The 144,179-nt window shown below is 42.9% G+C and overlaps 3 protein-coding genes across 6 annotated transcripts; 2 read left to right on the forward strand and 1 right to left on the reverse strand.

Annotated features, from left to right (window-relative positions):
• The first annotated feature begins 9,329 nt into the window (after nt 1-9,329).
• LOC139530654 (tyrosine-protein kinase receptor-like) lies at nt 9,330-85,247 on the forward strand. Of its 2 annotated transcripts, none has more exons than XM_071327239.1 (29): nt 9,330-9,952; nt 41,522-41,611; nt 47,575-47,724; nt 47,983-48,211; nt 50,533-50,672; nt 50,764-50,904; nt 55,734-55,883; nt 58,179-58,279; nt 58,614-58,774; nt 59,046-59,140; nt 62,334-62,432; nt 64,253-64,427; nt 65,495-65,645; nt 65,860-65,979; nt 66,212-66,368; nt 66,858-67,040; nt 70,022-70,120; nt 70,724-70,876; nt 71,070-71,180; nt 73,444-73,630; nt 73,799-73,889; nt 79,763-79,827; nt 81,251-81,380; nt 81,532-81,629; nt 81,722-81,814; nt 82,062-82,163; nt 82,309-82,443; nt 82,581-82,671; nt 82,758-85,247. In XM_071327239.1, exons 1-29 carry the CDS (start codon nt 9,898-9,900, stop codon nt 83,796-83,798), a joined length of 4,593 nt encoding a protein of 1,530 aa, XP_071183340.1. In that variant the 5' UTR covers nt 9,330-9,897; the 3' UTR covers nt 83,799-85,247. The 2 variants fall into 2 exon arrangements, with proteins under 2 accessions (XP_071183340.1, XP_071183339.1); XM_071327238.1 differs by having other exon boundaries at nt 9,331-9,952; nt 71,067-71,180.
• A 171-nt stretch (nt 85,248-85,418) lies between these two features.
• Nucleotides 85,419-106,745, reverse strand: LOC139530655 (inositol-trisphosphate 3-kinase A-like). Of its 3 annotated transcripts, none has more exons than XM_071327242.1 (7): nt 106,000-106,745; nt 97,029-97,128; nt 91,470-91,683; nt 90,563-90,767; nt 90,269-90,370; nt 89,808-89,879; nt 85,419-86,509 (listed from the first exon to the last, which is right to left on the reverse strand). In XM_071327242.1, the coding sequence occupies exons 1-7, from the start codon at nt 106,420-106,422 to the stop codon at nt 86,489-86,491; spliced, it is 1,137 nt and encodes a 378-aa protein (XP_071183343.1). In that variant the 5' UTR covers nt 106,423-106,745; the 3' UTR covers nt 85,419-86,488. The 3 variants fall into 3 exon arrangements, with proteins under 3 accessions (XP_071183343.1, XP_071183341.1, XP_071183342.1); XM_071327240.1 differs by having other exon boundaries at nt 85,419-86,492; nt 106,000-106,744; XM_071327241.1 differs by lacking the exon at nt 89,808-89,879 and having other exon boundaries at nt 85,419-86,492.
• Nucleotides 106,746-140,617: 33,872 nt separating this feature from the next.
• LOC139584075 (gap junction alpha-4 protein-like) lies at nt 140,618-142,470 on the forward strand. The gene is made up of 2 exons (XM_071415592.1): nt 140,618-142,120; nt 142,432-142,470. Exons 1-2 carry the CDS (start codon nt 140,618-140,620, stop codon nt 142,468-142,470), a joined length of 1,542 nt encoding a protein of 513 aa, XP_071271693.1.
• Nucleotides 142,471-144,179: the final 1,709 nt, after the last annotated feature.

A 144,179-nucleotide genomic window follows, 5' to 3' on the forward strand; every position in this document is an offset into this window, starting at 1 on the left:
CAAAACTATAGTTTGTTAACAAGAAATTTGTGGAGTGGTTGAAAAATGAGTTTTAATGACTCCAACCTAAGTGTATTTTTAACTTACGAATTGAACTCTATAAGCTGGAAGTAGAAGGCTAAGTGTTATTGTTTATTAGTTTACTCCAATTAGGGTAGGGGTTGGAGGGTTTGCGGGGAATAATAAGGAAAATGTATTTTAAAAAGATGTGTATATCAGTGGAGGCTGGTGACTTGAAAAATTGAGGAGGATGGGGGACACGGTATAGGCGCGGAACGCACGGAGACCACAAAGTGTGTTTCAAAAATCATGAAAGACTAATTATTTGAACCTAAAGCATTTAATAAAGACATTTATAGTACAATAGTAAGGGGAAAGGGAATGAGAGGGCTCAAAAGGTGCAAATTAAAAGCGAGGGTCCGACCTCTACTTGAGATCAGTTTCATTAAAGAAGGATGAAAAGGTGAGGACATTCTTTTCTGATATTTTCAGTGGTAATGTTAACAAACACGCCCCCATAAAGAAAATGAGAATTAAAGCCCCTGATTCGACCGTGATCTTGCAGAGTTACTCCACCTCAAGAATTACATTTGGGGAAAGGCTCAGCTGACTGGATATCGTTCAGGCAAATGAGAAATAAGTGCACTCAGGCTATCCGGAAGGCCAAAGTTAGTTACTTTAAGGAGCAGTTCTCTCTCTGTGGGTCTAACCCCAAGAAGTTCTGGAAAACGGTTAAAGACCTGGAGAATAAACCCTCCTCCTCACAGCTGCCCATGTCCCTTAATGTTGATGATGTGGTTGTTACTGACAAGAAGCACATGGCTAAGCTCTTTAATCACCACTTCATTAAGTCAGGATTCCTATTTGACTCAGCCATGCTTCCTTGCCTGTGAAACATTTCCTCATCTCCCACCCCTTCTAATAAGACAATCCCTGATGCTTCTCCCTCTTTTTCCCCTGCCCTGCTACAAAATTTCTCTCTGGAGAGAGTCACTCAGTCTGAGGTGCTAAAGGAGCTCCTTAAACTTGACCACAAAAAAACATCTGGGTCAGATGGTTTAGACCCTTTGTTCTTTAAGGCTGCTGCCCCTATCATCGCCACGCCTATCTACAACCTTTTTAACCTGTCTCTCCTTTCTGGGGAGGTTCCCATTGCTTGGAAGGCAGCCACAGTTCATCCTTTGTTTAAAGGGGGAGATCAAGCTGATCCTAACTGTTATAGGCCTATTTCTATTTTGCCCTGTTTATCAAAAGTGTAAACAACTGACTGGCTTTCTTGATGTCTATAGTATTCTCTCGGATATGCAATCTGGTTTCCGCTCAGGTTATGGATGTGTCACGGCAACCTTAAAAGTCCTCAATGATGTCGCCTTTGCCCTTGATTCTAAGCAATATTGTGCTGCTATTTTTATTGACTTGGCCAAAGCTTTTGATACGGTAGACCATTCCATTCTTGTGGGCCGGCTAAGGAGTATTGGTGTCTCTGAGGGGTCTTTGGCCTGGTTTGCTAACTACCTCTCTCAAAGAGTGCAGTGTATCAAGTCAGACATTCTGCTATCTCAGCCACCGCCTGTCACCAAGGGAGTAGCCCAAGGCTCAATCCTAGGCCCCACGCTCTTCTCAATTTACATCAACAACATAGCTCAGGCAGTAAGAAGCTCTATCATCCATTTATATGCAGATAATACAGTCTTCTACTCAGCTGGCCCCTCCCCGGAGTTTGTCTTAAATGCTCTACAACAAAGCTTTCTTAGTGTCCAACAAGCTTTCTCTACCCTTAACCTTGTTCTGAACACCTCCAAAACAAAGGTCATGTGGTTTGGTAAGAAGAATGCCCCTCTTCCCACAGGTGTTATTACCACCTCTGAGGGTTTAGAGCTTGAGGTAGTCACCTCATACAAGTACTTGGGAGTGTGGCTAGACGGTACACTGTCCTCTCAGCACATATCAAAGCTGCAGGCTAAAGTTAAATCTAGACTTGGTTTCCTCTATCGTAATTGCTCCTCTTTCAACCCAGCTGCCAAACTAACCCTGATTCAGATGACCATCCTAGCCATGCTAGATTACAGAGACATCATTTATAGATCGGCAGGTAAGTGTGCTCTCGAGCGGCTAGATGTTATTTACCATTCGGCCATCAGATTTGCCATCAATGCTCCTTATAGGACACATCACTGCACTCTATACTCATCTGTAAACTGGTTATCTCTGTATATCCGTCGCAAGACCCACTGGTTGATGCTTATTTATAAAACCCTCTTAGGCCTCACTCCCCCCTATCTGAGATATCTACTGCAGCCGTCATCATCCACATACAACACCCGTTCTGCCAGTTACATTCTGTTAAAAGGTCCCCAAAGCACACACATTTGTGGGTCGCTCCTCTTCAGTTCGCTGCAGCTAGCTACTGGAACGAGCTGCAACAAACACTCAAACTGGACAGTTTTATCTCAATCTCTTCATTCAAAGACTCAATCATGGACACTCTTACTGACAACTTTGACTGCTTTGAGTGATGTATTGTTGTCTCTACCTTCTTGACCTTTGTGCTTTTGAGTGTGCCCAATAATGTTTGTACAATGTTTTGTGCTACTTACATTGTGTTGCTACCATGTTGTTATGTTGTGTTACTACCATGCTGTGTTGTCATATGTTGCTGCCTTGCTGTGTTGTTGTCTTAGGTCTCTCTTTATGTAGTGTTGTGTTGTCTCTCTTGTTGTGATGTGTGTTTTGTCCTATATTTATATTGTATTTATTTTTTTGTTTTTAATCCCAGGCCCCCATCCCCGCAGGAGGCCTTTTGCCTTTTGGTAGTCCGTCATTGTAAATAAGAATTTGATCTTAATTAACGGACTTTCCTAGTTAAATAAAGGTTCAATAAAATAGAATAAATAAATAAACACATCGAACCCCCATAATGCTCTGTGGCAAAATCCCAATACAACACACTAGGTTCATTCTCTGATCATACATCTATGATTGGATGGACAACATGTCAGTTCTTACTGCAAAAGCTTTGATTGGTTGGAGGACGTCCGCCGGAAGTGGTCATAATTACAATGTACAGTTGAGTCGGAAGTTAAAAATACACTTAGGTTGGAGTCATTAAAACTAGTTTTTTAACCACACCACAAATTTCTTCTAAACAAACTATAGTTTTGGCATATCGGTTAGGACATCTACGTTGTGCATAACACAAGTCATTTTTCCAACAATTGTTTACAGACAGATTATTTCACTTATAGCACAATTATTTCACTGTAGCACAATTCCAGTGGGTCAGAAGTTTATATACACTAAGTTGACTGTGCCTTTAAACAGCTTGGAAAATTCCAGAAAATTATGTCATGGCTTTAGAAGCTTCTGATAGGCTTGTGGAAGGCCACCCGAAACGTTTGACCCAAGTTAAACAATTTAAAGGCAATGCTACTGTCGTGTCTTTGGCATCATTAAACTGATGACTGTTAGTTTATCAATTCAATCCTCTGTAATTATTATTACGTGATTAACTAATCACGTAAATGTAATTAACTAGTAAGTCGGGGCACCAAGGAAAATATTCAGATTACAAAGTTATAATTTTCCTAATTTAACTTTCAGATATTTTAATATCTGATCAATTAGTCTTCAAATTAATTAATTATTCTTTACCTCACGTTAGTCTCATTCCAAACATCGTCAATTGTTGGTTATCTGCACGAACCCATTCTTCACAATGATTCATCCATCATTGAATCATCCATCAATCTATCAATTGTCTCAATCATTTATTTATTTATTAACTAACTAAATAATCACAGAAATGCATAAACAATCAACAAAGTAAAGATGGTTACAAGGAAATGATAGGGGATGTGCCCTAGTGGGCTAAACCGGTATCGCGGCTTGGTAGACAAAGGGACTGAGAAGGGCGCGAAAGATGATAATTCTAAAAATGGAAATGTTAGTCCTTTGCACATGAACGCTCACTCATTCGGGAGTAATTGCAATTAATATATATATTTACGCTCAGTGTGTCATCGTGATCTCTGTTGGAAGTTCATCCGCCCCTCTCTCTGCGTCCCTGGAGTCTTTGGTTAGAAAGGCTACTTCAGAGTAACATTCAGAAATGTTCTTATAGAATAGATGTTTCGGCGGTTGTCGGCCTTCGCATTCAATGGTATAGGATTCCTAGCTGCAGACTAGTAATTAGTATCAAAGATTTGCTCTTATTCTGTTGGTATCGATAGTCTCCGAGTTTCAACAACCATTACAACCTTACAACAGGTTTATGGTCTCTACTCAAACCTTAGCCGTCTCGGTATTCGAGGTAAGCTGGTCTGACTAGGAAATTCCTCCCGGTGGGGGTTATATTCGTAACAGTAGAAAGGGGCTGTCCCATGATGCCAGATCCATGTCTGTGCTCATGGGGCGGACCTATGACTTAGTTAAACTCCAAAGGGAATTGGAGTTTCCTTCATTAACTTCTCTGATCTACGGATACCGGATGCGGGTTTAAATCCGACAACATACGGTGAACGCCACAAATAGTCATATTAAACATTCCTGAAAATACAAGTGTCTCACATGCTTCAAAAGCCTAGAATCTTGCTAATCCAACTGCGTTGTCAGATTTAAAAAAGGATTTACTGCGAAAGAATACGATGCGATTATCTGAGCACAGAGCCCCATACCAAAATACTTTTTCAACCAGCACAGGCGTAACAAAATCACAGATTGCAATGAAATAAATCGTTTACCTTTGAAGATCTTGCTCTGTTTGCAATCCCAAGGCTCATTGTTACACAATGAATGGTCTTTTGTTCGGTTAAATCCATTTTTATAGCCTAACACGAAACATTTTGTGAACGCTTATCTCGTTGAATTTCGTGTCATTCAATTTTCGACGAAACATTCGACGTAAATACACAGACTAAACCTGACTTTATCCAGTCATGTTTGGTTTCCTTGCAATCAACTGTTTGTTTGTAACACAACCAAACTTGATGGGTCATTTCGCGGGACGTATTGACCCAAAGAAACCGATTGGAAGACAACGACCTCATTGTGCACCAATTATATGGCCGCTGTTTCGTTGATTGACTGTATTTTAACCCAATGACCACTGATCGTCTTGAAATCTAGCTGGGTAGATAGCCAATGAGCAGAGGTAAACGGCAATATGTAATGTTTGTGTTTTGGAAGACCAACCCATGTAGTAAACTCCGACGTAAAGACCGTCATCCGCCATTGAAGATTCATACTGGAAGGAGCCAAACTCATTACGCACAGCACTGTTTCGGTAACAAGCATCTTCAGATGTTTATATATCGAACATCATGGCGAATAAGTCAGGGAAAGCTAAATCTAAGACTAGATATACGAATGTAGACAAAATTATAGAGGAAATTGATCGTGAAAGTGAAACATATGCTTTTGGAAGACGACTCAGATAGCGACCATGACTCAAATGGAAGCATATTTTTTGAATGGAGAGGACATTGTTTTGGACTGGTAAGTTCTTCTCATGCTAATGCCGTTGTTTGAAATTAATAATATAAAATATTATTTGTGATTGTTTTTACATTTTATTTGCAATATATAAAAATGTAATGAAATGTGTAAAGTACACATTGGCTATACTTCCTCCAGCGGCATGCTTAATCAACTCAGTCTACATATTATGGATTAGAGGGAGCATGGTCGAGATGCGTGTGTCTGCCGCCAACGTGTCCATCTCCAACGTGTCCATCCCCCTCTGAAGCTGGTTCATCCAGCTGGACCCCTGCTGTCTCTGGCTCCACACCTCCCGGGCCATCTAGAGGTACACTGTTCATATTTACTCTTGAGGGCTATATAAATAGATTTGATTTGATAGAGGACAGAGGGTCTTCCAAATATTGAAAGTGTGTAAATAGTTACCCATGTTATTTTGTAAATGTATATATTTTTTTTCTTCATATTTTTTTTTCAATATTTTTTTCCCCATTTTTTAAAATATATTTTTTCCTCCATTTTTTGGGGGGGTATGTTAGAATACCATTTTGGTATTTTGTATATAGTTATTTGTTTCAAAATGTATACTTTCACCAATTTGGCCACTTGGGTACATTTGGGCTACTTGTGTGGGACACCTGGGGGACTTCATGATAAATGTCATGTAGCACACTCATTTTGGAAGTTATCATTCTGAAACTTTGCACAAGTACTGTTGCCCTCTTATGTTTTTTACTGAAATTGTCCCCATATTCATATCTGAATGTTTGTTTTATCTTGTTCATTTTAAAGATGATGATACAACAATTACAAAGAAAAAACGTATGTTTTTTTCATTGTATTATCTAAACCAGATCTATTGTGTTATATTCTCCTACATTCAATTCACATTTACACAAACTTCAGAGTGTTTTCTTTCAAATGGTACCAAGAATATGCATATCCTTGCTCCTGGGCCTGAGCTAGAGGCAGTTAGATCTGGGTATGTCTTCAGGCAAGAAATTGAAAGAAGGGGGGGGGGGGGGGGGGGGGTGGTAGCTGTAAGATTAAACAGTTTAAATCACATTACATAATTTCACAAATAGTTTCATCTTTACTCATTCATTTTATACAACAATTAGATGCAAGCGTCCCAACTGACACTCTAGTATAAACAGAGTTATGGTAATGTGGCTGTATTGTCTCTCATGAGTTTCACAAACATTAAACGAAATGGACCGGTCGTAGCTGGATTCGCCCCCGACCATGTACACATTGTCCAAAACATGGACATTGTTCAGTTCTCAAGTTCTGTGATGTGGAAGAGGTTCCTTTGTTCTCCTGTGAAACTCACTCTCTCTATATTGTCTGGCCATGAAGAGAGAGACTCCTCTAGGAATTTATGACCTGCATAACAGAGCCTGGGTGTAGGGGGAAGAGAGAGAGGTGGTGAGAGAGAGAGGGGGATGGTGCAGAGAGAGGGGGATGGTACTCGCTATCCCCAAAGAGGGCCACGTCATGACAGTACCCAATACTAATTGAGTGTATGTAAACTTCTGACCCACTGGGAATGTGATGAAAGAAATAAAAGCTGAAATGAATCGTTCTCTCAACTATTATTCTGACATTTCACATTCATAAAATAAAGTGGTGATCCTAAATGACCTAAGAGAGGGAATTTTTACTAGGATTAAATGTCAGGAATTGTGAAAAACTGAGTTTAAATGTATTTGGCTAAGGTGTATGTAAACTTCCGACTTCAACTGTATGTCTATGGAAATGGTGAGGCCTACCAGCCTCCTAGATTTTGTATTGAAGTCAATGTAGCCAGAGGATGACGGAAGTTAACTGTCCTCCGGCTACACCACGGTGCTAATCCAGACAGTGCTGTTGAAGTTACTGTAGACCTTCAATGCAAACAGTGTATTTTAACCAATTATTTGGTGACATATGAATATATTTAGTTAAGTTTTATCTAAAAAGGATAACTTTTTTAACGTTTCACTATTTTTATTTTATGAAATTTCACTGAGGAGGATGGTCCTCCCCTTCCTCCTCTGAGGAGTCTCCACTGGTGTATATGTATAATATGTATGCGTATTTCTATGTATGTATATGTATGTGTATATGTATGCATGTTTATATTTATATATGTGGGTATGTTTATTTATTTATGCTGCAGTAGTTTATGTGTCGGGGGGCTAGGGTCAGTCTGTTATATCTGGAGTATTTCTACTGTCTTATCCGGTGTCCTGTGTGAATTTATGTATGCTCTCTCTAAATTCTCTCTTTCTCTCTCTCCTTCTTTCTCTTTCTCGGAGAACCTGTGCCCTAGGACCATGCCTCAGGACTACCTGGCATGATGACTCCTTGCTGTCCCCAGTCCACCTGGCCGTGCTGCTGCTCCAGTTTCAACTGTTCTGCCTGCGACGATGGAACCCTGACATGTTCACCGGACGTGCTACCTGTCCCAGAGCTGCTGGGACAGGCACACGTTAGGTCCCTTCATAACAATTGAGCAAGGTTTCCATGCCCGAAAAATTCAGGCCGTTATGGAGCCAAAGTGGGGTCCGACCCAGTACTACATGGGTTTACCTAATAAACTGGACACTGAGTGCATATATGCCTCAATTTCTAAAAAATATAGACCCTTAGCTTTTATTTGACACAAGACTTGACCAGCTTTTATGAACTTCCTTTTACAAACATTTTATTATGTGTTCATACAGTTTATGGCGAGCTATACGGACATCTATTGTTCCTAATCTTATACAATAGATCAAAAGCTCTGTGATGTGATTATTAATATACAATATATGCCCATTGCTTTAAAATAGTAATGCACAAACATCATTTGAAAAAATACAGATTAAGCATGCATCGTCTTTATCTCGTCGTTACACTCAGACACACCTTATTAGCGCTATGCTGAGATAGCTGTGGCCTTTGAACTTCACTGATCTTTGTAAACACATCAAAGCCAGGAAACCTCTATTAGCAGGTTATTACGAGGTGACAGGCGTAACCATATCCTGTATTAAAATCACATCAGACACGACACATGGACGCCCAACATAGTCAAGTTCTATGTTACAAGAAGAGGAGCACTGGTGAATGAAAAGGAATTAAATATGATACAGTAAGAAGAAGAATCCAATGGCATAATGGGGTCATGTAGAGGAATGGACTTTTGCACTTTGCAATAGAGACTTTTTCAGGTGTTCAGTAATTTGGTTTTGTGAGACCTAACAGATTACTTCCTATTTATTTGTCTCAAACTGAATCATAATTTGGATGTCTTTCAGTCCAAGAAGGGAAACAGTGAGTTCCTGTGCTTGTAACCTTTAATTTCATAACTAGTACCCACCTTTGGTAAAATTAATAGTTTCAAAGCCTCTCATGACTGAAAACTGCTCAATGAAGTACCCCAAATGCTACTCTAGGCTCATCCCTGGTTCCTCTTGATACTACAACTGGAATTCAATCACACAAGTACAGCTAGAAAGCTCTACTGTGGAAAAATCATATAGATTCTGTGAAACAGGCAGTGTTTTTCTCTTGCTTTAAGGAGTTCTCAATGCAAATCAACCTGGTCTCAGAGCATTTCGTATTATTATGTGCGTAAATCTTGGGGGTTCCATTTAGTATGATATGTTTGTGGATGTCCATCAATAATTTCATATGATATGTTACAAATGACAATTCTTACTATATGTTAAGAATTTGCAAAACATACTATATGTTAACTTGCTAATGTTAGCTAGGCTAGGTTTTCTGTTTTAGGGTTAAGTTTAGGAGTTAGGTTAAAAAGTTAATGTTAGCGTTAGGGTGAGCTAAAACGACTAAGGTTAGGGTTAGGGGAAGGGTTAGCTAACATGCTAAGTAGTTGCAACATGTCTAAAAAGTAGCAAGTAGTTAAAAGTTGCTAATTACAATAATGCTAAAGATGAGTTTCAAACTCGCAACCTTAGGGTTACCAAACTTTACATACCGTATCATACTAATTTAAGTATCCTGGATTTACATTTACTATGTTACGTCTATTGTATGAGACCAGGCTGTGCCAACAGTAAAACATGACCATACCAACCGCCATACACAAAGCCCTCTGCAAAGCAATAATATACAGCATGACACCACAGGCAGGCTTTAGGACCAAGTTTCTAAGTAGGCAGTGGTAACCAAAAAGAGAAGGAGCAGGCATTCATTCGGGAGTGAGTTTGAGTTGGTTCGCCAATTCAGACCGAAACGCTGCAGCATCAGCATCGCCACTATTACAGCAAGGTGAAGTAGAAACTACGCTCGCAAAAAGGCTGCACGTCCTTGGGACTTGGTGATCTAAAACGTGTTTTTGGTTGTTTATCATTTGTTAACATTAATAAATAAAAGTGGCAAAAGTGCAAAAAAGTGACAACTCTTTCCAGGATCCTTCCAAAAGGAGCCATGGATTGTATTAGAAGACACACTTTTATTAATATCGCTGTCAGCGTTTTGATAGGTAAGTAGACTATAGTAATTTATTTACATTTTTCTTGGCTATATTGCGGCACTGAGGAGTCAATTTCAGCAATGTAAAAAAAAAAATTCTCTTTAGTTTGGTCTAGATACGCGGAATATACTTCATTCGGAGTTTCAGTATCAGTTCCCCTCACGGTCATGATATGTTCTTCTTCTATGATAGGCATATTAATCAATTCATTTTATTGTGAGATTAATACACATTTCTGACCGAATCATTAGGGTTAACATACTTTTAGAGTCATTTAGAGTCATTCTTGCACCTGTAAAACTCAGAACGACACATGTCCATTTGTTAGGAAAGGTTGTGGCAGTCAACTTGTTTACTCAACGGATTTCTCTTGAGAAATATTGTTATTATTGTGTGATCATAGGTTTTAGGAATAATCGCCTGAGATGGTCAGATAAACATTTTGCGACCTATTGTAGCTTCAGATCAACTGTGATTATAAACATTACTGTCATTGAATAATTCTTTGCTATTTGACATTGTGATTCTTGGCACCCTGAATATTTGGAATGGTGCTGGATTATTTGAAAACAATATTCACATGGATAGTCCATGTTGTCAATATTTATTTGACTATGCCTCACTGTATTTCCTTAAAGAGTAAGCCTTCATTATCCTTACAGCCATATGCAAATTTTCGCGATCTTCATAATCCATGTCTCAATCAGAGAGTTCCTGAGGAACCTGCTTGAATATGTCTGTTTTAACTGCAGTTTACATTTCTGCATATACTGTACCTGTATATAGTGCTTATTTCGAAAATAAGCACACTAAATTTACACACGCCATCCCACTGATTTATGAGTAATTATGACTGCACTCCCAGACAAATTTATTACAAATAAAAAACTGAAATACCATTTTTTTTTAAATGTACTTAAAAGTAATTGTGGCACTAGAAGCTGATGTGTTCCTAATGCTAAATCATGCATTAGGAAAACACAATTTGTGTAAAATAAATATGACAGGAAAACACTCATGTAAGATTCATGAAGTTCAAATGTAAGTTCAATATGAATCATTTATATAATGTTGTTTTGGCTTGGTTTAAAACATGTTTACCTTGCATAAATCTCTCAACTTTTTTAATAGAAAAATGATATGAAAAACTGTCTTAATTAACAAATGATAGTAGGTCGTTTTGCTCTCCTTTATAGTGGCTTATTTATTTATGATTAATGTAATCGTTCTTGCTATATATCACGGCAGAATATTCCTTAGATGAGGAACATTGAAGTATTTGACATCAAATGTGTTAATTACATCAGAACAAATTAGTAATTACACTGCAATAAAGTGGTATCAGCGGAACCAGAACTATTTTCACAGACCTTTATTACTTTAAATAGTGCAGCTTCACAGATTCTATTATTTTGGTAGTCATCCATGTGCTCATTAAAACTGAAAGCATGTCTTGTAGATGAGACCGATCACCATAGTTTATCCAATACATCTTATTGTAATATATGCATTTATTTCCCAACTAAGTATTTCTTGTGATGAACTGTTAGTTTAGTCAAATAGAGGCAGGGAATTCCTAGCATGTATATACTATTTTGATAACAGGTTTATAATTTAATCGGGTCTGAAAACAACCAAAACAAATGCAGATTTGTAGTGTGCACATTTGTAGATAATCTAGCTTGCACTGTGCTGGCAGCTGCTACCATAGAACTACACAGATTTTCTCAATATTAAAACTTCAAATCACCAGCTTGTCCATTATATTAAGAAGTTTACCTATCTTGAAATGTTGTCTGTCTTGAATATTTTCAACCTGCAGTGGTATCTTAAAAATATCTTAAAATCAGGTTAAATATGTTCAATCCTTGACCTTGATGCAGTACCTTATAAGACAAAGGAGCTAATCGTGGACTACAGAAAAAGAAGGGCCAAGCACGCCCCCAAACACATTGACGGGGCTGTAGTGGAGCGTGTCGAGAGTTTCGAGTTACTTGGTGTTCACATCACTAAGGACCTATCATGGTCCAAACACACCAAGACAGTTGTGATAAGGGCACGACAACACCCCCTCAGGTGTCTGAAAAGATTTGGCATGGGTCTTCAGATCCTCAAAAAGTTCTATAGCTGCACCATCGAGAGCATCCTGACTGGTTCCATCACCGCTTGGTATAGCAACTATTCAGGCATTCCGACCGCAAGCCACTACAGAAGGTAGTGCTAACGGACCAGTACATCACTGGGGCCAAGCGTCCTATGCCACGCGGTGTCAGAGGAAGGCCCAAAATATTGTCAAAGACTCAAGCCACCCAAGTCATCAATCAATCAAATGTATTTATAAAGCCCTTTTTACATCAGCCGATGTCACAAAGTGCTGTACAGAAACCCAGCCTAAAACCCCAAACAGCAAGCAATGCAGATGTAGAAGCACATAGACTGTACTCTCTGCTACCACACGGCAGGTGGTACCAGAGCGCCAAGTCTGGGACCAAAAAGGGTCCTTAACAGATTCTACCCCCAAGCCATAAAACTGCTGAACAGTTACTCAAATGGCTACCCGGACTATTTACATTATCGGCTTATTTTATTCTTATTTATTCTTATTTCTTGAACAGGCTCAATGTACACTCACTGGATTCTAACCACACACTCACACATACAGTGCAATCGGAAAGTATTCAGACCCCTTCACTTTTTCACATTTTGTTATTAAAATATTTTTCCCTGATCAATCTACACACAATACCCCATAATGACAAAGCGAAAACAGGTTTTAAGAAATGTTAGCAAATTTATAAAAAAAAAAAAATGAAATACCTTATTTACTTAAGTATTCAGATCCTTTGCTACGAGACTCAAAATTGAGCTTAGGTGCATCCTGTTTCCATTTATCATCCTTGAGATGATCTTGATTGGAGTCCACCTGTGGTACATTCAATTGATTGGACATGATTTGGAAAGGCCCACACCTGTCTATATTAGGTCCCACAGTTGACAGTGCATGTCAGAGCAGCCGTGAGGTCGAAGGAATTGCCGTAGAGCTCCGAGACAGTATTGTGTCGAGGCACAGATCTGGGGAAGGCTGCAGCATTGAAGGTCCCCAAGAACACAGTGGCCTCCATCATTCTTAAATGGAACCACCAATACTCTTCCTAGAGCTGGCTGCCTGGCCAAACTGAGCAATCGGGGGAGAATCAGAGTTCCTCTGTGGAGATGGGAGAACCTTCCAGAAGGACAACCATCTCTGCAGCACTCCACCAATCAGGCCTCTATGGTAGTGCCCAGACAGAAGCCACTCCTCAGTAAACGGCACATGACAGCCCGCTTGGAATTTGCCAAAAGGCACCTAAAGACTCGCAGACCCTGAGAAACTAAATTCTCTGGTCTGATGAAACCAAGATTGAACTATTTGGCCTGAATGCCAATCGTCACGTCTGGAGGAAACCTGGCAACATCTTATAGTGAAGAATGGGGGTGGCAGCATCATGCTGTGGCGTTGTTTTTCAGCGGCAGGGACTGGGAGACTAGTCAGGTTTGAGAGAAAGATGAACGAAACAAAGTACAGAGAGATCCTTGATGAAAACCTGCTCCAGAGCGCTCAGGACCTCAGACTGGGGTGAAGGTTCATCTTCCAACAGGACAACAACCCTAAGCACACAGCCAAGACAAAGTGGCTTCGGGACAAGTCTCTGGATGTCCTTGAGTGGCCCAGCCAGAGCCCGGACTTGAACCCTATCTAACATCTCTGGAGAGACCTGAAAAGAGCTGTGCAGCGACGCTCCCCATCCAACCTGACAGAGCTTGAGAGGACACAATAAACAAGTCAATGACACAGTAGAAAAAAGAAAGTCTATATACAGTGTGTGCAAAAGGCATGAGGAGGTAGGCAATAAATAGGCCATAGGAGCGAATATTTACAATTTAGCAGATTAACACTGGAGTGATAAATGAGCAAATGATGATGTGCAAGTAGAGATACTGGTGTGCAAAAGAGCAGAAAAGTAAATCAAATAAAAACAGTATGGGGATGAAGTAGGTGGATTGGGTGGGCTATTTAAAGATGGACTATGTACAGCTGCAGCGATCGGTTAGCTGCTCAGATAGTTGATGTTTAAAGTTGGTGAGGGAAATAAAAGTCTCCAACTTCAGCGATTTTTGCAATTCGTTCCAGTCACTGGCAGCAGAGAACTGGAAGGAAAGGTGGCCAAATGAGGTGTTGGCTTTGGGGATGATCAGTGAGATATACCTGCTGGAACGTGTGCTACGGGTGGTGGTGTTATCGTGACCAGTGAACTGAGATAAGGCGGAGCTTTACCTAGCATAGACTTATAGATGACCTGGAGCCAGTGGGTCTGGCGACGAGTATGAACCGGGGCCAGCCGACTAGAGCATACAGGTCGCAGTGGTGGGTGGTATAAGGTGATTTGGTAACAAAACGGATGGCACTGAGATAGACTGCATCCAGTTTGCTGAGTAGAGTGTTGGAAGCTATTTTGTAGATGACATCGCCAAAGTCGAGGATCAGTAGGATAGTCAGTTTTACGAGGGTAAGTTTGGCGGCGTGAGTGAAGGAGGCTTTGTTGCGAAATAGAAAGCCGATTCTAGATTTGATTTTGGATTGGAGATGTTTAATATGAGTCTGGAAGGAGAGTTTACAGTCTAGCCAGACACCTAGGTATTTATAGTTGTCCACATATTCTAGGTCGGAACCGTCCAGGGTGGTGATGCTAGTTGGGCGGGTGCGGGCAGCGAACGGTTGAAAAGCATGCATTTGGTTTTACTAAGAGCGTTTAAGAGCAGTTGGAGGCCACGGAAGGAGTGTTGTATGGCATTGAAGCTCGTTTTGAGGTTAGTTAGCACAGTGTCCAAGGAAGGGCCAGAAGTATACAGAATGGTGTCGTCTGCGTAGAGGTGGATCAGGGAATCGCCCGTAGCAAGAGCGACATCATTGAAACATATATACAGAGAAAAGAGTCGGCCCGAGAATTGAACCCTGTGGTACCCCCATAGAGACTGCCAGAGGTCCGGACAACATGCCCTCCGATTTGACACACTGAACTCTGTCTGCAAAGTAGTTGGTGAACCAGGCGAGGCAGTCATTAGAAAAACCAAGGCTATTGAGTCTGCCGATAAGAATACGGGGATTGACAGAGTCGAAAGCCTTGGCCAGGTCGATGAAGACGGCTGCACAGTACTGTCTTTTATCGATGGCGGTTATGATATCGTTTAGTACCTTGAGCGTGGCTGAGGTGCACCCGTGACCGGCTCGGAAGCCGGATTGCACAGCGGAGAAGGTACGGTGGGATTTGAAATGGTCAGTGATCTGTTTATTAACTTGGCTTTCGAAGACTTTAGATAGGCAGGTCAGGATGGATATAGGTGTGTAACAGTTTGGGTCTAGGGTGTCACCCCCTTTGAAGAGGGGATCTCAGACGATGTGAAAGAGAGGTTGAACAGGCTGGTAATAGGGGTTGCAACAATGGCGGGGGATAGTTTTAGAAAGAGAGGGTCCAGATTGTCTAGCCCAGCTGATTTGTACGGGTCCAGGTTTTGCAGCTCTTTCAGAACATCAGCTATCTGGATTTGGGTGAAGGAGAAATGGGGGAGTCCTGGGCAAAATGCTGTGGGGGGTGCCGAGCTGGGTAGGTGTAGCCAGGTGGAAAGCATGTCCAGCCGTAGAAAAATGCTTATTGAAATTCTCAATTATCGTAGATTTATCGGCGGTGTTTGACAGTGTTTCCAAGCAGCTGGGAGGAGGTGCTCTTATTCTCCATGGACTTTACAGTGTCCCAGAACTTTTGGTAGTTTGTGCTACAGGATACAAATTTCTGTTTGAAAAAGCTAGCCACAGGATGGGCTATTCGATGCTAATGCAGTACGCCACAGGATGTTTTTGTGCTGGTCAAGGGCAGTCAGGTCTGGAGTGAACCAAGGGCTATATCTGTTCTTAGTTCTACATTTTTTAAATGGGGCATCCTTATTTAAGATGGTGAGGAAAGCACTTTTAAAGAATAACCAGGCATCCTCTACTGACGGAATGAGGTCAATATCCTTCTAGGATACCCGGGACAGGTCAATTAGAAAGGCCTGCTCGCAGAAGTGTTTTAGGGAGCGTTTGACAGTGATGAGGGTTGGTCGTTTGACCGCGGACCCATTACGGACGCAGGCAATGAGGCAGTGATCACTGAGATCCTGGTAGAGGTGTATTTAGATTGCAAGTTGGTCAGGATGATATCTATGAGGGTGCCCTTGTTTACGGATTTAGGGTGGTACCTGGTAGGTTCCATGATAATTTGTGTGAGATTGAGGGCATCTAGCTTAGATTGTAGGACGGCCAGGGTGTTAAGCATATCCCAGTTTAGGTCACCTAACAGTGCAAACTCTGAAGATAAATGGGGGGCAATTAATTCACATATGGTGTCTAGGGCACAGCTGGGGGCTGAGGGGGGTCTATAACAAGCGGAAACAGTGAGAGACTTATTTCTGGTAAGGTGGATTTTAAAAGTAGAAGCTCGAACTGTTTGGGCACAGACCTGGATAGCATGACAGAACTCTGCAGGCTATCTCTGCAGTAGATTGCAACTCCATCCCCTTTGGCCGTTCTATCTTGCCGGAAAATGTTGTAGTTGGGGATGGAAATTTCAGAATTTTTGGTGGCCTTCCTAAGCCAGGATTCAGACACAGCTAGGACATCAGGGTTGGCGGAGTGTGCTAAAGCAGTGAATAAAACAGTCTTAAGGAGGAGGCTTCTGATGTTAACATGCATAAAACCAAGGCTTTTATGGTTACAGAAGTCAACAAATGATAGCGCCTGGGGAATAGGAGTAGAACTAGGGGCTACAGGGCCTAACCTCTACATCACCAGAGGAACAGAGGAGGAGTAGGATAAGGGTACGGCTAAAGGCTATAAGAACTAGTCGTCAAGTGCGTTGGGGACAGAGAATAAAAGGAGCAGATTTCTGGGCGTGGTAGACTAGATTCAAGGCATAATGTACAGACAGAGTATGGTAAAATGTGAGTACAGTGGAGGTAAACCTAGGCGTTGAGTGACGATGAGAGAGGTTTCGTCTCTTGAGGGACAAGTTAAGCCAGGTGAGGTCTCCGCATGTGTGTGGGGTGGGACGAAAGAGCTATCTCAGGCATTTTTTAAATGGTAAAAACTAGCCAAGACAGCAGTAGACAAGGCATATTGACATTAGATTGATGCATAAAGCAATCACAGGTGTTGATCAGGAGAGCTAAGACAACAACGGGTAAATAGCGATGAATAGGCAGAACGGGTCAGTTATGTACATACTGAGTTCGAGGCTGGGGCCGACAGGTAAACAAAATGAGGTTCCGTGTTATTGAAACAGTCCAGGGGGCATCAGCTGTGTAGCAAGTGATCACAGGGTCAAAAGAGCAGCAATAGGTGAGTCAAGGTGCTGATCGGTAGTCACTACTACGCTAGGCGAGCAGGGGACACATCATTCAGAAAAGCTAGCGGGCCGAGGCTAGTAGTAGGTTCTTCATCGACATCGTAACAGAATAGCCTGTTGAGACCACATCGGGCGATCACGTCGGGAGTCCAGTCGTGATGGATCGGCGAGGCTCCATGTCAACCATAAAGGGTCCAGGCCAATTGGCAAAGGAGGTATTGTAGCCCTAGAATGCGATGATCCGGAGTAATGATTTGGTGTAATGATCCAAAGCGGCAGGAATCCGGTGATATGGTAGAGAGAAGCAGTCCGATATGCTCTGGGTTGATATCGCGCTGTGCAGACTGGCAGGTGTTTTCCGAGCTAAGGCTGGCTGATGACGGGGGAAAAAGGCGAGGAGGCTAACAAAGACTATTGGCTAGTTAACTGGTATCTCCTGATGGAAGTTCCAGTTATAAGGAATAAAAATACAGATCCGTACCACGTTGAGTGAGGCGGGTTGCAGGAAAGTATATTTAGTTCGTAGATAGAATGTGAGATTAAGATATATACAAAAAAGACCGGCTATTTACACAGGAAAAGACAAAAGACAAAGACAGAGACACATACACACGTCCTACTGCAGCGCCATCTTGGGAAAAATTAGGTCAGGGCACTGTGCAGGCCAGTCAAGTTCTTCCACACTGTTTTATACAAACCATTTCTGTATGGACCTCGCTTTTTACACGGGGGCATTGTCATTCTGAAATAGCAAAGGGCCTTCCCCAAACTGTTTCCACACAGTTGGAAGCACAGAATGTCATTGTATGCTGTCGTGTTAAGATTTCCCTTCACTGGAACTAAGGGGCCTAGCCCAAACAATGAAAAACAACCCCAGACCATTATTCCTCCTCCACCAAACTTTACAGTTGGCACTATGCAATGGGGCAAGGTAGCGTTCTCCTGGCATCCGCCAAACCCAGATTCTTCCGTCGGACTGCCAGATGGTGAAGTGTGTTTCATCACTCCAGAGAACGCGTTTCCACTGCTCCAGAGTCCAATGGCGGCGAGTTTTACACCACTCCAGCTGATGCTTGGCATTGCGCATGGTCATTTTAGGCTTGTGTGCGACTGCTCGGCCTTGGAAACCGATTTCTTGAAGCTCCTGACAAACACTTTTTGTGCTGATGTTGCTTCCAGAGGCAGTTTGGAACTCAAGCTACTCGCTTCGGCACTCGGCGGTCCCGTTCTCTGAGCTTGTGTGGTGTATATCATTTTGCGGCTGAGCCGTTGTTGCTCCTAGATGTTTCCACTTCACAGTAACAGCATGAGTGTGGCGGAAGTGGCCAAATTCACTAATTTGAAGGTGTGTCCACATACATTTGTATATATACAGTGAGGGAAAAAAGTATTTGATCCCCTGCTGATTTTGTACGTTTGCCCACTGACAAAGATATGATCAGTCTATAATTTTAATGGTAGGTTTATTTGAACAGTGAGAGACAGAATAACAACAAAAATATCCAGAAAAATGCATGTCAAAAATGTTATAAATTGATTTGCATTTTAATGAGGGAAATAAGTATTTGACCCCTTCTCAATCAAAAAGATTTCTGGCTCCCAGGTGTCTTTCATACAGGTAACGAACGGAGATTAGGAGCACACTCTTAAAGGGAGTGCTCCTAATCTCAGTTTCTTACCTGTATAAAAGATACCTGTCCACAGAAGCAATCAATCAATCAGATTCCAAACTCTCCACCATGGCCAAGACCAAAGAGCTCTCCAAGGATGTCAGGGACAAGATTGTAGACCTACACAAGGCTGGAATGGGCTACAAGACCATCGCCAAGCAGCTTGGTGAGAAGGTGACAACAGTTTCTGTGATTATTCGCAAATGGAAGAAACACAAAAGACCTGTCAATCTCCCTCAGCCTGGGGCTCCATGCAAGATCTCACCTCGTGAAGTTGCAATGATCATGAGAACGGTGAGGAATCAGCCCAGAACTACACAGGAGGATCTTGTCAATGATCTCAAGGCAGCTGGGACCATAGTCATCAAGAAAACAATTGGTAACACACTATGCCGTGAAGGACTGAAATCCTACAGCGCCCGCAAGGTCCCCCTGCTCAAGAAAGCACATATACATGCCCGTCTGAAGTTTGCCAATGAACATCTGAATGATTCAGAGGACAACTGGGTGAACGTGTTGTGGTCAGATGAGACCAAAATGGAGTTCTTTGGCTTCAACCCAACTTGCCGTGTTTGGAGGAGGAGGAATGCTGCCTATGACCCCAAGAAACCATCCCCACCGTCAAACATGGAGGTGGAAACATTATGCTTTGGGGGTGTTTTTCTGCTAAAGGGACAGGACAACTTCACCGCATCAAAGGGACGATGGACGGGGCCATGTACCGTCAAATCTTGGGTGAAAACCTCCTTCCCTCAGCCAGGGTATTGAAAATGGGTCGTGGATGGGTATTCCAGCATGACAATGACCCAAAACACACGGCCAAGGCAACAAAGGAGTGGCTCAAGAAGAAGCACATTAAGGTCCTGGAGTGGCCTAGCCAGTATCCAGACCTTAATCCCATAGAAAATCTGTGGAGGGAGCTGAAGGTTCGAGTTGCCAAACGTCAGCCTCAAAACCTTAATGACTTGAAGAAGATCTGCAAAGAGGAGTGGGACAAAATCCCTCCTGAGATGTGTGCAAACCTGGTGGCCAACTACAAGAAACGTCTGACCTCTGTGATTGCCAACAAGGGTTTTGCCACCAAGTACTAAGTCATGTTTTGCAGAGGGGTCAAATACTTATTTCCCTCATTAAAATGCAAATCAATTCATAACATTTTTGACATGCGTTTTTCTGGATTTTTTTGTTGATATTCTGTCTCTCACTGTTCAAATAAACCTACCATTAAAATTATAGACTGATCATTTCTTTGTCAGTGGGCAAACGTACAAAATCAGCAGGGGATCAAATACTTTTTTCCCTCACTGTAATGTATTACCTCAATTACCTCAACTAACCCGTACGCCTGCGCATTGACTCGGTACTGGTATCCATTGTATATAGCCTCGTTATTGTTCATTTATTGTGTTTCTGTTTTTACTTTAGTTTATTGAGCAAATCTTTCTTACTTACTCTGCATTGTTGGTTAAGTGATCGTAAGTAAGCATTTCACGGTAAGGTCTATTATACCTGTTGTGACAAATACAATTTGGATTGGTTTTATAAAGCAAGAGACATTAAAAGTGAAGCCATTCTTCTCTACTGATTTTATGTATTATTTCCTGGCATTGCTTAGATAGCTCACCAATGGCATTGGTTTTCTGGTGCATAGTTGATTCGCTGCCCTTATTATCCACATAACTGATTAGATAACCTATCCAATGGTCATCACAGTAAAATCACAAAAATATATCTTCCGTAAGGGAAAACAGGACACAGTTCTCACTCTGAATTAGCAAATATTGGTATCATTTTCACCTCTGTGGCACAATCAATTAGTTCTTCTTCTAGCATACTAATGAAAATAGACCATCTACAACTTAGTTTGCAGAACATGTTTGAGCATTTGTTGTTCTGCAAGATGACGAAAATATTTTCCAGTAAATTCCAGTTAACTATTACCAGAATTATGCCTCTTTGTCTCAGTCTAAATAGCCCTGTGCATTGTTTGGGTTTGACTTTTGCTTTTAGTATGATTGAAGAAGCAACTGCCAAAAGTAAGGAAGGAATCAAAACCTGATTTGAGGTTACTTATGAAAATATAATTGATTCATTAAAATAACCATGTATGACTCAGAGACACTCTCATTGGAATCATTGAGCTATAGTGGTATGTACTGTAGGGCTTTTTCTTCACTGTAGACTTTTCAATAACCAAGAAGAGAAAAGAGGCGACCTGCTTAACTTAATTTGTGTTTTAATAAGAAGAACCACAATTAACATCTGTTCCCTCCCTCCAGTAATGCTTAGTATTCTGTCTAGGTGAAATTAACACCAACAGCAGACAGCAAAGGGAATTTCTCTATATATTGCCTTTGAAATCTACTGTCCATACTTGCTGAAGCTTCACATTTATTTCAATTACTTGTACTCTAACTTAATTTGAATATTTTGAATTTATATACAAGCTGAATGAATTCAATGCAAGTGCCAGTTACCTTTTTCTTGGAACAGATCCAATCTATAAAATAATAAACTCATGTTGATGTGACTTCTAGCAGGCATGTTTCATGAGTAGAGTGGTACACTGGTTACGTATTTCCTACACGACATGTACTGGACGACATGTATTTTACTGGAGAAAATCTCAGTTGGGAGGGAGCTCCTTTAGTTAGGATACTGCTATTGTAAACAGTCTTTGTACAGAAATATGTACAGTACACCATATTATCGTAGATAGATGCAGTGTTTCCCCTAGGATTTATTTCAGCAGCGGTTGCAAAGTAAGTAGTGGGGGTCACTGCCTCCCGTGAGATTTTTTTTATAGAACGACTGTGATAAGGTCATTTCTGGTGATAAAAAAAATAAAATACATTCTACTCCCAAATGCATGAAAATGTAATTATGTTGACACCATCGGAAATATAACTGATGCGTGCCTATACACTGTATGGAGATGAGGAGGAGCAAGCAGTGGCTATGCACTCACGGCTCTAATTTGCACCACTGCTCAATCTGTTTGAACTTAAAGGGATGGTGCGAGATTTTGTCATCTAAGCCCTTTTTCTACATACCCAGAGTCAGAACTCATGTATAGCATTTTTATGTCTATGCGTGCAGTTTGCAGGGGCATGAGGCGTTGGAGAGCCATTGTCTTTACACTATACCACTCAGAGGGGTGTCCCACACTACTGTACATACCAAAGTGGCTTGGGAAAGATAGTTTTGAAGCTAGATCACTCTCTTTACACTACAAAACTATGTGTTGTGGAACTAGTATGTGTCGTCAAACTAGTGTAGTGTAACATTTGACCCAAGTTAAACAATTAAAGGCAATGCTACCAAATACTAATTGAGTGTATGTTAACTTCTGACCCACTGGGAATGTGATGAAAGAAATAAAAGCTGAAATATATCATTCTCTCAACTATTATTCTGACATTTCACATTCTTAAAATAAAGTGGTGATCCTAACTGACCTAAAACAGGGATTTTTACTCTGATTAAATGTCAGGAATTGTGAAAAACTGAGTTTAAATGTATTTGGCTAAGGTGTATGTAAACTTCCGACTTCAACTGTACTTAAGTATTCAGAGCCTTTACTCAGTACTTTGTTGAAGCGCCTTTGGCAGCGATTACAGACTCGAGTTTTCTTGGGTATGACGCTACAAGCTTGGCACACCTGTATTTGGGGAGTTTCTCCCATTCTTCTCTGCAGATCCTCTCAAGCTCTGTCAGGTTGGATGGGTAGTGACACTGAACAGCCATTTTCAGGTGTCTCAAGAGATGTTAGATCGGGTTCAAGTCCGGGCTCTGGCTGGTCACTCAAGGACATTCAGAGACCCGAAGCCACTCCTGCGTTGTCTTGGCCGTGTGCTTAGGGTTGTTGTCCTGTTGGACGATGAACCTTCGCGCCAGTCTGAGGTCCTGAGCACTCTGGAGCAGGTTTTCATCAAGGATCTCTCTGTACTTTTTTTTCGCTCATCTTCCCTCAAACCTGACTAGTCTCCCAGTCCCTGCCGCTGAAAACAACCCCACAGCATGATGCTGCCACCCCCATGCTTCACTATAAGATGTTGCCAGGTTTCCTCCAGACGTGACGCTTGGCTTTCAGGCCAAAGTGTTCAATCTTGGTTTCATCAGACCAGAGAACCTTGTTCCTCATAGTCTGTGAGTCCTTTCGGTGCCTTTTGGCAAACTCCAAGCGGGCTGTCATGTGCCTTTTACTGGTACCCTTCACCAGACATGTGCCTCAACACAATCCTGACTCGGAGTGCTGTGGAAAATTCCTTTGACCTCATTGCTTGGTTTTTGCTCTGACATGCACTGTCAACTGTGGGAAATTATATAGACAGGTGTGTTCCTTTCCAAATAATGTACAATCATTGAATTTACTACAGGTGGACTCCAATCAAGTTGTAGAAACATTTCAAGGATGATCAATGGAAACGGGATGCACCTTATCTCATAGAAAAGGGTCTGAATACTTTTGTAAATAAGGTATTCCTTTTCTTAATTTGTAATACATTTGCCAAAATGTATAAAAACCTGGATTTGCTTTGTCACTATGGGGTATTGTGTGTAGATTGATGTGGATTTAAAAATGTTTTAATCCATTTTAGAATAAGGCTGTAACGTAACAAAATGTGTAAAAGGTCAAGGGGTATGAATATTGTTCAATTACGCTGTGCTCTATAACCTCCAATACTTTGATTCTCACTTGAATCTGTTTATTATGATGGCATATCAATATATTTTTTTTTACTGTATGAATCGTCAATGTAATTGAACAGATGGGCTATTCATTTAAGTAAGCAGTTAATTGTGAATCTTGTCTCAATTAGCAATTAACGCGGTGTGTGAACATATTTGAATAAAGAGGAAGAATATGAAAACTCTTTAAGGCTCAAGGACATTTAGAAAACACAATAATATACTACAGATGGTGCCTTTGATGCAAATCATTTTGTAGCTTGTTGCTCCAGAAGCTCATTTAGAGGGAAATAATGAGTGATGGCATATTCAGACATATTCGAATTCTTAAGTAGTGAATGACAAAGTTTTACTATCTGATGTGCTTTACATCTGCTAAACACATGGCCCAATATTTTTTATCTTAACCTTTCACGAGCCTCTACCCCGGGTCCGGGATCACCCCCCACCCCCCCCACACACTGATTAGCATAGCTAGCATAGCTTCACAAGTAGATAGTAGCATCTAAATATCATTAAATCACAAGTCCAAGACACCAGATGAAAGATACACATCTTGTGAATAAAGCCACCATTTCAGATTTTTCAAATGTTTTACAGGGAAGACACAATATGTAAATCTATTAGCTAAACACGTTAGCAAAATACACCACTTTTCTAACTCCATCAGTTTCTTACTCCTTCAGGTGCTATCACCAATTCGGCTCAACTAAGATATTGATAGCCAATAACCTATAAAAAACCTCTTCAGATGACAGTCTGATAACATATTTATGGTATTGGATAGGTGTTGTTAGAAAAAAGTGCATATTTCAGGTAGAAATCACAGTTTACAATTGCACCGACCATCACAAATCCACTAGAATTACTAGATAGAGCAACGTGTATGACCAATTTACTCATCATAAAACATTTCATAAAAATAGACAAAGCATAGCAATGGAAAGACCCAGTTCTTGTGATTTCAGACCATATTTCAGATTTTCTAAGCGTTTTTCAGCGAAAACACAATAAATCGATAAGTTAGCATACTACATGTGCAAACGTTACCAGAGCATCGATTCCAGCCAAAGAGCGCTATAACGTAATCACCGCCAAAAGATATTAATTTTTTCACTAACCTTCTCAGAATTCTTCCGATGACACTCCTGTAACATCATTTTACAACATACATATACAGTTTGTTCGAAAAGGTGCATATTTAGCCATACAAAACCGTGGTTACACAATAAAAATACTAGGAAATCAAGCCTCAATATGTCTGACGTCATCTATCAGAGTGATCTAGTTTAATTGAAAGCTAATCATATACTTGACTAAAAAATACAGGGTTGACAGCAATCGAAAGACAAATTAGTTCTTAATGCAACCGCTGATTTACATTTTAAAAATTATCCTTACTTTTCAATACAGGGTTCGCCAAGTGAAGCTATACCAAACAAAATGGCGAAATATGCGTTTAAAATATTTCGACAGAAACACGATTTATCATATTAAATATTGCTTACTTTGAGCTGTTCTTCCATCATATTCTTGGGCAATGTATCCTTTCTATGTTATAAACGTCTTTTGGTCGATAGATGTCCTCTGTCCTTCGAAATGTCCACCACCAACGACCGACACCCCGAAACGTTTCCAAAGCTAAAAAGGGCACGACAAAGAAATTCCTCAAAATCGCACTAAACGGATATAAATTGCTATAAAACGGTTCAAATTAACTACATTATGATGTTTTTAACAACTATAACGACTGAAAACATGACCGGAGAAATATCACTCTCTAAAAAACGATTTGGAACGAGGCAAGTCCGATGGCCTTCACGCTTCAGGCGCACGACGAGAAAGGGCGGTCTCTATACATTTTGGTCTTTTATAATGGCTGTGAATGTCCCATCGATTTCATTCAAAACGTGATGACGTACAGACACCCAGAGGAAGACGTAGGCAGTGTCGGTTTCTTCATAGCATTCACTGTCGCCTTAAAAACAGACTCCAGATCAGAGGTAAAAATTTCTGAAATCTGAACCCTGTCATGAAAAGTGCTGTAGAAATTGTTCTGTACCACTCAGAGACAAAATTCCAACTTCTATAGAAACTAGAAGGTGTTTTCTATCCAATAATAACAATAATATGCATATTGTACGATCAAGAATTTAGCACGAGGCAGTTTAATTTGGAGACCCAAATATGCTAATGCGGAACAGCACCCCCTATAGTTGCAAGAAGTTAACTAGGCATGTCAGTTAGGAACAAAATCTTATTTTATAATGACGGCCTACCCCGGCCAAAACCTCCCCTAACCCAGATGACACTGGGCCAATTGTGCGCCGCCCTATGGGACTCCCGAACACGGCCAGTTGTGATACAGCCTGGGAACGAACCAGGGTCTGTAGTGATGCCTCTAGCACTGTGATGCAGTGCCTTAGACTGCTGTGCCACTCAGGAGGCCAGCTATATAACATCTTATTGTCCAGATGTAAGAAAGCAATAACAAGACACTGGCTATCACCTCAAATACCAACCATCCAGGACTAGACCAACATAACCAACGCAATCCAAGATATGGAACAAATAACAGCTAAAATCCACTTGAAACTGGACCCCTTTGTAAATACCTGGACCTAATGGACATCATGTATAAACCAAAAAACAACAAAACCCTTCTAAATATCAGACCAAAGAAGACCAGACTCCAAAACATAGAAGAACGAAAGACAAAACAAGAAGAAGGATAATGCACCAGAGTGAAGATGATGGAAATGTATTTATCTTAAACAAATATGTATTAAAGTTGTATTAAATTGTATTTTATTAAATAAAGTAGTGCTCCCAATAGGTAAGCCCTCATCTGATTTAGTGTACAAAACTGTCTATGGCATGGCACCTGCTCCTTCATAAGCCAGCGATGAGCCATTTCCAGGTGGATAATCAAAACCAGGCTGTGAAAATGTATTTACCCCCTTTAGATATTATTCTAAATGATAAAGACTTTCAACATGTTTTCAGTTAATCAATCCCTCAATTTATGTTAAGTGAATGATTGAAGCAGTTAGCACAGGCCTCCCTGAATGGAATACAGACTGACACGTCTATTAAATGATGATCTTCTGTACCGTAGATTGCATGACTCACTATGGAATTGTTGATTTTAATGCAGAATTGAAAGGTTCTCACCTTTTCTATGAAGATCATGCCATCTACACTATATATACAAAAGTATGTGGACAACCCTTCAAATTAGTCGATTCGGCTATTTCAGCCACACCCGTTGCTGACAGGTGTATACAATCGAGCATACAGCCATGCAATCACCATAGACAAACACTGGCAGTAGGATGGCCTTACTGAAGAGCTCAGTGACTTTCAACAAGGCACCGTCATAGGATGCCACCTTTCCAAGAAGTCAGTTTGTCAAATTTCTGCCCTGCTAGAGCTGCCCTGGTCAACTGTAAGTGCTGTTATTGTGAAGTGGAAACATCTAGGAGTGACAACAGCTCAGCCGCGAAGTGGTAAGACGCACAAGCTCAAGGAATGGGACCGCCGAGTGCTAAAGCGCTGTCCTCGGTTGCAACACTCACTAACAAGCGAATACGGCAGTGGCGTTGCGGTGACACATTTCCGACTCGTCCCCACATCCAAACTTATGCCCGAATTTGTCCAGATGTGTTTTTATCTATCTTGAATCTCTGATGTATGTCGTCATAGCATATAGATTTCAATGTGTTAATGGGAAAGCAAGGTTGTGGTGGTTGTGATTGCTCATATTTCCTTCCTGTCCCTCCCGAACAGTTCTTTAAAAATGGCCAATTTCCACTGACGGGCTAGAACTGAAGATTATATAAAACCTCACTTTTCAATGTATTAATGGGAAAGCGAGGTTGTGATGAGGTGAGTGGATGGATGGGGGATAGAGAGGATGTGTGGAGGGGCAGAATGTCTGGATGATGTGGGCTTTTAGTGTAAATGGAAGGACAGGGGTCTGAGGTCTGAGGAACCCCTGAATCTAATTCAAGCCTAGCTGCAACCAATTAAATTATAAATTGAATTATGGTGTAATTTTTGGGAAATGCCAAAAGCCTGATTCACTGCATATGAATAGGTCCTTAGAAGTGGGGAGGGAAAAGACCAGCATTTGGCTCCAACAACAGACCCTGTATTTTGTCGTGGTCTTGCGGTGCGGTAGCCATGTTTTTCCTAGTGGTCAAATAGTCTCTCTGGGTAGAAAAGGACGAGACAAGTTGCAGCACAGACCCTGTTCCCAGTTGTGTTTAGTTTGAAAAACAAAGAGGAACTTATTACAGCTGGAGGCCTGGATATTTCCATCCTGTCTGTGGTCTGTCCAGATCTAGGGTTCCTCCTGAACAAACGCCTTTGGAAATTGCCAATTTTCACTAGCATGAAAACACTGTCGTGGTATTTTGGCTGGCTAATTAACAGAGAGCAGATTCTGCTGAGTTTTACCTCTGGGCTGTTGAGTTTGTGCTCTTGAGGATATCTGTAATCACAAGAGCCCAGTCTCCTGTGTATTTGATTTTCTGCAGCACTGCTCTCCTCGATGTGTCAGTGGCGTGCGTCAGAGTTCTGGTGGACAGCCCCATACGATATGTCAGGAATGAGCAAGAAAATAAAACCTAAAACACAATTTCCTGTGGAATTCAATGTTCTGTTATCATAGGTTTGGTTCTCTATGCCTAAAAACCTGCTCTAACTTCCTATTAATAGGGCTTGAATTTGTCAGATTGACATCTTACTCATCTTTTACAACAATGAGTTTCAGAAAATACGTTTTTGGTTGACTCCAGAGTTACTTAAGTCTGTAACCACAATACATCTAGTACCAGTCACAGACTAACAGAGTAGACCTAATTAAAATAGGCTGACCAGTTAAGTTGCTGGACTTTGTCAGTCTCCCTGCTGTAGTGGAATAAATGAAAAGGGCAATATTCCTCCCTGAATGGATACCAGTCAGGAAGAGCCATGTTAACCTGTTTTCATTCCACTAATGTACAGTATAGTGTTTGAAGGAAGGTGACTGCAGGACATAATCCCTTGTTATATTTGATCATTATTAACTCTATACAGGGTAAGGAGCAGAACTGCTTCATCTCAGCTCTATATAATATGACAGGAATGCGAAAGCCTTCAGTTTAATGAGGAAAACATTCCTGTTGACAGGCTTGGTGAAGAGCGCTGTGCGGTTTCACTGTCCTGGAACCTAATGAATGTCAAGCACTTCTAATGAAGAGAACAGATGTGTTCAACAGATGTGCTTTCAACAGATGTGCTTTCAACAGATGTGCTGCTCTGTTTATCAGTGACTCCACTGTCTGTCTCCTCTTCTTCCAAGATACTCCTTAGCCTCTGGAGCTGGTTTGAAGTCAAGGTCAAACATCACTGCTTCACTTAGGAGGACACTAATGGCTCTGAGTCAGATCATACTGTAGATATTATATTGATGCTGAAGCTGTGTTGTACGAGTCCCTAAGTATGCATGGATACACAATATACAGTATCATAACATTTTAGAATAGAAAAGGATTACACTTGGAATCAAATCGTTAATCTATTTTTACAAGGGAGCCCAATGTCCAAGAGTTACTTCCTATTTTAAGCTCAAGGGAGACTAATCCCACCTCGTTTTCTTTAAATGGTGATAAAGTATACCCTGGTGGTTCAATGTGTTTGAAGGAAGTGTGTTGGATCAGCACCAAACTCATTTGTCAGGTTTAAATGTCCTGGCCACATCACTACAGAAACGTTCCTTTGTGAATAATGAAGATTCCATTTGGCAAGTCTTGTTCTGTTCATCAAAGCAGTAGTTATTGGCTAAATGAAGACTCCTACTTGGACCTTCAGCTAATTCAATCGAGTACAGGCTTAACTGAATGAACAACAATGACGGAATGCATTATGACATTTTAATAAATGGTTTGGGGAATGGTCTTGTCTCCAAGGGAAGATCCTCAGAGCCAGATGATGTGATGGCAGGTAGCACTATGCGGGTCTGCTGGTTTCCATCATTGGAACTCCTTTCCCCCGCTGATGACAGACCTTAAGGTTATTATAGCTGGTGGTGGTGAGGAGGTGGATGGTTGTCGAAAAGTGAGAAAGTGAGAGAACGAGCGTAGGTTGACATTTAAATACATCCCAAGATTTAAGCCCATTGGCTGAGGGAGAGGAAGGTGCTAATTGCAAGAGTAGGTTAAACAGCAAGCGTGATGAATGTGCATTATTGTGCCGTGCTTAAAGGCTATGAGGTAAATAGGTGAAAGACATTCCACACATGGCTAATAGGACAGAGAAGAAGAAACAAGACGATGATGATGATGATGATGATGATGATGATGATGATGATACATTTGTATTCATTCCCAATATGCCCGTAGAAAAGGAAACAAAGTGAATTATGTTAAGCCTACTGGATGAAGTTAAATGAGCATTCAGACCAGCCTTCCTGATTGAACTTTCGTAAACTAGATTAGAAAAAGGCAAGGCTGATGCTCAGAACATTGTGATATGATTTTGGGCTCTCTCTCTACCAGAGCTTTTTTTTTGTTGCCTTGATAGTAAATTGACTGTCTTGATAGTTTTTTTGTTATGCTGTTTTTAGTTTCCAGTTCCCACTGTTTCGAGTCAGTAAATAACGAATGAGTATAGCTTTGTTTGTGGCTTTTCTGGCGACTTAGGAAAGATGGTGACGATGAGTGAGTTGTATCACTGTGACAGGCATTCAATGGTCCATTGGAAGAATAGCACCATGGTTTTTAGCATTTTGCCTATGCACTGCCAAAGCTTTATTATTAGTCTATCCCTCTGGACATCCCCTCTCAGTGGGTACAGCACCAGCTCCTGTACATCCTGCAGAGCTTTTAACACCCACATGTGTGAGACATCTGATATGTTTAGGCGTTTCTGCATGAATAGACAGTGCATGACTTAAACAGGATGTAAACTGGTCAGTTGGGAATGATGCAGACCACTGATTCTAGTTGATGTCCCTCTACAACAAACCATGCCTTAGGATATGGATTTCATTAAAACAACATTGCAAATAAATTGCTCCCTTCTAAAGACCTTTTCTGTGAATGAGTTCAAGTATTATACGTTTTGGGCACCCTTTTGGTCAGAATACAATTTGGAAATATCTGAAATAGCTCAGTACTGATGTATTACCATATCATAATCCACTATGTACTGGAACCCTTGGAAAGAACAAAAGACTGAAAATATAATGAGCAAAACGCCCCGGTGTGAGAATGTACTGTAAGCAACAGTGTTCCCTGAACTAAATATCTTTCAAGTATCTTTCAAGTTTTGTGTGACAATATAAATGTTTCACTCTAGGTGTTTGTTCTGTTTCGCAGATTTCAGAGCATGAAAGGTGTGAGGTGAAATGGAACACATGCAAACAATTTAAATCGCTCAAACGTACACAAAAGGCTGTTATCAAGAGTAAACATTTCACATTTTTTACCAAGTGTGGGGTTTTTGTAGTGCGTGCCCGGTACACCAGGCGCTACCTTTGAAGTTGAACTAAATGTGGAGCACGGCAGGGAGGTTATGAACCCAGGTTTGTGTGATTGAGTTGAAATGCTGTGGGATACCATCTTTGTCTTCAGACCGTGGGGCGTTGTCATTGTCTCTTAGATCATGGGGCTATAGTGTAAGTTGACATTACTCTTCCCCAGAGGGGATAAAGCCTTTCGGAAGCAGGCGGATGCTTTTCCAGTGGATGACTCAGCAGGGAAAAGAGGATGTAAGAAGACGTTGTTCTGCTGCATGATGTTCTGAGAAGAGGAGTAGAGGAGAGACGGGTCTGCTTAGGAGCTTGTTGGCAGCGTGGAGCCGTGGAGCTGGTTGGCTAAGCAGGCCCAGCTGTCACTGTCAAATGTGCTCCGTCGCCTGTGCAGCTGGAGTAGCTTGCACACGACACAGCCTGCACCTCAATCACAGATTCTGCTCTGAGGCTGGGCCTGCACTAGCTAATGAGCCAGATCATCCATTCCTTGCATTTCTGAAGATGACCAGATATCCTGTGGTTGATGATTGAATATACTTTTCTTTTGTTACATTTTTAGAGCCAATCTTAGGGCGTCATCTCAGCTTTGAACCGCACATGTGACGTTAAACAGTCAAACAACCCCTTACTCTGGAAACATCTTTGCTTCATTTGATAGTCAGTAGCCAACACCCCCAAAGTAAACATCAATTTATGCATTTTAGTGTTTTCAATAACACATGCCAATTGTTAAATTGAACCAACAATTGCTTTATTTTGAAGCCAAATGGCAAATGGTGTCACTGGTATAGAGAGGAGTAGGCTGTCGCAGGTTTACTGAATTTATTTAAGCACCATAGATCAAAACCCAAACACTGTTGTGCTCAAAAATATATCTTCATAAACAAAAAGTCACAGGGCGAACCTGTCATGGATCCCTCTGGAACTTTCATTGTGCACACCTGGCCCCTATTCCAACTGATTGTATTTGTATATAAACTCAGCAAAAAAAGAAACGTCCCTTTTTCAGGACCCTGTCTTTCAAAGATAATTCGTAAAAATCCAAATAACTTCACAGATCTTCATTGTAAAGGGTTTAAACACAGTTTCCCATGCTTGTTCAATGAACCACAAACAATGAATGAACATGCACCTGTGGAACGGTCATTAAGACACTAACAGCTTACAGACAGTAGTCAATTAAGGTCACAGTTATAAAAACTTAGGACACTAAAGAGGCCTTTCTACGGACTCTGAAAAACAGTAAAAAAAGATACCCAGGGTTCCTGCTCATCTGCGTGAACGTGCCTTAGGCATGCTGCAACGAGGCATGAGGACTGCAGATGTGGCCAGGGCAATAAATTGCAATGTTCGTACTGTGAGACGCCTAAGCCAGTGCTACAGGGAGACAGGACGGGCAGCTGATCGCTATCGCAGTGGCAGACCACGTATAACAACACCTGCACAGGATCGGTACATCCGAACATCACACCTGCGGGACAGGTACAGGATGGCAACAACAACTGCCCGAGTTAGACCAGGAACACACAAACCCTCCATCAGTGCTCAGACTGTCCACAATAGGTTGAGAGAGGCTGGACTGAGGGCTTGAGGGCCTGTTGTAAGGCAGGTCCTTACCAGACATCACCGGCAACAATGTCGCCTATGGGCACAAACCCACCATCGCTGGGCCAGACAGGACTGGCATAAAGTGCTCTTCACTGACGAGTCGCGGTTTTGTCTCACCAGGGGTGATGGTCGGATTCGCGTTTCTCGCCCAAGGAATGAGCGTTACACCGAGGCCTGTACTTTGGAGCGGGATCGATTTGGAGGTGGAGGGTCCGTCATGGTCTGTGGCAGTGTGTCACAGCATCATCGGACTGAGCTTGTTGTCATTGCAGGCAATCTCAACACTGTGCGTTACAGGGAAGACATCCTCGCTCCCTCATGTGGTACCCTTCCTGCTGGCACATCCTGACATGACCCTCCAGCATGACAATGCCACCAGCCATACTGCTCGTTCTGTGCGTGATTTCCTGCAAGACAGGAATGTCAGTGTTCTGCCATGGCCAGCGAAGAGCCCGGATCTCAATCCCATTGAGCACGTATGGAACCTGTTGGATCGGAGGGTGAGGGCTAGGGCCATTCCCCCCAGAAATGTCTGGGAACTTGCAGGTGCCTTGGTAGAAGAGTGGGGTAATGCACTGCAGTACTTAATACAGCTGGTGGCCACACCAGATAGTGACTGTTACTTTTGATTTTGATCCCCCCTTTGTTCATGGACATATTTTTCCAGTTATGTTAGTCACATGTCTGTGGAACTTGTTCAGTTTATGTCTCAGTTGTTGAATCTTGTTATGTTCATACAAATATTTACACATGTTAAGTTTTCTGAAAAAAAACACAGTTGACAGTGGAGAGGACGTTTCTTTTTTGCTGAGTTTATGTGCCCTTTGTTCACCATGGTGCTGACGATTATTGTTACAATGTCCGTTGGTGCGTGTGAGTACCTGTGTTGTGTGTTTTAGGCTTTCGTGCCCTTGTGGATTGCGTAGATGATTACAGGTCTTGTCCCGTGAGATAATCATTGTACCCGTGTGTATTTACTTTATGGTACTCCTCGCTCTTTTGTTTGGGTTTCAACCCTGTGTTTTGTATAGTGTTTGTTTGGTCTTTGTCCCCGTGCCTTTACACGGCACACCATAATTTGAGCTAAATAAAAAAAACTATTACGTATTCCTGCGTCTGTCTCCCGATCCTTCATGCCAACGTGACAGAATAATCGACCATTAAGGGAGACAGCAGGAATGGCCCGTATGACGATGCTGCGACGGGGGTACTGCAGGAAGAGACTTAAACCCGGACGTCCCAGGCCAAGGTGGGCCACTAGTACTTGGTGGAGAGCCAGTCGATAGTATTGGCTATACCCAGGTGCCCCAAAAGTGCTGTGTGTGCCCAGGCGAGGAGACGGTCCCGCACATCAGACGGCATGTAGATACGCCCCTCGGGACAGTGGGCAGGTGAGGGCTCCTGTCACAGTGCTCGACGGATGTCCGTGTCCACATTCCACACGACAGGAGCCACAATGCAGGACAGGGGAATAATGGGTGTCACTTTTCCCTCCGATCCTCTGTGTCATGCACCCGGGACAATGCATCGGCCTTAACCTCTAACGAGTCACAAACCCGGATCCGGGATCCCCCCCATCAAAAAAGCTGACTAGCATAGCCTAGCCTAAAGCCACAGGGATATCATATAATAAAATGTTCATGAAATCACAAGTCCAAGACACCAAATGAAAGATACACATCTTGTGAATCCAGCCATCATTTCTGATTTTTAAAATGTTTTACAGGGAAGACACAATATGTATTTCTATTAGCTAACCACCATAGCAAAAGACACAACTTTTGTTTTCTCCACCATTTTTTTCCTGCACAGGTAGCTATCACAAATTCGACCAAATAAAGATATAAATAGTCACTAACCAAGAAACAACTTCATCAGATGACAGTCTGATAACATATTTATTGTATAGCATATGTTTTGTTAGAAAAATTTGCATATTTCAGGTATAAATCACAGTTCTACATTGCAGCTGCAATCTGAAATAGCGCCGAAGCAGCCAGAATAATTACAGAGACCAACGTCAAATACCTAAATACTCATCATAAAACATTTCTGAAAAATATATGGTGTACAGCAAATGAAAGACAAACATCTTGTGAATCCAGCCAATATTTCCGATTTTTTAAGTGTTTTACAGCGAAAACACAATATAGCATTATATTAGCTTACCACAATAGCCAGAAACACAAGCCATTTACCAGCAGCAAAGGTTAGCAATCGTAACAAACCAGCAAAAGATATAATTTTTGACTAACCTTCATAAACTTCATCAGATGACAGTCCTGTAACATCATATTACACAATGCATATAGGGTTTGTTCGAAAATGTGCATATGTAGCGGCACAAATCGTGGTTATACAATGTGATTAGTAGCCAAACTTCAAGCAATCTGTCCGGCGCCATCTTGGAGAGGCACCTAATCTAATCAATAGCTGGTCATAAACTTGACTAAAAAATACAGGTTGGACAGCAAATGAAAGACACATTAGTTCTTAATGCAACCGCTGTGTTAGATTTTTAAAATTACCGTTACTACGACATACAGCGTGCGTTAAAGCGAGACCGCACCGAAATTAATGGCGGAATAGTAGTTTTACATTTTTCAACAGAACAACGAATTAAAATCATAAATAGTTCTTACTTTTTGATAAGCTTCCATCAGAATCTTGGGCAAGTTGTCCTTTGTCCATTATAATCGTAGCTCGGCTGTAGAATGTTGTCTTCAACCGTGTAATTAGCAGCAAACATTAGCTATGTGGCCCAAACATGCCCAACTCTTCAAAACGCAGGACAAAGAAAATTCCGAAAATCGCAATATACTCATATAAACTGATATAACTCGGTTTAAAATAACTACGTTATGATGTTTCTAACACCTATATCGAATAAAATCAGAGCCGGATATATCTAACGCCGATAACGTGAGCTTCTCAGAATGCCATCCTGAGGTCTGTCTTGCGTCATGGCGAACGATGAAAAGGGTGCACCCCTCGTGCCAAGCCTATTTATACTGCCTCAGATCTACCTAGCAACCCCATTCCAATTCTCAACGCTTGCTGACATCTAGGGGAAATCGCATGCAGTGCTTGTCGACCAATAGAATAATTGCAAATTATTTAACTGACCCAGGAACAGAGTTCCCAATTTCAGATTTCTCACTTCCTGACAGGAAGATTGCTCCAACTCGAGTTCTGTTTTACTCACAGATATAATTCAAACGGTTTTAGAAACTAGAGAGTGTTTTCTATCCAATAGTAATAATAATATGCATATTGTACGAGCAAGAATTGAGTACGAGGCAGTTTAATTTGGGAACAAATTTTTTACAAAGTCGAAATGGCCCCCCCTATTGACAAGAAGTTTTAATGTTCTTTGATCCCAACCGGTAGGAGAGGGTAAAGTCAAACCTGGCAAAGAATAGGGCCCACCTGGCCTGACGCGGGTTCAGCCTCTTCGCTGCTCGAATGTACTTCAAGTTCTTCTGGTCCTTCCAGACAAAGAATGGGTGTTTAGCACCCTCCAGCCAGTGCCGCCATGTGTTCAGCGCCTTCTTGACGGCCTACAACTCACGATCCCCCACGTCGTAAATCCGCTCTGCGGGAGACTGCTTCCGTGAGTAGAAGGCTCATGGATGGAGTTTAGGTGGCGATTCAGTGCGTTGGGAGAGAACAGCCCCAACTCCAACCTCGGAGGCGTCCACCTCCACGATGAAGGGCAGAGACGGGTCAGGATGAGCCAGAATAGGTGCGTTAGTAAAACGTTCCTCGAGCGCATGGAAGGCTTCGTTGGCCTCCCTAGTCCAGCACAGCTGTCGAGGACCTCCCTTCAGGAGGGAGGTGAGAGGGGCCACCACTGTGCTGAAACCTCTAATGAAGCTCCTTAAATAGTTAGCAAAATCAAGGAAACGCTGCACTGCCTTGATGTTGGATGGAACAGGCCAGGACCGTACTGCACTGACCCTCTGCTCTTCCATCTCTACTCCCGCAGTGGATATCCGATAGCCCAGGAAAGAGATCCCCTGCTGAAAGAAAAAGCACTTCTCCGCCTTGGCGTACAGGTGATGCCCTCTCAGCCTCTCCAAAACGGACCTGACATGAGAGACTTGTTGCTCGCATGTAGTGGAGTACAACAAGATTTCGTCTATGTACACCACTACCCAGCGACCCAACATGTCTCTAAACACCTTGTTAATGAATGATTGAACCACTGAGGGTGCATTTGTCAGGCTGTAGGGCATTACCCTGTATTCGTAGTGCCCGGTGCTGGTGCGGAAGGCGGTCTTCCATTCATACCCCTCTCTTATGTGCACCAGGTTGTAGGCACTGTGTCAATCCAATCTAGTAAAGTACTTAGCACCGTGCATCTGTTCGATCACAGTGGGTATGAGAGGCAGGGGATAACTGAATTTAACAGTTGCTTTACTCAGTGTCCGGTAATCGATACAGGGGTGTAGACCTCCGTCCTTCTTCACACAAAAGAAGTTGGAGGCGGCCAGAGAGGTGGACGGATGAATGAATCCTTGGGCCAGCGCCTCTTGGACATAGGCCTCCATGGCTTCGGTCTTTGAATGCGAGAGAGGGTAGATGTGCCCCCGGGGGAGGTTAGAACCAGACAGTAGGTCGATAGTGCAGTCCCATGGGCAATCTGGGGGCAAGCACGTGGTACGAGTCTTTGAAAATGGCACCTGTAGGTCCCGGTACTCCATCGGGATAGGGACGTGGGTGGTTTCCACGGAGGCGGCACAGATTGACACAGAGACCCCTCCCCTGAAACCTAAAACTGCAGGGTGTGCAGGAGAGTTTAAGGTGGTTGTGAGTAACTGTGAGGGAAATGGGAATGGCGCACCAGTCCTGTTTCTATGGTACGGTTGTCTAGGGCAAGGACTGGGATAGGAGTTGAAAAGGGACTAGAGGAATGCGTAATGATAAGGCCATTGACCGGTCTAGGAAATTGCCTGCAGCACCTGAGTCCACTAGGGCAGGACTCAGTGGGGGGCCAGGATAGTCAGGGAAGGTGACAGGGAGAAGGACGGGCTGGGTAGACAGAGAGGAGCAAGGCACGTCCACGCCTACCTGTGAAGGTGCAGGAGTGCTCCTCTGCCTGTCGCTTAATCACCTGGTTCTCCTTCTGGGACAGGTGTTCCAGGGGTCGTCCGAATCCCCGCAGTAGGAGCAGAGACCCTGTTGACGTTGCTGTTGGCGTTCCTCAGGGGGAAGGTGCGTCGTGCCCACCTCCATGGGCTCAGTCTCGCTGGAGGTTCCTGGGAGAGACCCGAACCCCCGGGATGGACGGCGAAGGGCATGCAGGAGATTATCCAGGCGGATGGTCATGGCGATGAGCTGGTCCAGCGTGAGGTCCTCAACGCAACAGGCCAGCTCGGTCTGGATGTCCGCCTGTAGCCCGCTGCGGAAAACCGTCAACAGGTCCTGGTCGTTCCCGCTAGTGGACGCAGCCACCGTCCGGAAATCCAGAACGTACTCCGACGCTGTCCTGTACCCCTGGCGTATACGGAGGAGACGCTCACCTCCCTCTCGGCCCTCTGTAGGGTGGTTGAAGACGGCACAGAAGCGCTCATAGGACTGCACATCTGGTCCGTCCCTCTCCCAGACGATGTGCGCCCACTCCAGAGCCCGGCCTGTCAGCACCAAGATCACCAAGGCCACTTTGTCCCTCTCGGAGGCCACTCCGGCATGACGGGCCAGGTGGAGGTCACACTGCAGGAGAAACCCCCTACAATGAGCTTGGGTGCCGTCAAACCCCTCCGGGAGGGGCAGGTGGACGTTGCTCATTGGACTTGGTGATGGTGGTGGGGTGGCTGGAACGACCGCGGGGAGCTGGGAAGGTGGTGGTGTAGCCTGCAGTTGGCGTACAGCCCGAAGCACCTCGTCCATGGCAGTCCCGAGGCGCTCCAGGCACCAGTCATGGTGGTGGAGCTTTGCTCCTACAGCCGAGAGGTCGGGATGTCCTGCTGCGTCCTGTTTTCTTGGGTCAGGTATTCTGTCACTGGTGTAGAGAGGAGTAGGCAGGAGGCAGTCGCAGGTTTAGAACTACTGAATTTATTTAAGCACCATAGATCAAAGTGGGATGAAACCCAAACGTTGTTGTGCTCAAAATATATGTTCATATACAAAAAGGCACAGGGCGAACCCAAAGTGCAAAATATAAAGTACTCGGGAAATAGTAGGAGAGATTCCTCTCAGGAAAACAAGTAACATTTACAATGACCGACGAAGACAAATGGCAGAGGCAGTATATATACAGTGATAGATTGGGGATTGGAACCAGGTGTGTGTAATGATGACGAGACAAGTCCGGGGTTGATGAGTGAAGGGCGTTTGCCAGCAGTAGGTTCGGCAGCAGCTAGACGGCCCTCGACGCCTAACGCTTGAGCTGGACAGGAGGGGGAGCCAAAGCGAAGGCTGGTGTGACAAACGGCAAATAAGGCATCTAATGGCATCTAAGCTGAGAAAATATGTTGGTGTTTGCAGGGAAACATCTGTTTTTATACAATATTAAAAACGTCATCTTACCCAATATAGTTACAGCCTACTTCATTTAGTGAGCTGCTTTTTTATAATTCAATTTCACAAGCATGGCCATGTCTCGTATGTTTTTCTTCAGCATCTGGCAACATACAGACTGTCTATTGTCATGTGAGCTTTTCATACAGGCGTAAATCTTTAGAATGACGCGATACTAGTATTGGCTTATTTTTATTGTCTCTTTTGTCCAGTCTTGTGAGGTTGAGTTATGCTGACCCCCAGTGAAAACCCCTATTCCTGTTAGTGTGTGTTGATCCTAATTGGACCGTGGGGTGTGTCACATGATTTGTCCATTAACCCCCAGGGCTCTGATTGTTGGCGTTGTGTCCTGTTTCCAGCCCTCTACTCCATTGAGCTAAAACTGTCATGTCCAGTTTATTTTTGTGTGACTTTGTAGTTAAAATTCGCCAATCTTTGTTTTGAATTGGGCTTGTTGTCTATAATTAATCTGTTTATACACATTTGATTTGTTTCAATCACTTCGGCTGAGTTCCTGTTTGGCGAGTCAGAGACGTAAAGCGTGTCGGTAGCCTGGAGCCTCGAGTCAGAGGGATCAGGAAACTTGAGTAGGGCTTTATTCAGGTCTTTGTGTTAGAATTCTTAAGCCTCTAAGGGTTTACTGTAATGGTGCTGATGTTGCACCATGTTCAGAAATAACATGGTGCATTTATAATAGAGTGTTTGGGAGAGGAGTGTTTTCTGTGGGCTGTGTATGAGGCAACTCTAATGTTGTTTGCATAGATATTCTTGCTGGTATTCTGATTCTGCTGCCTCTCACTCTGTGGAACTACTGTAATGTAGGCCTACTCTATGTACCTTGGTAAAACAGAGCTCTCACACTTGCAATATTCTCTGCTGCCTGATCTTGTTTATGGCCCTTCTGTGAATAGTTTATTTATATATTTTTTCTTTTTAACACATTCTGAATACCTAGCTGCCTTGAGATCCCGGATTACCTTGTATGCTTCCTGTGGTAGAAGATTAAACGGCATTTAAATATGGTTTCCAGAATTCGTTTTTCCAAGTGTTTTATTTTAATGTAAATCTCACTGACCAGGATGTATAAATTCAAGCCTGATCCCCTCCACCCTCATTTAACTGAGTAAGTGTGGACAAGCCGTAGCCAAAGGGATTACTTGATCATTAAGTTCAGCTGATGTTATTGAAATCTAAGGACAGACAGATTCAGGGAGGAGGCATTCCTAACTAATACGATTAAGATGCATATCTTAATGTCCCGTCCTCTATAAACAAGTGGAGGTTTTATTGCCAAGATTAAAACCGTCCCTAAGACAGGGGTTGTGTTTAATCAAAGGTGGTGATAATAATGTATATAGCAATGCGAGGACTCAGTATACTGTATGGCAATCCAGAGAGAAGGTTCTGAGCTGTTCTGTAATGGTTACCTTGTATTGAACTTATTGTCCCGGTTTTTCATGAGAGCTAAATTGGGCTATTAAAAAAATGGGTTCTATAAAAATGACTTATTTCAAAACAGAGCTTAATGTAATAATACTAATAGTTGATCTACTTTGATACTACTATCCAAAGCAATGTGTGCCCATTTCAAACATGGCAAAGGAGTTTTTAATAACCCTTTTTGGTTATTGTGTAGAACTCAAGCCATGTTGTTAACAGATTGTTAACTTAAGCCCATGTAAACAAAAACAGATGTATTCTCAAGTAATGTTAGGTAATTGCGCTCAAGTCATAATACTATACTGTACCGCTTAAGTGTTGTATTTACAACCTGTTAATAATGCCTTATAAATGTTATGAACCTCGTGTTATTACAGTACAAACTCACCTTTTACAAACATCTTGTTCATATGCGTAGGCGACAACAACTCGTTGTGAACTCAAATGGATCCTTCCCAAGGTTATATGACAAGCAATTATCTTCTGTGGCCTTCAGATTCATTATTGAAAGTGTAGAACAACAAAAACATCAAGCATTTGGCCACATTCATCTGCTACATTATATTCAACATGTCAGAGTGCAATTTATATGTAAAGGCCTCGTCAGAGAACACTTGAGTAAGCCACCTATCCTCTGGTGTCGGGACACACAGTCCATAACAGCAATCATCTAACCACTTGTTTCTCTCTCTCTCTTTCTCTCTCTCAGTTAGCAGCTCCAGCCATGCTTTATTGGACAAGTCCCTGGAGGAGAACTTCATGTTCCCCCATCGCTTGAGGTCTGAGGACGAGAGCCAAAGTAAGACTATTCACTTAGACAGCAAGCTGTTTGTCATTAGCAGACCAGGAGAAGAATTCATTATTGACTTATTGACATTATTGACACAGTTACATAGAATACTCTCCCCTGTTGTTAGTGAAATATTCAAAGTGTGTATGGAACCCAACTTATTAAGTGTCATTAATGGTCATGTGTGTCAGGGACATTAAGGGTGTATGTCGTTATTCATTGTTTTGCCTTATAGGGCTGCCGTTTCTCTTAGGTAGTAAGTAGTATGTGTGGTCTGCAGAGAGTGAATTAAACCATTGAAAGCACTAATCTAATACAGTGTTTGTCACAGCTTTTACAACATTGTAATGTGTTCATTTTGATTTGCGACATCTTTAACTATAAAATGTGACACAGTCTGAAGTCAAAAGCATTGCGTTGTCAGTCTTGGTTGTTCATTAAATGAAGACCCTCTTGAAATTTAGTTTAACACAAAAAGCCTCATCTGCCTTGTTTATTCATGACAAAAGCATGCTTGTATTTATAGTAACCCATCAAACTGCATGCAATAAAAAAGAATGTATTACATTTTCCACCTACCCACTTCTATTAGGATATTTCCGCGTCCCAGAAGAGAGGGATGGCTTTCTTACTAATGGTTTCACTCCTTCAGGACCCTCACACATTCACTTGGTTAGATTCCCCATGCCAGTTATGGAGCCCCTAAAAATCCAGACTGACATTCCTTGGTCTTTTGCTGATAATGGAGTTGTTTCAATGTCTGATCGTTCACAAATGACTAGCTTCATCAGACACAACGCAGCGTTCTTAGTTTGAACTATAAAATGCTTTTGAATTGTTTTGTTGGTGTCTTATTGGAGAAATGCTAGATATCTCCTGCACTACACTTTAGGTAAGTTCAATGGAATGGAATTTGTCTGAAATGAACAATAACAGCTCCAAACACTAAGCAGGGTTTCCAAGGTAATTTTAGTACATTCTGATTGGTGAGAAGAAACTGTACTGACATGAGTAATTTGTGCATGATTGTGTGAGTGTAGCAGACTCCAGACACTAAATCAAATCAAATCAAATCAAATCAAATCAAATTTTATTAGTCACATACACATGGTTAGCAGATGTTAATGCGAGTGTAGCGAAATGCTTGTGCTTCTAGTTCCGACAATGCAGTAATAACCAACAAGTAATCTAACCTAACAATTCCACAACTACTACCTTACACACACACACAAGTGTAAAGGGATAAAGAATATGTACATAAAGATATATGAATGAGTGGTGGTACAGAACGGCATGGCAGATGCAGTAGATGGTATAGAGTACGGTATATACATATGAGATGAGTACTGTAGGGTATGTAAACATAAAGTGGCATAGTTTAAAGTGGCTAGTGGTACATGTATTACATAAAGATGGCAAGATGCAGTAGATGATATAGAGTACAGTATATACATATGAGATGGGTAATGTAGGGTATGTAAACATTATATTAAGTGGCATTGTTTAAAGTGGCTAGTGGTACATTTTTACATAATTTCCATCAATTCCCATTTTTAAAGTGGCTGGAGTTGAGTCAGTATGTTGGCAGCGGCCGCTAAATGTTAGTGGTGGCTGTTTAACAGTCTGATGGCCTTGAGATAGAAGCTGTTTTTCAGTCTCTCGGTCCCTGCTTTGATGCACCTGTACTGACCTCGCCTTCTGGATGATAGCGGGGTGAACAGGCAGTGGCTTGGGTGGTTGTTGTCCTTGATGATCTTTATGGCCTTCCTGTGACATCGGGTGGTGTAGGTGTCCTGGAGGGCAGGTAGTTTGCCCCCGGTGATGCGTTCTGCAGACCTCACTACCCTCTGGAGAGCCTTACGGTTGTGGGCGGAGCAGTTGCCGTACCAGGCGGTGATACAGCTCGACAGGATGCTCTCGATTGTGCATCTGTAGAAGTTTGTGAGTGCTTTTGGTGACAAGCCGAATTTCTTCAGCCTCCTGAGGTTGAAGAGGCGCTGCTGCGCCTTCTTCACAACGCTGTCTGTGTGGGTGGACCAATTCAGTTTGTCCGTGATGTGTACACCGAGGAACTTAAAACTTTCCACCTTCTCCACTACTGACCCGTCGATGTGGATAGGGGGGTGCTCCCTCTGCTGTTTCCTGAAGTCCACAATCATCTCCTTTGTTTTGTTGACGTTGAGTGTGAGGTTATTTTCCTGACACCACACTCCGAGGGCCCTCACCTCCTCCCTGTAGGCCGTCTCGTCGTTGTTGGTAATCAAGCCTACCACTGTAGTGTCATCCGCAAACTTGATGATTGAGTTGGAGGCGTGCATGGCCACGCAGTCGTGGGTGAACAGGGAGTACAGGAGAGGGCTCAGAACGCACCCTTGTGGGGCCCCAGTGTTGAGGATCAGCGGGGTGGAGATGTTGTTACCTACCCTCACCACCTGGGGGCGGCCCGTCAGGAAGTCCAGGACCCAGTTGCACAGGGCGGGGTCGAGACCCAGGGTCTCGAGCTTGATGACGAGTTTGGAGGGTACTATGGTGTTGAATGCTGAGCTGTAATCGATGAACAGCATTCTCACATGGGTATTCCTCTTGTCCAGATGGGTTAGGGCAGTGTGCAGTGTGGTTGCGATTGCGTCGTCTGTGGACCTATTGGGTCGGTAAGCAAATTGGAGTGGGTCTAGGGTGTCCGGTAGGGTGGAGGTGATATGGTCCTTGACTAGTCTCTCAAAGCACTTCATGATGACGGAAGTGAGTGCTACGGGGCGGTAGTCGTTTAGCTCAGTTACCTTAGCTTTCTTGGGAACAGGAACAATGGTGGCCCTCTTGAAGCATGTGGGAACAGCAGACTGGGATAAGGATTGATTGAATATGTCCGTAAACACACCAGCCAGCTGGTCTGCGCATGCTCTGAGGACGCGGCTGGGAATGCCGTCTGGGCCTGCAGCCTTGCGAGGGTTAACACGTTTAAATGTTTTACTCACCTCGGCTGCAGTGAAGGAGAGCCCGCAGGTTTTGGTAGGGGGCCGTGTCAGTGGCACTGTATTGTCCTCAAAGCGGGCAAAAAAGTTGTTTAGCCTGTCTGGGAGCAAGACATCCTGGTCCGCGACGGGGCTGGTTTTCTTTTTGTAATCCGTGATTGACTGTAGACCCTGCCACATACCTCTTGTGTCTGAGCTGTTGAATTGCGACTCGATTTTGTCTCTGTACTGGGACTTAGCCTGTTTGATTGCCTTGCGGAGAGAATAGCTACACTGTTTGTATTCGGTCATGCTTCCGGTCACCTTGCCCTGGTTTAAAGCAGTGGTTCGCGCTTTCAGTTTCACGCGAATGCTGCCGTCAATCCACGGTTTCTGGTTTGGGAATGTTTTAATCGTTGCTGTGGGTACGACATCGTCAATGCACTTCCTAATGAACTCGCTCTCCGAATCAGCATATTCGTCAATATTGTTGTTGGACGCGATGCGGAACATATTCCAATCCGCGTGATCGAAGCAGTCTTGAAGCGTGGATTCAGATTGGTCGGACCAGCGTTGAACAGACCTGAGCGCGGGAGCTTGTTGTTTGAGTTTCTGTTTGTAGGCTGGAATCAACAAAATGGAGTCGTGGTCAGCTTTTCCGAAAGGGGGGCGGGGGAGGGCCTTATATGCGTCGCGGAAATTAGTATAACAATAATCTAGGGTTTTTCCAGCCCTGGTAGCACAATCGATATGCTGATAGAATTTAGGGAGTTTTGTTTTTAGATTAGCCTTGTTAAAATCCCCAGCTACGATGAATGCAGCCTCAGGGTGTGTGGTTTCCAGTTTACAAAGAGTCAGATAAAGTTTGTTCAGGGCCATCGATGTGTCTGCTTGGGGGGGAATATATACGGCTGTGATTATGATTGAAGAGAATTCCCTTGGTAGATAATGCGGTCGACATTTGATTGTGAGGAGTTCTAGATCAGGTGAACAGAATGACTTGAGTTCCTGTGTGTTGTTATGATGATCACACCACTTCTCGTTAATCATAAGGCATACCCCCCCGCCCCTCTTCTTACCGGAAAGATGTTTGTTTCTGTCGGCGCGATGCATGAAGAAACCAGCTGGCTGCACCGACTCCGTTAGCGTCCCTTGAGTTAGCCATGTTTCCGTGAAGCAGAGCACGTTGCAATCCCTGATGTCTCTCTGGAATGCTACCCGTGCTCGGATTTCATCAACCTTATTGTCAAGAGACTGGACATTGGCGAGTAGTATGCTAGGGAGTGGAGCGCGATGTGCCCGTCTCCGAAGCCTGACCACGAGACCGCCTCGTTTGCCCCTTTTTCGGCGTCGCACAGGGTCGCCGGCTGGGATCAGATCCATTGTATTGGGTGGAAGGCAAAACACTGGATCCGTTTCGGGAAAGTCATATTCCTGGTAGGAACGATGATGAGTTGACGTTAATCGTATATTCAGTAGTTCCTCCCGACTGTATGTAATGAAACCTAAGATTACCTGGGGTACCGATGTAAGAAATAACACATAAAAGAACAAAATACTGCATATTTTCCAAGGAACGCGAAGCGAGGCGGCCATCTCTTTTCGGCGCCGGAAGTAAATTAAAGAGTTAATTAAAGTGTTAACCAATAGCTACCCAGACTATCTGCATTGACCCTTTTCGCAATAACTCTTTTCACTCAAAAATGATCACATATGCTGCTGCTACTGTTATCTATCATATTATCTATCCTGTTACCTAGTCACTTATATGTACATATCTACCACAATTACCTCGTACCCCTCCACATCGACTCTGTACTGGTACCCCGTGTATATAGCCAGGTTATCGTTACTCATTGTGTATTTATTCCTCATCTTGTTTTATCTCTGCATTGTTGGGAAGGGCCTGTATATAAGCATTCCACTGTTAGTCTACACCTATTGTTTACAAAGCATGTGACAAATACAATTTTATTTGGATATTATATTTGAATATTTGGATATTTTATTTGATATTTAATGATGGCCTTTTGTTAAGGCTCAGAGATGCTTTATAAAAAGTTTTCAATATCACACTAAATAGACATTTTCTACTGAATATGCTGTATCTGGTTTGGTATCTGCTGTTCTTGGAGGTAGGCAGAGTTGTCTGTTTATTGCCATTATCGGAGTCTGGTAAATGTGCTCTCAGATAATGCATGTCAGAGAGCTCCTTTGGTATGAGTGGAAAATGTCTCTGACCCCTGTGAGGCTACCACTTATATGGATCACTCTGCATTGCTTGTCTGAATGTGTTCAGCATTACAGTAGAAACAGTAATGCCCACAAACTGTGGTAACTGTACCGAGGACGTGTCAGCAATCATGAGATTATCACTACAATTCTATGCTGTCGTTGAAGATGAAGTCTATACTGTAGCTAATTTACTGTAACCATAATGATTTCAAATGATAATTGCCCTGAGATTTGGTTAACTTCTGCTAATTTCACCCATGGGCATTTGGAGTTTCTTCTTCTCATGTAAGGAACTGTTGGTGGAGTGGAGTACACAGTTAAGGAGTTGTGGCGCAGTGGTCTAAGGCACTGCATCTCAGTGCTAGAGGTGTCACTACAGACCCTGGATTGATCCCTGGTTTGATCCTGGGCTGTATCACAACTGGCCGTGATTGGGAGTCCCATAGGGCAATTTGTTCTTAACTGACTTGCCTAGTAAAATGTAAAAAATCTCATCATACTTCTGAAGCAAGATGCCATGTTGGCCTAAATTGGCATTGGATAAGGATAATTATTTCCATGGGTTGTGTCTCCATTTCATTCATTTGTATAAATACTGTCAACTCATTTGATTACAAATCTATTTCAGATGTAGTTTCCCTCTTGAACTCCATGTTGACGTTGATGAATACAGTACAATGTAAATGGTATCATACAGTTACAGTGGCCAGTGTTGAGCAAGAATGTGTGTCAGGTCCATAGAGTCAGTCTCAGACCTAATGAAACTCTTTATCCTCACTCCTGCAGTTACCTCCTGTGATTTTGAATCGCCTTGCTCCTGGAGCTTCTCCAATCACAGCATCAGATATGATTGGAGGGTCACATCACCACAGCAACACAGATCCAGCACACAGGCCATGAGACCGGTCAGCGACCATTCGGAGGGGAGCTCTGACGGTAAGGGAGGAAGCACAGTCACAAATTGTGTTTTTCACTCACACTTTTAATGTGGTACTCCTTTTATCTCACTGAGAGCATGGTGTAGTATACTGTATTCAGAGAGACATAATGGAGTCATTAGATAGATGGTGTTGAGTGCTGGGAAAACAGGCAAGAGAGAAGGGGCACATTTTTTAAATGTTGTTTCGCTCTCTATAATCAAATGTTGTTTTTTTTACTTCTGGGAAATGATTGTCTGGTTCCCTCCCTTTCTAGGTCACTTCCTGCTTTTGAGTGCCTCTGCTGCCTCCAGGGCATCTGGAAAGTGTGAATACCACGTCACTAGTCCAGTGGTCTACAGTAGTGGTCCACTGTGCCATCTGCAGCTGGCCCGCTTTGAGTCAGGGCCCACCGCTGGAAATCTCTCAGTCTTAGTGAAACCAGTCGACTCAGCATCTGTCATCAGCACAACAGCTCTCAGTGGCAGAGCCCAAGATGGCACCAGGTCAGCAAGGCCTTATGATTAGATTTTATGCTCATGTTTAGCCTCTTATGTTTCAATTGTATGCTTGTTCACTTGAACATTCCACACAACTTTTCAACAATTTCTATTTTGTATGCTTACAGTAGTAGCATTTGCTGTACTAGCTCTACACTGCATCCATGTGTAACTCACTTACGGTACTCTACAATGTATCTTGAGTACGTTCTTAGTGATGAAATCTGGCGGTGAACTCAGAATCCTATACACATCCACCTAATACAGTAGTGAAAGAAAGGGGCCAGCATTGCATTGAAACACTGCTAGTAACTATAAGGTACTCAGTCTGTTGATGGATTGAAGTGGTTGTTTTAAGAAATACATGGATCATTCTGCTATAATGCACTGAAGTGCAGGTTCTTGGGATGCCTAGAGGGACTTGACATACAATAAGCTTTAAGTATGGCATGGAAATACCACTACATCCCTTGACATGGAGAGAGATCATCTTTGTGTAACTATTGTTGGGCAAATGTCCTTAATATTGATCTAATGTTGGGCACAGGCATTCTGGGACCAGATAAAAGCATTTTGTTTCCAAATGCAGACCCTGAAAATGAATTTGGACATAATTGGCCTGGACAGTAGCGTGGAGGGATGGGCTGTGGCTATGCAACAAGGTTATACCCTGGCATCTTTATTTGGAGAGTAATGGAGTGCTTGTCCATTATGAAAAAGGTTTTAACTCACAGACTGTAAGATGGTGAGTACTGGGGATGACAGGTCACCTTAATCTCCACTGAAAGCAAGACATACTGTATAAACAGGGGTGGAAATATAGAAGAAACAGATGGAATGAATGAATAAATGAATGTAAGCTTTCAGCTTGACAAGTTGTTTTTTCACAGAATGTACAGTACTGTATGATGTTCAGCACTCACCCACCGTAATGTGCAGACACATTTGTACCTATTAGCTGAGGTAGTAATAGAAGTGGGCTTTTAAGAGCATCTCATTTAATATTCTTGAATAAAGGCACACCTATCGTGAGAATTCTTTTTTTAATTAGGGTTTAAACTTGGATTTGAAAGGCGATGTAAACATTCCATTTAGCTCCCCCCAAAAAATGGGTTTGGGGGTCTCCTCTCCTAACGTGAGCTAGCTAGTCTATAAATATCCATTGGTGTGGTGTTATGCTGCTAGGTTCTCTGACAGGTTTGAGAATTACTGGATTTCCAAATGAAAGTGGTTTACGATGCTATGCGCGGGGGGGGGGGGGGGGGGGGCTCAGGGAACCTCTCCTAGCTCCTGTGCTGTCATTGAGTTGAGCTCAGGGAACCTCACGTGGATGGATGGTTGTTGTATGGTACTGCAGGAGCAGAGACAGCATAGAGCCAATATGAACAGTGTACTTACTATATTTTGTCAAGAAAGACTGGAATCTAGACAGTTTGAATTGAATTTTATTTGGGCAAGATATACAAAAATATGTGCAATGTGTCGCCAGAGGATAGCACATTATTAATTAAAACACTTGTTTCTAAAGTGGTCCTTGATGTAAAAACATACGGAACATGCAAGGATTAGACAAAATGACAAACAAAGACATTACATTCATATTGACATCCCAATGGCACTATAGATTGCACTTAAAAATAGTTAAATGAGCAGATGTTGAGATGGTGGACATAATATGTTATGTTATGCTGACTTCAGTTGAGAGGGAAATGTATAAACCTAAATCTAAAATGTCATAATATAATCTTTAAGTAGAATATAAAGTGTAGTATAATGGTTCCTTGGGTATGAAGATGTAACACACTTCTCCCATAAAAGTAAAGTTGTTTGATGACCAGAGACTGTTTGTGACATAGACAAGGCTGCTTAGACATTTATTTGAACAGAAAGTCCTTTCAAGATGTTGCTGCCCAGACAAACATGCCACAACCTCGCGCACACACACACACACACACACACACACACACACACACACACACACACACACACACACACACACACACACACACACACACACACACACACACACACACACACACACACACACACACACACACACACACACACACACACACACACACACACACACACGTTTTGTTCTTCCATCGTCGTGGGGACCTAACTCCTAACCATTAAAACCCCTTACCCTTACCCTAATTCTAACCCTAAACCTAATCCCTAAGCTTAAAATAGCCTTTGTCCTCATGAAGATGTGGGAAATGTCCCCACAAGGGAGAATGTTCCTTGTTTTACTATCCTTGTGGGGACTTTTGGGGATTTTATGTCCCCACAAGCGTAGAAGAGCCAATTCCATTTGCTTGGAACAGGGCCCAGTGGGAGGTGCTGGAGACGGTGATTGGAGAGGTGGATGAGCCCTTCCAGGTGACCCTGCTCTACTCCACTTGCCTGGGGAAGGATAGGGGGACTCTGGCCCTCGACTCCCTGGAGCTCATAGACTGTGGCATGGGTAAATTCTGAATTACATCTCCGAACGTTAATAGAAACATAAAAATGCTATGATATTTTGGAAACTAAATGTGAACTCTTTCTTGTTCCAGGTCACCATGAATTACAGCTGGGCACAGACTGTGACGAGATCACTTCTTTCCACTGTGACCTAGGAGGCTGCATTGACAAGACTAGAGTATGTGACTTCCACAGTGACTGCCCCCTAGGGGAGGATGAGGGATTTATCTGTGGTGAGTCTAAGGCCTTAAAGGGATACTGCGAGATTCTGGCAATTAAGCAGTTTTTCTACTTTTTTTACCCAGAGTCAGATGAAAAGTAGAAAAATGTCTTGATTGCCAGAATCTCGCAGTATCCCTAAGAGCAGCTTCAACAGTGCAACAACGTCACATGACATTACTGACGTTGAATTCAGGGTCCAGATTTTTCATGGTCATCGTGTGTCTAGGACAAATTCTGGGCCCTATGTATGTGTACCTTGCATCTGATCTTTCCAAGAAAGATGTTGTCGAATATGTGTATATATTTGATCCAAACATCATACTTTGAGAAATCTGAATAAGTTTTGTAACATTCTGAATTTTCAAATAGGCCTTCACCATAATTCATTGCCAGCTTTGATTTTTTTTTAAACCTCACCAAAACAATGTTTTTTTCAAAGTAAATCTTATAACGTAGTGATCAGATTATGTTTGAAACAGCTAAGCCTAAAGGAAAAAGAGTTTCAGCATCTTAAATCACATCGTTTTTGGTTGGGTATTCTCATTGGATTAATTTAATGCAATTAGAAGTGACGAGAGTGATGTGACAAGCCACAAAGACAGAGTGTGGTACTACTGGCAGGGTGCATGCCACCTGCATTAACTGTATTAAAGTTTAAGGCCATGATGAATTGTTAATCCTTTCACTGGAGGCAGTGAATTAGCCAACAGTAAGTGCTCTCCTTCTCTCTACTGTGTTCATCAGTCAGTTCCTTCTCTCTAAGTGTAACAACCACTAGATGGGCATTGCATTAAGAGACAGAAATGTGCCAAAAGAGTCCTTCCACTAAGGCTAATATCTTTCTGTGGACCATTCTCTGTGGGTTTAATACATGTACTGTTTCTCCAAGACACCACTTGGAACTGAAATACCATTATTAAACTGGCATTTGAATGTACATGCTCGTTTAAATGGCAGCTTTGTGAATGTATACAAAGGGAAATGATTAGTTAGTGACAACATGAAGGTAGCAATCAACGCTTGCAGCCCTTGCATCAATGCTCACATCAACACCATTAGTCATAAAAGCCCTCTTAACACTCAATCAGAACACATTCAATGCAAAGAATGGTTCAGACATGGAGAATACAACTTGTACCTCCAGTAGGTAATTAAGAGGCTATTCTCATTGACAAACATTTAAGGAGAGACAGCGTGACAAGATTTCGATTGATATAATATGTACATCAGTGGAGGCTGCTGAGGGGAGGACGGCTCATAATAATGCCTGGAATGGAGTATATGGAATGGTATCAAACATGTGGTTTATACTATTTCATTGACTCCATTCCAGCCATTACTCTGAGCCGTCCTCCCCTCAACAGCCTCCACTGATGTACATAAACTTTTCAATGTACGTTACAGCCTTGCCTTTCTTTTCGTTGTGGCTGGCAATGTGACGTTCTTGTTCTGCAGCTCCAAATTTACCGTAAATATTAGTATCGCAGTAGCCACTGGTACTGACTAGCCTGTAAGCTTGCAAGCTATTCAACAATGCAAGCAACTTTTCCTCTAAAACATATTAGCTAGCTATATTCTTGAATATTGCAGCTAAACCATAGTACACTCTTGAATAATGCAACAATTCCCAAGCACGTGAATTGTGGGTTCATTTTTTCGTTCGTACACGCATTAGCTAAATGTAGTTTGCAAGACAATAAAACAGCTAGCTATCAATGCTAGCTAGTAACGTTAGCATATCAAACATTAATGTTTACCCCTCTCATACGAATATAAAACTACAGTTTCAGCATATTAAAGTTACCATAGAACAAACCGCCCACTGGGCACAAACTGGTTGATTCACCATTGTTTCAACGTCATTTGTCAACGTATTGTGACGAAATACATTGGATTTGAAAAAAGTAATCAACGTAAACTGTTTTGAGGGTGAAATTTCAACCACAGGATTATGTCATCATGGTAACCAAATGTAAACAGAAGAAACCTTGCATAAAATATGTTTAATTTGTTTAATTTGTTCAACGTTATATCCACTAACAGAAGAAAAAAAACAGGCAGGGCAGCACCTCCTACTGGAGAATTGATCTATCTACATTTACCCTTTTGTCTCCCATCCAGGGTTAACCAAGCCCTGCTTAGCTATTTGTCACTGACTGTTACCAATGTGCTATCGTGAGAATGATTGTTGAGAGATCTCCACTTAAAAACTACTAGGTTGCTATCAAAGTCATTCCAAAGGGAAGGTTTAACAGAGCTAATTAAATGTGATCATACTTTGTCACATACAGTGGATTCGGAAAGTATTCAGACCCCTTGACTTAAAAAAAAAAAAAAATTACGTTACAGCCTTATTCTAAAATGGATTAAATAAATACAAATCCTCAGCAATCTACACACAATACCCCATAATGACAAAGCAAAAACAGGTTTTTAGATTTTTTTTGCAAATGTATTAAAAATAAAAACAGAAATACTTATTTAAATAAGTATTCAGACCCTTTGCTATGAGACTCAAAATTGAGCTCAGGTGCAGCTTGTTTCCATTGATCATCCAATCTGCAACTTGATTGGAGTCCACCTTCGGTAAATTCAATTGATTGGACATGATTTGTAAAGGCACATACCTGTCTATATTGCCAGCAGCATACCACCCTGCATACCACTGCTGGCTTGCTTCTGAAGCTAAGCAGGGTTGGTCCTGGTCAGTCCCTGGATGGGAGACCAGGTGCTGCTGGAAGTGGTGTTGGAGGGCCAGTAGGAGGCACTCTTTCCTCTGGTCTAAACAAAGATCCCAATGCCCCAGGGCAGTGATTGGGGACACTGCTCTGTGTAGGGTGCCGTCTTTCGGATGGGACGTTAAACGGGTGTCCTGACTCTCTGAGGTCATTAAAGATCCCATGGCACTTATTGTAAGAGTAGGGGTGTTAACCCCGGTGTCCTGGCAAAATTCCCAATCTGGCCCTCAACCATCACAGTCACCTAATAATCCCCAGTTTACAATTGGCTCATTCATCCCCCTCCTCTCCCCTGTAACTATTCCCCAGGTCGTTGCTGCAAATGAGAACGTGTTCTCAGTCAACTTACCTGGTAAAATAACGGTAAAATAAAAAAATAAGATCTCACAGTTGACAGTGCATGGCAGAACAAAAAACAAGCTATGAGGTGGCAAGAATTCTTGACAACCAAACACAATTCAGTATCACTTTTGAAATAAATGAAATAGCCTATTAACTTGTCAACAAGTTAACAAATTATATGCTGGATTCACATTTCCAACTCAACCACAAATAAAAGTTAAAGAATGGGATTAAGCCAGTGGCTCAGATGGAACTAACCAAGCAGTTAAAAGATGATATTTGGTTGTGTTCTCAACCAAACACAATTCAATACTAATTTTGTAAAATAATAAATAGCCCTAAAGTTAAGGTTATCTAACAAACTAATGTAACATTCAACTTTGAAATGAGTAACACATCTATGGCCATATTTTGAGGTTACTCTAACTATACATTTCTTCTTATGTTATTACTGTATATAAAGTGTGGATGTTCAAGATAGGTCATCGCAGGTCAGTAGAGATCTTCACAATTGCTGTTAAATTCTGTGCAGAATCTCGAACGGCATTGATCACTTGCACCATGTACTTTTAATGTAATCTCAACTGCAATCCTGGTCATTTGCATTTGTTATTAGACGAAGCGCAGCAATAACAGATTAATCTGATGTATAAATAAACAAAATATCTGACATTGTATTCCCATGAACTTTAGTGCGCTTTTAAAGGGATACTTCAGGATTTTGGCAATTAAGCCCTTTATCTACTTCCCCCGAGTCAGATGAACTGGTGGATACCATTTTTATGTCTCTGCGTGCAGTTTGAAGGAAGTCACTAACTAGCGCAATTGCAAACTATCGTTAGCACAATGACTGAAAGTGCATGGTAGCTGTTAGCATGCTAGTAGATACCATAGACTTCCAGTCATTGCGTTAATACGCTAGATAGCATTAGCTCACGAAACTACCTCCAACTTCCTTTATACTGGATGCAAAGACATAAAAATGGTATCCATGAGTTCATCCGACTCAGGGCGAAGTAGATAAAGGGATTCATTGCCAAAATCTCAAAGTATCCCTTTAAATGGTTGAAAGCGCAGTTAGACATTTGGGTGCCAACTAAACCAAAAACCAGACATTGTTTTTCCATTGGAATTTGGTTGCGCTTTTAGATGGTTGAATGCATAGTGATAACACATTGGAAATTCAACTAACTTTTGTCTGTCTTTAAGTGGATGAATATCCAAGCATAGGGCGGCGCACAATTGGACCAGCATCGTCCGGTTTTGGCCGGGGTAGGCCGTCATTCGTCGTTCTTAACTGACTTGCCTAGTTAAATAAAGGTAAACAATATACTGTAGGTTGTAATCTTATTGATCAACTTCTCTACCAAATATTACCCAATTATCCATGTTGAAATGACGCGGTGTGCCCAGTGGGCAGGCTTCATTTGATCAATATCATGGAAGTCATTATATGAGGTAAACGCAAAATTGCGACTGAAAACTTTGATAATTCCCTGGTGAGTTGGTTAGCTTCTTGCTGCACGCTTCTTTCCTGGATGGTGGCTCGGAGGAGCCAAGAGGGGAAAAATGCTGTTGAGGTTTCCTTTCTTAGGAAACGGTCTTTGAAAAGGGGAGTCTGTGGACCTAGTCACTATGTCCTATTTTATAATTTTCTAGAAGCTTTCATTTGTATAAGCTGTATCTGCATTTATAAGTTTATAGGGTACTGAATGAGTCACTGAAGAGAGTATGTTTTGGTCCACTGTGTCCCCATACAGACACTCTGCCTTATGGAGCCCACTGTTCCTTTGAGCCTGGGTCCTGTGGCTGGTCAATGTCCAGTGAGCTGTCCTCTTGGAGGAGGGTCAGTGGGGAGGAACTAGAACACAGTAAAGACATGCTGGGGACAGCTCTGCAAAACACCCAAGGTAAATGGTGCAAAACACACCAGGTCACTCAAAGGGTAGCAGTCCTAAAATTGCTGGCTAACACTTTATTTGAAGGGGGTATACATGGCACCTTTATCAGGCTAGACATAAATAGAGGTTGGGTATTGCATTGTGCTGTATAAAGTATACATTTTACTCTAGACTGGTCCTCATCCTGTAAATTGGGTATTGTTTTTTACTCAGTCACTAAACACTGGTGGACATACAGTGTACTGAAAATTCAGTTGTATAGGCATCAGTATAAGAACCTGTTGCACCCAATAGGCAATTGACCAGGAGTTGTAAATGGAGATATGATGGTATCCTACAGCTCTAGGGTTAGATGTGTCCTCTGAGAATATGTTTTCAAGTGCTGCTGAGTCTCGTCCATCAGGTCCTTGAGCTAAGAGAGGGGAAATATGAGAAGACTGCATAGGAAAAGATTATCCTTCAGGTTTCTTTCCATGTTTCTCATATTACACAGAGACTGGAAATCCATGTTTTTTATGACTCCAATGGAATTTTTATTCAGATTCAAGTTTTCAAAACATTGGGAATCTAATGGCTTAGTACAGTATTTCCCAAACTCGACCCTGGGGAACCCAAGGGGTGCACATTGTCGTTTTCTGCCCCTAGCACTACACAGATGATTCAAATAACCAACTCATCATTAAACTTTGATTATTTAAATCAGCTGTCTAGTGTTAGGGCAAAAACCAAAACGTGCACCCCTTGGGGTACCCCAAAACCGAGTTTGGCAAACACTGGCTTAGTCAGAGGAATTTCTTATGGCCTTGAAACTCAACTCTGGACCTCTGAGCCAGTTCCACTGCTTTTCCCTTCTATTCAGGGAATGATTAAACCTGGCACACCAGGTGGGTGCAATTAATTATTAGGAAGAATACAAAACCAGCAGGCTCCAGACCTCGTTGTCACGTTGGTATAAAGGATTCGGGAGACAGACCCCAGGAATGCGTAATAGTTTTTTAAATTATACTCAAATTACAGCGTGCCGTGTAAAGGCACGGGGACGAACACCAAACAAACACTATACAAAACACAGGGTTGAAACCCAAGCAAAAGATCGAGGAGTACCTCGAATAAATAACACACACGCACAATGATTAACACACGGGACGAGACCCATAATCATCTGCGCAATCCACATGGGCACAAAAGACCAAAACACACAGCACAGGTACTCACACGCACCAACGGACATTGTAACAATAATCAACAGGACAATGGTGAACCAAGGGCACACATATACAATTACTAATCAGTGGGAATAGGGGACAGGTGTGCGTAATGAAAGTACCGGAGGGATCCGTGACACTCGTAGGGTGAGTTGAATACTCCTGCCAGCAGGCTCCAGACCTCGTAGGGTAAGAGTTGAATACTCCTGCCAGCAGGCTCCAGACCTCGTAGGGTAAGAGTTGAATACTCCTGCCAGCAGGCTCCAGACCTCGTAGGGTAAGAGTTGAATACTCCTGCCAGCAGGCTCCAGACCTCGTAGGGTAAGAGTTGAATACTCCTGCCAGCAGGCTCCAGACCTCGTAGGGTAAGAGTTGAATACTCCTGCCAGCAGGCTCCAGACCTCATAGGGTAAGAGTTGAATTCTCCTGCCAGCAGGCTCCAGACCTCGTAGGGGTAAGAGTTTAATTCTCCTGCCAGCAGGCTCCAGACCTCGTAGGGTAAGAGTTGAATTCTCCTGCCAGCAGGCTCCAGACCTCGTAGAGGTAAGAGTTGAATTCTCCTGCCAGCAGGCTCCAGACCTCGTAGGGTAAGAGTTGAATACTCCTGCCAGCAGGCTCCAGACCTCGTAGGGTAAGAGTTGAATAGTCCTGCCAGCAGACTCCAGACCTCGTAGGGGTAAGAGTTGAATTCTCCTGCCAGCAGGCTCCAGACCTCGTAGGGTAAGTGTTGAATACTCCTGCCCTATGTTAACACTGAATATATTTGAATATCGTCCTTTGGAAAGTTTGTAGATGATTTACAATCAGTTGTAATACTTGAATACTTTATATCTAGCCCAGCATGATGTGGTGTGAGGTAAAACGTGCCATGTTTCTGCAGAATTTATTTCCTGTCACTGACTTCTGCATTTCAGTTTATAGCTCCAATTGGTTTCATTCCAAATTGACAAGCACTGCACCAAGGCAATATATATTGTTTTGCAGATGAGGACTAAAAGGCTGTTCTCTTCAGAGCTCTATCAGTCATGCCCTTTTGAGTGGTGCAAATTTATGTCAGTGTTCACTCCCCTCAGTGTTGCGGTTATTCTCTCCCCCCCAGGGCACTTCCTGTTCCTGGCGGTGAGAGGGAACAGTTCCAGTATTAAAGCGTCTGTCCGAAGTTCCTCCTTCCCCCGACCGGTCTCTACCATAGCCTGTCAGGTGAGAAAAATAGACATATCTTTCCACCAATGGCTTCCTTGAAATCTCCCCTACTGACCTAATGCTCACTGATGACTCACGGATGAGTTCTAGACATCCTCATTAAGGAAGTTTTAGAAGCACCCTCAAAGATGCCAGAATCTCACAACCGTAGCCAAGTCTTACATTTTTTGTAATTAGTCAGGTGGTCACAGCGGGTCTATCATAACAAATAGCAGTCCTCTAGTACCACACACATCATATTAAACATCATACAGTTAAGCCATGTTCACGTCTTCAAATAGTATGTCATGAAATTCACCGTAACGTCTGTTCTTGATGTCTCTGCCTGCAGTTGCATTTCTCCCTGTATCTCTACGGGGAGTTTAATGGCACCGTGCTGCTGTCGCTAGAGGATAACAGTACTGTTGCGTCCCCGTTGGTGTGGGAGAGGTCTGGACAGTGGAAAGACAACTGGCAGGACATCACTCTGCAGCTACCTGCCCTCCTCAATGGGTACAGTGCCATCATTTACTGCTAAATTACTGACCAGAGGTGCCAAACACACAGCGCATAAAAGCTCAAAGTGCGTTTCTTGAGTGATTGTAGTTCATTAATAAATGATGACTGTGTTAGTTAGTACAAAATATATTTTTGTAGTATACTGTATAAGAAATGCATAGACTGATATGTGAAAGAATTGAAGGTACTTTTTGGTACTTAAACTAATATGAAAATAATGCCATTCTGTGTTTCCCTCCATTCATGGTGATGTGTGTTCCCCCAGGTTCCACCTCAAGGTGAAGGCTCTGTGGGGACCAGGCTCCAATGCTGACATCGCCCTAGATGACATCGCCCTGGGGGCAGCATGCTTTGACACAGGTAGCCCTCCATGTAACACAATCTGTACACAACACAAAGGCAGCTCTCATTATAGGATACTGTATGTAGCATACTGTGTGGCTAGAGTACAGTGGGCAAACATTTGGAGGGCTCCTAGCACGTCATTGAATAATCTCTCAAACAAACAGTGATAGAGTAAAACTCCCTAAATGTCTTAAGATTACATACTGATTGAGAGGGGATTCTTTCATAAAGATATAGCTAATAAGATTCCTTAACCCATTACAGTCTAAGCCCCGTACTAAGCTATATTGAATTGTTTTATGAAAAGCTATTTGAATGTGTATTTTAAGACCCCTTGAATTATCCCAAAAATGATACAAAAATGATTTGATCAAACATTGTATTTGGCTTTACTGCTATTAGCCCATACAAACGCATTGAAAACCAGATTCACTACATGGAACAACAGTCCCAAAAAAGGAAGTTTACTCTGAAGTGTCTGAGAGATATAAGAAACATCCGGAATCATTTGTATATATTTTTTTTTACATTCAACCCCTTATTTTTGGCACTAAACAGTCTCACAAACAGTATGGACACCTTCCTAGTATTGAGTTGCACCCCCCCCTTTTGCCCTCAGAATAGCCTCAATTCATCGGGGCACCGACTCTACAAGGTGTCGAAAGCATTCCACCTGGATGCTGTTCCATGTTGACTCCAATTCTTCCCACAGTTGTGTCAAGTTGGCTGGATGTCCTTTGGGTGGTGGACCATTCTTGATACACACGGGAAACTGTTGAGCGTGATAAACCCAGCAGCGGTGCAGTTCTTGACACAAACCGGTGCGCCTGGCACCTACTACCCTACCCCGTTCAAAGGCACTTACTGTAAATCGTGTGTCTTGCCCATTCACCCTTTGAATGGCACACATACACAATCCATGACTCAATTGTCTCAAGGCTTAAAAATCCTTCTTTAACCTGTCTCCTCCCCTTCGTCTAAACTGATTGAAGTGGATTTAACAAGTGACATCAATAAGGGATCATAGCTTTCACCTGGATTCACCTGGTCAGTCTAAGTCATGGAAAGAGTAGGTTTTCCTAATGTTTTCTAACACTTTTGTACATTCGTTTTTTCTACTGGTACCGGGGGACCTTCAGACGAGCAACCGACATGTACGTGTTCGTGAGAGTCGCACCTTTCCAAATCGTTCGTGGGGCAAATTGTTCAGACGCTACAGATGACTTTGTGAGAAGACCGATTTTCAGGATGTCTCATGGTCTGACAAACACCGCTCCAGCTCTGTCACCTTTCATCGCAGATGTGGAAGGGTGACTTCAGCGGATGTGGTGGATTGAGACGCATCCAATGCAACAAAAAAAACCGAACAGATATCTCGAGCTTAAACTGCCACATTTTGATGGGGATTTTTGATTATGCTAATTCGATTTACACAGGGGGCGCGGACATCGACTCTAGGGGGTTAAAGGCCAACTGGATGTTGGCTATAAGCTCATATTGCCAATATCACTGAAGTGTGGCATTCACCTGAGGGATGCCATGAAGTTTGTATAGGAGCACCTGAATACAGTCCAAAGCATGTGTGTCTAGTTCTAGGAAGGACATTCAGTGGAGAGCAACGCCCTATTAGAACTACTGACGCATCCCCTTGAAGTTGCAAATGAGACCGTTTATCAAATCAAATAACATTTTATTGGTCACACACACATGTTTAGCACATGTTTAGCTGTGTAGCGAAATGCTTGTGTTTCTAACTCCAACAGTGCAGTAATACTAACAATTCACAACAATACACACAATACACACAAACCTAAAAGTATAAGAATGGAATTAAGGAATATATAATGAGCAATGTCTGAGTGGCATAGTCTAAAATACAGTAGAATAGAATCCAGTACACACATATGAAATGAGTAAAGCAAAAATATGTAAACATTATTAAAGTGACGAGTGCTCCATTATTAAAGTGGCCAGTGATTCCAAGTCTATGTATATAGGGCAGCAGCCTCTAAGGTGCAGGGTTACGTAACCGGGTGGAAGCCGCCTGGTGATGGCTATTTAACAGTCTGATGGCCTTGAGATAGAAGCTGTTTTTCAGTCTCTTGGTCCCAGCTTTGATGCACCTGTACTGACCTCGCCTTCTGGATGACAGCGGGGTGAACAGGCAGTGGCTCGGGTGGTTGTTGGCCTTGATTATCTTTTTGGCCTTCCTGTGACATCGGGTGCTGTAGATGTCCTGGAGGGCAGGTAGTTTGCCCCCGGTGATGCGTTGGGCAGACCGCACCACCCTCTGGAGAGCCCTGCGGCTGATAGAGCATTTCTTATGACTGGAAACAATAGAGCTGTTGAAGCACAGTCAAAGACAGAGAGGAGTCTTAACCGAAGAATGATGCACACAGATGCGATGGCTAACCACTGTTTCCAACGCAGCTGGAGTGCTCCCCAGGAGGCCCAATGATCCACACACTGCCTGATTGCTTCTGAAAGAGGGAAACCGACGTAGAATGCGTCTCCCCGGGATTCGAAATCTGCAATCCGACAATAAAATTGTACGCCAACAATGGGTTCCAGTCTCACGTTATTGTCACGCTCGAGGACACATCTTCTTCGCTCCATCGATTCTTCTCTACCATGAAACTCTTTGGTCCGAACTCTGGAGAAGCCTGCCAACATTAGTTTAATTTGATAGGAATTGACAATGCGGTTCGGTAAATGTTGGGGGAGGCGGGAGGGCTTGCAGACTCTGGTGCAAGGCAAATGGTTCTGGTGGCTGCGGGTTGTCGACGCCAGACAGGCACCAGTTGGGCGTGCTATGATCGGCACGCAGATTTATCGGCCCTATTACGTTTTACTGTAGAATTCCACAGCTAATTACAGCTCCTAAGTCATAACCTCCCTTATCTTGTCTCCTGCTAAGACTTTCACAATGTCCTCCCTCACAATTATTACTTATCTCCTTAAGCCCTTTGTCTTTCTCCATAAGTCTGTCTGTCTTTCTTATTCTATCTCCTCAATCCTGCAGCTCATGCCTTTTTATATACTCAACTGGACTGTATCCTGCCCTCACAAAAACACTTCTATGCTCTAAATCCTATCTCTGTCTCCGTCTTTGAAGAAACCATTATTAATAGGAGTCGTATGAAAGAGAATGCTTTTCTGGTCCGTCTGTAGACTGTAGAGATGAATGTGTCTGTCTCCCTCCTCTCAGATCTCAACTCCCTGCTGCTCGGACACAGATTCTTCCATGAAATGGACTCCATCAGTGAACTGGATTTCTTCAGCCCCCTCCCAGAGCCCTCTGCCTCAGGTACACTACCAGCTGTTCCAATGGAATATACAGTGGGGAGAACAAGTATTTGATACACTGACGATTTTGCAGGTTTTCCTACTTACAAAGCATGTAGAGGTCTGTAATTTTTTATCATAGGTACACTTCAACTGTGAGAGAAGGAATCTAAAACAAAAATCCAGAAAATCACATTGTATGATTTTTAAGTAATTAATTGGCATTTTATTGCATGACATAAGTATTTGATACATCAGAAAAGCAGAACTTAATATTTGGTACAGAAACCTTAGTTTGCAATTACAGAGATCATACGTTTCCTGTAGTTCTTGACCAGGTTTGCACACACTGCAGCAGGGATTTTGGCCCACTCCTCCATACAGACCTTCTCCAGATCCTTCAGGTTTCGGGGCTGTCGCTGGGCAATACGGACTTTCGGCTCCCTCCAAAGATTTTCTATTGGGTTCAGGTCTGGAGACTGGCTAGGCCACTCCAGGACCTTGAGATGCTTCTTACGGAGCCACTCCTTAGTTGCCCTGGCTGTGTGTTTCGGGTCGTTGTCATGCTGGAAGACCCAGCCACGACCCATCTTCAATGCTCTTACTGAGGGAAGGAGGTTGTTGGTCAAGATCTCGCGATACATGGCCCCATCCATCCTCTCCTCAATACGGTGCAGTTGTCCTGTCCCCTTTGCAGAAAAGCTACCCCAAAGAATGATGTTTCCACCTCCATGCTTCATGGTTGGGATGGTGTTCTTGGGGTTGTACTCATCCTTCTTCTTCCTCCAAACACGGCGAGTGGAGTTTAGACCAAAAAGCTCTATTTTTGTCTCATCAGACCACATGACCTTCTCCCATTCCTCCTCTGGATCATCCAGATGGTCATTGGCAAACTTCAGACGGGCCTGGACATGCGCTGGCTTGAGCAGGGGGACCTTGCGTGCGCTGCAGGATTTTAATCCATGACGGCGTAGTGTGTTACTAATGGTTTTCTTTGAGACTGTGGTCCCAGCTCTCTTCAGGTCATTGACCAGGTCCTGCCGTGTAGTTCTGGGCTGATCCCTCACATTCCTCATGATCATTGATGCCCCACGAGGTGAGATCTTGCATGGAGCCCCAGACCGAGGGTGATTGACCGTCATCTTGAACTTCTTCCATTTTCTAATAATTGTGCCAACAGTTGTTGCCTTCTCACCAAGCTGCTTGCCTATTGTCCTGTAGCCCATCCCAGCCTTGTACAGGTCTACAATTTATCCCTGATGTCCTTACACAGCTCTCTGGTCTTGGCCATTGTGGAGAGGTTGGAGTCTGTTTGATTGAGTGTGTGGACAGGTGTCTTTTATACAGGTAACGAGTTCAAACAGGTGCAGTTAATACAGGTAATGAGTGGAGAACAGGAGGGCTTCTTAAAGAAAAACTAACAGGTCTGTGAGAGCCGGAATTCTTACTGGTTGGTAGGTGATCAAATACTTATGTCATGCAATAAAATGCAAATTAATTACTTAAAAATCATACAATGTGATTTTCTGGATTTTTGTTTTAGATTCCATCTCTCACAGTTGAAGTGTACCTATGATAAAAATTACAGACCTCTACATGCTTTGTAAGTAGGAAAACCTGCAAAATCGGCAGAGTATCAAATACTTGTTCTCCCCACTGTAACCAATGGCCTTTGCAACTAGATTTTTGTAGAGCTTTTCCCCTCAATTTTTCAAAATACACCATTAAAGTAATTTCCTCAGCAGCTGCTCCACTATATGTATGTCTCTCTCTTTTCCATGCAACACAGGGAGTTTGTTTGTTGACTGACATGTGACTCATGTGTCTGTCTCCTCTCCTCAGAGGTGTCCCTGATGACCTGGTGGTTCACATCCTGTGGGGCCAGTGGCCCCCGAGGTCCCACCCAGGCCCAGTGTGACAGCGCATACCGTAACACCAACGTCAGTGTCACCGTGGGCAAGGAGGGCCCGTTCAAAGGAGTGCAGACCTGGAGGGTACCAGCCACCAACAGATACATGTGGGTGCAAATTTTGCTATGTTATTCTAATCTTGTAGAAATATGAAAGCTACAGAGAACAACTGTTTTTGTAATCGGAACACTCTTGCACTAGACTAAACCCTAGGGTAAAGATGCTTGAAACAAGCATCCTGACCAATGATTGCATCTGCACATCAGTATTGACAGCTGGCAGGAAGCCGCCTTACCTGAGACGTCAGTCAACTGAATGAATACAGCTTAAATACTACCATGTATCACCTTCATGTCACGTATCCGCTAGACCTATAGAATATAGGCAAGTCTCCGGAGTGTCAAGATTGATTTCCACATCATCCAGGTTAGGAGAGGGGGGAGTCTCACATGGGATCAGACCGTGTGTGTGTGTGTGTGTGTGTGTGTGTGTGTGTGTGTGTGTGTGTGTGTGTGTGTGTGTGTGTGTGTGTGTGTGTGTGTGTGTGTGTGTGTGTGTGTGTGTGTGTGTGTGTGTGTGTGTGTGTGTGTGTGTGTGTGTGTGTGTGTGTGTGTGTGTGTGTGTGTGTGTAAGACTGAGGCAGAGTGAGAAGCGTGACTCACCAGCTGGAGGCATAGATTAGTCTGTCTGTGCTCACTGCTCACTCTCTCTTCCTAATCTGGCCCCTGCCAAGCCAAGGCTTTGAACTCATTTATTGTAGTTGCTGGTCTAGTCATGGAGCATTACAATGAGCTCCATAACACTAGATGTTAAAAGGGGTAAAGAAAGACAAGAAGTGGGTATCAGGGAGCTTCTCTGCTCTTCTTGGTTAGCATTGGTATGTTGTTGTCGGGGGGCTCAGCTGAGCTCTGATTACAGTAAAACTACAGAATATTTACCCTGATTTCATCTGATGATGCAAGCTGATGATACAAGTCAGTCAGGCAAAGCCTTGGTATTGCCAGTGTTACAGTCTGATTTGAAGTGCTGCAAAACTTCTGATGCAGTATAAAGACCAAACCAACATGGCTTTTTTGCCACTTGTAATTAATTGAGTAGCCACTGTTATAAGGTCACCCAAGCACCAAACATGGCCTTCAGTGGTCTCATCACATGTTTACTATGCCCTCCTCAGGATCTCAGCCTATGGAGCTGCAGGTGGCAAAGGAGCAAAGAACCACAACAAGCGTTCCCACGGGGTCTTCATCTCAGCCATCTTCCCTCTGGAGAAGGGAGACATCCTGTATATACTGGTGGGACATCAAGGGGAGGATGCCTGTCCAGGGGTGAGTGTTAGAGTGGAGAGTTAGGCCACCTCAGGTGACATTATGGATGGATAACCTGCTGTTCAAAATGTTTAGTTTTCTTTCAACGTTTGATTACTTCCTGGTACCTTGGGTGCCATCCAGAGAGTATTTTCCTCCTGATGGTAGGAAAATATAATTTTAGACTAGCAGCCACTCTCTCTCTGATCTGACCATATCCATTTGTTCTCTGTAGAGAAATCCTCTGACACAGAAGATCTGCCTGGGGGAATCCTCAGTGATAGAAGATGAGTTCACTGGTGATGATTGGGCAGGTGGTGGAGGAGGCGGTGGAGGAGCCACCTATATCTACAACGTAAGAGTCCCTAAAAGGAGTCCCTAATCTCAACATAACTTGATTCAACTCTTTTCCGCCTTTACCTCATCTACACAAAATGAAAGCTGGTTTGTATCACAAGAGCCCTTTAACCTAGAAGTTGTATGTCTTTGTAACGCTGGACTGGCCCCTAAGTTGCATGATGGACTATGACAGAGGGTAGAGGGGTGCTCTAAAAGCTTTTACTGTGTTTGACTGTGACCCCTGCCAGATGGACAGTGGAGTACTGGTGCCTCTACTCATAGCAGCTGGTGGTGGAGGTAAAGCCTACCTGGAGGACCCAGAGAGCAGCTCGGACCAGATTCCTCTGGAGCAGTATGAGAATGACACGGTGGCCACCAGCTCCAACGGCAAGACTGGGGCAGCAGGTTGGTAGGGTTGCCTTTACCTCACCCCCTCCATGTGGCCCTTCCCCCTGATTCTCTTCACAGAGCTAACGATCTGCTCCCTGAAAACATATGGCTTTCATTCCTCTGACTGCTAAAGCTCCTACTTGAGTGTCTTCAGGAGACAGGACAAGAGTGTGTCAGAGAAAGGGCAGGAGTACATGTGTTTGTATCAAGAAGTTGGCCCTGTGTCTGGACTGGTTATCCATTGGGTCTGCTTATAATCTTGGTTACAGCCTTTTGACTTATGCAACTGTTGAAAAGGGAGAAACGGCATACTGTATATGGCAGTACCATGTCAGTGTTCTTGGAAAAGCTTCATGGAACATTCCCAGTAAATCACCTTTGACCAGCAGGGTCTTATGGAGCAATTATCGACACATCTTATACAAACATTGATGGAAGAAGTGTTTAGAGAGTGTGATGGCTAAATGAGGGGTGTGTGTGCGTGCCTGCGTGTGTGTGTTGCAGGGGGAGGTGGAGGTTGGAAGGACTCCTCCAGCCACTTGTGGGCAGGGAAGTCTCTCCTGGAGGGGTCCGAGGGGGGTTCCTCCTGTCCCCAAGCCTTATCCAAACTGTCCTGGGCTACCTTCGGTGGGTTTGGAGGGGGAGGGGGAGCCTGCACTGCTGGAGGAGGAGGAGGCGGATACAGAGGTAAGCTCACACACACACACACACACACACACACACACACACACACACACACACACACACACACACACACACACACACACACACACACACACACACACAATAATAATATTAATATTTATGTACTGCTTTCCTATGTGTTGTACTATACTGTTATTATAGGATGAATCTGACAAGATATTTATGCTGGAGAATTTCCATTGGCCCCAAGGAAAGGGGCACGTTGATAACATTCACTGCTTTTCTGTCTTTATCTAGTATGATTTACTAGTTGTGGATTGGTGACATAACTCACAGGCCGTTCTGAATGTACTGATATTATGAGACAGTTTAAACCATACTGAGATCATTCAGACCCTGCTTCTTGTTCTGGCTGGGGAAGAAAGTTCTACTTCATTGATTGATAAGATTGGGTGTTCCATTTGGCTCCTCTGCAAAACATGATTGAGGGGAGATGGATCGTTCCATGAAAGAGTGCCTTTGATATTTTAAGTAGATGTTGTGCACCAATATTGCATGTTAAAAGCCTGTTATATTAAATGAGGTGCCATTTAATATAGACCACATAGAGAATTCAATAAATCAGATTTTTTAAATGAATAAAGACTTGTTTCACCCCTTACGGAAAAACCACATGATTTCACATGTGAAATGTCCATGTTTGGCCTGTGTGAAATCATGTAAAACGATGTGTTTTTGGAACACTTCACATTATGATATTTCACATGAAGTTTCACTTGAATTTTCACATGTGATCACATAACCTTTTTATTTTTTTACATGAGATTTCACAGGTGATGTCCTGCAAACAAAAATTAGTAGTTAGGATACACACACAAACTGTACAATGGCAAGAAAACGTATGTGAACCCTTTGGAAATATCTGGATTTCTGCATGAAATAAGTTTCACATGTGTACTTTCATGTTATCACATGTTGCTTTTACATGGTGTCACATGTTATCACATTAATTTCACATAAGATCACATGTGTTTTTTCTGTAAGGGACTATTTCAAAACAAATTCAGTGTCATTGTAAAGCCCTGTTAATTTTCTTACTTTGACAAAGTCATTTCTGAAGAATATTATTTATTAAATGTTACACTACATGATCAAAATTATATGGACACCTGCTTGTCAAACATCTCATTCCAAAATCATGGGCATTAATATGGAGTTGGTCCCCGCTTTGCTGCTATAACAGCCTCCACTCTTCTGGGAAGACTCTCCACTAGATGTTGGAACATTGCTGCGGGGACTTGCTTCCATTCAGCCAAAAGAGCATAAGTGAGGTCGGGCACTGAATTTGGGCGATTCGACCTGGCTCTTAGTCAACGTTCCAATTCATCCCAAATGTGTTTCATGGGGTTGAGGTCAGGGCTCTGTGCAGGCCAGGCAAGTTCTTCCACATTGATCTCGACAAACCATTCTGTATGGACCTCGCTTTGTGCACAGGGGCATTGTCGTGCTTAAACAGGAAAGGGCCTTCCCCAAACCGTTGCCACAAAGTTGGAAGCACAGAATAGTCTAGAATGTCATTGTATGCTGAAGTGTTAAGATTTCCCTTCACTGGAACTAAGGGGTCTAGCCTGAACCATGAAAAACAGCCCCAGACCATTATTCCTCCTCCACCAAACTTTACAGTTGGCACTATCCATTGGGGCAGGTAGCAATCTCCTGGCATCCGCCAAACACAGATTAGTCTGTCGGACTGCCAGATGGAGAGAACGCGTTTCCACTGCTCCAGAGTCCAATGGTGGCGAGCTTTACACTACTCCAGCCTACACTTGGCATTGCGCATGGTGATCTTAGACTTGTGTGCGGCTGCTCGGCCATGGAAACCCATTTCATGAAGCTCCCAACTAACAGTTCTTGTGCTGACATTGCTTCCAGAGTCAGTTTGGAACTTGGTAGTGAGTGTTGCAACCGAGGACAGATGATTTTTACGTGCTACGCGCTTCAGCACTCGGCAATCCCGTTCTGTGAGCTTGTGTGGCCTACCACTTTGCGACTGAGCCATTGTTGCTCTTAGATGTTTCCACTTCACAATAACAGCACTTTCAGTTGACCGGGGCAGCTCTAGCAGGGCAGAGATTTGACGAACTGACTTGTTGGAAAGGTGGCATCCTATGAGAGTGTCACGTTGAAAGTCACTGAACTCTTCATTACCGGACATTCTACTGCCAATGTTTGTCTCTGGAGATTGCAAGGCTGTGTGCTCGATTTTATACACCTGTCAGCAACGGGTGTGGCTGAAATAGCTTAATCCACTAATTTGAAGGCTTGTCCACATACTTTTGCTGATGTAGTGTATGTCATTCTCATTGAAAGCAAGTCTAAAAAGCGGTAGATCTGTTCTATATGCGCTATTTCTATGTTTTTGTGTCTTTTACTTTGATGTTTTGTACACCAGTTTCAAACAGCTGAAAATACCACATTTTTGATTTTGGAAAATATATTTCACAGTTTAGATGGTAAAATGATTCTCGACACTATACTTGCTTGTTTTGTCACATAAACTGAAATTAGGCCAACTATTGGATATTGCATTTAATACCCCCTGTCACAAGGGGCTTTATGGCTGATTTGATAATTAACTTGTTATGGTCAACCCTGTTACTTTATTTGGTACTTAATAGACATTTACTATCGTAATTTTTTTTATTTAACCTCTTCAGATGGGAAAACTTTTTTATGAAGTTGAACATGTGTTCTTTATGAAAACATTTTTAAACTAAATTACACTTTTCAAAAGGCACCGAATTGGTTGAACGATCAAGATATGAACAGATTGATTGAGAGACATTTGATTTCTTTCAGCATCGTTAATATACCATACATACTCTCCCTCTACCCAGGCCTTTTTTGTTCAAAAGGGAGATTGCTACTTATAATGTTAGCAGATGTTGTGCAGGCAATAATAAGCCATTATTATTAGCTCAAACATGCACTTATCTTTAATATCGTGTTTAATCTAAATCAAGGTGGCGATGCCGCGCTGACTGATGACATCACAGCGGGCGGTCAGGATGGCATCTCCTTTGTTCATCCCATGGGGGAGATATTTCTCCAGCCGCTGGCAGGTAAGGCTTTCTCCTACTACATCAGTGTCACTGGGAGCCAGGAGAGCGCAAGGAAAGAGCCCTGGCCGTAACACAGAGGTCTGTGTGTCTCTATCACTTGACTCTGATTCAGTGGGAGAAGTAGGGAAGGGCGCCTCAATCCTCAGACACCGGTGACCTAATTGATAGCCTCACGGATCCTGTTGATCCTGGCGCCATGCTGTCTTCTCTTTAGCCGCTGAAAAACAGGCAGCCAATCAATTCTTTACGGCACGACAATGTCATTTGTGGCCAAAGCATGCCGCCAATGCTGCCCAGAATACAAAGCAGTCCTCTTTGTAGTGAAAGACATGACAAAAACACAACTAGAACAGATCAATTGATCCATGGTCATGCAGTATCGACTTTACAGTGAAAACATGATTAGGTTTAGTTGACCATAGCTAAGAATTTAACTCCAGTATTTGACGATGTTATGAAGAAGAGATACAAAGAACTCAGATTGTAAAACGTCTTCTCTTTTTAGTCATACATATGGCTAAGTTGACCGGTGCTCGTGCTACAGTATTGTTCTTGTGAGATTCATGTGGTGATGTAATGTCCTCTGTCATCCTCTCCACTCAGCCATGGAGAGCCATGGAGAATGTGAGATCAAGGTGCAGCTCAACTGCAGTCACTGCCAGACCCAGAGCTGCAAACGAGACGAGGACACCCGACTCATCCTCTGCCTCTGTCACAACGAGGAGGTGCTGGCCAGTGACAATGTCACCTGCACAGGTAACTTCTGTACAGTCATGGAAATACCCTAATTTACTGGATGTGTTTTGGGATCAATAAAATACATGGAGGAATGGAATGGAAGGTTGTTAACGACCCCACTAGTAGTCCCATTGTCTTTGAAACATTCTTATAATCTTAGTGGTTCTCCATCTTCCCCTGCTAACCCTGACCTCTGACCCCTCCCCAGCAGCCCCTCAGGGCCTCACCCCAAAAGGCCAGCTGTCCCTGTCCCTCATCCTGGCCGTGGTGGCATCTATCGTGGTGACGGGCATCGTCCTGACCTGCGCCAGCCTCACCATCAGTAAGAGACTCTTCCAGTTCTGTGTCGACTCTGTGCCCTCCACCTTTCACCGCCTGTGAGCTGTGAGCTTCTCTCCATGCCAACGATACTGTATTTAACTTTCAGAATGAAAGCATCCTGAAAAGGCAGGACGCTTAGCATTTTAAACCAAGCTGTGGTTTAATGTGTTCTCTTTGAGGGAAATGTGACATTGGATGAGAGTGAATGGCAGAAGTCCATGATTCAACACAGTAGTTAAAAACCAGCAAGATACTTAATTGTAGAGAAAGGCAGAGCTTGAATATAAAATAACTCAGAGACTTGACAGAAAGAGTACAAAAGGTGGCCTTTTAGGAATTTTGGCTTATCATTTTCCACAGTGACAATAATGGGTTTGTCTTGCAAGCCCTTGGGCATTACATTTTTTTCAGATTTCAAGCCTGGTGGAGACTAGACATATTTTAACTGTGATACACATCATTTTGGAGGGGCTTAAGGGATTACAGTGAGACTAACCACCGTTCACTCTTGCACTATTTCAGACCACAAAATCTAAGACATTTATGTTGGAGTGAAGGGGTTAGCTAAGTATTCAGTTGGTTGTGTGGCACATTGGGATTGATGGTCCTAATTGTGTGCAATAACATATAATGTATATCTATTCATGCTTCAAAGGGCGCATTGGACATATCTCCAGTAACAATTCTTACCCTCTACTGTATTCTTGTTTTATAATCACATTCAAGGTGATACATGGTTTAACCGCTTAATGCTAATGATTGCACAATTACCCTGCTAAAAGGAATGATTAGGGAATTAGGAAAATTACTGATATGAACCTTTAAATTGTACCTTTGATTATTCTGCTTTGAGGATTGAAAGAGAGAATAATAATCAATTCTCCTAATATTAGTGTCTAACTTTGTCTTGCCAATAGGCAATGATCAATATCATATTGAATGCTGCTACTGCGTTATGTGTGTACTTAATGTGTGCTCGTGCAAACATTTTTTTAACCAATTGTCTTATTAGTTTTTTGGCTAGAAATGTAGGACAGTGAGGGATTATTTGATGTTTCTGTTTGCACTGCCCCCTTTTTGACGTCCGTGTGCTGCAGTAAGAGCGGAGGTAAGTTCTGTCAGTGGAAGACTTATTTTCCAGCCAGTGCCGATTAAAGGAGTGTCTTACCATGGAGTGTCTTACCAAGGCAGAATGTCAACTTAAGCTTTAAAAGCACTGTGGTGGTGACTCATCATTATGCATATGCCCTGTCAGGATCCAAGCATGACTGCTTTACTGCGAAATGATCTTCTCTCATCCCCTATACTTCTCTCATATAGTGTACGTCTCTCAACTGTGGAGGAGTTAATACTACCAATAACAATATAGTGTCGGGATATTAACGATTTACTATGTGATTACTTTTGTCCGTGAAGGCAACAAACCATCCCTCTATGTCAGTATGAGAAACAGATATTTAGAGTTTGACTTGTGCTCTAACTGTAACACACTGTGCCATGACTGAAGTGTAACTGTACTTTTTTCCAATGCTAAATAAATAAAACCCGTAATTAACACAAAGTTTCACCGTGAAGTGAAAGTCCCTTTGGGTATGACCACAGAATGTTCCCATAAGCCTCAGAGGAAGTGATATCAATTCAAAAAACAATCTGTACAATGTCAGTAAATAGTTTCCCTATATCCTAAACACACAACATGCATAACACACAACATACAACACATACACACTCAACCCAACACAAAATCCTTAGCCCTGGGCCAGATGGTTATGCAGCCCCACAGTGGCCCATGAAGAGGGCCCTTCCAGGTGGAGACAGACCTCAGACACTTAACAGTGTCTCTTCACCTGAGCTCTCCCCCATGTAGGTTGGTAGTCTGTCCACGGGCCCCCCACTCCTCCCCCGAGTGTCGCGTCTGTCTGCACCTGCAGCTCGACATCACAGCAGAGGGCACCTCTCACCTCCACGCATCGCCCCCCAGGGCCCCCACCCAGCCCTCCAGGCAGACTACCAACCTGCATCGAGGCCGCGGGCCGCCTCCACGGAGGGTGAGTCCTCGGTCCTCAACTCACAGACTGTTAGCTAGTCACTGATTGGACCAGGCCCAGAGGCCAGAGGTTAGAGGACAGACAGACATTAGGGTAGTGTGTCTGATGCAGCGCTAGTGGGATGTTGTCTCTGATAGTTACAGTATAGCAACAGTTTGAAGCCGAGGGCTGTATCACAGTAACCAACCCTGTCTTCCTGGTCTCTCTCCCCTACAGTATACTACCGTAAGAAGAACCAGCTGCATGCGGTCAGGCTGCGTCTCCAGAGTCCAGAGTACAAGCTGAGTAAGATCCGGTCATCCACCATCATGACAGACTACAACCCAAACTACTGCTTTGCTGGCAAGGCTGCTTCACTGAGCGAGCTGAAGGAAGTACCACGCAAGAACATCACCCTCCTCAGGTAGTCCACACACACAGTGAGGCTGACTTAGCAGAGACCTATAAGCTATTAAGTGCATTACATGATCATTTATTTGTAGGAGTGTGCTATGTTCAAGTGACTTCAGGTTTTGACTGGACTCTGGAATTAAGCTCTTTGTCATCTGTCTGACTTGGTGTGTGTTTGCAGGGCGTTGGGCCATGGAGCATTTGGGGAGGTGTATGAGGGCCAGGTTCTAGGGATGAATGGCGAGAACACAGCCATGCAAGTGGCCATAAAGGTCAGTTCCTCTTCCTCCGTCTCCATTACTCGTCTATGACTTGAAGCACATAGCAGTTGAAATGAAGTAATTGCTTTTGGCAGTGCATATGACTGTCTAAAAAGCAGGAGTAGAGAGAAGATGGTTAAAAATATTGGTAACCTTTTGACCAAAATATATATTCCTCTATGGTAGTTCTCCTTGACATTTTCTTCATTATATGTACTGCTGGTCTGTTGCATTGAGAACTGTCTGGATGTCGACAATAACAAGGTCCCCTTTTTGCCTCTGTGTTGTAAGCAACAGTGACGTGCAGACCTGTAATCGAACAAAGGAGATTGTGCTTGTGACCTTTAAATAGACTTCAACACTGATCTAACTGTCATTCTATTAGTCTCTCTATTTCGCTGTGACACAACATGTCTGTATGTATTGCTTCTGCTTGGAAAAATACATGATGCAAGTCAAACAATGCGTGATTACATGATCATTTAAGAGTAGGGTTAAAATCAGTGGAGGCTACTGAAGGGGAGGACGGCTCATAATAATGGCTGGAACAGAGCAAATGCAATGGCATCAAACAAATGGAAGCCATGGAAGCCATATGTTAGATGTATTTGATAACGTTACACTGATTCCGCTCCAGCCATAACCACAATCCCGCCCTCTTCAATTAGGGGAAATGTAACATAATTGCATCACACATACCATAGACGTTGACATTGACATTAATGAATGAATTAATTCAGCTACATATATTAATGAATTCATTGATTTTCCTAGAAAACCTGGTGTGAAAATCAATCAATCAATCAGCAGATGTCACAAAGTGCTTATAATTTACATAAACCTAGCCTAAAAGCCAAAACAGCAAGCAATGCATATGTAGAAGCACAGTGGCTAGGAAACCTCCCTAGAAAGGCAGGAACCTAGGAAAAAACCTAGAGAGGATCCAGGCTCTGAGGGGTGGCCAGTCCTCATCTGGCTGTGCCGGTGGAGATTATAAGAGTACAGTTGTCGCCAAATGTTTTGAGAATGACACAAATATTAATTTCCACAAAGTTTGCTGCTTCAGTGTCTTTAGAGATTTTCGTCAGATGTTACTATGGAATACTGAAGTATAATTACAAGCATTTCATACGTGTCAAAGGCTTTTATTGACAATTACATGAAGTTGATGCAAAGAGTCAATATTTGCAGTGTTGACCCTTCTTTTTCAAGACCTCTGCAATCCGCCCTGGTATGCTGTCAATTAACTTCTGGGCCACATCCTGACTGATGGCAGCCCATTCTGCTTGGAGTTTGTCAGAATTTGTGGGTTATTGTTTGTCCACCCGGCTCTTGAGATTTGACCACAGGTTCTCAATGGGATTAAGGTCTGGGGAGTTTCCTGGCCATGGACCCAAAATATCGATGTTTTGTTCCCCGAGCCACTTAGTTATCACTTTTGCCTTATGGCAAGGTGCTCCATCATGCTCATGCTGGAAAAGGCATTGTTCGTCACCAAACTGTTCCTGGATGGTTGGGAGAAGTTGCTCTCGGAGGATGTGTACCATTCTTTATTCATGGCTGTGTTCTTAGGCAAAATTGTGAGTGAGCCCACTCCCTTGGCTGAGAACCAACCCCACACATGAATGGTCTCAGGATGCTTTACTGTTGGCATGACACAGGACTGATGGTAGCCCTCACCTTGTCTTCTCCAGACAAGGTTTTTTCCGGATGCCCCAAACAATCGGAAAGGGGATTTATCAGAGAAAATGATTTTACCCCAGTCCTCAGCAGTCCAATCCCTGTACCTTTTGCAGAATATCATGCAGAAGACTGGTGGTGCCCCGATTCCGCAGCTGAATCAACTCTAGGAGACGGTCCTGGCACTTGCTGGACTTTCTTGGGCACCCTGAAGCCTTCTTCACAACAATAGAACCGCTCTCCTTGAAGTTCTTGATGATCTGATAAATGGTTGATTTAGGTGCAATCTTACTGGCAGCAATATCCTTGCCTGTGAAGCCCTTTTTGTGCAAGCAATGATGATGGCACGTGTTTCCTTGCAGGTAACCATGGTTGACAGAGGAAGAACAATGATTCCAAGCACCACCCTCCTTTTGAAGCTTCCAGTCTGTTATTCGAACTCAATCAGCATGACAGAGTGATCTCCAACCTTGTTCTCGTCAACACTCACACCTGCGTTAACGAGAGAATCACTGACATGATGTAAGCTGGTCCTTTTGTGGCAGGGCTGAAATTTAGTGGAAATGTTTTTGGGGGGATTCAGTTCATTTGCATGGCAAAGAGGGATTTTGCAATTAATTGCAATTCATCTGATCACTCTTCATAACATTCTGGAGTATATGCAAATTGCCATCATACAAACTTAGGCAGCAGACTTTGTGAAAATTAATATTTGTGTCATTCTGGGGTGGCAGGATAGCCAAGTGGTTAGAGCGTTGGACTAGCAACCGAAAGGTTGCAAGTTCGAATCCCTGAGCTGGCAAGGTACAAATCTGTCTTTCTGCCCCTGAACAGGCAGTTAACTGTTCCTAGGCCGTCATTAAAAATAAGAATTTGTTCTTAACTGACTTGCCTAGTTAAATAAAATTCTCAAAACTTTTGGCCACGACTCTACAGTTGAAGTCGGAAGTTTACATCAGAGTCATTAAAACTCGTTTTTCAACCACTCCACAATTTTTTGTTAACGAACTATAGTTTTGGCAAGTCGGTTAGGACATCTACTTTGTGCATGACACAAGTAATTTTTCCAACAATTGTTTACAGACAGATTATTTCACTTATAATTCACTGTATCACAATTCCAGTGGGTCAGAAATTTACATACACTAACTTGACTGTGTCTTTAAACAGCTTGGAAAATTCCAGAAAATTATGTTGTGGCTTTAGAAGCTTCTGATAGGCTAATTGACATAATTTGAGTCAATTGGAGGTGTACCTGTGGATGTATTTCAAGGCCTACCTTCAAACTCAGTGCCTCTTTGCTTGACATCATGGGGAAATCAAAAGAAATCTGCAAAGACCTCAGAAAAGAATTGTAGACCTCCACAAGCCTGGTTCATCCTTGGGAGCAATTTCCAAACGCCTGAAGGTGCTTTATTACTGCCACTTTTAGTGAGTTTGGTACACATCTGGAGGACAGAGAGACATTTATTATGTTCAACATAGGAGGGCTAAGTACAGGAAATAGCTCTTTCAGTAGTTTAGTTGGAATAGGTTCCATTAGGCAGCTGGAAGGTTTGGAGGCCATTACTATTGCCGTGGAATGTGTCGAGAAATACAGGATTAAAAAACCTGAGTGTCTCCATTGATCCATGGTCCTGGCAGTTCTGTGCAAACTCAGGACAACTGAGTTGTGGAGAAATACACATATTCAAAGAGGAGTCTGCAATTATCTTTCTAATGCTCAAAGTTCATGAATTCATCACTGCTGAAGTGAAGGCCATTATCACTTGGGGAATGCTGGCTTTTAGTTAGCTTTGCGTCAGTATTGTTTTTATTTTTCTCAATAAATTTTGAAAAGTAGGCTGATCGAGCAGCAGTGAGGGCTTTTTCGATATTGTCTTTCCAAGCTAGTCGGAAGACTTCCAATTTGGTGGACCTTCATTTCCATTCCAATTTTCTGGAAGCTTGTTTCAGGGCTCTGGTATTTTGTGTATACCAGGGAGCTAGTTTCTTTTGACAAATGTTTTTTTGTATTCAGCGACTGGATCTAGGATATTACGCAAAGTTAAGTTTAGATCCTATGTTAGGTGGATAACTGATTTTTGAACGCCGACGTCCTTGGGTAGGTGGAGGGAGTCTGAAAGGGCATCTAGGAATCTTTGCATTATCAGAGAATCTATAGGGTGGCTCTTGTTAATCCTCGGTTGGGGTCTGAACAAATAAAATGGTGGTCCGATAGTTCAAGATTAAGGAAAAACATTTAGATTCACAATATCTATTCCACAGGACAAGATCCAGGGTATGATTGTGACATTGCGTAGGTCCCGAGACCTGTTGCACAAAACGAGTCGATGATGGCTTCGAAAGCCTTTTGAAGTGTGTCTGTGGACTATCTGCCATGACTATGAGGTCCGAGAGGAATTCAGGGAACTCGGTGAGGAACGCTGTATACGGCACAGGAGGCCTGTAAACAGTAGCTATAAAAAGTAATTGAGAAGGCTGCATAGATTTCATGACTAGAACCTCAAAAGACAAAGACGCAGTCATTTTTCCCCCCCCCGTAAAATGAAATTTGCTGTCATAAATGTTAGCAATACCGCTGCCTTCGCGGGATGCACAATAGATATGGTCATTAGAGTAACCAGAAGGTGAGGCTTCATTTTACAGTCAATTAATCAGGCTTGAGCCATGTTTCAGTCAGGCCAATCACCTCAAGTTTATGATCAGTGACTAGTTCATTGATTAGGACTGCCTTGGAAGTGAGGGATCTAACATTAAGTAGTCCTATTTTGAGATGAGGTATTTTCACACTCTCTTTCAATAATCACAGGAATGGAGGAAGTCTTTATTCCAGGGAGATTGCTAAAGCAAACACTCCCATGTGTAGTTTTGCCAGACCTAGATTGAGGCACATACCCAGTCTCAATGGAGAAAATTGAGCTGGTTGTGCTAGGGGGAGACTCCACTAAGCTATCTCATTGTGAAGATCGAGGAGTTAGAGCCATGTCTCTGTTGATAGATAAAATGAGAGCATCCCTTCAGCTAGGATTGAATCATTCACTCCTCAGCAGGCCAGGCTTGGTCCTGTTTGTAGGTGAGTCCCAGAAAGAGGGCCGGCTATCTAGAAATTCTAACTTTTGTGAGGGACAGAAATACATTTTCAACCAATGATTCATTTGTGAGTCTGCTGTAGAGCTCATCACTCCCCTTTACTGGGAGGAGGCCAGAGACAATTACTCAATGCCAATATATATTTCTAGTTAAAATACACGCTGAAGCTATGTTGCGCTTGGTGACCTCTGACTGTTTCATTCTAACATAATATGTGCTGATGTGGATAACAATATCCCTATACCATCTACACTCACCAGTTTTAACTGCAGCCAGCACCATCTTCAGATTAGCCTTTGTCAGTAGCCCTGCCCCCCGATAAACAGTGTATACTGAACAAAAATATAAACGCAACATTTTCAACAATTTTACTGAGTAACATACAGTTCATAGAAGGAAATCAGTGAGTTTAAATAAATTCATTAGGCCCTCATATGGATGTCACATGACTGGGCAGGGGCACAGCCATGGGTGGGTCTGGGAGGGCATAGGCCCACCCACTTGGGAGGCAGGCCCACTCACCGGGGAGCCAGGCCGAGCCAATCAGAATTAGTTTTTTTTTCTTCCAGATAAAGGGCTTTATTACAGACAGAAATACTCCTCAGCAGTCCCCCTCAGACAATCCCGCAGGTGAAGAAGCTAGATGTGGAGGTCCTGGGCTGGTGTAATTACACATGGTCTACGGTTGTGAGGCCGGTTGGACGTACTGCCAAATTCTCTAAAACGACGTTGGAGGCAGCTTATGGTAGAGAAATTAACATTACATTCTCCGACAACAGCTCTGTTGGACATTCCTGCAGTCAGCATGCCAATTGCACGCTCCCTCAAAACTTGAGACATCTGTGGCATTGTGTTGTGAAAAAACAAACTGCACATTTTAGTGGCCTTTTATTGTCCCCAGCACAAGGTACACAAGTGTAAGGATCATGCTGTTTAATCAACTTCTTGATATGCCACACCTGTCAGGTGGATTGATTATCTTGGCAAAGGAGAAATGCTCACCAACAGTGACGTAAACAAATTTGTGCCATGGGGTCTCTCTCTCTCTCACTGCACGCTCTGAATAGGACCTGATTGGCCTGACTGCCTATTGTTACCTCTCTGCTCCACAGACTCTTCCGGAGATCTGCTCCGAACAGGACGAGATGGATTTCCTGATGGAGGCCCTGATTATGAGGTGCATTGGGCTGGAACACACGGCCCCATCCACTTCCTCCTGCACCACACACACACACAAAGGATGCATACTGTAACAGCGTACCATGAGGCAGGCGGATGAGACCCAAACACTGTCATGCCATCACTTAGCGCTCAGCAGGCTAGTCTGCTGCCATGTTTTGTTAACCAGCTCCCCAGCTGTTGTTTATCATAGAGAGTCAGGTAATTCATCCCTATCGAGGAGACAGCAGCTGGTTGCCAGAAGAACCTCGTCTCTCCTCCAAATAGAGCTCTGCTGAAAGCATTAAAAAGCATATCTGTCGAGCAGATGCTGTCGGGCTAAAGCAGGCACAACAGAGTACATAATAAGCAGCTTGGGGTAAATTGGGACCCGGAGTGTTTGCTGGCCATGAAATAACCCTAGACATACAGATGTAAACACAGACACATTAATGTAGATGCCACCACACAACATCACACACACTTTTGTAAAAATCAGTGGTTAATTTGTAAATCGGGAGGTGCCGGAACAAAAAATGAGCGTGAGAGGGGGTGACCTGGGGAGCTCTGAGGTACCTGAATGCATGAGAAAAAAACAGAGCACCTTTATAATAAAGCCTGGCTTGCATGTAATCACATTTTTTTTGCGTGGTGGCACAGAGCAGCAGAGAAGAGGCACTTCCAGAAGTTGCACACATGGGGAACATTTTTAGTAGCCCAGGGTCTGGGGAAAATGTGGCCTTTTAATAAACAAATTCCATGCAATTGACAAATTGCAACTGACAGATTTTCAGAGCGTTCTCGACTTGTAGGCTATGCCTTGTTAATGGGCTACTATACGTAATCCACAGCTAGGCATTTTTTTTTAAAGAAGCTATTGATCCTCTGTGGCTAAATTAGTAGGCTATTATTTCATTTATTTCTGAACCGACAGCAGTAATTCTATAACTTTGTCAAATGTATTTGCATTAATCAGGGGTGCTCCAGCTCCTCCAGAACCCTTCACGCGGCTATGATTATATATGGAAATAAATTAAGTACAACGCTGGAGAGCGGAGAGTTGCAGGCTCATGTCTATCAGAGCAGGGAGAGGGATCATAGAAACTGAATCTCCTTCTAGTTCTGTGAGCAATAAAGCCGTGCTTCTCACACAGCCACACGTTGTTCTCAAACATAATGTTGCCCAAACCATAAACCCAGGCCGGCTGTACCCCAATCAACTCTTAAAATATTAGGTAAGGGCTGAAAATCTACTTTTTTATATATTGCGTTTATTTTTTGCCAAGAGGTACCGGATTCGGCCAAATAGTTTCAGGAACGAAACAGTCCAAAACAGAATGGTGCCGGATCCTGTGTACCCTGAAGCTATTACAGCTGATGTCTGGCCAACTCTCCTAGCCTGAGGTAGTGTATTCACCACCACTGTCCTTGTGTGTCCACAGTAAGTTCAGCCACCAGAACATAGTGCGCTGCATTGGGGTGAGTCTGCAGATCCTGCCCCGCTTCATCCTCCTTGAGCTGATGACTGGAGGAGATATGAAGAGCTTCCTGAGACAGAACAGACCCAAAACGGTCAGTAGCTTCCTGAGACAGAACAGAACCAAAACGGTCATTAGCTCCCTTAGACAGAACCGACCAGAAGCGGAGTGTCTCTCAACTGTTAAACAGCCCTGTAGGTCTGTGTAGGTAAAAGCAGTAATGGTTATGTATGGTGTCTTTTCAGAGTCAGAGCTCCTCCCTCACCATGCTGGAGCTGCTACACGTGGCCAGAGACATCGCCTTCGGCTGCCGTTACTTGGAGGAGAACCACTTCATCCACAGGTTACTATGTCCTCCTACCACAACCTATGCATGACCTTTTTGTATACGGTATTCATATTACATAAAGAGGTATTCAATGTTGTGTGTTTCAGAGACATAGCTGCCAGGAATTGTTTGCTGACCTGCCCTGGGCCAGACAGAGTGGCTAAGATAGGGGACTTTGGAATGGCACGTGATATATACAGGTACACTTAAACCACCAGTACTATCTGTCCCGATAGCACGCTCGGCATCTACCAAGCCTCTTGATCTTCATGACATGAGCCGTTTCATTTCTCCATTGTGTTTTTTTCCTAGTTGAAATCTCAACGTATCTGTAGGATCAGTCTGGTCTCGCTCCATGCAGTGATGAAGACTCGAGAGTACTATTCCCATTGAGTTATATACCTAGAGGAGTTTGAAACGCTAACCATGACTCATTCTCCTCCATAGGGCCAGCTACTACAGAAAGGGCGGCCGTGCCATGCTGCCCGTCAAGTGGATGCCGCCAGAGGCCTTCATGGAGGGCATCTTCACCTGCAAAACGGACACATGGTAACCCATTTACTCTTCTACATGATCCAAAGTTGATCTATCCAAAGTTGAATGAACGGTATAAGTACATACGGCCAGTGTAAATGGGACAGCAACTGATTTCTCTGAGCAACTTTTTAAACTGAGCTCTGTTCTCCCTCTGCAGGTCATTTGGAGTACTGCTCTGGGAGATTTTCTCTCTGGGCTACATGCCTTACCCCTGCAAGACCAACCAAGAGGTTCTGGAGTTTGTGACGAGTGGGGGGAGGATGGACCCCCCGAAGAGCTGTCCCGGGCCTGTGTGAGTAGATCAGATTGAGCTGATGGAGAGTTAACTCTTGGTGGGAGTTTATAATGCATTTACTGTTGCAAGGCCTATATGCAATTTTAGACTTAAATCCATGATATTGAGTTTTTTTCTCCCTCTCCCTTCTGTAGTTACCGGATCATGACTCAGTGCTGGCAGCACTGCCCTGAACACAGACCCAATTTCTCCACCATTCTGGAGAGGATCAACTACTGCACTCAGGTACTGACCCACTGGCAGCCAGGGATGCATTTCCTTTATAACACACCATTTATATTTACCACTTATATTCTCTCTCTCCCACCCAGGACCCTGATGTGATCAACACACCCCTGCCTGTGGAGTATGGCCCCACAATAGAGGAGGAGTTGAGCACTGTGATCTGCCCTGACACCTCGGGTAGTCTGACCCCGCTGCTGGTGGACCGCTCTGCCTCCCAGGAGGTCTCTCCCCAGCTCAACAGCCTGGGTCTGGATCTGAGCATTGGTCCCACCCCGCTGCCCCAACCACACAAGCCCCGTCTGCTGCTACATAGGCCCCAGCAGCTGCCTCAGGAGGTGGCCTCATACCGTGAGGCCCTAGAGCCCTGCTGGGCTGAGCCTGTGCCTGCTCCAGGGGTCTGCCCTGGGGCCTGGCTCCAACCCGAGCCCCTCCGGCCCTGCTCCAGGAACAGCTCTTTCTCAGGCAGCCAGAGGCTCAAAAACAAGACCAAGAACCTATGGAACCCAACCTACGGCTCTTGGGTGCTGGAGAGCTTTGGTCAGGGGAAGACAGCACTGTCTCATACCCAGTCCATGCCCCTGTCCAGCAGCTGCTCTGCCCTCCAGGCAGCACCTCCTACCTCCGAGTGCACCGACTCTGGGTGCGATGGCAGCCTCGGCCTCCCTGCCCCCAGCAGCCTGTGCTCCTCATCCCCCTCCTCGTCCTGCCAGACCCTTTCTGCTCCCCAGGGTGCACCCAGCCTCAGCCTGGTGTCCTCCCGGAAGGGCCCAGCAGGAGGAGCCAGTGGGTGCCAGGCTGTGGACCTGGCAAAGCTGCAGAGCTTCCCCTGTGGCAATGTCAACTATGCCTACGACGAGCAGAGCTACGAGGCGGAGAGACTGCCCCTGGTGGTGCCCAAAAGCCCAGAGCCCTGCCCCAGCACCAGCTGTGCCCCCAGCGCCTCTTTCTCCTCCTGCTCAGGGGCAGGCCTGGGCGCAGCCTCCTCTTGTATGCCCAAACTGCTACTGAAGCGCCACGCCAGCTATGGACACGAGGATGTGAGGAAGCACACCAAACCTGAGAAACCCACCCGGGACAGAGACTCAGGCTTCTCCCTGTCGGAGGACCTGAGCGTCACCCCTGTCTAACCGTGGCCCCTGGGGGGGAGAAGCAGAACACTGGAACAGACCGCACAGATCAATGGCCACGCACAGGAACACACTACTGGAGACGGCAGCCATTTTGACCAAATAATTTTCACTCCCTTTTGTCGATTCATTGTTTTATTTTATACAGTTTTGGTGCAACTGATGCCTTCTAGTCAGCATAGGCAGTGAGAGAATTATATGAAAGGCACAGTTTACAGACAGGAAGAGATGCTGCATTGCCAGGAGACAGGTGGTATGTTCTCTTCCTGATGTGGAATATGACACATCTCAAGAAGGCCGTCACTGGCACAGAAGCACATCCAAGCCTCAGTGGATTTCTAGGCCCTAGCTGGATTCAGCTGCAATGTCTGGCATCCATTCAAATGCGCAGTGTCTCCTCTGCTTCGGGGGTTCTTTTGTTAGGCCATTCCTTTCTTCTCTGTTTCTACCATTACCTTTTAGTTGCTGGGTTCATATCCCAACAACAATCCTCTACCGTTGGGCCCATAACTCCACAACATGCTCTCCATCCAGGGAGAGCACTGCAGCTTGACCCTGTGCTCCTCTCAACGGTGTGTCTGTGTGATGTGTGGGGGGTTTTGTTCGTAACTGAAACAATGGATAATAAAGTTGTATTGTAGGTTTACACTGGAATGAATGACTGGGATTGACTGCTAAATCAATACTGTGAGTACATAAGAATCTCTGGTTCCCTATGCAGGTGATGGTAAGGCAGAAAGGAGAATTACATTGTGTGAGGCTGCTACGACGAGTACAGTCTAGGAGCTCCTTGCGATAAGAATTATAATGACTTGTCACCTACAAGGTGCATGACCAAAATGTCATCTCGTTTAGAATTGTCAGTTATTTTGTAGATAGTGTTTAAATGTAGTCATTTCCACACTTATTTTCTTAATACTATAGTCTATATTAATTGTTTACTAATACTTTACCCTCTCTACGTGCATTTAATCAAATGGTGGCTATTCTCACTTTTTACTGAGGCTTTTAGAGAAACCTAGAACAGATCATGTGGTAGGAAATGCTCTGTAATGTGTCCATCTTGTTCCACCACACAAAATGTTAATACTACTGAATTTCACCTTGGCAACACCAAAATATTATATACTATTATTTGACATTGGAATTCCTTAAACTGGACTAACTTCGTACATTTGTAGCAATTATACTTCATTTATAAAGTGTGTTTATGTCTTGTCGTTGAACACTACAGGTTTGTAATGTACTCTACTGTACCTCCTACACCCAGCAGGGGACAGCATTCTCATATGAAATACCAAATAGTTAAAGTTTGTATTTACATGAGGGCTTGTTTGCCATTTACTTTTTTATTTCTCAGTATTTATGTTATGAGCTGTAGTTAAAGCGGTACGGTTGCTGGTGTACATGTTAGCTTATTACACTGAAATAAACATTGTTTACTGGATATTTTAGGTTACGATAATGTCCTGTGTTTCCATGATGTAGGCTACAGTGACACTTTGACGTGGCTACAAGTGGACAAGCCTTGAAGCCTATATATTACAGTGAAGAAACCCCCTTCAACCTGACTCTACCTGGTAAAATACAACTTCCCCCACCAAAATAAATAATAAAACAGTCTGAAAACTATTTTATTTTCACATAATTTCCGCAGACTTATTGGTTTCATATCCAAAGTTATGGGCCTCTACACAGAAGAACATACACTATAAACTTTACGCAATACACTTGTATCTCTCTACCCCAAATAAATGAACTATTTAAAGTGTAGTATAATACAGCATTACAGATGTTTACTTTAACATATGAAATCCCAATACACAACCATTGCTAACCCATTCACACAATCAACATACAATACTAGAAAGACTCATTTTAAATTCATCTTTCACCATGATATGATCCTAAATACAAACTGCTGTATGTAACTGTAGAATAAAGTATGCCCAATGTCTTAAATAACTTTTGAAACCAAAAATGACATGCTTGATTATCAAATACTTCAATCAATCATATCTAATGATACCTTGGAATATTGAGCGTGTTAGATTTCTATGCAATACGGTCCCTTACGTAAGCAGTAATGTATGCCTTTTCTAGAATGTACAGGCTTTACAATATCAAGTTTCTGTATATTCATTACATTTCATCACCTAAAATGTATCATTTGTTCAGCAGGCACAGATATGGTAAAAAAAAACTTCCTCTTACCTCCATGCTGCAATAGCTTCAACAATACAGTATTATTTACAACAATACGTATTCAGCGATACAATGGGTTGTGCTGAATACAGTAGGTAGGTAAGCTGTAAGTGTGATTCATACAGTAAGTATACTTTGTGACAGAGGACCCTTGAGACTGTAGAATACCGCCCAGGGTCCTCTAACTGCTAGAATGATGTAAAATCCATCTCCCTTCCAGGTGGCCATAGCTAAAAGGCACTCACTAGTTCACTCACTAGTCAATTGACTAGTTCCTTCACTATTGCCTTCATTGGTTAAAGAGCCCAGTGTCCTCATCAGGTTGTCCAGTCCCAACATGTATCCGTCCTCTCGGTTGCCCTCCTGCCAGGGTATACAGTGGTCCAGAGTTTGTCCTTCAGGTAGCCCTGTAGTCTTACCAAAGTCAATGAGCCAAACCTCAGCTCGCTCAGTGTGGTCATGGATGAAGAGGAGGGAGCTCCCAATCACCTTGGAGAGAGAGAAGACTAGTACTCATTACAATATAATCATTGATATTGTTCACCGGTATGCTGCACAAAAGCTCTTCGATGTGTTTAATATATACAGTGAGGGAAAAAAGTATTTGATCCCCTGCTGATTTTGTACGTTTGCCCACTGACAAAGAAATTATCAGTCTATAATTTTAATGGTAGGTTTATTTGAACAGTGAGAGACAGAATAACAACAAAAATATCCAGAAAAATGCATGTCAAAAATTTTATAAATTGATTTGCATTTTAATGAGGGAAATAAGTATTTGACCCCTTCTCAATCAAAAAGATTTCTGGCTCCCAGGTGTCTTTCATACAGGTAACGAACGGAGATTAGGAGCACACTCTTAAAGGGAGTGCTCCTAATCTCAGTTTCTTACCTGTATAAAAGATACCTGTCCACAGAAGCAATCAATCAATCAGATTCCAAACTCTCCACCATGGCCAAGACCAAAGAGCTCTCCAAGGATGTCAGGGACAAGATTGTAGACCTACACAAGGCTGGAATGGGCTACAAGACCATCGCCAAGCAGCTTGGTGAGAAGGTGACAACAGTTTCTGTGATTATTCGCAAATGGAAGAAACACAAAAGAACTGTCAATCTCCCTCAGCCTGGGGCTCCATGCAAGATCTCACCTCGTGGAGTTGCAATGATCATGAGAACGGTGAGGAATCAGCCCAGAACTACACAGGAGGATCTTGTCAATGATCTCAAGGCAGCTGGGACCATAGTCATCAAGAAAACAATTGGTAACACACTATGCCGTGAAGGACTGAAATCCTGCAGCGCCCGCAAGGTCCCCCTGCTCAAGAAAGCACATATACATGCCCGTCTGAAGTTTGCCAATGAACATCTGAATGATTCAGAGGACAACTGGGTGAACGTGTTGTGGTCAGATGAGACCAAAATGGAGTTCTTTGGCATCAACCCAACTTGCCGTGTTTGGAGGAGGAGGAATGCTGCCTATGACCCCAAGAAACCATCCCCACCGTCAAACATGGAGGTGGAAACATTATGCTTTGGGGGTGTTTTTCTGCTAAAGGGACAGGACAACTTCACCGCATCAAAGGGACGATGGACGGAGCCATGTACCGTCAAATCTTGGGTGAAAACCTCCTTCCCTCAGCCAGGGTATTGAAAATGGGTCGTGGATGGGTATTCCAGCATGACAATGACCCAAAACACACGGCCAAGGCAACAAAGGAGTGGCTCAAGAAGAAGCACATTAAGGTCCTGGAGTGGCCTAGCCAGTCTCCAGACCTTAATCCCATAGAAAATCTGTGGAGGGAGCTGAAGGTTCGAGTTGCCAAACGTCAGCCTCGAAACCTTAATGACTTGAAGAAGATCTGCAAAGAGGAGTGGGACAAAATCCCTCCTGAGATGTGTGCAAACCTGGTGGCCAACTACAAGAAACGTCTGACCTCTGTGATTGCCAACAAGGGTTTTGCCACCAAGTACTAAGTCATGTTTTGCAGAGGGGTCAAATACTTATTTCCCTCATTAAAATGCAAATCAATTCATAACATTTTTGACATGCGTTTTTCTGGATTTTTTTGTTGATATTCTGTCTCTCACTGTTCAAATAAACCTACCATTAAAATTATAGACTGATCATTTCTTTGTCAGTGGGCAAACGTACAAAATCAGCAGGGGATCAAATACTTTTTTCCCCTCACTGTACAGTCGTGGCCAAAAGTTTTGAGAATGGAAATTAATATTTGTGTCACAAAGTTTGCGGCTTCAGTGTCTTTAGAGATTTTTGTCAGATAATACTATGGAATACTGAAGTATAATTACAAGCATTTCATAAGTGTCAAAGGCTTTTATTGACAATTACATGAAGTTGATGCAAAGAGTCAATATTTGCAGTGTTGACCCTTCTTTTTCAAGGCCTCTGCAATCCGCCCTGGCATGCTGTCAATTAACTTCTGGAACACATCCTGACTGATGGCAGCCCATTCTTGCATAATCAATGCTTTGGAGTTTGTCAGAATTTTGTGGGTTATTGTTTGTCCACCTGCCTCTTGAGGATTGACCACAGGTTCTCAATGGGATTAAGGTCTGGGGAGTTTCCTGGCCATGGACCCAAAATATCGATGTTTTGTTCCCCGAGCCACTTAGTTATCACTTTTGCCTTACGGCAAGGTGCTCCATCATGCTGGAAAAGGCATTGTTTGTCACCAAACTGTTCCTGGATGGTTGGGAGAAGTTGCTCTCAGAGGATGTGTTGGTACCATTCTTAATTCATGGCTGTGTTCTTAGGCAAAATTGTGAGTGAGCCCACTCCCTTGGCTGAGAACCAACACCACACATGAATGGTCTCAGGATGCTTTACTGTTGGCATGACACAGGACTGATGGTAGCTCTCACCTTGTCTTCTCCGGACAAGCTTTTTTCTGGATGCCCCAAACAATCGGAAAGGGGCTTCAGAGAAAATGACTTTACCCCAGTCCTCAGCAGTCCAATCCCTGTACCTTTTGCAGAATATCAGTCTGTCCCTGATGTTTTTCCTGGAGAGATGTGTCTTCTTTGCGGCCCTTCTTGACACCAGGCTATCCTCCAAAAGTCTTCGCCTCACTGTCTGTGCAGATGCACTCACACCTGCCTGCTGCCATTCCTGAGCAAGCTCTGTACTGGTGGTGCCACGATCCCGCAGCTGAATCAACTTTAGGAGACGGTCCTGGCGCTTGCTGGACTTTCTTGGGCGCCCTGAAGCCTTCTTCACAACAATTGAACCACTCTCCTTGAAGTTCTTGATGATCCGATAAATGGTTGATTTAGGTGCAATCTTACTGGCAGAAATATCCTTGCCTGTGAAGCCCTTCTTGTGCAAAGCAATGATGACGGAACGTGTTTCCTTGCAGGTAACCATGGTTGACAGGAAGAACAATGATTCCATGCACCACCCTCCTTTTGAAGCTTCCAGTCTGTTATTCGAACTCAATCATGACAAAGTGATCTCCAGCCTTGTCCTTGTCAACACTCACACCTGTGTTAACAAGAGAATCACTGACATGATGTCCAGCTGGTCCTTTTGTGGCTTGGCTGAAATCCAGTGGAAATGTATTTTTGGGGATTCAGTTCATTTGCATGGCAAAGAGGGACTTTGCAATTCATCTGATCACTCTTCATAACATTCTGGAGTATATGCAAATTGCAATCATACAAACTGAGGCAGCAGACTGAAAATTAATATTTGTATCATTCTCAAAACTTTTGGCCACAACTATAATGTGATGAACAAATGTCAATAGAAAACAGGTGCTGATGAACTAAAGCTCCTCTATTCACCTCGTGTCTCTTGAAGAATTCAGATGACTTCAGGGCTTGTTGAACTTTTGCTAGTTTGCTGAGGTATGAATTCTGTATGAGAGGGGGAGAATAGAGGGCAATATGATCATTCTGGCTGTAGAGTTGAGACTTGGGAGCCTCCCTTGATAAATCCATTAAATTAATAGAGGTTATGTGTACAGGTATCTCAATTCCATTTGCCATCTGTCGTTCCAACAGGATCTACTGTAGTGCATATTTCCATGTGGGTTGCTCATCCTATCCAAATATTTACCAATGTGTGTATTACTTTTCATGTGATCTTACACGAGACAGGTAAAGTGCAACCAATTTGTTTGACTGTTCAAGTATGGCCTTTACATGAGACAAGGTATGTCTCCATTTGTCTATGAATCAGCAGAACATGCAAATGAATGCGGCTGTAACACCATAACAGGTAGGACTCGTAGCGGTCAACCTACTACGATGTTTGTGTTGCCTCCGGAAAAGTCCCTGAAGACCTGTGTGACATCCTCCTTAGACCGGGTCTTCTTGAAATCCGTATGACATGTACCGTCAGCTTTCTGAGAGAAGGAACAGCCAACATGACTAAATTGCATATGTAATGAACTTCACATGAAAAACGTATGAGCAACATTAATGGGGAGGGGGGGGGGACCAAGAAAAACCTTTTACATGGGAAAGGATCTCTATGGTGGCGTTTTGAGTGAAAACTGACCGAATTCCTTCTTTTATGTTGACACACTGGTACTTGCCTTGATGCCCTCGATGCGGAAACCCAGGGTGTGTGTGGAGCTGAGGGTCTCTCTCCACTGCATGTAGCAAGGTTTGGTGACGGCCCTCTGGAGGTGCTCCTGGGGGCTGGGGGCCTCACTGTCCACCTCCAGCATCTTGTCATACAGATCCCTACGGAGCTTAGGCCGCTCCCGCGCTCGCACCAGCTCCTCCTCCAGATACGTCCTGAGAAGAGGACAACAGGGCCTCACAGCTAAGTTACTTCTCATTGTGTCTTGTCGTGTATGATGAGAGTGGAGTTGGTGTGGTGGCACTACAGACAACAGCATGCAAAGTCTTACTTGGTAGACAAAAAGAGACGCAAAGTCAATGTATGCGCGGTGAAGGTCAGTTTCATTCTGCTAATGGAACTTCCTCTGTCTAAAAGGAGGAAGTCAGGAGGAGACTCCAGGGTACACAGCCTGATTGTTAGTTTAACTGTGTGACAGGGTGTGTTAGCTGACGGTGAGAGCTTGGGTAATGAATTGGATTGTATGTTTGTCAGAAGGGAGTCTCCAGGGGAAACCTGTGCCTGCAACCCCCCGTGTATGCGTGTGTACAGTTCTTTGTCTATGTACAGGAAACGTGAGGGCCTCTATGTGACACGACACCCCCACCAACTGTGGCAGGAAATCCTCACAGAAACAGTTTTTTTTTTATCAAGAGAAAAAGCAACAAGTTGACAGTGTGTATGTTCTGCTACCAGGAGCACTGAAGTGTAAGATGGGAAATGCTCGCTGATACTGCTAAATTATATTACTCCAACAGTGATTCGTTTGCCATTTTCTCAACATTGCTTAATACCTCCTTTCACCCAACCCTCCTAAAGGGCCAGACATGTAGTCTTCTGCACATTATTATGGAACAGACCTACTGCTGATAACTTACCTCACTCCCATCTTGCAGTCCATGACACTGGGTTCATCAAAGTTGACCAGTAGATCAGTCATATGTAGGAAGGGTTCCCCATCCCTCTCCACCACCCCATGGTATCCTGGTACAAAGCCCTGGAGCACGTCACCCTGCAGCCTCTCAAAGCACAGCTTCTCATTCTCGGAGAACTTCTTCAGAATGGTGCCTTCGCCGCCAGCTTTGAAATTACCTGGAAAAGAGCAGCACAGACACACTGACATTCCACAGCAAACCACTCACGACTGCCAGTTTATATTGACATTTTAGGGGGGGGGGGACAAGACATATGACTTAGTGACTTCTGAAAGTATTCACACCCCTAGACTTTTTCCACGTTGTGTTACAGCCTAAATTAAAAATGTATTAAAACGAGATCGTGTCACTCTCTACAAACAATACCCCCATAATGTCAACGTGGAATTATGTTTTTAGAAATTTGTACAAATTCATTAAAAATGAAATCTGAAATGTCTTTAGTCAATATGTATTCAACCCCTTTGTTATAGCAAGCCTAAATAAGTTCAGGAATGAAGATTTGCTTAACAAGTCACATAATAAGTTGCATGGACTCACTCTGTGCACAATAATAGTGTTTAACATGATTTTTGAAAGACTACCTCATCTCTGTACCCCCCACACATACAGATAATTGTAAGGTCCCTCAGTCGAGCAGTGGATTTCAAACAGATTCAACCACAAAGACCAGGGAGGTTTTCCAATGCCTCACAAAGGGCACCGATTGGTATTTTTTTGTATATAATAACAAATTATTAATTATTATTATAATAAATGTCAGAGCAGACGCTTTTATCCAAAGCGAATTACAATCATGCATAGACACGTTTTTATGTGTGAGTAGCCACGGGAATTGAACTGACAATCCTGGCGTCACAAGCTCCATGCTCTATCAACTGAGCCATACAGGACCACAAAAATGCAGACATTGAATATTCCTTTAAGCATGAAAAAGTTATTAATCACACCTTGAATAGTGTATCAATACAAGCAGTCACTACAAAGATACAGGCGTCATTCCTAACTCAGTTGCCGTAGAGGAAGGAAACCGCCATGGTCGGCAAAGCAGCAAGCCAAAGCCCAACTAGCCTACTCTAAACCAGCTAGCACTATAACCCACAGTCAAAAACAAAACCTTTGCTTGCAGAGGAAAAAGCAGAGAGTGGAGACTTACTCAATGAGATTGACGACCGGGGCCCACACAATGGCAAAAGAGTCGAGGCTGGGTTACCAGAGCCAGGGAAAGAGGCGCTTCAGGGGAGAGGCCGTAGTGAAGTGGTCACCAAACTTTGAGTCAAGACCACTTTTGCAGTCAAAAAGCATGCAGAGTTCTACCGCTCATAATATTTTCTAAACAGGACTTAAAATGTAACATTAACCTAATAAAAACAGTTCTGTAGGAATGAGGTTTGTGCAGTAGGCCCAAACCTAAAGCATATTGGCTATAGGCCTGGCTTGCCAATATTCTTCTCAGACCATATTATATTTCAAAACTTGAGATTTGATAACTAATAGATCAGTTGGTGTAGCACTTGCAAGGCACAGCTGAGCATCAATTGAAATTATTTGTTCTTTCTCTGGACTAATGGTACCTGCATCCGATGGTAATGGTGCTTTTATGACAACTGGGACCTGGGGGTGGGGGCATGGTCAAATCGTGACGTCAATGATCTTCAGGCCGGAAAGTCAGAGCTCTAGAGTTTCCAACTTGGAATTCTGAGTTTAATGACCGTTCAAACTATTGTTCCCAGTCGGATCTAATTTTTGCCAGAGTTCCCAGTTGTCTTGATCAGCAGAGGGAAGGAGAGAGCAGCAGAGGTTCAGCCTCTCACTGTCCCTGCTCTCTCCTTCCTTTCCTCCAGTGAGACTGAGCAGAAAGAGGGGACACGGTCTTGCAACTGATGGCGAAACTCAGGTCGAACCCCATCTGTCTCAAGCACAATTTCAAGGTGTTCCTATGACCAGAGAAAGTGAAATACTCCTCATTAAAAAGACACAACGAGCTGCTAATAAGTCAAATGCAGGGCTATCGATAGACTTGGCTACTCATTCATTGCAGCGGGAGAAGTAGGGAGAAGCCCGTTTTATAATAGGGTCGAATAAAAGCAGACATAAACTCACTCATAAAAACAGCAGCTCTTTGATGTGTTCTTTGAATCTCTCTCTGGCCATGGTTTTAAAACGTATGAAACCTCATGTAGGCTACTGCCTTGGTAGGCGGAGTTTGTCTTTTCAGACAAATTAAATGGTTCAAAATGGGAACACTGCCTCTCCGGTGCGCAGGGCTTCTGAATCAAGTGCAACTACCAACAACAGCGCAACTCACACAAAAAAAAGGAGTGTAAGCCTTTATCGTCATAGAGTTTACTACCATAGAGTTTACCGGCAAATAATCAGGGTGAGGCGGAAGCCATACCCGGCAGCGAGAGTCAGAGGGTAATCCGATAGGAGGCCAGGAGTGAACCAGGAGGCCAGCGATCAGAGGAAGAACCCAGGCAGGTGGAAGTGATCAGAGCAGCGCAGTCCAGACTCAAATCCAATTTATGCTTGATCTGAAAATATGGTTGGAGGCTTTGTATGGAAGGTGTGACACAATTGCAGAGACGCCAGAGGCACGCAGAGGCCAAACGCAGAGGCCAAATCAAGCTCCGTACCACATCGCCGCGTGCCTCTCATATTTTGTAACAATGTGGAGGGTTCCGTATTGGCATGATTGGTTGATGGTAGGTGGGGACGGGAGGTCCTGTATAAACCACAAACTCTGTGTATTAGGTAGTTGTAGGTAGTTGTGGAATTGTTAGATTACATGTTAGATATTGCTGCACTGTCGGAACTGGAAGCACAAGCATGTCGCTACACTCGCAATAACATCTGCTAACCATGTGTAGGTGACCAATATAATTGTATTTTATTTGACAACAGCTCTGTGAAGCGCAAAAAGTATGTTTGCGCTGACTTCTGCAGAGTCTGTATCAGCAGTAAATACTGTACAGCCACTGCAGACCACAAATTACCTCTGAAAGGTTCTGCATGGTCAGACTAACAGCTAACGAGCTAGCTCTAATAAAGCAAGGTGGTAAAAGTCCAGTATGCAAGGCAAGTGGACAAAAACAGGCTGGAAAGTAGACAAAAACAAACCATGAAGAACTAACAAATCCAAGTTAACAAGTCAACACTGTTAGGCGAAACATGTACCAGGGACAAGCGGCAGTCTAGCACGAAGCCAGAAAATACTTTCGCCCTGAGATGACATCACTGACACAGTTACAGAGATTTAATGTCTGTGATAGGAGAAAACTGAGGATGGATCAACATTGTAGTTAGTCTAACTAACCTAAATGACAGTGAAAAGAAGGGAGCCTGTAAAGAATAAAAATATTCAAAAATAAGGCACTAAAGTAAAACTGCAACAAAAAAAAATGTGTAAAAGAAATTCACTTCATGCCCTGAATACAAAGTGTTGTGTTGGATTTGCCCCAAACATAACACATCACTGAGTACCACTCATCATATTTTCAAGCACGGAGCTGGCTGCATAATGTTATGGGTATGCTCGTCATCGGCAAGGACTACAGAGTTGTTTTAGGATAAAAAGAAACAAGAGAGAGCTAAGCACCTAGAGGAAAACCTGGTTAAGTCTGCTTTCCAACAGACACGGAGACAAATTCACCTTTCAGCAGGACAATAACCTAAAGCACAAGGCCAAATATACACTGGAGTTGCTTACGAAGACATCATTGAATGTTCCTGAGTGGCCTTATTTTCAAGTCAATTTAAGTCAAAACTATGGTAAGACTTAAATGGCCGTCTAGCAATGATAAACAACCAACTTGACAGAGCTTGAAGAATTTGAAAAATAATAATGTGCAAATATTGTACAATGCAGGTGTGCAAAGCTCTTAGAGATTTACCCAGAAAGACTTACAGCTGTAATCACTACCAAAGCTGATTCTAACATGGATTAAGTCCAGGGTGGGAATACTTATGTAAATTAGATTTCTGTATTTAATTTTCAATACATTTGCAAAAATGTCTAAAAACATGTTTTCACTTAGTCATTATGGGATATTGTGTGTAGATGAGTGGAAAAAATACATTGAATCCATTTTTTTTTATGCTGTAACAACAAATGTGTAATAAGTCAAGGGGTATAAATATTTTGTGAAGGCACTGTATTTAAGATACTCTTTTAAGAGGTAGTACATTTCTAGTTGTTGTCAGAAGATGGGCAGAGACTCTGCTGTCCTAGCTTCAGGTGGAAGCTCGTTCCACCATTTGAGTGCCAGGACAGAGAAGAGCTTGGACTGGGTTGAGCAGGAGTGGACCTTCTGTAGGGGTGGGACTGCCAAGAGACCAGAGGTGGCAGAACATAGTGCTCGGGTTGGGTGTAGGGTTTGAGTATAGCTAGGTAGAGGGGCAGTTCCCCTTGTTGTTCCGTAGGTAAGCACCATGGTTTTGTAGTGGATGCGAGCTTCGACTGGAAGCCAGTGGAGTGTGCGGAGGAGCGGAGTGACATGGTAGAACTTGGGATGGTTGAACACCAGGCAGGCTGCGGAGTTCTGGATAAGTTGCAGGGGTTTTATGGCACAAGCAGGGAGCCCAGCCAACAGCAAGTTGCAGTAGTCCAGATGGGAGATGACAAGTGCCTGGATTAGGACCTGAGCCATTTCCTGTGTGAAGTACTAAGGTCGTACTGTACGGATGTTGTAGAGCATGAACCTGCAGGAGTGAGTCACTGCTTTGATGTTTGCAGAGAAGGATAGGGTGTTGTCCAGGATCACGCCAAGGTTCTTTGCACTCTGGGAGGAAGACACCATAGAGTTGTCAACCGTGATGGAGAGGTCTTGGAGCGGGCAGGCCTTCTTGTTGAGGTTGAGCTTGAGGTGGTGGGCCAATATCCAAGCTGAGATGTCTGCCTGGCACGCAGAGATGCCTGTCGCCACCTGGGTGTCAAAAGGGGGCAGGAGAAAAGTAATTGAGTGTCATCCGCGATAGGAGAGACCATGTGAGGATGTGACGGAGCCGAGTGACTTGGTGTATAGAGAGAAGAGGGCCTAGGACGAAGCCCTGGGGGACACCAGTAGTGAGAGGACATGGTGCAGAGATCCTCTCCACGTCACCTGGTAGGAGCGGCCAGCCAGGTGGGATGCAATCCAAGAGTGTGGAGATCCTGAGATGCCCAGCCCTGAGAGGGTGGAGAGGAGGATCTGATAATTTATAGTGTTGAAGGCAACAAACAGATCTAGGAGGATGTGGAGAGAGAGTCAGATTTGCTAGTGCGGAGAGCCTCCGTGACAGAGAGGAGAGCGGTCTTGGCTGAGTGACGAGTCTTGAAGCTGGTTAGGGTCAAGAAGATTGTTTCAGATGGAATTTGCAGTTGTGTGTGACTAATAGTATACAGTAGTCTGTGTTTCGTGTGCTTTATTTTGTGTGAAATGTGCACAGTATGTATCATTGATTGGTTCTTGGTACGCTGCTCTGATAGGTAAGGTTGTCATGACCATGATGACTGTGCTTTACCTTTGTGTCCAGCTAGTTGAACCCAGGACAGGTTTCTTCTCTGGGAGCCAACAAAAGGCCAGTTGACGACGATATTCTTTAGCGTCCACCAGGGTGTGCTCTGCAGAAGGAAGACCAAGCACAGTAACAGTCAGCTTTACCTCTTTGGAGTATCTGGTTCATTATCAACCAGGCAGAGCCACTGTCCTCCTCAAGCCAGCGCTCACCAGTCGGGTGGATGTCAATTGAGTTGTATAACGATAATGATCATGATTTGACTCAAATACAACAGACAGCTGTCATAATCACTTGGCCACTGTTACTTTGGTTATTTGCTTCAATGTATCGAAGTCACTAACCGTAGCTTCATATCCTAATTCAAACCTCAAATCTAACCCTAGCTTCATGGCCCCACTCTTGCTCAACCCTAAACCTTAATCCTTCACGTGATGTATTGTTGTCTCTCCCTTTCTGCCTTTTGTGCTGTTGTCTGTGTCCAAAAATGTTTGTACCATGTTTGTGCTGCTACCATGTTGTTCCGCTACCGTGTTGTCATGTTGTGTTGCTGCCATGCTGTTGTTGTCGTCTTAGGTCTCTCTTTATGTAGTTTGTCTCTTGTTGTGATGTGTGTTTTATCCTACATTTTTATTTTGAATCCCTGCCCCCGTCCCTGCAGGAGGCCTTTTGGTAGGCCGTCATTGTAAATAAGAATTTGTTCTCAACTGACTTGTCTAGTTAAATAAAGTTCCGATAAAAATGAAATACCTAGCCATTACCCCTAACCCATTACTTGAAACAATAACCTTGGCCTCATCTGCAAACATTTTAGTTTCTTTGCTATATGTTGTCATTTCTGTGGAACTTACACATTTCACTACCAGCTGTTGTGTATGGTCACACCTGACTGGCTTGCTGTTTCCATGTGATTTGCAATAAGACCGTCATCGAGATCTTGTTCAACGAGATGTAGATGATTCAGGCAGAGACATGACAACTTTGGTTCCCTATCTGTGATGAGACGTTGAGTGAGTCACACAGCATGTTCACAGCAGAATTGCTACACAGACTTAGCACTTGCTTGATGACAGAGGTGCGACATTATTTTATTACACTTTAAAAGGAAACATTTCCACACCAGTCCGGTTTAAGACCTGGACATGGCACCGTTTCAGCTGATGTGTTAAATTGCTTCGATTATAAAAATGATTATGCTGCCTTCTTTATAGACCTTCGACACTGTTGACCATCCCATTCTCATACCAAAGGTTGAATGAAATTGGCCTGGATCAGGCTTCTTGCGTGTGGTTTGAGAATTATCTGTCAGACAAGACACAGTGTGTGATTTCTAAATGGTGTTAAGTCTAGTTTTCGAGATACATGTTTTTATAAATGCTAATCTGTATGCAGACGACACTTATGTATGCCATTGCCCCGACTGATGACCAGGCTGTGTAAGAGCTGCAATCTGGCCTGGTTGCCTTACAGAATGCTCTGGAAGGTTTAAAACGTATACTTAATGCGGGCAAGACCAAATACATGTTGTTCTCTAATTCTCTCAATTTTGGGGATGGACTACATATTTATTAATTCGATGGTTCTCCCATTGATCAGGTCACCACTTATAAATATCTGGGCATTTGGATTGACAAAGATTTCATGTTTAAAAAATATACAGATGAGCTAGTTAAAAATATTTAAAGTGGGCTTATTTTTCAGAAATAGATATTGCCTCTCCCTAAATAGCAGTAAGCAGATTGTTTACAAAGCTCTACTACACAAGCTTCCAACTTACCTAACTGTGCTACTAAAGTATAAAAGAATGAGCTACCAAACCCACTCGCAGGGACGGTTAACTCGAGGTCCCTCTGGTCTCGACCAATTTAGGTAAATCCTCCTCTAGTTTCAGGGATCCCCTGAATAAATAAACGTAAAACCATGTACTGAGATACAGTGCATTCGGAAAGTATTCAGACGCCTTGACTTTTTCCACTTTGTTACATTACAGCCTTATTCTAAACAAGATAAATTATTTTTTCCCCCTCAATTTACACAAAATACCCTATAATGACAAAGCAAAAACAGGTTTAGAAATATATTAAAAATAAAAAAACAAATACCTTATTTACATAAGAATGCATATACCCTTTGCTATGAGACTCCAAATTGAGCTCAGATGCATCCTGTTTCCATTGATCATCCTTGAGATGTTTCTATAACTTAATTGGAGTCCCCCTGTGGTAAATTCAATTGATTGGACATTATTTGGAAAGGCACACACACCTGTCTATATAAAGGTCCCATAGTTGACAGTGCATGTCAGAGCAAAAACCAAGCCATGGGGTCAAAGGAATTGTCCGTAGAGCTCTGAGACAGGATTGTGTCGAGGCACAGATCTGGAGAAGGGTATCAAAAAATGTCTGCAGCATTGAAGATCCCCAAGAACACAGTGGCCTCCATCATTCTTAAATGGAAGAAGTTTGGAACCACTAAGAATATTCATAGAGCTGACCAGGAAGATGACCAAGAATCCAATGGTCACTTGGACAGAGCTTCAGAGTTCCTCTGTTGAGATGGGAGAACCTTCCAAAAGGACAAACATCTCTGCAGCACTCCACCAAACAGACCTTTATGATACAGTGGCCAGATGGAAGCCACTCCTCAGTAAAAGGCACATGACAGCTCGCTTGGAGTTTGCCAAAAGGCACCGAAAGACTGACCGTGAGAAAATAATTATCGGGTCTGATGAAACTCTTTGGCCTGAATGCCAAGCGTCACGTCTGGAGAAAACCTGGCACCATCCCTACGGTGAAGCATGGTGGTGGCAGCATCATGCTGTGAGGATGTTTTTCAGCGGCAGGGACTGGGAGACAAATCAGGATCGAGGGAAAGATGAACGGAGCAAAGTACAGTGAGATCCTTGATGAAAACCTACTCCAGAGCGCTCAGGACCTCAGACTGGGGCGAAGGTTCACCTTCCAATAGGACAACAACCCTAAGCACACAGCCAAGACAATGCAGGAGTGGCTTCGGGACAAGTCTCTGAATGTCCTGAGTGGCCCAGCCAGAGCCCGGACTTGAACCCGATCGAACATCTCTGGAGAGACCTGAAAATAGCTGAGCAGCGACGCTCATCATCCAACCTGACAGAGCTTGAGAGGATCTGCAGAGAAGAGTGGTAGGAAATCCCCAAATACCGGTGTGCTAAGCTTGTAGCATCATACCGAAGAAGACTCGAGGCTGTAGTCGGTGCTTCAACAAAGTACTGAATAAAGGGTCTGAATACTTATGTAAATGTGATATTTCCAATTTTTTATTTAGACATTTGAAAAAAAAATCTAAACTTTATTCTTTGTCATCATGCGGTATTGTGTGTAGATTGAGGGGGGAAACAACAATTGAATCAATTTTAGAATAAGGCTGTACTGTAACAAAATGTGGAAAAAGTCAAGGGGCCTGAATACTTTCCGAATGCACTGTAAGTCCAGTGGCAATGACAATTTAGGGTAATCAATGAAACAGAGGTCGGAGGTCACTATGCAGTAAAAGGAAGTGAAGTCCGGGTCATTGGCCGCAGTGAAAGAACACCAACTCATTTTATTGATTGTATACACTGAAAACAAATAACAGAACTCACAGACACACTGAAATGTCAAGTGACACTTGCTGGTGTTGTTTATGTGGCATATGAAATGGACTTTGCTGGTGTAGCCAGCTTTGTGGGTGTCATATGTCCACACAGGCCTTCAACTCTCTCGCAAACACATAATTGCCAACAGTGTACAGTGACATATTAATGAACATGTATTTAATAAAGCCATGTCATCTGTCAAGACAAGGAGATATGAACACAGTCCTTTCATTTGTGGCTACACACAATTCTATAGACGTAATGTGAAAGCTAGTCTGAATTTCAACATTGTAGTAGGTATTTTAATTAATAAAAATAAATGCTACATTTCCATAACGGTATGAGGCATGTTCTCTCACAAACTACAATAACTTAATGTTTGTGAACATTGTTGTTTCTTTAACCTTTTATTAATACATTCCTGGTGAGTTCTGGGACACATCTTTGTAAAGACATGCCTAGTGTGGTTGTCAGACCGATGGAAAATAATGCTCCTGGAATCAGCTGCAAATAAAGCCCACAACACTTTGACCAATTATAAATGACATAACAGTAAACAAGAACTGGAACAAGGGAGTGACAACACTGAATGATTCACTCAAGCTGTTCATTTTCCTTGCAACAGTTTCTCAACCTGGCAGATTTGAATATGAGCAATCAACATACCATTTATTTATTGATTTTTTACAAATTGGTAGCGCCAATAAATGTGATGTCATCAAAGTTCATTCCTCTTTTTCGCTACAAGTATTTGTCATAGGGGAGGGTGGGGTAAGTTCAGCCAAAGGGGTAAACCATACACAAAATTAATAATTTGACCAAATATTTAGGAAGAGGTCATAATTTCATGGAGTCTGAAGGAAGAAACCACATTGAAAAAGTGGTAAGCAAGTTAGGTAAAAATAAAAAATACATTTAAAGATTTTCACCAAGTCAAATGAATTTATTGTGTTAGAAGCATCATGAAACCTCCATGTAAACCAAAGAAGATAATTTTAAGAATGTTCTATACATCAGTGTTCTATACATCACTCTATAAGCTTCAAAATGAGGTCCTAAACCTAGCATTACAATGCATAATTATACAGTTAAAGTTGGAAGTTTACATACTCCTTAGCCAAATACATTTAAACTCGGTTTTTCACAATTCCTGACATTTAATCCTAGTAAGAATTCCCTGTCTTAGGTCAGTTAGGATCACCACTTTATTTTAAGAATGTGAAATGTCAGAATAATAGTAGAGAGATGTATTTATTTCAGCTTTTATTTCTTTCATCACATTCCCAGTGGGTCAGAAGTTTACATACACTCAATTAGTATTTGGTAGCATTGCCTTTAAAATGTTTAACTTGGGTCAAACGTTTTGGGTAGCCTTCCACAAGCTTCCCACAATAAGTTGGGTGAATTTTGGCGATTCCTCCTGACAGAACTGGTGTAACTGAGTCAGGTTTGTAGGCCTCCTTGCTCGCACACTCTTTTTCAGTTCTGCCCACACATTTTTTATAGGATTGAGGTCAGGGCTTTGTGATGGCCACTCCAATACCTTGACTTTGTTGTTCTTAAGCCATTTTTCCACAACTTTGGAAGTGTGCTTGGGGTCATTGTCCATTTGGAAGACACATTTGCGACCAAGCTTTAACTTCCTGACTGATGTCATTGAGATGTGGCTTCAATATATCCACATAATGTTCCTCCTCATGATGCCATCTATTTTGTGAAGTGCACCAGTCCCTCCTGCAGCAAAGCACCCCAACAACATAATGCTACAACCCCCCGTGCTTCACAGTTGGGATGGTGTTCTTCGGCTTACAAGCCTCCCCCCTTTTCTTCCAAACATAACGATGGTCATTATGGCCAAACAGTTCTATTTTTGTTTCATCAGACCAGAGGACATTTCTCAAAAAAGTACGATGTTTGTCCCCATGTGCAGTTGCAAACTGTAGTCTGGATTCTTTATGGTGGTTTTGGAGCAGTGGCTTCTTCCTTGCTGAGTGGCCTTTCAGGTTATGTCGATATAGGACTTGTTTTACTGTGGATATAGATACTTTTGTACCAGTTTCCTCCAGCATCTTCACAAGGTCCTTTGCTGTTGTTCTGGGATTGATTTGCACTTTTCGCACCAAAGTACGTTCATCTGTAGGAGACAGAACACATCTCCTTCCTGAGCGGTATGATGGCTGCGTAATCCCATGGTGTTTATACTTGTGTACTATTGTTTGTACAGATGAACGTTGTACCTTCAGGCGTTTGGAAATTGCTCCCAAGGATGAACCAGACTTGTGGCGGTGTACAATTTATTTTCTGAGGTCTTGGCTGATTTCTTTTCATTTTCCCATGATGTCAAGCAAAGAGGCACTGAATTTGAAGGTAGGCCTTGAAATACATCCATAGGTTCACCTCCAATTGACTCAAATTATGTAAATTAGCCTATCAGAAACTTCGAAAGCCAAGACATAATTTTCTGGAATTTTCCAAGCTGTTTAAAGGCACAGTTAACTTAGTGTATGTAAACTTCTGATCCACTGGAATTATGATAGTGAATTATAAGTGAAATAATCTGTCTGTAAACAATTGTTGGAAAAGCACAAAGTCATGCAAAGTAGATGTCCTAACCGACTTGCCAAAACTATAGTTTGTTAACAAGAAATTTGTAGAGTGTTTGAAAACAAGTTTTAATGACTCCAACCTAAGTGTATGTAAACTTCCAAATTCAACTGTAGCTGTGTGGGCTAATATAGTCAAAATGTTTGCCTTGGGGTAAGTTGAGCCAATGGCAAGTTGAACAAATTGAAGTGTTTTCTTCCCAGGCGTAATGCAAGGCATTATTGCTGGGATATGAGCTAACAACAGGGCCTATGTTAAAAGTGTTAGATAGCTTGTGTATGTTTTCAAACTGTAATATTTCCATGGCCTCTGATTATTTCCAGGGATACACAACATCCTGAAATATATGTAGATATCTTTGTTAGAACTAATGCTAAAGGGTAAAAAAATAAAATAAAATAAACTTACCTCACTCTCCCCTACTGGAAAAACAGAGAATGGGTAACCTGGTGTACAAAGTAGTAGTCTTCTTGCTGTGTTGAAAGGGCAATAACTAAATGTCAATGTGGCTAAAATGTGCACATAAGTCATTAGACTATGGGGGTGGCTTGCAATGTAAGTGTGGGGGCTGACTGGAGACTTCATCTGCCATTTAAAAAGGTTAGAGAGTTAATGAAATCTCTATTTTCATAACAGGGAGGCACTTTTTACATGACCATTTTTTTTTCAATAACTGGAAAGAGCAATAAAAGGGTTGGGTATGAGAGCTTTTCAAGTGTAGTGTACACAGCCCAGCCATCCCTTCCAGCAGGGCCAGGCAATGTGTATGCACTGTGTTAAAAGGAAGCAGACAGCTAAGACCCTTCTATGGAGATGGCTGAGCATAGCTCTGACGAGTTACACAGAGGCACAGATCTCCTTTGTCAGAGACAAAGTCAAATATGGCTTCTGACAAGTAGATTATCATTCACTTCGATCAGAATTTTCACCCGGTGGTTTAGAGGAACAGAGGCCTTACAAGTCAAACATTGAATTATGTTTTTACATTCACAAGTGACATTATTTGGAAACTTTGTTGGATCATCATATAGGTATTTCACAGCTACTTTTAAGTTTGAGGATCGAAAACTACTGTATTGTCCTGACAAACAACTGTGTCACTATTTTATACAGCAAGTCATCAATCAAGCGTGTTGAAGTCAAATGCAACACCATCCTCAGCCCTCCTAAATCATACTGTAGGTCAGGCTAACAGCAGCGCCTGTATTATGTGCTATAAGACATGGCTAAAACAAAATGGCCACTTCAGACCAGGGTCCATCAGACATGAAGGGAGTTAACTCAATTAAGATGGGGGGGGTAAACTAATTCCTTTCCACTTCTGTGTTGTCTCACAGAAGAGCACCACAGAAGAGGAAATGACCTTTAAGATAGGCCTATAGTTAGCTATCTGACATGATCCCAAACAAGACTAAATAAACCATTCGAATAGTGTCTGTAATTAGTGACTGTAATTACCCAAGTGATCAGTGCTAACTGATCACTTGGCTGTTGATTAGATACAAAAATGTTCTGTTTTTCCACTCAGTGATTCATTGTTACTGCACTATAAATTAGAAAACATTAGAAAGATCCTCAAAAACAACTTATTATACCAGTATCACATGTACTGTATGTTGCTTAATGGTCTTGTGTATGAAAGGGTTTCTAAAAGATGAATTAATACATTAAGGAAAGGATGTTTAGTAAATTCATCAGATAGCTCACATCCATTAAAAGATGAACTATGCAGAAATCGCTCAGCCATTTCTTGGTTGCTAAAATTCTGGTTCACGTGACAAAACAAGCAAATATAGCGTAGAGAATCATTCTACCATTTAAACCGCTGTGAAATATATTTGTGTGCAAAGCTGTCATCAAGGCAAAGGGTGGCTACTTTGAAGAATCTCAAATATAAAAAATATTTGGATTTGTTTAACACTTTTTTGGTTTCTACATGGTTCCATGTGTGTTATTTCATAGTTTTGATGTATTCACTAATATTATACAATGTAGAAAATAGTAAAACATTTAGAAAAACCCTGGAATGAGTAGGTGTGTCCAAACTTTGGACTGGTACTGTACAGTAGATGGGGGAAGAATAAATCTAGCCCTATGACAGGACAGAGTTCTCAATCATAATATCAAAATGACTGCCAGATCTGAGATATACTAGTAGACAAAACATTTCTAGCCTGTATCTATGGGTAACAGGGTTGACAAAAGTAATAGACTGCAAAAACTAAACTTAAGAACGGGAACCATAGAAAAAGCGCACAAAGAACAGAGCTACCGCTTCTTAGACTTGCTTTCAATGAATTTTGTCCGGTCGCCACAAAATTGTATATATTGCAGCTTTAACAGGGTTGACCTTAAAATGAGGTCCATATGTAAATGAATCACGAATCACATGAAATAAAAAATAATTTTCAGAAATAACTGTCAGAACTAGGGCTTAACTATATGATGGTGAAAACCTAGATACATTTGGAGTTAAGTGGGTTAAAATCTTCCTAGAAGTCACAGAGGGTGCCTGGAATGCAATAAAAACGCTGAATTTTGGCACTTTAGCAAGTCTTCATCCATTTAAAAATTCGGATTTATTGAATTCTCCATGTCGTCTATATTAAAGGTAACAGAGTTTCTCAACCCAGTTTTATTAAAGGGCAATTCATTTACTATAACAGGCTTTTAAAATTCTATATTGGTGCACAATGTCTCCTTAAAATACGACCCAATAACAATATGACTTTATTTTAATAAAGAATAGTCTGTACTCACTTCTCCCGTGTGCTCACACAAATGTTCTAATGTGATATTCCCCTTGCTCTTTTTCTCGTTGTCACTCAGAATGTCATCCTCTGACTCTATGGAGGAACCTGTTGAGGAGATAGAGGAGTTTGACATATTCCGTCGTAGAGGACCGTTCACATCAGACCAGTCCTCCTGCTCGATCTCCTGCGAGCAGCCTCCATCTGGGGTTATTGTCACCTGCGGTACACGGAGCACCTCCATCATACTAGATTGCGCTAGAACGGCGTTAACCTCAGGTAACCGAATTTCTGTCATCTGGCACAGTTCATCGCAATTCTCAGTTGCTTTGCAGCTTGTTCTGCGCTCTTTACAAAACCCTTCACCAATCCCAGCGCCAGACAGCGCTGCCTCCTTGGAGGTCTTTCGCCTCTTCTCCCTCTCCTTCGGCATTCGACTGATGAACGTGCGGGAGTGTGCACAACCGACGCCGTGTAATCCAAAATTGTAGTGCGCTACAATTTAATTTGACCGCACTCCGTCAAACGTGGTTATCTCAATTACAGTACTATTTTTGAGTGCAACTTTCAGTGTATTTTACTATACTGCAATAGGTGTTCTTCTGTTTAGGCTACTGTCCGGCATAGAGAGATATTTCAGGCGGTAGTCATCGGCGGTACAATGTGGTGACTGGTGTTTTGGGGAACCCCACTCCATGGCGCACACCGCGTCGACACACACAAACTTATCTTCCGCATTGAATGTGCCTCTCTTCTTCTTCTTCTTCTTCTTCTTCCTCTTCTTCTTCTTATATGAGGTTTAACGGCGGTTGGCATCGAATTTGTTGCATTACCGCCACCTACTAGGCTGGAGTACAACTCCCTTATACTTTGCTTGAAAAATAAAAATGGACTAAATAAATACCCTACTCCACTAATGAAATGTATGTATTCCTACCTCATGCCATCATCCTGAAAGGATGGAACATCACCCCTTACCCCTTAACACACCCTGTAACTCTTCTGATGTGAAGTCTCGCACACTCAAATACCTCTCTGCAGCTGCCACCACAACCTCAATTTTCTGCGACTTCCATTCCATCCCTGCAGTACAGTTGATAACCATTGCTATAAATGCAAAAGAATCCGATCTTACTGAAACTTATATCACTTTTTGGCCTATCCCTCTGTACTGGTATAGAGCAACTACTCTCACCACTCCTCCCCCTTAAACCATCTTCCTCTACTTTCTTCACTGCCTCAGTATATGACAACTTCTGCTCTACTCTAACCCTGGAAACCTCAACCTGCCTCTCTCACACGGGACATTTCTGATCCTCAGCCCCATGGGCACCCCAACAATTAACACATTCCACTACTTTCTCCAGTACTACACATTCCTACCCCAGTTATCACTCCTTTCATTGGTGCCCTTTTCTTGAGAACGAAACAATTCACTTTTCTTGCCCCCATTCGTTTAACTCAGAGCACTTTCTCCCTCTGACCAACAGAAACACAAACAATTATCACTAGACCACTTCTGGTTACCCTCACCGATTTCACATTACAAAACTCTTTTTTCACCCACCGTGAAACCACAAATGGATCAGCCAAAAGGCAAGAGTCCACTTTTTCTGTAAACTTCACTCCTACAGTCACAGACTCATCTTTTTCCTGATCCTCGGTGCATACCTCGGTCTACGATAACTTCACCACACCTACCACCTCCGATACTTCACCCTCATTCACTTCCATTTCTCCTCCTGTCTTAACAAACCATCTCCCTTTTTTCCACCATTTTTATCCGACTCAAGCTCACCCTCTTCTTCCCTCTCTCTCTTAGACCTCCTCTCCCTCTCTTTTTCCCTCCATTCCTCCTCTTTCTTCCAAGTATATGTCTCCTTATGATAAAACTGCACTACTCCTGCAAACCATATTTTTTTTATTTTATTTCACCTTTATTTAACCAGGTAGGCCAGTTGAGAACAAGTTCTTATTTACAACTGCGACCTGGCCAAGATAAAGCAAAGCAGTGCGACAAAAACAACAGCGTTACACATGGGATAAACAGACGTACAGTCAATAACACAATAGAAAAATCTGTATACAGTGTGTGCAAAATGAAGTAAGGAGGTAAGGCAATAAATAGGCCAATAGTAGCGAAGTACTTACAATTTAGCAATTTACACTAGAGTGATATATGTGTCGATGAGGATGTGCAATTAGAAATACTGGTGTGCAAAAGAGCAGAAAAACAAAAACAAATATGGGGATGAGGTAGGTAGTTGGTTGGTTGGATGGGCTATTTACAGATGGGCTGTGCACAGCTGCAACGATCGGTAAGCTGCTCTGACAGCTGACGCTTAAAGTTAGTGAGGGAGATATAAGTCTCCAACTTCAGTGATTTTTGCAATTCGTTCCAGTCATTGGCAGCAGAGAACAGGAAGGAAAGGCGGCCAAAGGGGGTGTGGCTTTGTGGATGACCAGTGAAATATACCTGCTGGAGCGTGTGCTACGGGTGGGTGTTGCTATGGTGACCAGTGAGCTGAGATAAGGCGGAGATTTACCTAGAAAAGACTTATAGATGACCTGGAGCCAGTGGGTTTGGCAACAAATATGTAGCTAGGACTAGCCAACGAAGCATGTAGGTTGCAGTGGTGGGTAGTATATGGGGCTTTGGTGACAAAACGGATAGCACTGTGATAGACTGCATCCAATTTGCTGAGTAGAGTGTTGGAGGCTATTTTATAAATTACATCGCCGAAGTCAAGGATCGGTAGGATAGTCAGTTTTACGAGGGTATGTTTGGCAGCATGAGTGAAAGAAGCTTTTTTGCGAAATAGGAAGCCGATTCTAGATTTAACTTTGGATTGGAGATGCTTAATGTGAGTCTGGAAGGAGAGTTTATAGTCTAGCCAGACACCTAGGTATTTATAGTTGTCCAAATATTCTAAGTCAGAACCGTCCAGAGTAGTGATGCTAGTCGGGTGGGCGGGTGCGGGCAGCGATCGGTTGAAGAGCATGCATTTCGTTTTACTAGCATTTAAGAGCAGTTGGAGGCCACGGAAGGAGTGTTGTATGGCGTTGAAGCTCGTTTGGAGGTTTGTTAACACAGTGTCCAAAGAAGGGCCAGATGTATACAGAATGGTGTCGTCTGCGTAGAGGTGGATCAAAGAATCACCCGCAGCAAGAGCGACATCATTGATATATACAGAGAGAAGAGTCGGACCGAGAATTGAACCCTGTGGCACCCCCATAGAGACTGCCAGAGGTCCGGACAACAGACCCTCCAATTTGACACACTGAACTCTATCTGAGAAGTAGTTAGTGAACCAGGCGAGGCAATCAATACGGTGATTGACAGAGTCGATAGCCTTGGCCAGGTCGATGAAGACAGCTGCACAGTACTGTCTTTTATCGATGGCGGTTATGATATCGTTTAGGACCTTGAGCGTGGCTGAGGTGCCCCCGTGACCCGCCAGATTGCATAGCGGAGAAGGTACGGTGGGATTCGAAATGGTTGGTGATCTTTTTGTTCACTTGGCTTTCGAAGACTTTAGAAAGGCAGGGCAGGATGGATCTCAGACGATACGAAAGAGAGGTTGAACAGACTAGTAATAGAGGTTGCAACAATGGCGGCGGATAATTTTAGGAAGAGAGGGTCCAGATTGTCTAGCCCAGCTGATTTGTAGGGATCCAGATTTTGCCGCTCTTTCAGAACATCAGCTGTACCAGACACACCTACTCAATCAAGGGTTTTTCTTTATTTTGACTTTTTTCTACATTGTAGAATAATAGTGAAGACATCAAAACTATGAAATAACACAAATGGAATCATGTAGTAACCAAAACAGTGTTAAAAAAATCGAAATATATTTTATATCGGAGATGTTTTAAAGTATCCAACCTCTGCCTTGATGACAGCTTTGCACACTCTTGGAGTTTATAAAAGGCCATTTTTCCTCAGACCGTACAAAGGAAGATAGATTAATGTAATACTTTTATTATAATGGAGATCTTTTCACCCCTACCCTTGTCCACAGTGGTCTGTGAACCCACACCCTTGTGGCTGCTTTACAATGTTTGCAAAGTCTCTAAAACTGCATCTCGAAAGCTCTGGTATGTCATAGGAGTGAGGGTAAATAGTAGGCATGTTATCTGCTATCCATTTCGTGTTCTAATTATTATTTTGGGTAAAGGGGAGGGTCACTTTTTCAAGTGTTCAGGTGATGGTCGTGTAAAAATAGGTTTTTCTGAAGTGAGGGCCATACATTTTCATTTGTTTGCAAATATGTGGCAAGCTGGCATTTGCCCCAACACTTTTCATTCCGTTTAATAACGTTTTTTTATAGTATCGTCATTTTTATTTTTTGGAGGTGGCGGGAATGGTTCAATAGTGTTGGGCAGATTACTTGAAACATGTAAACTAATCCGTTACTGTTTACAGTTATGGCCTACATAGCAAATAAAGTAGTCTCATCAGTAATTTAGGCCTAATACTCAAAAAGAGTAACATAATCCAATTTGGATTGCTTAACTTCTATCACTCAGACATACACTATATATACAAAAGTATGTGGACACCACATGATGCGGCTGAGGGACCATTTTCCTGTCCTGCTAAGCATTCAAAATGTAAAGAGTACTTTTGGGTGTCAGGTAAAAAGTACATTATTTTCTTTAGGAATGTAGTAAAGTGAAAAGTTGTCAAAAATATAAATAGTCAAGTAAAGTGCATATACAAAAAAACTAGTAGTACTTTAAAGTATTTTTCCACCACTGGAAATCGTCACATAATACTACAAATGAAGAAACACCGATATGTATTGTATGTTCTAGTATCTTGAAAGTGTGGGTTAGTATCTAAACATTTTTTAAGTACATATACTATCTCGACATTTTAATTTCCATAATCTGAAATTTTTAGATAACATCTCGAAATTTTTAGATAGTATAGATACTATAAATCTCGAAATTTCAAGATCAACTCAGCAAAAAAAGAAACGTTCTCTCACTGTCAACTCCGTTTATTTTCAGCAAACTTAACATGTGTAAATATTTGTATGAACATAAGATTTAACAACTGAGACATAAACTGAACAAGTTCCACAGACGTGACTATCAGAAATTGAATAATGTGTCCCTGAACAAGGGGGGGGTCAAAATCAAAAGTAACAGTCAGTATCTGGTGTGGCCACCAGCTGCAACAGATTTGCACCATTTGCACCAGATTTGCCAGTTCTTGCTGTGAGATGTTACCCCACTCTTCTACCAAGGCACCTGCAAGTTCCCGGACATTTCTTGGGGGAATGGCCCTAGCCCTCACCCTCCAATCCAACAGGTCCCAGACGTGCTCAATGGGATTGAGATCTGGGCTCTTTGCTGGCCATGGAACAACACTGACATTCCTGTCTTGCAGGAAATCACTCACAGAACGAGCAGTATGGCTGGTGGCATTGTCATGCTGGAGGGTTAGGTCAGGATGAGCCTGCAGGAAGGGTACCACATGAGGGAGCGAGGATGTCTTCTCTGGAACGCACAGCGCTGAGATTGCCTGCAATGACAACAAGCTCAGTCCGATGATGCTGTGACACACCGTCCCAGACCATGACAGACCCTCCACCTCCAAATCGATCCCGCTCCAAAGTACAGGCCTCGGTGTAACACTCATTCCTTCGACAATAAATGCAAATCCGTCCATCACCCCTGGTGAGACAAAATCTCGACTCGTCAGGGAAGAGCACTTTTTGCCAGTCCTGTCTGGTCCAGCGACGGTGGGTTTGTGCCCATAGGCCGGTGATGTCTGGTGAGGACCTGCCTTACAACAGGCCTACAAGCCCTCAGTCCAGCCTCTCTCAGCCTATTGCGGACAGTCTGCGCATTGATGGAGGGATTGTGTGTTCCTGGTATAACTCAGGCAGTTGTTGTTGCCATCCTGTACCTGTCCCACAGGTGTGATGTTCGGATGTACCGATCCTGTGCAGGTGTTGTTACACGTGGTCTGCCACTGCGATGACGATCTGCTGTCCGTCCTATAGTCCAGGTATTCCCAAACTGGGGTACGGGGTACGCGCAATGCCGTCAGGGGTACGCCATACAAAAATGTGATGGATAAAAATAAATATATATTTTTAACACTTTTTTCTTCACATTTTCAAACAGTCCATTTATATTTTCCAATGGGGCTATACACTTGGGTGAGGTTTTCTCACATGAGTAGCCTTGTTTCACTGTCAAAAATAAAATGAAACCATCTAGTGTTCAGCGAAATAACAACAAAATGTCAAATACAGGTAGCCTAGTTAATCTCATTAAACGTTACTCTCTCGCGGGAATTCCACTAACGGGCCGTATGTAGCCAAACATAGCTGCTGCTCATGTTGGTATCTGTATTGATGTCAGAAAAGCCATGACAGGGAGACAGTGTAGTGGTAACGCGCGTGCAAGCAGTTGCACCCGATGCCACTTGGGTACGCTGCAGCATCCACTGAGAGGCTCTTGCTGCCAAGGGAATGCCTGACAGCTTGAAAGACATTTTGGACACTACAGTGAAAATGGTTAACTTTGTTAATTAAAGCAAGGCCCCTGAACTCTCGTGTATTTTCTGCACTATGCAATGATATGGGCAGCGACCATGAAACGCTTTTACAACATACAGAAGTGCGCTGGTTATCAAGGGGCAAAGTATTGACAAATTTTTTTAAATTGAGAGACGAGCTTAAAGTTTTCTTTACTGACCATAATTTTCACTTGTCTGACCACTTGCATGATGACGAGTTTCTCACACGACTGGCCTATCTGGGTGTTTTTTCTCACCTGAATGATCTGAATCTAGGATTACAGGGAGTCTCCGCAACTATATTCAATGTGCGGGACAAAATTGAGGCTATGATTAAGAAGTTGGAGCTCTTCTCTGTCTGCATTAACAAGGACAACACACAGGTCTTTCCATCATTGTATGATTTTTTTGTATGCAAATGAACTCAAGCTTACGGACAATGTCAAATGTGATATAGAGAAGCACCTGAGTGAGTTGGGTGAGCAATTATGCAGGTACTTTCCCGAAAGGGATGACACAAACAACTGGATTCGTTATCCCTTTCATGCCCTGCCTCCAGTCCACTTGCCGATATCTGAACAAGAGAGTCTCATCAAAATTGCAACAAGCGGTTCTGTGAAAATGTAATTTAATTAGAAGCCACTGCCATATTTCTGGATTGGGCTGCACTCAGAGTATCCTGCCTTGGCAAATCACACTGTTAAGACACTGATGCCTTTTGCAAACACGTACCTATGTGAGAGTGGATTCTCGGCCCTCACTACATGAAAACTAAATACAGGCACAGACTGTGTGTGGAAAATGATTTAAGACTGTGACTCTCTCCAATACAACCCAACATTGCAAAGTTATGTGCACCCTTTCAGGCACACCCTTCTCATTAACCTGTGGTGAGTTATTCACAATTTTCTATTAACAAATAAGATTTTCTATGTAAGATGGTTAAATAAAGAGCAAAATTATTGATTATTATTATTATTTGTGCCCTGGTCCTATAAGAGCTCTTTGTCACTTCCCACGAGCCGGATTGTGACAAAAACTCACACTCAATCTTGTTTAATAAATGTATCGTATAGTGTGTGTGTGGCAGGCTTACAATGATGGCAAAAAACAACATTTGAGAGTGCGCTGACCCTAGTGCTAGAGGGGGTACGCAGCTGGAGGTTGAATGTTTGAAGGGGTACGGGTCCATAAAAAGTTTGGGAACCACTGCTATAGTCAATTAGGCTACAAAATGTTTCTGCGTGTGTGTGTGTGTGTGTGTGTGTGTGTGTGTGTGTGTGTGTGTGTGTGTGTGTGTGTGCGTGTCCTGTTTTGGACAATAAATATAAAATGTATATGTTATCTGACTGAGTTCATAATATTGTGGTTCTTTTTATGATAAAGTGGGTTATTATTTTCCATGGCTTAGCTGTTATTGTGTTGTAATAATGTGTGTAATTAGAGGAGGGGTACCTATTTATTCCATCTCAAGACCCCCGTGTCTATTGTTCTACATTGTTCTACAGGTAATGGACAATATCGTTGACGACTACATCCACCGTGGATTCACAAACAATGGAATGTTGATGGTTTTTGGAGGAATCGCACAACATAACAAGAAGTATTCGGACCCTGAAGAGAATTCTAAGTAGGAAGCAGCTCTGCCGGGTTAAAAACAAAACAGATGAAGCAGAGGTGCTCTCTTTCATGCAAAAGCAGCTTCAAACATCAGATCGACAACATGACTACCGGTGGATGCACCAGAATTGTTGTAAGGCCGGAATAGTTACCGACAAGGAAACTGTCGGTCGACGTCAGTGTCAACCAGCGAGCAAGGAACCGCCTAAGGCGAGTATTTAACGGTCGTGGCGCAAATGATGTTTGGCCCGGGGATGGTTACGACAAGTTAAAACCTTAATATGTACACATGAGCTAATATGTACAGTATCAGTGGATACATCGAAGGGTTTTCGCATAAAATAATATTGCTTAGAAGCCTGCAAGACAAACAATGACCCTTGGATCATCGCTGGGTATTTCAAGGATGTCGTGAGTGACAGTAACGATGCAAAATCAAATCAAATCAAATTTTATTTGTCACATACACATGGTTAGCAGATGTTAATGCGAGTGTAGCGAAATGCTTGTGCTTCTAGTTCCGACAATGCAGTAATAACCAACAAGTAATCTAACCTAACAATTCCACAACTACTACCTTATACACACAAGTGTAAAGGGATAAAGAATATGTACATAAAGATATATGAATGAGTGATGGTACAGAACGGCATAGGCAAAATGCAGTAGATGGTATAGTGTACAGTCTATACATATGAGATGAGTAATGTAGGGTATGTAAACATACAGTGGCATAGTTTAAAGTGGCTAGTGATACATGTATTACATAAAGATGGCAAGATGCAGTGGATGATATACAGTACAGTATATACATATACATATGAGATGAGTAATGTAGGGTATGTAAACATTATATTAAGTGGCATTGTTTAAAGTGGCTAGTGATACATTTTTACATAATTTCCATCAATTCCCATTATTAAAAATCCCATAGATTCCCATTATCAATTCCCATGATCTAAATCCCCATAGATTGAGGATTGATCATGGCACTGAAAACACCCATATCTGTGTCACTCTGTGGATGAGGTTGGAACAGACTGTGTCACTTTGGGCCCCAGCACTGGAAATTTAAAAAAATTTAGCGTTGGTGGCTCACTCTCTCAAACAAAATATTTGCCACAAGTTTACCAGAATATTTTGCCAGAAGATCACAAGTTGCTGCAAATTTACCAAAACTGTTTGCCACAAAACTAATTTGCATGTGAAAATATGAGCTTTCCGCAAATTTGTGACAAATTGGCCAAAGGTTTGTCACAACTGTTTGCCAGAAGCCTGTTTTTTTTTGGTGAGGGTGTACGTACCCTGTACTCTTGAAGAATAGGCTATAACTTATAAATGCCTCATGAGCTTAGTTCAACCTTCGTACCTCATCAGAACCCAAAATATAAGCTTATTTTATTTCAATGTTTGTAAACAAAGTAAACGTTAGCCAACACTGTATAGCCTCAAAACATGGTTAAAACTATAATGTTGATGTCATGGATAGTCAGTCCTTGCATCCATAGCTATGTCTATGAATTTGAGAGTGGTTACATTTTTCCAGCCCCATCCCTCAGCTTTTTACCAAAACAGTGCTGGGAGAACCCTTTGTTATTGTTTCAACTGCTGATTTCAACTGAGATGTGATATGAGCAATAATAAGGGCACAGGGTGACGTCACAACAGCCACAATGTCCCTTTAAATACCAGAATAGACATAATAGAACTGTATGCTCTCCCATTTTGTTTATGACCCTAAAGGAGATCCTTTCTTCAATAACATGAGTTTAAAAGTGCCAAACGTTGGGTGATGTCACGGATCCCCGTGGAACTTTTATTGCGCACACCTGTCCCCTATTCCCACTGATTGTATTTGTATATATGTGCCCTTTGTTCGCCATGGTGCTGTCCATTATTGTTACAATGTCTGGTTGAAACATTATTGAAGATTTGTGTTAAAAACATCCTAAAGATTGATTCTATACTTCGTTTGACATGTTTCTACGAACTGTAATATGACTTTTCGTCTGAACTTTCGCCTGGACTTGCCCGCGAGTTTGGATTGTGTACTAAACGCGCGAACAAAAAGGAGGTATTTGGACATAAATTATGGACTTTATTGAACAAATCAAACATTTATCGTGGAACTGGGATTCCTGGGAGTGCATTCTGATGAACATCATCAAAGGTAAGTGAATATTTATAATGCTATTTCTGACTTCTGTTGACTCCACAACATGGTGGATATCTGTATGGCTTGTTTTGTTGTCTGAGCGCTCTACTCAGATTATTGGATGGTGTGCTTTTTTGGTAAAGCTTATTTGAAATCTGACACAGCGGTTGCATTAAGGAGAAGTGGATCTAAAATTCCATGCACAACACTTGTATCTTTTAGCAATGTTTATTTTGAGTATTTCTGTAAATTGATGTGGCTCTCTGCAAAATCACCGGATGTTTTGGAACTACTGAACATAACGCGCTAATGTAAACTGAGATTTTTGGATATAAATATGAACTTTATCGAACAAAACATACATGTATTGTGTAACATGAAGTCCTATGAGTGTCATCTGATGAAGATCATCAAGGGTTAGTGATTACTCCTCTCCTCTCTTTGACTCCTCTCTTTGGCTGGAAAAATGGCTGTGTTTTTCTGTGACTAGGTACGGACCTAACATAATCGTTTGGTGTGCTTTCGTCGTAAAGCCTTTTTGAAATCGGACACCGTGGCTGGATTTACAACAAGTTTATCTTTAAATCTTTGGTCCGTCCGGCCCCTATTCCCACTGGTTGTTATTTGTATGTACTGTATGTGCCCTTTGTTCACCATGGTGCTGTCGATTATTGTTACAATGTCTGTTGGTGCGTGTGAGTACCTGTGCTGTGTGTTTTGTGCTCTCGTGCCCTTGTGGATTGATCAGATGATTACGGGTCTCGTCCCGTGTGATAATCATTGTGCGCTAGTGTTATTTATTTGAGGTACTCCTCGCTCTTTTTTGGGGGTTTCAACTAGAGGTCGAACGATTATGATTTTTCAACGCCGAAACCGATACCGATTATTGGAGGACCAAAAAAGCCGATACCGATTAATCGTCTGATTTTAATATATATTTGTAATAATGACAATTACAACAATACTGAATGAACAATGAACACTTTTATTTTAACTTAATATAATACATATATAAAATCTATTTAGTCTCAAATAAGTAATGAAACATGCTTAATTTGGTTTAAATAATGCAAAAACAGTGTTGGAGAAGAAAGTAAAAGTGCAATATGTGCCATGTAAAAAAGCTAACATTTAAGTTCCTTGCTCAGAACATATGAAAGCTGGTGGTTCAATATTCCCAGTTCTTCAATATTCCCAGTTAAGTAGTTCTAGGTTGTAGTTATTATAGGAATTATGACTCGTCGACTATTTCTCTCTATACCATTTTTATTTCATATACCGTTGACTATTGGATGTTCTTATAGGCACCATAGTTGTGCTAGCCTAATCTCGGGAGTTGATAGGCTTGAAATCTGGCTGGTGTGTTTACGGACATATTCAATCAATCCTTCTCCCAGTCTGCTGTCCCCGCATGCTTCAAGATGGCCACCATTGTTCCCGTTCCCAAGAAATCTAAGGTAACTGAGCTAAACGACTACCGCCCCGTAGCACTCACTTCCGTCATCATGAAGTGCTTTGAGAGACTAGTCAAGGACCATATCACCTCCACCCTACCTGACACCCTAGACCCACTCTAATATGCTTACCGCCCCAATAGATCCACAGACAACGCAATCGCAACCACCCTGCACACTGCCCTAACCCATCTGGACAAGAGGAATACCTATGTGAGAATGCTGTTCATCGACTACAGCTCAGCATTTAACACCATAGTACCCTCCAAACTCGTCATCAAGCTCGAGACCCTGGGTCTCGACCCCGCCCTGTGCAACTGGGTACGGGACTTCCTGACGGGACGCCCCCAGGTGGTGAGGGTAGGTAACAACATCTCCACTCCGCTGATCCTCAAAACTGGGGCCCCACAAGGGTGCGTTCTGAGCACTCTCCTGTACTCCCTGTTCACCCACGACTGCGTGGCCATGCACGCCTCCAACTCAATCATCACGTTTGCAGACGACACTACAGTGGTAGGCTTGATCACCAACAACGACGAGACGGCCTACAGGGAGGAGGTGAGGGCCCTCGGAGTGTGGTGTCAGGAAAATAACCTCACACTCAACGTCAACAAAACAAAGGAGATGATTATGGACTTCAGGAAACAGCAGAGGGAGCACTTCTTCAACCTCAGGAGGCTGAAGAAATTCGGCTTGTCACCAAAAACACTCACAAACTTTTACAGATGCACAATCGAGAGCATTCTGTCGGGCTGTATTACCGCCTGGTACGGCAACTGCTCCGCCCACAAACACAAGGCTCTCCAGATGGTAGTGAGGTCTGCACAATGCATCACCGGGGGCAAACTACCTGCCCTCCAGGACACCTACACCACTCGATGTCACAGGAAGGCCATAAAGATCATAAAGGACAACAACCACCCGAGCCACTGCCTGTTCACCCCGCTATCATCCAGAAGGCGAGGTCAGTACAGGTGCATCAAACCAGGGACCGAGAGACTGAAAAACAGCTTCTATCTCAAGGCCATCAGACTGTTAAACAGCCACCACTAACATTGAGTGGCTGCTGCCAACATACTGACTCAACTCCAGCCACTTTAACAATGTAAAAATGGATGAAAAAATGTATCACTAGCCACTTTAAACAATGCCACTTCATATAATGTTTACATACCCTACATTACTCATCTCATATGTATATACTGTACTCTGTACCATCTACTGCATCTTGCCATCTTGATGTAATACATGTATCACTAGCCACTTTAAACAATGCCACTTTTATATGTTTACATACCCTACATTACTCATCTAATATGTATATACTGTACTCGATACCATCTACTGCATCTTGCCTATGCCGTTCTGTACCATCACTCATTCATATATTTTAATGTACATATTCTTCATTCCTTTACACTTGTGTGTATAAGGTAGTTGTTGTGAAATTCTTAGGTTAGATTACTCGTTGGTTATTACTGCATTGTCGGAACTAGAAGCACAAGCATTTCGCTACACTCGCATTAACATCTGCTAACCATGTGTATGTGACACATACAATTTGATTTGATTTGAAGTCATAAACAGCGCTGTGCTTCAAGCATTGCTAAGAGCTGCTGGCAAACGCAGTAAAGTTTGAATGAATGCTTACGAGCCTGCTGCTGCCTACCACCACTCAGTCAGACTGCTCTATCAAATATCAAATCATAGACTAAATTATAATATAATAAACATAGAAATTCGAGCCTTTGGTCATTAATTATTTAAAATCCGGAAACTATCATTTCGAAAACAAAACGTTTATTATTTCAGTGAAATACAGAACCGTTCCATATTTTATCGAACAGGTGGCAACCCTAAGTCTAAATATTGCTGTTACATTGCACAAACTTCAATGATATGTCATAATTATATAAAATTCTGGCAAATTAGTTCGCAACGAGCCAGGCGGCCCAAACTGTTGCATATACCCTGACTCTGCTTGCACTGAACGCAAGAGAAGTGACACAATTTCCCTAGTTAATATTGCCTGCTAACATTAATTTATTTTTAACAAAATTTGCAGGTTTAAAAATATATACTTCTGTGTATTGATTTTAAGAAAGGCATTGATGTTTGTGGTTAGGTACATTTGTGCACCGATTGTGCTTTTTCGCGAATGCACTTTTGTTAAATCATCACCCGTTCGGCCAAGGTTAATTAGGCTGTGATTCGATGATAAATAAACAGACACCGCATTGATTATTTGCAACGCAGGACAAGCTAGTTAGCCTTGTAATATCATCAACCATGTGTTGTGTTGATTAGTGATTATGTGAAGATTGATTGTTTCTTGTAAGATAAGTTTAATGCTAGCTAGCAACTTACCTTGGCTCCTTGCTGCACTCGCGTAACAGGTGGTCAACTTGCCACTCAGTTTCCTCGTGGATTGCAATGTAATCGGCCATAATCGGCATCCAAAAATGACGATTACCGATTGTTATGAAAACTTTAAATCATCCGTAATTAATCTGCCAATCCGATTAATCGTTTCGACCTCTAGTTTCAACCGTGTGTTTTGTGTATGTGTTTGTTTGGTCTTCATCCCTCGTGCCCTTACACGGCACGCCATAATTTGGGGCGTCATTTTAAAAAACTATTACGCATTCCTGCGCCTGTCTCCCAAATCATTGTTACCAACGTGACAGGTGAGATGGTAGGTAATTGCTTGGAAAGGAAGACTAACGTACAACTATTATGTGAGTCATTTGCAAAAAAAAGTTATTTGTATTGTGTTTAATGTTAAAGCAACCTTATTGTTTTTCTTCGTCTTTACAAAACTGTTTCAGTTCAGCAATATTCTTAGAATGTCTGGTGTGAACCGCTCTCGATATCATGCCACAGCATTTTAAATCTGGTTGAGGTCAGGACTCTGACTGGGTCACTCCAGAGGCGTATTTTCTTCTGTTGAAGCCATTCTGTTGTTTATTTTCTTCTGTGTTTTGGGTCGTTGTCCTGTTGCATCACCCAACTTCTGTTGAGCTTCAATTGGCTCATTATCTTGCAAACTGTCTTGATAAACTTGGGAGGCCCTGAGACAGCAAAGCAGCCCCAAACCATGATGCTCCCCCCACCATACTTTACAGTTGGGATGAGGTTTTGATGTTGATTTCTTGTTAACAAACTATAGTTTTAGCAAGTCGGTTAGGACATTTACTTTGTGCATGACACAAGTAATTTTTCCAACAATTGTTTACAGACAGATTATTTCACTTATAATTCACTGTATCACAATTCCAGTGGGTCAGAAGTTTACATACTCTTAGTTGACTGTGCCTTTAAACAGCTTGGAAAATTCCAGAAAATGATGTCATGGCTTTAGAAGTTTCTGATAGGCTAATTGACAACATTTGAGTCAATTGGAGGTGTACCTGTGGATGTATTTCAAGGCCTACCTTCAAACTCAGTGCCCTCTTTTCTTGACATCATGGGAAAATCCAAAGAAATCAGCCAAGACCTCAGAAAAAAATGTGTAGATCTCCACAAGTCTGGTTCATCCTTGGGAGCAATTTCCAAATGCCTGAAGGTACAACGCTCATCTGTACAAACAATAGTACGCAAGTATAAACACCATGGGACCACGCAACCGTCATGCCGCTCAGGAAGGAGACGCATTCTGCCTCCTAGAGATGAACGTACTTTGGTGCGAAAAGTGCAAATCAATTCCCAGAACAACAGCAAAGAGCCTTGTGAAGATGCTGGAGGAAACAGGTACAAACTATCTATATCCACAGTAAAACGAGTCCGATATCGACATAACCTGAAAGGCCGCTCAGCAAGGAAGAAGCCACTGCTCCAAAACCGCCATAAAAAGCCAGACTACGGTTTGCAACTGCACATGGGGACACAGATCGTACTTTTTGGAGAAATGTCCTCTGGTCTTATGAAACAAAAATATAACTTTTTGGCCATAATGACCATCGTTATGTTTGGAGGAAAAAGGGGGAGGCTTGCAAGCCGAAGAACACCATCCCAACCGTGAAGCACGGGGGTGGCAGCATCATGTTGTCGGGGTGCTTTGCTGCAGGAGGGACTGGTGCACGTCATAAAATATATGGCATAATGAGGAAGGAAAATTATGTGGATATATTGAAGCAACATCTCAAGACATCAGTCAGGAAGTTAAAGCTTGGTCACAAATGGGTCTTCCAAATGGACAATGACCCCAAGCATACTTCCAAAGTTGTGGCAAAATGGCTTAAGGACAACAAAGTCAAGGTATTGGAGTGGCCATCACAAAGCCCTGACCTCAATCCCATAGAAAATTTGTGGGCAGAACTGAATAAGCGTGTGCGAGCAAGGAGGCCTACAAACCTGACTCAGTTACACCAGCTCTGTCAGGAGGAATGGGCCAAAATTCACCCAACTTATTGTGGGAAGCTTGTGGAAGGCTACCCAAAACGTTTGACCCAAGTTAAACAATTTAAAGGCAATGCTCTCAAATACTATTTGAGTGTATGTAAACTTCTGACCCACTAGGAAGGTGATGAAAGAAATAAAATCTCATTCTCTCCACTATTATTCTGACATTTCACATTCTTAAAATAAAGTGGTGATCCTAACTGACCTAAAACAGGGAATTTTTACTCTGATTAAATGTCAGGAATTGTGAAAAACTGAGTTTAAATGTATTTGGCTAAGGTGTATGTAAACTTCTGACTTCAACTGTATAAGTACAGTTGTAGTTTGACCCATTCAAAATGTATTGAATGAATTCTTCTTGTGATTAGGATCAGCACTGCTACCCGCAATAGGTTTATTACAGGTAAACAACACTATAGTATCTCAACATTTTTAGAAATGATTTTTAAAAAATTAGATAGTATCTCGAAATTTTTTGATATTATCTCAAAATGTTGACTTGCGTATCTAAAAATGTTGAAATACTATTTCAAAATGTTAAGATACTATATATATAAACATTTCAAGATGCTATGTAAACAAAACAAAAAGGATAATAACTCGACATTTCCAGATAGTAGAATTTACATATAGGATATATTTCTTCATTTGTAGAATTATGTGGCGATTTCCATCTATTCACGTGGCAGAGATCAGCACAGCAGGGCCACCGGCAAACGTGTGGCGGGCTGGCATTTGCCCCAACATTTCTGATTCGGTTTCATAAAAAAATATTGACACAAAAGAGTTGAAATGAGGAACAAAGTACTGTTGTTTGCACTGATTTGCCTCATGATTTATTTGTCAACTAGTGCACAATTAATCTGCGCTTCAGTCTGATAGCTGTAGCCTACTGATAACCACAGCTGCAAGTATCATAGAGAAGCCTATGCGCTCTGATCCCCTCTGGCCAGCGGAAACTAAGTGGTAACGTCATGCATTTATAGGCTAACGTATGTATTTACAGCTTAAATCAGGCCTATTAATTTGTATTAAGATAAAATGTGAATGTGATAAAATTTGGTTATATTCAAAATTTATCAGGCCAAAAGTTTTGACTGTAATTAATCAATTAACACAATAGTGAAGACAAACTGTGGAAGTAACTTTTTAATTACAGATGCGAAGGCCTACACGATGCAACTCAGCCCTGTTAGTTCCATTGCCCAATCGCAGTAGTTATTTTTAAACCATATGACCTGATTAGAAAAATCTGGTCCCATCATAGCCCATATGAAACTGTTTTACAGCTGATGTATTACTATGTCATACCCTCCAACTAGGGTCTGGAGTTTTACCTGGTTAGCTTAGTCCAGTGGTATTTAAACCTCTCCCAGACGTTTTACAATTTTGTTTTTGTCCTGAACTAGTTCATCTGATTCACCTAATCAAGGGTTAGTTGACTTAGGTGTGCTAGTTTTGGAATAGGTCAAATACATGAACCAGCTGGGAGTCCCTGAGGAGAGTTTTGAGAACAAGGAAATAAATAATTCTGGGCCCCAGGAAAACAATCCAATTTGAATTACTTCAGTCCCCCAGACATGTTTTAAATACACCAAATATAGCATTATTTCATTTAGTAACATGACTATTTCCAATTTCAGTATGAGAGCATAAAGAGCCTATAAATCACGTTTTATATTCTGTCTGAAAGCATAACATATACATGGATTCATAGCCTACTAATGTTTTCACACAATAAATTAAAAAATTCTCATGTTATAAAGTAATTCAAAGTGCTTTTAAGAAGTGTAGGCTACTTGAATGGTATGATTCAAGAAATACATGTTTTAATTTAATCTAGCCTGGGAAAAATCTATTTGACTTCTCGCACATGGTGAGTTCTGATGTCACCTACGAAGGAAAATGGCCTCGATAACAGCATTTTCGTATCAGGAATCAAGGTAAGACCCAAGTGCAGACTGTGTGATGTAACAATGTTTATTGTAACCACAGGGGCAGGCAAATGACAGGTCAAGGCAGGCAGGGGTAGATAATCCAGAGCAGAGGCCAAGGTACAGGACGGCAGGCAGGCCCAGAGACAGGCAGTGGTCAGGCGGGTGGGTACAGGGTCAGGACAGGTAAAGGTCAAAGACCAGGAGGCCGAGGAAAAAGAGAGACTAGGGAAAACCAGGAGCTAAGACAAACCACTGGTAGGCTTGAACAAACGAGACGAACTGGCAACAGACAGACAACACAGGTATAAATACACAGGGGATAATGGGGAAAATGAGCGACACCTGGAGGGGGGTGGAGACAAACACAAGGACAGGTGAAACAGATCAGGGTGTGACATTTTCAGATGTTAAATGAAACTACTTTAAAAAACGATCTATTAATGTAGTTTTTGAACACCATAATTCCTTTAGCTTATTAGCCAATTGTGCGTTTCTCAACATCTTCAAAGCACGTGAATGCATCCAACTGGTATTTACGACTTCACAACTAATACATTCTCACTCAAGGATGATAGACGAGTTTCCCACTAGTAATTGCCAGTTGGAGGGCTGTTCAAATAGATTTTTCCCAGTCATATAGGGTAAACATAGAGAATGATCAAGATATCATCTTTACAGACTGAGCATACAAAACATTAGGAACACCTTCCTAATATTTTGTCCTCATTACAGCCTCAATTCATAGTGGGCATGGACTCTACAAGTTGTCGAATGCGTTCCACAGGGATGCTGGCCGATGTTGACTTCAATGCTTCCCACAGTTGTGTCAAGTTGGCTGCATGTTCTTTGGGTGGTGAACCATTCTTTGGGTGCTAGACCACAGGAAACTGTTGAGCATGAAAATCCCAGCAATGTTGCAGTTCTTGACACACTCAAACCGGTGTGCCTGGCACTTACTAACATACCCCATTCAAAGGCACTTAAAATATTTTGTCTTGCCTATTCACCCTCTGAATGGCACACATACACAATTCATGCCTCACTTGTCTCAAGGCTTAAAATCCTTCTTTAACTGATTGAAGTGGATTTAACAGGTGAAAGCTCTGATCAATAAGGGATCAAAGCTTTCACCTGGATTCACCTGGTCAGTCTGTCATAGAAAGAGCAGTTCCTAATGTTTCGTACACTCAGTGTATATGTCCCATTATGACGTCTGTAAGTGCATAGGCAGCGCCATTGATGTCATCTCCATTTTAAAGTAGTCAATTTTCTTCTTCTACTACTACTATGAGTTAGCAAACACACTGAAATGGTGCATACTGCCATCTAGAGTGTGTTATTTGAACAGTTATAAAGCCAAGGATGGCAATTTACTGCCACCTACAGTTATGAAATGTTTCCTCACGAGTATAATTCATTAGCTAATCCCTCATGTGATCTTTCCTTCACACATAGGAAGTTCAACCCAGTTGACTACTTTAATATGGTGAAGACCTTCATGGCAATGTCCATGCAAAAGGTCAAATGGGGGGGGTTATATTTATCATGTTTCACTGCATGTACAAGTGACTAACCTGACTAACCTGTTAGTGTGAGGTGTGAAATGGTAAATTAGTTTTTGCATATCCCAACTCCCCCTCAGGCATCCATGGAGAGTGGTGGTATATTCCCACTTCCCACTTGGTTATGAACGCAACACAATTGACCACCAGAGGAAGTGGCTAGTTAGATTGTAACTCTAAATATTATATTGCTGATAGTTGTGTAATTGATTAACCTAACAGTACATTTAATTATCTGATTGTTCAGTGGGCCAGGTGTAAATGTTCCGCCCTACCTATTCATTCAACCAGTTTGAATACAATAGAAGCCATCCACCCTTAATGTGTGAAGTCTTGAGGGTGCCGACAGCATTGCTGACAAAGTTGTATAATATGTTCCTTCTGATATTAGATGAAGTATTCCAAAATGTAATCAGCTGTTTTTATGGATGTAACTGTAATCCGATGGCACATTTTAAAAAAGTAATCCGGGCTGATTCCAGGCTACTTCATTTTTATCAGATTACGTCATCCCTGTTACATGTAATCTATTACTACCCAGACCTGACTGTGCATGAGCAGTAGAGAGCCAGAACCAGTTCCAGCTGTTGTAGTTGTGAACTGAACAAGCTAATCATTTCTGTTATGATGAACAAAATCAAGAGTGGTTCAAACCTCTCAACTAATGGCCCAATTCAGCTGTTTTGATCTCAATATCAAATCATTTCTGGGTGACAATTAACCTAACTGTGATTGTTTTCAATTAAACTGATCAAAATAAGCAATAATTTTGCTAGGACTGTCTCGGAGTGGTCTGAGTACGAAGGGGGAAACGGAAATCTAGCTGTTATCGGCAGAGAGGTTTGAAACTCTCTTTCTTATTGGTCTATTAACTCATGTACTGCCTGGTGATGTCACCAGCAGTGGCGATTTTAGCATGTAGGTGAGGCAAACTCAAAAAAGTTTTTTTTAGATGCATGCCAGCAAAGTCACTACACAACACTGAACAATATATTAATTGCACTATAACAGTGACAAAATGGTGCCCATAAACTATTAGGGCCTACATAAAGCTGTCCCAACAGCAGAGCTTTCTTTTCAGCACCATGGAGTGAATCCTAACTACACCTGGCTATCAGCGGAGCCTTGTCTGGCAACGAAACAGTTCATTCAGCCTCATTTACTCCCTTTTTAAAAACCATAGCCGATATGTCTGACTTGCTTTAACAAATGTGGTTACTACTGACTCCTTGTGGATTTGTGTAAGTCGATAAGAACCACATTCTCCTTCAATAATAACGAACGCTAAAATGAGGTTTGAACCATACTCAAATATTATTGCATTTAGGGTTCGGTAATTTCACAACGTTTATTCTTATATCATTAACACTTAGCTCTAATTATAAGCAAGTGCAAGCAAACGAGCTGCGACGAGGTAGGCCTATTTGTTCAGGACTTTCAAAATGGACACCGACAGAAATTCAAATAATATAATGAGTTCACATAAATTCAACAAGATGTTGAGGCCTTAACTTTACTCTTCAGAGAGAGAGAGAGGGAGAGAGAGAGAGAGAGACTTGGTTAGCCTACCATTTTAAGTATTTTATTAGGCCTATGTGTTCTAAAAAGGAAAGAAAATACATATACAATGTAATGACGCACAGACAGCACATTGCGCAAACACAACAACCATCGTAATATCAACTGGAATTACTTGGGTCTATTACTGAACTTTTTGTTGAAAACAAATATGTGAATGGGAAGAGACTGTCACTGGCAAACATGGTTACAGACCCAACAACATTATATAGTATCTCTCTTCCTCATCAAGAAAAGCATATGAGCTAATTATAATACACAAAGTAAGCAAAACAATGAAATCATTCCAACATTGCCAAAATGATGAATAAGATACTAATGAGATAGACTTATATAAGCAATAGCCCTATAACAATTGAGATGTACAAACTATAGCATTAATGAATGATGAGCTGATAAGAGGCAATCCGTAATTTCAATTAAGACATTAATGAGCGAGCTAAGATGGATGTAGTCAATATAACTATTTGTTCAGCACTTTTGAAATGTACAGAACATGGGACGTTCTTACAGTATTCTCCCTGTACACCAAGTCAGAACCCTAGGATAAATAAAGGGGGCATATAAGCAGACAAAGAAAGCTCTTACAATATTCGATGATGATATTTCTCTAAAACAGACTATATCCTACATGTGCACCACCAAGTCAGAACAGTAGGCTAAGTTCTGAGGGGGAAAGGGTCCAAATTATTAGGGTGAGGCACATGGGCTACTAACAACTTACTATACAACATACACTAAGTATTACTTTCTTAGCTACAGTATACATATCTCCCTGGCATATTACATATACTGCCTATCTGTCCTCGGTTGCAACACTTCAAACTGCCTCTGGAAGCAACGTCGGGAGCTTTATGAAATGGGTTTCCATGGCCGAGCAGCCGCACACAAGCCTAAGATCACCATGCGCAACGCCAAGTGTTGGCTGGAGTGGTGTAAAGCTCGCCAATATTGGACTCTGGAGCACTGGAAACAAGTTCTCTGGAGTGAGGAATCCCGCTTCACCATCTGGCAGTCCAACGGACAAATCTGGGTTTGGCAAATGTCAGGAAAACGCTACCTGCCGCAATGCATACTGACAACTGTAAGGTTTGATGGAGAAAGAATAATGATCTCGGGCTGTTTTTCATGGTTCAGGCTAGGATCCTTAGTTCCAGTGAAGGGAAATCTTATTGCTACAGCATACAATGACATTCTAGACGATTCTGCGCTTCAAACTTTAGGGCAACAGTTTGGGGAAAGCCTTTTCCTGTTTCAGCATGACAATGCCCCTGAGCAACAAAGTGAGATCCATACAGAAATGGTTTGTCGAGATCGGTGTGGAAGAACTTGACTGGCCTGCACAGAGCTCTGATGTCACGCCCTGGCCTTAGTTATCTTTGTTTTCTTTATTATTTTAGTTAGGTCAGGGTGTGACATGGGGAATGTATGTGTTTTTGTAGTGTCTAGGGGTGTTGTATGTGTATGGGGCAGTGTATAGTGTAGTTGTCTAGGTAAGTCTATGGTTGCCTGAAGGGTTCTCAATCAGAGACAGCTGTCATTCATTGTCTCTGATTGGGAGCCATATTTAAGGCAGCCATAGGCATTATGTTAATGTGGGTAATTGTCTATGTTGTACGTTTGATGCTGGTGTATGCACGTACGTCGTTAGCTTCACTGTTGTTTTGTTTAGTTTGTAAGTGTTTAGATTGTGTTTCATCTTCGTCTAATAAAAGAAGATGTATTTTTCTCACGCTGCGCCTTGGTCCACTCTTTCACCACAAGACGACCGTGACAGAATTACCCACCATAATCGGACCAAGCAGCGTGAATCAAGGCAGCAACAGCGAACACAGGACTATAGGAATTGGGAGGAAATTCTGGACCGCGAAGTACCAGGAGAATATAACCGCCCCAAAGCTGAGCTGGAGGCAGCGAAAGCAGAGAGGCGGCGTTTTGAGGAGCTAGCACGGAAGCAGGAGAAGGATCTGGGCTATAATACCTGGGAGGAGATCGACAGATGGGCGATCGACCCAAGGAGAGTACCGGAGCCCGCCTGGGATTCGATGGAGCAATGTGCGGAGGGATACCGGCGAATGGAGGCAGCACGACGACGTGGTAGGAAGCCTGTGAGTCAAGCCCAAAAATGTCTTGGGGGGGGGGCTAAAGGGTAGTGTGGCGAAGTCAGGTAGGAGACCTGCGCCAACTTCCCGATCTTACCGTGGAGAGCGAGAGTACGGGCAGACACCGTGTTACGCAGTAGAGCGCATGGTGTCTCCTGTACGTGTGCATAGCCCGGTGCGGTACATACCAGCTCCTCGTATCTGCCGGGCTAGATTGAGTATTGAGCCGGATGTCATGAAGCCGGCCCAACGCATCTGGCCACCAGTGCGTCTCCTCGGGCCGGCATACATGGCACCAGCCTTACGCATGGTGTCCCCAGTTCGCCTACATAGCCCAGTGTGGGTTATTCCACCTCCCCGCACTGGTCGGGCTACGGGGAGCATACAACCAGGTAAGGTTGGGCAGGCTCAGTGCTCAAGGGAGCCAGTACGCCTGCACGGTCCGGTATTTCCGGCGCCACCTCCCCGCCCCAGCCCAGTACCACCAGTGCCTACACCACGCACCAGGCTTCCTGTGCGTCTCCAGAGCCCTGTTGCTCCTCCACGCACTAGCCCTATGGTGCGTGTCTCCAGCCCAGTACCACCAGTGCCTACACCACGCACCAGGCTTCCAGTGCGTCTCCAGAGCCCTGTACGCACTGTTCCTTCTCCCCGCACTCGCCCTGAGGTGCGTGCCCTCAGCCCGGTACCACCAGTTCCGGTACCACGCACCAGGCCTATAGTGCGCCTCGAGAATTCAGTGTGCCCTGTTCCTGCTCCCCGCACTAGCCTTGAGGTGCGTGTCTCCAGTCCGGTACCACCAGTTCCGGCACCACGCACCAGGCCTACTGTGCGCCTCAGCAGGTCAGAGTCGGCCGTCTGCCCAACGCCGCCTGCACTGCTCGTCTGCCCAGCGCCGTCTGAGCTGCCTGCCTGCCCAGCGCCGTCTGAGCCATCCGTCTGCCCAGCACCGTCTGAGCCATCCGTCTGCCCAGCCATGACCAGCCAGAGCCGTCATCCAGCCATGACCAGCCAGAGCCGTCATCCAGCCATGACCAGCCAGAGCCGTCATCCAGCCATGACCAGCCAGAGCCGTCATCCAGCCATGACCAGCCAGAGCCGTCATCCAGCCATGACCAGCCAGAGCCGTCATCCAGCCAGGATCCGCCAGAGCCAGCCAGCCAGGATCCGCCAGAGCCAGCCAGCCAGGATCCGCCAGAGCCAGCCAGCCAGGATCCGCCAGAGCCAGGATCCGCCAGCCAGCCAGGATCCGCCAGCCAGCCAGGTGCTGCCCCTTAGTCCGGTGCTGCCCCTTAGTCCGGTGCTGCCCCTTAGTCCGGTGCTGCCCCTTAGTCCGGTGCTGCCCCTTAGTCCGGTGCTGCCCCTTAGTCCGGTGCTGCCCCTTAGTCCGGTGCTGCCCCTTAGTCCGGTGCTGCCACTTAATCCAGTGGGGTTAATTTGGAGGGTGGCCATTTGGAGGAGGCTACCAAAGCGGGTATTGACAATGGTGGAGTGGGGGCCACGTCCCGCACCCAAGCCGCCGCCATGATGGGGCCCACCCCGGACCCTCCCCTTTCTGTGTCAGGTTTTGCGGCCGGAGTCCGCATCTTTGGGGGGGGGATACTGTCACGCCCTGGCCTTAGTTATCTTTGTTTTCTTTATTATTTTAGTTAGGTCAGGGTGTGACATGGGGAATGTATGTGTTTTTGTAGTGTCTAGGGGTGTTGTATGTGTATGGGGCAGTGTATATTGTAGTTGTCTAGGTAAGTCTATGGTTGCCTGAAGGGTTCTCAATCAGAGACAGCTGTCATTCATTGTCTCTGATTGGGAGCCATATTTAAGGCAGCCATAGGCATTAAGTTAATGTGGGTAATTGTCTATGTTGTACGTTTGATGCTGGTGTATGCACTTACGTCGTTAGCTTCACGGTTGTTTTGTTTAGTTTGTAAGTGTTTAGATTGTGTTTCATCTTCGTCTAATAAAAGAAGATGTATTTTTCTCACGCTGCGCCTTGGTCCACTCTTTCACCACAAGACGACCGTGACATCTGACCTCAACCCCATCGAACAACTTTGAGATGAATTGGAACGCCGACTGTGAGCCAGGCCTAATCACCCAAAATCAGTGCCCGACCTCACTAATGCTCTTGTGAATGAATGGAAGCAACTGTGCTTCTACACCTGCATTGTTTGCTGGCTGGGGTTTTAGGCTGGGTGTCTGTACAGCACTTCGAGATATTAGCTGATGTACGAAGGGCTATATAAAATAAACTTGATTTGATTTGAAGTCCCGTAGCAATGTTCCAACATCTAGTGGAAAGCCTTCCCAGAAGAGTGGAGGCTGTTATAGCAGCAAAGGGGGGACCAACTCCATATTAATGCCCATGATTTGGGAATGAGATGTGTCCACATACTGTTGGTCATGTAGTGTATCATGTAGTGTATCTGCTGTATCTATGAGTGCTGCCTGCCTTGTGTGTTTTCTTTATTGATCCTGTCTATGATCACAGGGTTTAATGAGGGCTGCTATGGCCCTTGGTATTGTTAACTTTTTATAAACCACTCTGTGATCCCACAGTACATCATGTATTCTCTACAAGTATTGACGGATTGCTACGGCACAACATAGAACATCCTTACATGACCTCAACCTTTAGGAGCACCACCGTCAGAGATAGTATGGCCAATCAGGGTCTACTCTATGTGAACATCCTGAAGGTAGCAAAATGGTAGTGGACTGTTAGGTAACATTTTGTGTGGTACGGCCGCATAATCAAGACTTTGACGCAGAACCTATATGAATTCAGATTTAAAGCTGACAAATGTTATTCACTATTCTACTAGAAAGGCCCATATCCTGTGTGTGAGTACAAAGGTAGCAGACTACAGTCGGGAGATTGTAAGTACAAAAGAGGTGTGAGAGTTAAGTTAATACATTGAGTGACACTAACGGGCGTTAGTGTGGATGTTGTTTCTGAGTATTATCACAACAATGTGCTTAAAGGGCCAACCAGCAGTTGAAACAATAACAAAGCGGTTTCCCCGCCACTGTTCATTTTTATTATTTTTAGGGGGCAGATCAGCTTTAATACCGCTAGTATAGATTGTAGCTTCCAACAATGTAATTGTCTGTATCACTTCCAATTCCCCACATATTTTTTTGCAAATATATATACACTACCGGTCAAAAGTTTTCGAACACCTACTCATTCAAGGGTTTTTCTTTATTTTTAATATTTTCTAGACATCAAAACTATGAAAAACTCATATGAAATCAGGTACTAACCAAACTAGTGTTTAACAAATAAATGTTATATTTGAGATTCTTCAAATAGCCTTGATGACAGCTTTAGACACTCTTGGCATTCTCTCAACCAGCTTCACCTGGAATGCTTTCCCAACAGTCTTGAAGGAGTTCCCACATATGCTGAGCACTTGTTGGCTGCTTTTCCTTTACTCTGTGGTCCGACTCATCCCAAACCATCTCAATTTGTATTTGTATTTTTTGTATTTATTATGGATCCCCATTAGCTGCTGCCAAAGCAACAGCTGCACTTCCGGGGTCCAACAAAATTAAGGCAGTTTATACATTTGTAAAAACAGTACAATACATTCACAGATTTCCCAGCACACTGTGTGCCCTCAGGCCCATACTCCCTATCTACAGTACTAAATCCATGTGTGTGTGTGTGTGTGTGTGTGTGTGTGTGTGTGTGTGTGTGTGTGTGTGTGTGTGTGTGTGTGTGTGTGTGTGTGTGTGTGTGTGTGTGTGTGTGTGTGTGTGTGTGTGTGTGTGTGTGTGTGTGTGCCAATGTTTGTGTTGCTTCATTGTCCCCGCTGTTCCATAAGGTGTTTTTTTATCTGTTTTTTAAATCTAATTTTACTGCTGGCATGAGTTACTTGATGTTTTATAGAGTTCCATGTCGTCATGGCTCTATGTAGTACTGTGTGCCTCCCATAGTCTGTTCTGGACTTTGGGACTGTGAAGAGACCTCTTGTGGCATGTTTTAGACAGACAGTAGTTTAGACAGACAGCTCGGTGCATTCAACCTCTCATAAACAAAAGTAGCGATGAAGTCAATCTCGACATGCATATCATTAATATTAGCTCTCTGTGTACATCCAAGGGCCAGCCGTGCTGCCCTGTTCTGAGCCAATTGCAATTTTCCTAAGTCATTTTTTTGTTTTGTGGCACCTGACCACACGACTGAACAGGAGTCAAGGTGTGACAAAAATAGGGCCTGTAGGACCTGCCTTGTTGATAGTGTTGTTAAGAAGGCAGAGCATCGCTTTATTATAGACAGACTTCTCCCCATCTTAATTACTTCTGCATCAATATGTTTACAATTTAGGGTTACTTCAAGCAGTTTAGTCATCACAACTTGCTCAATTTTCACATGATTTATTACAAGATTTAGTTGAGGTTGAGGAGTGTTTTGTTCCAAATACAATGCTTTAAGTTTTAGAGATATTTAGGGCTAACTTATTCCTTGCCACCCACTCTGAAACGAACTGCAGCTCTTTGTTGAGTGTTGGTTGAGGTCGGGGGATTGTGGAGGCCAGGTCATCTGATGCAGCACTCCATCACTCTCCTTGTTAAAATAGCCCTTACACAGCTTGGAGGTGTGTTGGGTCATTGTCCTGTTGAAAAACAAATGATAGTCCCACTAAGCCCAAACCAGATGGGAAGGCGTATTGTTGCAGAATGCTGTGGTAGCCATGCTGGTTAAGTGTGCCTTGAATTCTAAATAAATCACAGACAGTGTCAGCAGCAAAGCACCGCCACACCGCCACACCTCCTCCTCCATGCTTTACGGTGGGAAATACACATGCGGAGATCATCCGTTCACCCACACAGCGTCTCACAAAGACACGGCGGTTGGAACCAAAAATCTGCAATTTGGACTCCAGACCAAAGGACAAGTTTCCACAGGTCTAATGTCCATTGCTCGTGTTTCTTGGCCCAAGCAAGTCTCTTCTTCTTATTGATGTCCTTTAGTAGTGTTTTTTTTGCAGCAATTCGACCATGAAGGCTTGATTCACACAGTCTCCTCTGAACAGTTGATGTTGAGATGTGTCTGTTACTTGAACTCTGTGAAGCATTTATTTGGGCTACAATTTCTGAGGCTTGTAACTCTAATGAACTTATCCTCTGCAACATAGGTAACTCTGGGTCTTCCATTCCTGTGGCGGTCCTCATGAGAGCCAGTTACATCATAGCTCTTGATGGTTTTTGTGACTGCACTTGAAGAAACTTTCAAAGTTCTTGAAATTTTCCAGATTGAATGACCTTCATTTATCTTTGCTTATTTGAGCTGTTCTCGCCATAATAGAGACTTGGTCTTTTCCCACCCCTTCCATGTCACAACACAACTGATTGGCTCAAATGCATTAAGAAGGAAATCAATTCCACAAATGAACTTTTAACAAGGCACACCTGTTAATTGAAATGCATTCCAGGTGACTACCTCATGAAGCTGGTTGAGAGAATGCCAAAGTGTGCAAATCTGTTATCAAGGCAAAGGGTGGCTACTTTGAAGAATCTCAAATATAAAATATATTTGATTTGTTAAACACTTTTTTGGTTACTACATGATTCCATATGTGTTATTTCATAGTTTTGATGTCTTCACTATTATTCTACAATATAGAAAATAGTAAAAATAAAGAAAAACCCTTGAATGAGTAGGTTTGTTCAAACTTTTGACTGGTACTGTATGCTACAAGGAATAAAGCAACTATCATGACACAGGGCAAGATCCAGATGCAGACACAGGAGGCAGATGGTTGGAGTCTTACAATATTTATTAATCCAATAGAGGAAGGCAAGAGAATGGTCGTGGACAGGCAAAAGGGTCAAAACCAGTTCAGAGTCCAAAAGGTACCGAAGGGCAGGCAGAATCAAGGTCAAGCCAGGCAGGATGATCAGGCAGGCGGGAAAGAAGTCCAGAGTCAGGCAGGAGTCAAAACCGAGAGGACTAGCAAAAAGAGAATAGCAAAAGGATTACGGGAAAAACACGCTGGTTGACTTGACTAACATACAAGACGAACTGGCACAGAGAGACAGGAAACACAGGGATAAATAGACTGGGGAAAACAAGCGACACCTGGAGGGGATGGAGACAATAACAAGGACATGTGAAACTGATCAGCGTGTGACAATAGTGCTTGATGGTTTTTGCGACTGCACTTGAAGAAACTTTCAAAGTTCTTGATGTTTTCCGTATTGACTAACCTTCATGTCTTAAAGTAATGATGGACTGTTGTTTCTCTTTGTTTATTTGAGCTGTTCTTGCCATAATATGGACTTGGTCTTTTACCAAATAGGGATATCTTCTGTATACCCCCACTACCTTGTCACAACACAACTGATTGGCTCAAACGCATTAAGAAAGAAAGAAAATCCACAAATTTTAAGAAGGCACACCTATTAATTGACATGCATTCCAGGTGACTACCTCATGAAGCTGGTTGAGAGAATGCCAAGAGTGTGCAAAGCTGTCATCAATGCAAAGGGGGGGATATTTGAAGAATCTCAAATATTAAATATATTTTCATTTGTTTAAGACTTTTTTGGTTACTACATGATTCCATATGTGTTATTTCATAGTTTTGATGTCTTCACTATTATTCTACAATGTAGAAAATAGTACAAATTAAGAAAAACCCTTGAATGAGTAGGTGTTTTTAAACTTTTGACCGGTAGCGTATATACTGTACATATACATACACACATATACATACACATATAAATACATAGAAGATAAAAGGCCAGAATCCCGGAGTTGCCTCTTCGCTGTTGAAGTTGACACTGATGTTTTGCGGGTACTATTTAATGAAGCTGCCAGTTGAGGATTTGTGAGGCATCTGTTTCTCAAACTAGACACTCTTATGTACTTGTCATCTTGCTCAGTTGTGCACCGGGGCCTCCCACTCCTCTTTCTATTCTGGTTAGAGACAGTTTGCGCTGTTCTGTGAAGGGAGTAGTACACAGCGTTGTACGAGATCTTCAGTTTCTTGGAAATTTCTTGCATGGAATAGCCTTCATTTCTCAGAACAAGAATAGACTGACGAGTTTCAGAAGAAAGTTATTTGTTTCTGGCCATTTTGAGCCTGAAATCAAACCCACAAATGCTGATGCTCCAGATACTCAACTAGTATAAAGAAGGCCAGTTTTATTGCATCTTTAATCAGAACAACAGTTTTCAGCTGTGCTAAATAATTGCAAAAGCGTTTTCTAATGATCAATTAGCCTTTTAAAATGATAAACCTGGATTAGCTAACACAACGTGCCATTGGAACACAGGAGTGATTGTTGCTGATAATGGTCCTCTGTACGCCTATGTAGTTATTCCATTAAAAAATCTGCCGTTTCCAGCTACAATAGTCATTTACAACATTAACAACGTCTACACTGTATTTCTGATCAATTTGATGTTATTTTAATGGACCAAAAAATGAGCTTCTCTTTCAAAAACAAGGACATTTCTAAGTGACCCCAAACTTTTGAACGGTAGTGTGCATGTATGTTTGGTTAGGTGATTAATTGAAGTACTACGTACATGTAGGTAGGGGGTGAAAAGCAGAAAGTCTGGGTAGCAATTTCATCAACTGTTCAGCAGTCTTATGGCTTTGGAGTAGAAGCTGTTAAGGAGCCTTTTGGTCCCAGACTTGGTGCTCCGGTATCACTTGCCATGCGGTAGCAGAGAGGACAGACTGTGACTTGGGTGGCTGGAGTCTTTGACAATTTTTAGGGCCTTCCTCTGACACCACCTGGTATAGAGGTCCTGGATGACAGGGAGCTCGGCCCCAGTGATGTACTGGGCTGTACGCACTACTCTCTGTAGCGCCTCGCAGTCAGATGCCAAGCAGTAGCCATACCAAGCTGTGATGCAGCGAGTCAAGACGCTCTCAATGGTGCAGCTGTAGAACTTTTTGAGGATCTGAGGGCTTATGCCAAATCTTTTCAGCCTCCTGAGGGGGAAGAGGCATTGTCGTGCCCTCTTCATGACTGTTGGTGTGTTTGGACCATGATAGGTCCTTAGTGATGTGGACACTACAGCCCCGTCAATGTGAATGGAGGCGATCTCGACCCTCCGTTTCCTGTAGTCCACAATCAGATCCTTTGTCTTGCTGACGTTGAGGGAGAGGTTGTTATCCTGGCACCACACTGCCAGGTCTCGGACCTCCTCCCTATTGGCTGTCTCATCGTCGTTGGTGATCAGGTCTAAATCCATTGTCTCGTCAGCAAACTTAACGATGGTGTTAGAGTTGTGTGCAGCCACGCAGTAGTACAGTAGTTGTTTACAAACATTGGAGTAAACCAAGCTTATATTTTGGGTTCTCATGGGGTAGTACATTTGAACTGAGCTCATGAGGCATTTCTAAGTTACATTCTTCAAAAATCAATGGGTACATTTCATTCATGTATAAGTCCAAAAATGGATGTAGCAACTACTGATATAAAATATTGTACGTCACCATCCAAATGTATGACCTTGTTAAAGTTTAAAGGTCAACCTGTACCTGCGAACTGCAACAATCATATCATATGCTCAATGGCCAAATACCCTCATCTAATAACTTTTTGATGAACGCATGTTATTGACATCTCTGTTGGGTCAATAACATTAACAGTGAGCAATAGAACAAATGACTAAACGCATGTCGTTCAGTCAGAACAGAAAAAGGAGAAGCTAATCAGATGAAAACATATGGGTGCAGGTCTGGGCATCAGCAACCCAGATAGACAACAACAAATCCAGGCCCGGCACCTATGGATCGCTAGCTAAGTACTAGATGAACTCGTTACGTAATGCAACGTCCCGATGTGACATCTGGCATTTGCTGTTGAAGCTTCTGCAAGGGAAAATCAAATCAATCCTCCATTGACTCTGTCAGTGTGCAATGGAAAGCTAATTAAAGCCCTGAGGCTTGGCTGGTCTTTTTATGCAGCGGCAGCAGCTCAACTACTATTGTGTACTATTACTTAGCATGGGTATGGGGGGTTTGTGTTGTGTAGAATCACTTCAGAACCACACAATTCAACTTCCCGACAAGGTTACGCGATTCTCTGCTTATCTTCATGGTTAGCTGTGCGGTATGCCTTCAGTCCCAAACAGATAGAAGGGGAGTTCAATATATACATTTTCAGTGGATAAAACCAGTTCAGGAATATTGCACTGCAAACCAAAGTGAGCATACACACAGTTTGCATGGTGTGTTGTTTTTGATAGACAATACTCAACAGGACATAACCAATACTTTGAAATGCAAAGCAAAATAGAGATCACGCCAACCAACTCACACCAAATTTGACTAACTAATTATATAACCTATCCCTACGGTATTCAGTAGTTGGATTGGATAGATTGAGTATATTTTGCACTATGGTGTTCTCTTTCGGCAGACAAACCATCAAGGGGTTAGAACACACACACTCCAAACAACAATAACTCCAGTGTGTCTGGCATTATAGATTGTGCATTACATTATTCAGATATGAGGGATTACATACCTTTGTCTCAAAATGTCAATATCTGAAGCTTCTACTTAGGAGGGTTCCTATTCTAACCAAAGGGCCGAAATGGGAGCATTGTGGGAACGTAAAACAATACACAAATATACCCTCTCTTCCAGCGAGCGGGGTATTAATGGGGGTTAGAGGGCACTAGCTGGGTTGGCACTGTTGGTTGGTGTGAGCGTAGGCCGTTGCAAGCAGGATTCATCAATTGCCTGGCAAGATGTGCCATGGGGCATTGTCCCTCCCGTCGGTTGCAGATCAATCCTCACATCCTGTGAACCCTGTGTGCAACAGCAGCACGGTAGAACACAGAACATTCACTCTGTGTGGCGGACTGACTGACTGAGGGAGATATGTGCTTTTGCAAAGGAAACCAACTTCTCCATGGGGTAACCATACCAAGCATGTGATTTTGTCGAGTGGGAAACATGTTTTGCATCGAGAGGCAAAGAAAGTACCCATACCATTGATATGTAAGTGCTTGTTTTTCTTTGCATTGAAATTATGTATTGACTTGTATTGAAAAAATGTAGGGGAGAGTAGGTGTAAAGGGGTAAGTTGATCAACACTCTAGGAAACCATTTGACTCAATGTGTAGGAAGAAGTTACAATTTCATGGAGTCTGTGATGGAAGAAACCACATGGGAAGAGTGGTAAGGAAGTTAGGTTCAGAAAACGGATTTTCACCAAATCAAATGAATGTATTGTTTTAGAGGTTTCATTGTTTTAGAGGTTACTTGTATCTATACCAAAGAAGATCATTTTAAGATGATTCTATACATCAGTTGGGGTCTCTATAAGCTTCAATATGAGGTCCTAAACCTAGCATGAAAGTGCGTCATTGTAGCCTAGTTGAGCCAATGGCAAGTTGAACAAATTGAAGTGTTGTCTTCCCAGGCGTAATGCAAGGCATTATTGCTGGGATATGAGCTAACAACAGGGCCTATGTTAAAAGTGTTAGATAGACATGGTTTTAAAAAGTTAGTGATAACATTTCATTCAGTACAGAAATTTGAAGGCGGCTTAAATTACCCTGTCCCGCGGCTCAACTTACCCCATACCTGGGGGAAGAGACCGCTTTTTTTGGACAAGCTATGTTTACATGACCTCTGATTATTGACAGGGATACACAACATCCTTAAATATATGTAAATATCTTTGTTAGAAAGAAAACCATATTTCCCTTGACGGAGGAATGCTAAATTTAAAAATGTCTCAACTTACCCCACTCTCCCCTACTGCTCTTAATGTCTGCATCATGATGCTGATTTGCAATGCAGTTGTCTTACCAACATAAAAGTTAGAGAGGACAACAAGGAATGCATGTCTGAAATGACAACAACTAAGCGAAACTCTTAGGTGAAATTCTTCACTGCGTTTCGACTACAAAAGTCTTCTTCACTGGTGCCTGGACAAGACTTTTGTAGTCAAAACATGTTGCAGTTGTGTGTCCTGATGTAAACTATAGATCGATCTGTTCCTATTATATGTATTCTTTAAAAAAATATTGTCTGTAAATAGTTCACTAAACTTTTCTGCATCGTACTGGCCCCCTACTTGTTATCTTTCATGGATTATCTTCCATTGAGGTGGCTTCCTTCCACTGCGCTTGTCTCGATTATTAAGTCCATTCATTGCATGATAATCATAAACATTGCATGTCTTAAACTATAGTTACAATCAACTGTTAAAAGAAAATAGATGGGATATCCCTCTGGTCTCTTTCTCTCCAGTGTGAGGACATGTGGCAGTAGAGACCAGTGAGCCTTGAGGAGAGACTATGGGGGACTGGAACCTGCTGGGCAGCATCCTAGAGGAAGTACATGTCCACTCCACCATCGTAGGAAAGATCTGGCTCACCATCCTCTTTATCTTTCGCATGCTGGTGCTGGGCGTGGCGGCCGAGGACGTATGGGACGACGAGCAGAGCGAGTTCATCTGCAACACGGACCAGCCGGGTTGCAAGACCGTCTGTTACGACCAGGCCTTCCCCATCTCCCTCATCCGCTTCTGGGTCCTGCAGGTCATCTTCGTGTCCTCGCCCTCCCTCGTCTACATGGGCCACGCGCTCTACCGCCTGCGCGCCCTGGAGAAGGAGAGGCACCGGCGGAGGGTCCAGCTGAAGGCAGAGCTGGGGGAGACGGAGGCGCTGGTGGAGCAACACAAGCGCATTGAGAAGGAGTTGAAGAGGCTGGAGGAGCAGAGGAAGGTGAAGAAGGCTCCACTGAGAGGGTCCCTGCTGCGGACGTACATCATCCATATCCTAACGCGCTCCGTGGTGGAGGTGGGCTTCATCATGGGCCAGTATATCCTGTATGGCATCGGACTGGAGCCTCTATATAAATGCGAGAGGATGCCTTGCCCCAACAGCGTGGACTGTTACGTGTCCAGGCCCACGGAGAAAACAGTGTTCATGGTGTTCATGATCGTCATTGCCGGGGTGTCTCTCTTCCTGAACCTCCTGGAGATATCCCACCTGGGCATCAAGAAAATCAAACAGACTCTGAAGGGAGACAAGTACCCAGCAGACAACGACAGTTTGATTTACAAGCCGAAGAAGAAAGCGATGATACAGCAACTGTGTGTGTCTTCTCACAATGGGCCGCTGACTCAGACCATCTTCAAAGTCATTCCTGAAGAGGATCTGAACCCAATGGACCCACCTCCCCACTACATACCAAACCATGAGGTTCCCTTGCACAACAGCGTGGCTCCAGGCCAGTACCTGGCCAACTGCACTGGCCTTCAGCCCCATCAGCACTACCAGCAGCAGCAGCAGCTCCAGCAACTTCAGCCCAGCCAAGGGATGATCCAGACCCTGCACCTTCAGGGAGCCCCAGAGAACCACACCACCACCATGGTTGACCAGCACCCTCCAGCCTACGGAGGAGTTTTCTTGAATGGAGACAGTGGGCCCAGGAACCTGCAGGGTCAGCCGAACCATAAGGACCCCAATTTACACCCTCAAGACCACTACCAGCCCAGCCACATGGAAGTAGTACCTGTGCCTATTGCAACACACAGACCCAGCATCATGACAACACACAGACCAAGCTTGGCTCTGAGGGACATAGACCTGGAGGAAGATAGGAGGAACTCAATGGGCAGCGACTTCCTCTTGCCTAACCCAGGAAGGAAGCAAAGCTTCATGACACGTATGCCCTCTGAGAGCATGTCCACCATCAGTGACTGCAGCAGCAACTCTCTACGGACATCCGACTCTGAACTGGGCGACATGGGGGACATGCCCATGATGCCACCCCCTGGAAGGAGAATGTCAATGGCAAGTAGAGCCAAGAGACAGGCAGCCTCTGACCTAGTGGTTTAGAGAGCCATAAACACTCTGTAATGTGAGCTTATTACAACAGAGCATGATAACAACAGAGCATGAGAGCATGACTCAAAGCATAAGATGGGAAGGTAGTGGGACAGAACGAGCGAGAGAGATGTCTAGATTTGACTGGTAAAGGTGCAATAGATTTGTAATGTTGTAAAAAAAAAACATTTTTGAAATATTCCAGAAAGTAAGTCATGATGACTAGTGTCAATGTGTTATCTAGCCACTCTCAATCCCAAATGTTCTCTCTCTTTCAGAGTGTATTCTTGGATATCTCCTCTATCATGAAAAAGTGAAGAGGGACGAGAGCAAAAATAGGACCCAGGAGTTGCCTACGAGTGAAACAACGCACAGGAGATATCAATAACACTGCACTCATCATTGATTGAGCCAAAAACAGCCACCATCCCATGCCAAGCCGTGCGTGGGCGTACATAGTGCCATGTGTGGGCATAAGCCATATGCAGTGCTGTTCTCCAATGTGTTTTCAATTCAAAGACCCTAAAAATGCTCAGTATCTCCAAATGAGTTACTTTTTATGTAGTTGATTGTGGCAGAAAGGGAAAAGGATTGTGCACATCAACAGAAATGTGTGAAGTGTGAGAACAATAAAAAAAATATTGTGATAAAAGAATGTTGGTGAGCATGCAAGTCCCTTGAAAAACTTTTACATGTTTATATAGAGCATTCACTTTTATAAAAGTATTATTTAGCTGGAACTTTTTAAAATCCTAACCCAGACGACGCTGGGCCAATTGTGCGCTGCCCTATGGGACTCCCAATCACGGCAGGTTGTGAAACAGCCTGGAATCGAACCAGGATCTGTAGTGATGCCTCTAGCGCTGAGATGCAGTGCCTTAGACCGCTGCGCCACTCAGGAGCCCCCATTTTATTCTCAAATGGATTAAATAAATGATTTTCCTCATCAATATACACACAATACCCCATAATGACAAGGCGAAAAAAGGTTTTTAGAAATGTTTGCAAATGTCTAAAATAAACAACAACATAAGTATTCAGACCTTTTGATATGAGACTCGAAATTGAGCTCAGGTGCATCCTGTTTCCATTGATCATCCTTGATATGTTTCTACAACTAGATTGAAGTCCACCTGTGGTAAATTCAATTGATTGGACATGATTTGGAAAGGCACACACATGTCTATATAAGGTCCCACAGTTGACAATGCATGTCAGAGCAATGAGGTCGAAGGAATTGTCCGTAGAGCTCCGAGACAGGATTGTGTCGAGGCACAGATCTGGGGAAGGGTGCCAAAACATTTCTGCAGCATTGAAGGTCCCCAAGAACACAGTGGCCTCCATCATTCTCAAATGGAAGAAGTTGGAACCACCAAGACTCTTCTTAGAGCTGGCTGCCCGGCCAAACTGAGCAATCGGGGTAGAAGGGCCTTGGTCAGGGAGGTGGCCAAGAACCCGATGGTCACTCTGATAGAGCTCCAGAGTTCCTCTTTGGAGATGGGACAACCTTCCAGAAGGACAACCATCTCTGCAGCACTCCACCAATCAGGCCTTTGTGGTAGTGGCCAGACGGAAGCCACTCCTCAGTAAAAGGCATGCTTGGAGTTTTTCAAAAGGCACCTAAAGGACTCTCAGACCATGAGAAACAAGATTCTCTGATCTGATGAAACCAATATTGAACTCTTTGGCCTGAATGCCAATTGTCACGTCTGGAGGAAACCTGGCACCATCCCTATGGTGAAGCATTGGGGTGGCAGCATCATGCTGTGGGGATGTTTTTCAGCGGCAGTGACTGGGAAACTAGTCAGGTTTGAGGAATAGATGAAGGGAGCAAAGTACAGAGAGATCCTTGATGAAAACCTGCTCCAGAGCGCTCAGGACCTCAGACTGAGGGCGAAGGTTCACCTTCCAACAGGACAACGACCCTAAGCACACAACCAAGACAACGCAGGAGTGGCTTCGGGACAGGTATCTTCATGTCCTTGAGTGGCCCAACTAGAGCCCGGACTTGAACCCGATCAAACAT

The sequence above is a fragment of the Salvelinus alpinus genome, chromosome 9, assembly GCF_045679555.1.
Source record: "Salvelinus alpinus chromosome 9, SLU_Salpinus.1, whole genome shotgun sequence".
Classification (NCBI taxonomy): domain Eukaryota; kingdom Metazoa; phylum Chordata; class Actinopteri; order Salmoniformes; family Salmonidae; genus Salvelinus; species Salvelinus alpinus.

Excerpts from the sequence above, each read along its gene's own strand:
- LOC139584075 (XM_071415592.1), top strand. The coding sequence starts at position 140,618 with ATGGGGGACTGGAACCTGCTGGGCAGCATCCTAGAGGAAGTACATGTC. Across the intron at positions 142,121-142,431 it reads CTGGAAGGAGAATGTCAATG|AGTGTATTCTTGGATATCTC; the intron begins GCAAGTAGAGCC and ends TCTCTCTTTCAG.
- LOC139530654 (XM_071327238.1), top strand. The coding sequence starts at position 9,898 with ATGGATTGTATTAGAAGACACACTTTTATTAATATCGCTGTCAGCGTT. Across the intron at positions 65,980-66,211 it reads GAGCCACCTATATCTACAAC|ATGGACAGTGGAGTACTGGT; the intron begins GTAAGAGTCCCT and ends GACCCCTGCCAG. Across the intron at positions 66,369-66,857 it reads CGGCAAGACTGGGGCAGCAG|GGGGAGGTGGAGGTTGGAAG; the intron begins GTTGGTAGGGTT and ends TGTGTGTTGCAG.
- LOC139530655 (XM_071327240.1), bottom strand. The coding sequence starts at position 106,422 with ATGCCGAAGGAGAGGGAGAAGAGGCGAAAGACCTCCAAGGAGGCAGCG. Across the intron at positions 89,880-90,268 it reads GAGGCAACACAAACATCGTA|AATTCATACCTCAGCAAACT; the intron begins GTAGGTTGACCG and ends CCTCTCATACAG. Across the intron at positions 86,493-89,807 it reads AATTCTTCAAGAGACACGAG|GTGATTGGGAGCTCCCTCCT; the intron begins GTGAATAGAGGA and ends TCTCTCTCCAAG.